Source organism: Vanellus vanellus, assembly GCF_965231255.1.
Source record: "Vanellus vanellus genome assembly, chromosome: 1".
In the NCBI taxonomy this organism is placed as follows: domain Eukaryota; kingdom Metazoa; phylum Chordata; class Aves; order Charadriiformes; family Charadriidae; genus Vanellus; species Vanellus vanellus.
This window is the reverse complement of record NC_138905.1, coordinates 64,253,688-64,375,889: the sequence shown is the minus strand read 5'-3', so window position 1 is coordinate 64,375,889 and position 122,202 is coordinate 64,253,688. Positions and strand designations below refer to the sequence as shown.

Sequence of the window (122,202 nt, the reverse complement as noted above, 5' to 3'; positions counted from 1 at the left end):
TTTGTGGCTCTCTCGTTAGGTTTAAGATTACTGCCAGGAGAAGGAAGATTTCTACTGAGATTACAGAAGCTCCGGTCAACTGTTTGGGGACAACCTATCTTGTTTTGGAGTAGTTTTAAAGCAGCAGATGGCAGTTGATGAACCTCTAGGTGAATTGGTGAAGTCTGTGTCCACTAGTGTTCTCACTTGGTTGCAAAGGATAGGAAATCCATACCCTGCCACCTCTTGTCTTGTGGGCCGCATAAGTAATGATATAATCCAGAGTGTACCAGTGGAATGACAGCAGATGAGGATAAGATTGCTCAGATGCGCTATTAAATCTTCTTTCCTTATAATGCGGCAAGCAAACTGTTGGGGATTTGGGATGGATTGATTCCTCTGGGCTCCTGAATTCCAACACTACCTCAGAGAGCTCCTACACCCAAAGACCTACATCCTCGCTCTTTTTCCCATTTGTCAGGTGGGACCAGTTTCCAGAGACTCACTCATCTGCTCTGGGGTGCCTGGCAGAGAAAAGCAACATTGGGCTGACAAAAGCTGGCGCTTGCCTGCAGCGAGTGCCAAAGATGACAAAGCAATTGGGTAACAGCTGACTGCGCTATTCAGCCAGAAGGATGGGAGTATCCGAGAGGCAGTTTTGTCGGGACTGGCGTTCACCACTGTCTGTTCACCTCTCCTTCAGCCTCCTTGCCCCCTGCTGTAACTCTTGCATCCTTCTGGGAATATTAATGTTTCATTTCTTCCAGTCAGAAGCAGGTTCATCCCAGGACTGCTTGTCATGGCACGGCAACAAGGAGGACAGACAGCAACAGGTGGCTGCAGTTCCTGCTGTTGAATGCAAAGGAGCTGTTACGCGAGGAGAGACGCAAAGGTGGGAGCCCTGCCTGCAACAGCAGGCATGCGTCAGCGTTGCGCCAGCACGAGTGGTTTCCGAATTAGCGCACATGTCCGAAACATCAGGTGAGCGCGTGTGCAGGGCTGGAGGTGGCTTTTCACTGCTTAGCTTTGTGTCTCTGCGCATCTGCGATGCCATTCTGGGCTGCTGAAGCTCCCAGGCCCTTTTTGAAACACCATCTTGGCCCTGCCCGCTCAGGCAGCGTCAGGGCTGGTCTCCCTGAAGGAAGGAGGAAGGCATCGGGGGAACATGGAGCCATGACCCCAGCAGCTGGGTGTCACCCTGGTTCTGAGGGACTCTGGCCTTTGCTCCCAGGTGGAGAAATCCAGATTGCTTTATGCGCCTGTCCTGCTGTACTTTGCCACTTGCTTTGGCTGCTGTTTTGCCATCAGTTGGATGAGGATCTCTGCCCGTCTTCTGTGACTTCGCTTACTGCAGTTTTCTCAGATGCCTTCTCTTCTCAGGAAGGGAGAGGGAGTCACTTTGGGGGGTTTATCATAAGTTAAGGTCTTGGTTTGCCAGACTTGCTCTTTTCTTCCTACTTCCACTGTTTCACCTCACGTTACCTGTTCGGTCTCAAATGTGCGGGGCCGGATTCCTCCCTCTTCTGTCCTTGGTCTGTTTTCTTTGCCCCAGCCTTTGTAGTAGCTTGTCTCCAGGATGAGAAAAGGAGCCGGTATTTTTCTGTGCTAACAAAGTGAGCATTGTAATGCAGTTGCAGAGTGGGTGGATGTGATTGCAGACAGACATATTCCTTCTGCTAGGGTGTGGATTAAAGCTCAAGGTGACTTTGTTCCTGCATAAATTCACTAACTTTCCCCGGGGAACTGAAGGGGCAGGGGTGGGAGGGGAGAAGTATGATAAATGAAAGTGTCGTAAGGAAACACACACACTACCAAAGCATAAATGTGTGCTCTGTAAGGAGCTTTTGACATAGTTTAAGGTAGCACTCCATGGGTTAAAAAAAAACCCCAGGACGATGTTTAGCTGAGTTGGACGTGGCTCTCTGCAGGCTGCTGTCCCAGTGTAATCGCCTGGGTAAGTGGATTAACGAGCAGCAGCGTAGCTTGTTTGGGGTTAGGCAGGCTTCGAGGGGAGCGAGGAGGGCACCGCTCCTCAGGAGAGGATGAGAGGGAGGCAGGCTGCCTTTGCTGCTCTCTACCAGTCAGACCTGTTCGACACTGAAAAAGCTGTGGCAGACGGTTGGGCTGTCATCGCGTGCGCTCGCTGGGAAGGGTCCCATGGAAACAGTTCCTTTCAGAGCTATCGCTTGTCCTTATCTGCCACGAGGTGGGTATGGTGACAGCAAATCACATCTTGGGACACCTCTTCTCTGCCTTTGTTGCCATGGGAATCAGTGTCTTCCACAGCTTTGTCTTCTGTGAAAAAACAGAAGTACTGTTCTGTTACCTCCCCTGGCTCACCCACCAAAATGTGTTGAGGATGGAGGGGGGTTGTGGTAAGCCACGTCGCGCCTGGAGCAAAATGTTCGTGCCAGGGACGGGGCTGCGAGGTCGCTTGTCTTAAAATCTCATCCAGCCATGCATGTCTCTCTGCGGTAGTTACCACGTTTATGTGATGGGGTGGAGATGCAGAGCGCAAAGTGGTGAGGCACACTGGCCCAGGTAGCCCTGCTCTGCTCACCCTGGGTGTCAGACGCAGCGCTGCCTGACCTTGCCGCAGTAACAGGGCTGGGACCTGCCCTTGTGCCCTCTTCACGGTTAGGAAGAAGAAGAATCTGGGTCACGCAGATGTCTGACATTCCAAAACATGATGTTGTTTTGAAGGTCTGTCACAGCCCAGGGGTTCGAACGCCCGTCCGGCGGGGACTCAGGTGGGGTCTCCTGCCTTTGCGGGAGAGGGTGGCTGTGGGTGGACAGAAGGTGCACCAGGCTTGTGGGGAGAGGTGCCGTGTTTCAGCTCCCTCCCTGGGTGAGTGAGCAGCCTCTGGTGGGGATGTGGGAGCTGCGTGGCCGGTCCTGCGTAACCAGGAGGCGAAGGCACTGTGGAGCCTCCGAAGGGACCCAAGGAGCTCCCGGGGAGTGGGAGCCCAGTCGGGAGCCTCACCCAGGATCTGCATCTCTGCTGTGCTTCATTCAGGTCATGGCCAAGCCCTGTTGAGTGTGGTAGGGAGAGAGGGGAAACTGCATTTACAAAATGTGCCTTAACTCTTAGGGGAAACCAGTCCCTGGAATTTTCCATGCTGTACAGGGAGCCAAGGGTCTCGCTCTGAACTGTCCTGAGGTGATATGAGAGATCAGCTCGGTTCAGAGAGCTCTCTGCCTCCTTGGTACCGTACGTCTCGTTCCTTCCTCCCAGCCCTCACTTATGTCATTTCTTTTGATTGTAACTGATCTCTGTTTTAGTTACACTTCTCGAGAGGATTCCGATACCAAATTAAAAGATATTTATCTGCCCAAAACTCCTACGAAATAAAGAAGTGGTGTTATTTCCACAGTACGAATGAGGAACTGAGTCAGCAGGAGGCTAAATGACACATCCGAGGTTACCCAAGAGGGTTGAAGGCTGCTGGGAACTGAATCTGGCAGTTCCTCTCCCGGCTGCCAGAGCCCTCGCCCTGCGCGACGCTGGATGTGGGGCATCGCCTCGCTCTGCCCTCAGCCTTTCATCTCAGCCTGGGCCCTTGGACTCTGAAACCAGCCATAAATGCAATCAGCCCCTTTCAAGGAGAAAGAGTGATTTATCTCCAGCCCTAAACTTTTGGCACTGGAATTAAAAGTAGAATTTGAACCAGTTTATGTAAACGCTTTCAAATGGTGCTGCTTCATGCTGTGCAAAGAGTCTTCTTGATGTTCAGCCATTCAAACTAGAAGTGGTTAAACGTAGAAAGATAGATGACAAACGTGGAACTCTGGAGCAGCAGGAAAAAACATGCTGTAGCAGTTTAACCTGGGGTGGAAATAAAACAAACAATTCTCTCTCAAAAATATGTGCAAGTGCTGTATTTTTAAATATAAAAAATACCTATGTAATAAGCTGTTTTAAATGAGTCATTCAAAAACACAGGAAGTTTCACTTTCTCCTCTAATAGCTGCATGTTTCTGTGTTTACCCTTTTGCATATGTATGAGTATATCCACATGTATAAATACATGAAATGCTCACACTGTTGTAGTTCAGTTTTTCCTGTTTCTCCCTCTTCAAGTGGCGTTGTTTACTCTTCAAGGATATTCATCACAAAATCCACTTTTAACTTGTGCACCGCTAATTTAACAGAAAGGGGTTTCAATTATGGCTTGAAGCTGTTTTCCTCGCTCTTGACCTCTGTCCGCGAAAGGGCCTTCTTGGAAATTGTCGAAAATATTGAAATAAAATGACGGGATAAAAACAATGAATAATAGAGGGAGGGCAACTAATGAGTCACTGCGAAATACCATCAATGGAATATGCTGAGCTGCAACTCAGCTCGGTCTGGCTACCTATGCATCATCGCTGAGTTCTTCGAAACGTGCCACTAGGAACGGCTGATGCTGTCAGCTAACCACAGCGAAATGGTACAGCTTCAAAGCTCTGGGATAACAAAAGTCGTGTCTGCCACTGTCTGCTTACTCACCCTTGAAACAAGCTGGTATGCAAGCGGTGAAGAGCGATTTAGGCTCACAAACAAAATGACTCACGGGCTGTGATGTGTTAGAAATTAGTCATGTTTTGGTCTGTGCTTCTGATTTTGCTCAGCAGCCGTCTGCGGTGCCTCGGCCTCCGCCTGCTGTCCTGGAAGTCGGGCAAGATGGGAGAAGTGGGGAGCGATGGGGGAAGAGGGGCTCCTCCAGAAAGGAAAAATGGAGCCCTCCGAGCCACCCCACCATGTGTGAGGAGTGCTAGGTCCGGTGCTGGCAGGCAGCCTTCAGCGCTGGGACGGCCGTGCTGCTGCCTCTGGTCAGGGATTTGCACGGTGACCTGCTGCCGAGGGCTGAGATCCGCCGGCACAGCCAGCAGGCAGGGGTGATGGATGTTGGGAAGTGCCTGTTTGAAGGCACAAAGGGATGCTTTATTGGCCCTGGGGGCTTCTCATTCAGTGGCTTCCCCAGCGTGGACACCTCCGCAGGGAGGTCTTTTACCTTTGCCAGAAGAAAGGAGAGGAAGGTCGCTCCATTGTTCTCGGGCTTCAAAACCGCGTCCCCTCCCCAGAACTGTGGGGCTGGTGGGGGGCTGCTTTGGTGGCGTTTTTCTTTCATGGGTCTGGGGGTGGGTTAGGCCGATTTTCAAACACCTTCCTCCAGCCTTCCCCTTATTGTACAGCCATATACTTCTGCCGACAGGCAGTAAACCAGCAGTTAAATCCCAACCCTGTTCTGGCTGGGTCCCTGAGCCCCCCATCCCTCCTCCTTCTCACTGCTGTGGGGCTCAGCCCTGCTGCGCTGCTTTTGGGGATGAAGGTACAAAGGCGCATCCACCGCGGCGTTTGCTGGAGATGGGAGCTCGGTGCCCGCCGTGCCCACAGCCCTGCCCAGTTGCAACTCGCTTCCCCTGGCAAACTGCAGGTGCCACGGGCCAAAGCTGGGCAAGTTCCTCTGCTTATTCTGTCCTGGGAGCCCGCGGGGGCTGCCGGCGTTTCCACCTGCTCCCCATGAGAGCGGAACACGGGATACCTGTGCTGGGGCGAGCTGTGGTGGGAAACAGCCGAGGGAGGAGAGCCTGGGGGTGCAACGCCACGCAGAGGTGTCACCTTGCTGTCCTCACCCTCCAAAACAAGGTGCCCAGCGCACAGGGAGGGAACAACAAGGCTGGAGTGGCGCTGGTGCCATGTTAGGAACGTGTAAAGGGTCTGAGCAGTGGGTGGGTTGATTTGTGGGATGCGTAGCCATGTGTTTTCCCTACACTGTGGGTGTCCCGGGTTGTAAAGCAGGCTGAGACTGTCAGGCGCTCTGCCGGAGCCCAGTTCTTAGAAATCGCTTTTTCTTTTCTCCCAGTACCCAGTTGCAGGGTCACAACCCGAGCAGTGGCATGGCCGAGCATGGGGGACGCCCACCCGTCTGGCGCATCCCCTTGGCACATCCACCGACAGACATGACGCTGCACGGAACCCACCTAAAGCTCACAGCCCTCGGGGCATGAAAACCTGCATTGGCTCCGGTCTTGTCAAATAAGAGCTAAGGCAACATCGATAAATCTGAGCAGAAGCTGCAGTGGCTGCTTTTAATCAACGAGAGGACACGTGGCCAGTTCATTGCCGCGGGGGACCCCTTCCGAAGGGGTTACCCGGAGCTGCAGGTAAAGCCCCAGAGACCCGTGTTGAGTTTGGGCTGCTTTAATGTTTAACAGGCGCAGGTGCACCTCCGCAGCGCAGTCGGTGGGGCAGGAGGTTGGCGGGAGTCAAAAGAGAAGGGGTTTTTGCAGCGCGTGCTGCAGGCGCTTTTGGAAATGTTAACATCCCCTCACCGTGCTTCTACTTTTCTGAAGCGGCAAAGCCCAACTCGAGCAAAAAACCTTCTGTTGGAGCCAATGGGAGTTGTATATATGGGTCTTTTCAGCAGCTAGGAATTAATACAGAATATTTTATCCTTTAAAATGCTGGTCAAACATGAACTAATCCTCTCAACACCCTTCTGGGGTAGGTAAATATTACTCTCTCCCCAGGTGCAGAAACTAAAGAGGAAAAGTTATGTGATTTGCTTGAAGCCACAGAGGGAATCAGGTGGGGGGGAGGCTTTTTATAGCTTGTACCTGTGCTGGGGCTCATTGCAGGTGCTGCCCCTCAGCCGCTGATGTTTTATAAAGTCATTGTGGTGGTGGTGGTGGGGGGGGGGAAGTGCTGGTGTCTCCTTAGCACCATGTGGAAGTGGAGCAGCTCATGCAGGAGTGCGGCTGCCGCTGTACAAACCAGCGATGCTCCGGGGGCTGCCCAGAGCACAGACAAAAGGAAGGGCTTTTGGGGAGGGGGTTTTCAGGGACCACACGGCTCTGCAATAATAAGCCCTCTCGCTTTGAAGTGAGTAAAGTTTCGGTCGGCCAGCTTCAAGGCAGGACTTAACGCTGCGAAAAAGGCTTGTCGCGTCCGGACTGAGCTTGCCACGGGTGGGGGGTGCCGCATGGGGGCTTAGCCCTGAGCCGCCTGCCTTTAAAGTGGGTGATAAATGTTGTCTGCAGAGCTGGATTTGTTTATCTTTGGGATTTACATAGCAGATACAGTGGCGGGACGGCCCGGTGTTTGCAGACCCGGAGAGGAGGCTGCGCACCGGCTCCTGCCAGCCCGGCCTGAGGAGGGGGATGCTGCCGTGGGTGTCGGGGTGCTGCTGCTGCCCCCTGGGGCTCAGCTTCTCCCAGTGCCCACTGCTGCCCTTGGGGCGAGGGTGGCTGTGGTGCTCCTTGGGATACTTGCCTCCTCTTCTCCGCGGCTGGGATTTTAAATGCCCTTGCAGCGAGGCGTCTCTCTTGTCGTGCTTAATTGCACCACGCTAACCTCTCCCGCTGCTGCCATTCCCGTGGCGCGTTGGCTTGTCTCCTTGTGGGTTTTCTCATCTCGGGGCTGGCCAGGGCTTCAGTTCACAGGCGATCAGATAAAATTCAATGGAAAGGTTTGTGTGCGAAGCTGCTCTCGCCTGCAGAGATAAAGGTCACCTATGTGCCTCCAAGGTAGTGCCGGGGTTTACCCAGTGCGTACCCAGCGGGCTCCGACCGTGGTCACTTCAGGACGGTCGCCGTCCTTTGGAAAGCCCTTGTTTCTCATCCCCTGACCCCGTTTCAGATCAGGTCTGAGGCAGGGCCATGTAGTTGGGGTCTGTTCCCGTGTGACAGCCTGCCAGGGAAGGCTCAGATCTCTGCCATGTAGTGCCTGGGCCCTTTTAATTAGAGACACATGGTTTATTATTTAAAATAATATGCTCTCCTGGTTGTTTGTTAGGATCTTGTATCTGAGAGTGCTGCAGCTTGCGAGCCTTAAATTAAGCCATAGGAAGGACATTGAGCGTCCCGGGAAAGGGGTGCTGCAGAACCGGAGCCTATTGTTCTCCCCCTGAATTGTGGGGAAGCTCTGTCCCCGCGACGGCTCTTTTACTTGGTAGCCAACTAATACACACGGCGGTTTGTTTCTGTCTCCATCTGTTCCAACTTCAGTTTATTCACGGCTCTGTAGGTATTGTACACTCTGCTGCTTGCTGCTTTTTTTTTCTTTTTTTTTTTTTTTTTTGATGGGAGAGCCTCCCCTTTTCATGGTTCACTTATTCATTTTGTAGGTCTCTGGCTTCCTTGTCAAGTTTTCTCTTTTGTTGTATTAATTGGTCTTAAATCTATAGTCAGGTGCTGCGCGCGTGCTTCCTGTGTACACCTTAACCATCTGCTGTGTTTCATCTCCATGGCACCCAGGCCAAATTCCAGCTCTGGTAATGACATCTTGCCTCCCCGCATTTTCCCTCTGCTTTTAATTGGCTTTAGTTCACTTTTTTTTTTTTTTCTTCTTTTTCTTTGTCCTAACGTGCCCCTCTGTTCAGTGGCAGGGAGAGGTGGACTTGGGTGGTGAGGGGCTCCAGGCTGCCGGCACCCACCTGGGGTGCAAGAGGTCCGGCAGCAGGCAGCTCTCCTGCCCGCCAGGAGCAGCCACCGCACAACTTGCTGCCTGGAGAGCAAAATGGGGAGAACGTTAGATTGGAAACGAGCCACAGGTTTTCAGCACTGCAAGCAGTTGTATGATTTTTTTATTTTTATTTTTTGGAAGACGTGTAATGAATTTTGCATTTCCCTGAAGTCTTTTTGCAGGAGAGTAGGTGGCTTTTTGAAATGGGTGTCGTTGCCTCCTGCCTGTCCTTCTGTCAAAACAGATCTGCTGTAGTTCCTGGAGGAGGGCAGAGCAGCTCCTGATAACGTTTACCTCTGGCCTTAGCCCTCGCAGATCTCGATAATTTCCAATTAAAACCCAATGCGTCCAAGTGATCCCAGAGCATATTGAGGCTCCAGGAGTCTCGCTGGCGCTTCCGCCTGCCTTATCTGACACTTTAATAGCGCAACAGTTGTTAGCTTTACAACCGGGTTTCGGGTGGACGAGACTGGTGTCTGTGTTTGGAAATTGCTCTGTGCAGCGCATGTTTTCCTGGGGGAGAGCTGAGTGGGTTCTTGCCACTCTTTTTTCCTTCTTTATTTATTTATTTTAAATACTGGATTCTCATTTTTCTTGAAAAGATCTTCTAATGCTCAAAACTTGCTTAAAAGCATGGCCTGAACTTCTTATGTGCTTTGTTTATTCCTTGCTGGCCTGGAAGCTTTCTCTTCTCTCTGCTAATCCTGTTATTTCCAGTGATGGCCCCAGCCGTGGGGTTGAGCCACTGGCAGGGCTCTGTCTCGCTCTCCGGCTGGGGGTCCTTAATGTCACAGCCCGGCTCCAGTTGTTGTGCCGAGTCCTGTACCAATGACTGTGGGCACCCAGACCATGGACGTATGGATGTCCCCCTGCTGTTGCTGCTCATCACGTAATCTCAGTTTTATTGAAACAACTTTGTGCAGTTTCACGTCAATGCTCAGACCTCTGCTACCTCAGCGCAGTTAGCTGCTCGTTTGTATTGCTTTATGCGGAGCAACCTCTTGGGGGATTTCTCCCTGCCTGTCACCTTGGTGGGAGTTCAGAGCATGGACCCATTTCTGCCTCCTTTCCAGTGCTGGTCAGGGGCCCCAGCAATGTAGAATGCTCATGGAGGGACCTCTGCACTGGGCTTCCCAAGGGTGTCTCCATGCCCTGCTTGCAGACATTGCCAAACAAGAGAAACAGCGACCCCCTCCTTGGTGAGGGCGATGGCTAAGAGCCCCAGGAAGGGGCCATGCTCTTTGGGATCCACTGATGAGCCTGGCTCCTGCCTTTCCCTTTCCTGTCCGGAAACCCGGAGTGCTCTGCAGATCACACTGTAAACTCTTGGAGGGGACTGAATCCGCTGTTGTCTCCATCATCCCCAAATTCAGCACGGTCTTCATATGGGTTAGAGGTTCCCACCCAGGTGCTTTCTGAAGCCGCCTGCAAGGACTGCACTTTGGACCATGTGCCCCTCCATTTCCTCGGTGTCAGGTGGAAGCTGGACTGTTTCCCCCATCGCAGAGTGGCTTCTAGGGGCAAACGGTGCCGGTGGCCAAGGCAAGGGACCAAATAGCGCATGTGCTGCAGTCTCTGGCCAGGGCCACCACCAGACTCTTGCCAGCTCCATTCTTAGGTGAATTTATCCATGCTCAATTAACTTCCTCCCTGTACCTTTCATACAATCTTGTGTGCACGTTATGGGATGGGTTGGAACTCTCAGGTGCATTTAAACATTGGTAAAATGTGTATAAAATGAAATACCCCCGTGCCTTTGTGCTTGTTGGCACTTGGCCACCCAGTCAGTAGCACTCTTACCAGCGGTCACAGCAGTCTGGATGCACAGCCTGGAGTTGCTGGTGCCCACCAAGAAGGTGGGTGCCTGTTGAGGATGGCAGCAACACCTGCCTCTGATACAGCATTTTGTAGCAGGTAAAATCCTCCCGGTCGGGTGGAGGACCAGTGGTGGAGGCTGGGCTGCAGGCAGCTGCTCAAAAGCAGGGCAACAATTGGCATCACTTCAGGACTTTAGTGGACTTCACTGCAGGGCTTCAAATGGTGGTGGTGGTGGTTTTACCTGCTTTAGAAATGCCAAAGGAAGGACTGGGACTGTGGGAGTATTCAAGGGAGGGTTGTCACATGAAGTTATGTCGCCTCCTGTGCTTCTGTGAACCAGTGGAAGGAATGTCAGGTCTTGTCCTGGCAGAAGTCCTCTTCCCCTGTTCTGCACAGGCTTATCCCTTGAAACAGCAGTAAACTGCCTGCGCTCCTGTGCTTCTAGCAGTGGCAGATAAAGTACTTGTACCAATGTCTCCCCTAGCAAGCCATCATTGAATGTGTAGGGAGAAAGACCAGTTCTCACCAATGAACAAAGCAGTATAGCTAGCAATAAAACCATCATCAGTGAATAACCCTGCAAAACCCCCAATCCAACAAAGTCCTTGGAATATTATATATTATTTGTCTTTTCAGCCTTAAGGGAAGTGGTTGAATCGCCATCCTTGGCTGTATTTAAAAGCTGTCTAGATATGGTGCTCAGGGATATGGTTTAGAAGTGGGCCCGGTAGAGTTAGAAAACAGTTGGGCTTAGTGACCTTGAAGGTCTTTTCCAGCCATAACGATTCTATGATTCTATTCTATGATGAAGGTCTTTGTGAGGATGGTGGCCGGCTCGGCAGGGTGTTAAGTGTGCACATGTGTCTGCAGGAGAGTGTCTGCCCTGAAGTATTTAGAGACCAAGTGCACAAGGTAGGCAGGCGAGGGGCAGGGGAAAGGAAGGGCTATGGGTCCTGTTTCCCCAACAGGGAGTAGTCTGATGACAAGACAGATTATTTTTAAATAATATTTGGAGGCATGGAGAGGTAGGGAGGAGGTTTCCCTGATGACTCACTTGCTGGGATGCTTTGTGATGTGGCCTTTGGTGCACCTCCACATGATTAATAGTCCTTGAGAACTCTTCAACTTGCCAGACTTGGGAGTTTGGCACAAAGTTTTTGACACGGAAGTAGTCTTTTAACAACGGCAGTAGTTGTTTAATCGTTTGTTACAAGATAAGACTTCCAGATCAGCAACGCATTGGGTCAGATCTGATTGTTTCAAATGCACGGGTTGGTTTACCGGTGTAGCAGGTCGGTGCTTTGCTTGTGTCTGTCCCCCCATAGCTCTAATTTCTGTACTGATGCAACAGCTTGTGAATGTTAATGGATTTGTCACTGCTTTCACTCATGTAAGAGAGAGAAAGAAGTGGTTTTCACCTTTTACAAGTAGATGGTGTAGCATAGAAGAAATAAAGGGTTTTTTTTGTTCAACATCAGGGAAGAAAGCATTGGCGTGGCGTTAGCATTGCCTCAGGTGGGCAGCATCCCGCCTCCACCACGGGGCTCCTTACAGCAGGGAGCAGAGGTGCCCCAGTTAAGGACTCGGTCGGTGCTCCCTTCTCCTGCCCCTTTCCTCGTTCCCACAGATCAGATCAGCCCTCTGTGCCACAGCCTGTTACCTGATTTATGGGAGCCATAAACTGCAAAGCAGAAAGAAATAAAAATACTAAACACTTAGTTTTTTAAAAGGCCAACAGCGCATTGAAGTCTCGGTGATAATTTGCTCATAAAGAAATATTATGCTTCAGATCATAATCCCGGGCTGCTGATGGAGGTTGAGATCTGGCCTGAGCTCTCCCACTTAGGCTGTAAAACAGAGGGAATGGGATGAAAAAAACCCACACAGTATGTGGGGATTAGGCTTGGCTACCTTGCTGTCCATCCCCACCTCTGTCTGGGAGGTTGTGTGGAGGAGTGCTTATGTTCTCCAGGAAAAACCCTTGTCCTCTGCCGGAGGGACAGCAGGCTCACGGAGGGATGGGAGGCGAGAAGAGAGAGGAGGATAAAAATCTATGAGCAGCAGTCAAACAACTGAGATATACGGTCTCAGTGCAGAAGTGTCCAAATTGTTTGGTCAAGAGCTGTTCTCCTCGGACTAAGCAAGGCATGGTGCTACTTTAACTGCAGTGTTGTCAGCCTGGCCAGGCCAAACGCTTGTTGGTGCTGCTTGAACAGCAGTTGCCTTTAATAATAGTTGCTGAACACCGATTTTTATTCAGTGCAGACGGGTCTGCAGATGTTTCCAGCAGTGAAAACCAGTCCCCAGCCAGCACAGCACCTGGAGAAGCAGTAGGTAGGCGAGCAGGTTAGACCTTAAGAGGTGTCAGTGTTTGATTGCTAGAGAGGTCTCCCTGCTGCCCCAAGCAGAGGCCAGTTCTGGGTGGATAAAATTCCTTTCTGGTTAAGCTTCCTGCTGCAATCGCCGCCTGTGCCCATTTACCAGCTGGGCTTGCATCTGTGACTGGCACCTGCTGGCTAAAAGCAATGCATTTCTCCAAAGGAGATGGAGGATTTCACCACCAGTTCAGTGCAGCTGCCTTTTCTCTTATCTGATCTTCTCCACCTTACCCTGTCAAAACCACTTATTTGTCCACTGCCATCTCAAATGAATCTTGCTGTGATGCTCTAGAGTTGCAGGAGGGCGTGAAGCAATTTGCTTCCGTTTCTTTATTTTATTTTTTTTCCTTCTGTCCTTCCCGTGCATACCGCTGGCAGGGAGGCTGCTGGTGGTGCTGCCTTGCGCTCCGCACAGCACAGAGCTTGGTTTCCTTTTTCCAAGTCTTCTTCCTACAAGAAACTTCTTTAGAAGAGAAACTTGTTTTCTCAGATACATGTCCTAAATGTGGTGATGTAGGGCCATTTATAGAAACATAAGTACAGGGAGGAAATTCTCACTTCTGGTTTTCAGGGTTTTTTCCTTTTTTTTTTTTTTTTTTTTTTTTTTTCTCCTTTCTCCCAGTGATCAAAATGAGCAGATTTTCCAGGAAGCCCTAACTCTGCTCTGGGACTCATAATAGTCATGAAGTCTACTGTTCCAGCTCTGTTCCAGCTGCAGCCTTAGCAGTGTTGAATTGTCACCTCGCCTTGGCCTGCCGGCCACGCTGCCCCTGACGTTGCCTGCTATGCTGTTTGCGGTGTTTTCCATGAGAGCACAAACTCGTCCACAGCTTGGCACCCCTGTGACTCCCAGGTCCTCTTCAGCTGGGCGACTACTCGGCTGCTCTGTTCCCACCCTGCGCTGGTGCCTGGTGTTATTCCTTCCCAGGGCAGAGCTTTGCGCTCCCCTTCCTGTGCTTCGTGAGGTTCCTGTTGGCCCAAAACTTGAGTTTCTCTGGGTTGCTTTGGACCCTCAGTTTACTGAGAGTATGATATTTCTCCCATACTACATTTAAAGGGTTTTTATCACTCCTTGAGAACTACTGAATTCAGCCTTGCTGCATCTCAAAGGCTTGCTGGTGATCTCAGCAGACACATGTTAATGGTAACTGAAGTAGTGGGGTACTGCATTTCAACAAGGACTTTCTTAATTAAAATAAGAAGGCTTTAACAAAAACAGACCCAAAGCTTAAATAGCCTGGTTGAAAAGGGAATCTGAAGTATTTAACTTCTCCTGGAAAGCCGCCTCTTGGGCAATTCCCCAGTTGCTGGGGTGGTCCTGGGCTCGGCAGTGCCTGTGCTCCTGGGGCAGGAGATGCTCCTGCCCTCCTTGTGCAAGCAGGAGAGTTTCAAACCCTTTTTATCAACCCCAGAGAAGCAAGGGCATGAGTCTAGTTTAATTCCCTCTGGGAAAAAAAAATAAATCACTTTTACCTTGTAAATTAATCCAGCCAAGAGTGTTCCCTCCTCTACAGCCCTTTACAGTATTGAACACTGTAGGAGAAACCTCTGGGAGAGAGGGCTCACGGGCTATTTCTCCTCTAGTTAGAATAGGCAGTTCATTATCTTGGAGAAATCAAAACTTTCAAAGCTTCTGGCTGCCCCCATCTTTCCCTTAGTGTTTCCTGAAACGTTTAACAGCATCCTCTTTGACTTTTTCCCAGAGACTTGGTTCCTCTTTGTGGTCCAGGTTTCTCTTTCCCTCTTCAGTCACGGAGAAGCAAGAGCCTTGTTAGTACATCTTTGCAGGGAAAACAAATTATCGTGATGGCCAAAATGCACCATTTCTTCTGGTAAGTGGCTACAGAAGTGGAACTTTATTCCTTTCTCTGATTGTATTTGCTTCTGCAAATGTGAGGGAGAAGGGGTGCGTTGTCCCGCCAGACAAGAAGCATGCTTGGAAGTGTGGTGAATTTTTAGTGATCCCTTTTAATAATACACAGAAAGAAATCAGCTCCAAACTTCACTCCCCCCAGACTCTGCCTCTGATTAAAAGGCTGCAGATGATGCGTCCTTGCAGGTCTGGCAATAGGCGCTGGTACCCCTCGAATAGCAGTGAATATCTCCCTTCTAGTAGGGCTAAAATAGTTGCCCTCTGCGGGTGAGAATAAGTAATAGTTGAGTGTTGGCAACTGGTGCCAGAAGTTCTTGATAAATCACTGATCCCTCTAATAAAATGCTCAAAAATGAGGAATGCTTCCAGCAACTTTACTTGGACGTTCTTAACTCTGACCTTCAGGGAGTGCACATACTTAGAAAGAGTAATTCACAGATAGCATTCATTATAAAGTATGCAAGTAAAACCACTTTAAACAACATTACTGTATGCTCTCTGGACATCTGCAGGTTTGGATAAGCAAGGAGGAGTGCTTGTCCGCGGTCCTTTAAGTCAGTGTAGGCTTGTCTTTGAGTATCAGGTCCAATGCTGTTACCTCTGCTGGTTTGGGCAGTAGCTGCAAAGTGAATGAAACCTGTTTGGCTCTTTTACTCGTGAGCCTGCAGGAAAGCTGTGGGTAGCAGAGGATGTTTGGCTGCTCCGCTGGCGGGGAGGTAGTTATAATTGCTGTGTAATCCCTCCTTGCTGGGTAACTTGGTCGCTGCAACAGGTGTATGCTGGGGTAAGTAGTGCCCGGCCAGCCAGGGTTCAAAGCATGCCACCTGCTCGGCCACCCTTTTGCTTTGATTTTCTTTCTGGTCTTGCAGCGATACCTTTGAAAGGCTACAGTCGCAGCTCCATCCATCAGTGCATCTCCCCCAGGTTTGATCAGTGATGGGCTCCCATCTTCCTCTCTGCTTTGGTTAGAATCGCGGAATTGTTATGGTTGGAAGAGACCTTTAAGTTCATCAAGTCCAACTGTTAGCCTAGCACTGCCAAGCCCACCACTAAACCATGTCCCTCAGCACCCCATCTACCCGTCTTTTAAATATCTCCAGGGATGGTGATGCAACCACTTCCCTGGGCAGCCTGTTCCAACGCTTGACAACTCTTTTGGTGAAGAAATTTTTCCTAATATCCGATCTAAACCTCCCCTGGTGCAACTTGAGGCCATTTCCTCTTGTCCTGTCACCTATATTAAGAACCTTCTTTCCTCTGTGCCTTTCTGGCAGCTCCTCTGCATGTACCCTCACCGCCTCCAGTGAGGTAGCTTTTCTGCCCATCAGTGGGATGACCATGCTCCATGTCTGCCAGAGCTGCTCTCCCTTCCCCTGAGTCCGAAGGAACAGCTCTCAAGGAGCGGTGGTCAGCACAGCAGGCAGCGGGTAGAAAATCATCCCTGGGATCTCCGAGTTTTTTTTTGAAGGTGACCTGGCTTGTGTGGGTTTAATGGCCTGACAAGAGACCGGCTGCAGGAACCCCAGCAGTCCACTTGCACATGACTGTCCCCCACTCCCAGGAGAAGCAGCCCTATTGCTCTCATCTGATGCTGACACTGAATCCGTTACCCATCCCCATTTGTCCAGCGGCAAATCAATTGATTTTCCAAGTGACATAGTCTATTGAACACTTCTTCAAATTAGGGCACCGGAGGCGTAATTTAGATTAGAGTTAAGTTCCAGCTGCAGGGGAGACACTTGAAACATGCAGCATGTGTGCTGACAAACCCGCTCATCTCACCAGGAAGCGAATAAATCCGCCTTCTCGGTAGAGAATTTCCTCCTAACCCTGGGGACCGTTTCAGGCTTTGCTGGGGCACAGGGCTGTCCTGTCACGAGAGGAGGAGGAGCTGTGGCCTGATGGCCACGGGTGCAGAGCTGACTCCTCAGGCACCGGCTGGTGAACAAACACGGTCTCGCATGGCCCAAACGCACAGCGGTGCAGTGGAGGTCTCTGGGCAGATGGGGTAGGGGATGCTTTCTCTGGGAAATCTCTTTTATTCCCAGAAAACCTGTGCAATGTACTTTTCAAGTCCTCCGCTCCAGAAGAGCAGCTAAACACGTGCTGAACTTTGATCGTGCGAGTGTTGGTGTTAATAAGTGACAACCTGACCCGAGTGCTCCGCAGGAGCACCGGAGGCTGCCTGGGGAAGAAGTGCTTTTCAGTACGGGGCACCTCGCTACACCCCACCCCGTTCCCATCAGCTTCATTAACTTGGGCGGCCTCTCCAGCTCGGATGCCAAAACAGCTCTTGTAGTCACTTCAGTTCAGCTCTAGTCTGACACAACCATCCCTCCAGCTGCTGAAATGCTGCTGTGTGGGAACACCAACTCAGCGCAGGCACAGGGGCTGGGGGTGCAGAGCTGCCATATCCCCATTTGCCCATGGAAGCAGGGAGGTGTCATGGAAGGGGCACAGAGAAGAGAGGCCAGGAGCTCGGCTGCCAACACACTGCCAACTCTTTCCCCTTTTGCTGACTTTTTACAGTCCGAGATGAAGGCCTTTTGCTTTATCTGGCTTTTTGCTTTATCTACCCTCACAAAGTCTCCTCTTAGTTGGCAGCTTTGGGAATGGTGACCTTGCTTCTGCAACTTAGACGTTACTGGGAATCTCCTGTCCACTGAACTCAGCATGAGTCCTGCTTATAAAGCACGAGCATGCTTGACACGAGCTGCTGACGCTTCACTGTGAAGTGCAAAACTCAATGAAGGCAGTGATGCTGTTCAAATATCATGGTTTTTACTCTTTTTTTTAAATTATTTTTTCATTTTAAAATAGGAATTTTACAGTTTTCTTTAGCAAGAACTTATTTCCGAACAAAGCTTCTTTGGAGACCTCCTTGTTGATGGCTCTAGGAGGTTTTTTTGCAACAGCTACTTAGAAATTATTTAAAATACACCAAATATGATGAAAAATAGGAAGAGAAACTGAACTTGTGATAGAGCCTTCCTCTTTAATGTGCACTCCTTAGTACCAGAAAATGTCAGAAACTTTTTCCCAGCACAAAACCGAGAAATGGGCTCTTTAGTTCTATGTATACAGCTACTTCCTTACCATCCCTGCCCCTGGAGACACCCTGCAGGCTCCTTCAGCAGCCTCCGTACGGTAAGTCTCCTGGTGTTCATTCCCGGACCCTGTTGCTCTCTGTGCCAGAGCGCCCCAGCGCTGCAGTCGCAGCAGTGGAGCACTTGCGTGCCGGAGCTCCTTCATGGTCCCAGGCGCCATCTCTTAGGACTAAGCTTTTCCCTCGGGTTTGGACCCTATCTTTATTTCTTTGCTTATGTCTCGTTGGCTGTATTGTCCGAATGAGACCCACCTTGTGGCTGTCTCCAGGCATGGCTAGGAGGATCTCCTGTGTGAGACAGCCGAGGGCAAGCAGGGCAGGCACAACACAAGCCGACGTACCATGTCCGGATGAGCAGTGGCTCTCGGAGGGTCGCTCACTGGAGCTGGCCCTACATGCTGTGGCCGCCGTGGGTCTGGGCAGCACTGTGACCCCTTGGGCGGTGACACGGGCATGGCAGGGTCACCCCGCTGCCCGCACTGGAGGGACTTGGCTTTCCCTTTCTTCTCTCCATCCTGGTCCCTCCAATGCCAGCTTGCGGTGGCGGTGGGAGGAGAGCCGAGGGGTGTGCTGCAGCTGGGGACTGACCCCTCGGGAGGGCTTGGCAATTACAGCTCTGCCCTGAGACAAGGGAATCTGGGTCCCGCCGTCAGCTCCGCAGGATCTGGGGAGGGGGTGTGTAATGCTGCAGCCGCAGATGTGGCTCGCACGGGGTGGGCCACAGCCATCGCTTGACAAAGCGGTGGAGGTTTGGCAGAGGCATCTGTGCTGCTCCTCAGGCTGGGACAGATGCGGGTGGGGGGAATTGGGGGTGGTGGGTGCTCAGTGCACATTGAAGCCCGTGTTGCCAGATCTGCTCCCTAAGGCAGCCTAGCAGGGCTTGCCGGCCTCCTTGCAGGAGAAACAAACCACCCCAGAACTGTCCGTCTGTCTGTCCGCGTCGCTCTGCTGCCCCCGGCTCCCAGCCCTGAGCCAGGCTGGGCTCTTCGGGGTGGCATGGCAGGGACCCTACCTGCCCTCTGGGGCAGAAGGAGCGTGGGCCCGTGTGGCAGACGGGCACGTACGGCGGGGAGAGGAGGGCAGGAGGCTTTCTGCACGAGAGGGCTTCCTTCAACAAAGCTGTGTCTGTCCAGCTTCCAATATTTCTGCCCATGCAGTGGGGGACCGGGGAGGGCAGAGGAGCACAAAGGACCCCAGACAATAGGGCGAGCGAGAGCATTCCTCACACCCACGGCGGCCGGCGAACGAGCTTTGTCTCCAGCCGCTGCCTCCCTCCGTTTCGGGGGGCAGTGGCCGCCGTCCTCCCCTGCGCCTTTGTTCCCGCGCTGCCTGCCAGGGGTGAGACAGGCAGGTGAGCGGCGCAGGAGGCAGCGGGCTGGCGACGTGCTGCGGCGGATGCATATTAATAGAGTTCTCCCGCCTGTCGCTGGGCGTTCGGCTTGATTCATGAGACTCCTCCGTCTTGGGGAGGACGATGGATGCGGCCGGGAGGGAGAGTGAGCGGGGAGAGAGAGCTATTGTCTGCCAGGCTTAAGGCCCTGCTGGTGCCGCTCCGGTGGCTGCCATCGCCGCCCTGAGCCCCAAAAGCGCTTTACACCTTTGCCCCGACGTCCCTCCCGCCCGGGGTGTCCATCTGTCCGGGGCGATGTAAGGTGGGACTGGCTGATAGCCGCACAGCGTGCATGTCCCTGAGGCATGATGCTGTGCAGGGGAGCAGGCAGGGGGTGCAGGCAGCTTCGCTGCCCAAACATGCTGCCTCGAAGCGCAAAAGCAATTGCGCTCCGGTCGCAACGGGCTGCGTCTGAGCTGGGCTGCTCGTGCGAGTGGAAACGCTTCCACCACCGCGGTGCCTTAGTGGCATCAGAAATCAAACATGGAAAAGCCTTTGGGTGTTTTGTGGGTTTTTTTTGTTGTTGTTTCTATTTAAAAAAAAAATGCAGCTGTGGATTTTACACTGTATTTTATGACTGGCTATGATTTTTGAACAAAATAAATAAGCAGCTGGTGGACAGATATTAGCCAGGCAGCAATCGGCCTCTGCCTTGAAAAGGCTGATTCAGGTACAGCGTTTGATAACGCTCATATGGAAAAAGGGTGTGTATGGTAATACCAGGGGAGGAAAACAAACAGGATGGAACATACTCCATCATGCTGACAAAGTCCTGGGTTGTACGCGCTGGGGTGCAAATAGGATTGTTTGCATATTCAGCCGACTCTGTCTTCCTTTTTCCCCATACCCAAAGCATCGGTGGTGCCTGAGCTCCTTGGCGAGCTGTTGGAGTCGGGGGGGGGGAGAGGGGAGGGATAGACACAAATGTGCAGGGGGAGGGGGCGAAGGAGCACGTGGAGGAGGGATGAGAGCAGAGAGGGTGCTACTTTCGGGGGCTACAGTGGAAAGGGGGAAGCTGGTGGGATGAAGCTCCGGGGGTAGGGTTTAGCGGACTGAATGTAGGAAGCTACAGATGAGCTTGTCTGACAGCTTTCCTTTTATATCCTGCACATGCAGCTCATCCCGTCCTGAACTAGACATCGAACAACACATCTAAATTGCGCTACAGAGTAAAGTAAATGTCTCGGGCTTGATTTTTATTTTTTTTTTCTTCTCAGCTTTCAAGGAATTAAGCTGAACTGAGGGGGAAAGGAGCATTTATTCCCAGTGGACAAAGAGAGGAAGGCTGAAATGAAGGATTTTCCTCCAGCGATAGCACTCCCCGGGTGGCAAACCCCACATCTGTTTCCAGTAAACCTACCGGGACTACAAAGCAAACAAATCAAGAAATGTCAAGGTATATTTACTCTCCTGTTAACCTGCTGCCTCACTCCCTCTCTGGCGTGCATTGGCAGCACGCAAGGGAGCGTATCGCAACGCTGCATCCCGGGAAGGGGACACGGCTGCGAGCCCAGACGTGGAGAGGTGACCGAACGAGGACCTGACTCCCGACTTCTGCTCTGTGGCCGTCACAGCGTGGAAAAGGGGGTGCTGGAGGGGAGTCTGCGTTGGGAATGGCGGTGCTCTGGGGCTGGACCAGCCCTTTGCGCTCTCTGCTCTCAGCGAGGCAGAAAATTGGTTGTAAAGGGGAAGTCGCACACACCTGTTTGCAGCTGAAGCCGGAGGACCTTATGTTAGAGGTCACTCGGACTCGACTGCTGTGACATATTGGCCACAAGCAAGACGGGTTTCCCGAACACCTTGTTTTATTTGGTGACGCATCCAAAACCTCTGGGAAGAGCTTTTTCAAATAAGCTTGTCCCAAGCTTTTTGCAGGTCTCTTTTTTGCCCTTTTTTTTTTCTTCCTTTTCTTCTTCCTTCTTATAAAGAGAATTAGGCAATCACAGCATTTTGATCAAGTTGCCTCTTAGACTCTTGCTTCGTAGCACGTGGCCTTCCTGAAGAATCAAGGAAACGCTGATAAATTGGGTGTAGAAGACTTCCCTGCCGTACCTTCCCTCGTCTAACGTTCCTCCCTGTGCTGCCCCTAGTTGCCCTGTTAACTTGTCTCTACTTATAACACTCTGTACATAAAACGCAACCGGGCGCTTTTCGCTCTGATTAAAATCACACTGTGTGAAAGAAAATACGAATTAGCTCTGGCCTTTGGGCTCCTGACAAGTTTCCAGCGCCGCTTTCAGCACCACAGAGATTGTGTAACTCGGGCGTCCTCCGTGCAGTGACGTCTCCCCCTCCGTCATGAGCGGGGCCGGCTGCCGCACATCCAGGTCCAGCTGTTAATACTTCAAGCAGCTTTTAACACTGAAGGAGGAAGAGAGATTGCCAGCAGCCGGGTGAAATGCGGGCAACTTGATTTTTTTTCTTGCTAGGGGACAATGAGAAGGGGTAAAAGGAGAAGGATTTCCTGGGTAATTCTCCAAATCGTGGTGTTTGTGCAAATACCTCCCGGTCTAATGTGTGCCGAGCGATTGGGGAGCCCAGTGCAGGCAGAGCTAATGCTTCAGTACAGGTTAACCCTTGAAGGAAGAGCACAGTAGCATCTTATACAAACTATGGCTTAAGTTTGCCAGATCTTTTATGCAATGAAGCACAGGGCGCTTTCCTGCCTCCTCCGGGGATTCAAGCGGGGTACACGATGATATACCATTTTGGCGTTGCTAGCAGAAGGGCTGAGGCTGCAGCTATCATGTTGCATTTTCGGCAGAAACCTTTTAAGTCTCGGTGACTTCCTCCAAGAACACCAAACCAAACACCGTCCAGACCCGCAAGTGAACGAGGCGCAAATGACATCGCTGATTCGAAACGGCGCGTGGGCAGGACGTGGGTGAATGTTCCCTGCGCTGGGTGTTTTCTAAAGGTCTCTTAAGCATGAGGCATGACTGAATGACTTGTGTTTTCTTTAAATGACGAGTGGGTGAATCGTGAATCTTTGGGCTGCTTTTATTTTTGTTAGAAGTGTGTGGGCTGACAACATGACTCAGTATTTTCTCCGCAGACGCAAAGATCATATTGCCAATTCTGGGTATACTTCGGCCAGTTTCATGCAGGGAACTGGAATGCTTTTTTAGTCCAGAGCTTTGCTTTTTGGCAGCCTTAAGCCTCTTGATGTGAGAATAAATAAATAATTTTAAAAATGAGTACTTTTCCAAAATGTAAAAAATACACTGAAGAAATGACCAAACATGGGGAAACTATCTCTACCCCCATGTTTCCCCCCAAATTTATCTGATTATTTTCACGTTATTCTGGAAATATCCACTAATGTCTGATTATTTTTTTCTCTGATTCTTCCTAGTCTCGATTGCTCCTGGGCCACCTCTTTGTCTCCTGACTGTCATCTCCGGTATTTGTTTAAGCAGCCGTGCCCTGCTGGGGGAGAGCCACCGTCCTCTGACTGATGGGTGTGAGTTCTCCCCCTGCTCCCGAGAGACAAGCAGGCATATTTGTGTGTACATATAAGTGGTTTGGCCAGTACCCAGAAGTGACAAAAGTCTCTTTCTCCCTTCTGGCAACCTCCCTGCCCTGCTCCCCCTTCTTTATCCACCCTGTATGCCACCTACAGCATCTGGTATGTGCTTCGGGAGATGCATGAGGCCAGGCATAGGCTGTGGACGCTTTTAGTGTGCAACAATGAATGCTCTTTTCTCCCATTCCCTCTTCTTTGCTGTTGAGCAGAGCGCTGGTAGCCATGTCCATGATAAGGATAGGTTGCTCGCTAAGACCCTGACCTGTAATCATAGCCTAGTGTCCTAGAGCCACCAATAAATCATTTTTCCCTGCTGATACCAAGCCTCAGCTCACCATGAACCTTGCTGAAGATCTGGGAATGGCTAGACAATAGTAGACTTGTAGGTGAAGGATGGTTGTACGGCAAAGGTGGTCTTTTGGGAGATCAGAAGATGCCTATAGGTGTATTCTACAGAGAGTGCAGGGTGAGATGAATTCCATACACCCTGCTTTTTGATCTGTAACAGTAATTTTAACCACAGAAAAACTCCCACACTCCACTCTCAGTGATGGCCTTGGCTAATGTGACATGTACTTAGCACTATGGCCCAAACCCCACTACTGGCCCATATGACAGTGAGCCACATCTGACCCATAGCTAATTATAAGCCATATGCACGAACATGTGTTGTAGGGCTTGGGGACTGTATCATCTTTCTGCCATTCTAGTTCCTCAGTCCTAAGGTCTACTCCCTGTTCCTGACGTTTTCTCTAGCTTCCACTGCCCACCCATGGCAATAATTCACCCCAAACTTTAGGCTGAGCACATCCATCATTCCTCCAGACCTCATGGGAAGCCGCTCGATTTGGTTAGCTCAAGTGCCTTTGCAGCCCTGTCCCAGAATGACAAGAACTGGGTACCAGATCTTTCCATATCTCTGCAATCCTCACATTATTCAGGAATATTCCTAGACTTTCAACCCCTTTTTACCCCTAAGCCCGATTCCAGCTTTAACCATAAATTATCAGCCAACGCTCCTCCAAACATAACATGAAGCCTTCTGCCTCGCTGAGGACCAGCAATCGGGCTTGTCCCAGAGGAGCAAAGAAAAGAGGTGGTGCTCCTCAGTCCTTGGTGTCCCGATCTCTAACCCTGACTTTAGCGTTCACAAACCTGATGGTCTTTACATCCTGGCTGGTACCTCTGACTGCCAGAGCTGTTCGCCACAGCCCTCATGACCGTGTTTTGAAGGTCTTTGCTGGAGTCTGGGCACAGGGCTGGGGGCGGCCAGTGGGGCTTGCTGTGTGTGGAGGCTGGAAGTTGTGTTTGTCAGGGCTTGTGTTTGATAGGACAGGGCAGGGCATGTTTTGGTGGAGTTTAGGGTGGAAAGATTTTTTGGGGGGGGCATGGCTTGAAGGATCAACTGGCTCGCTCCAGCTGCTGAGGGGATGGTAGGCTGGGCACAACCTATAGCATAGGGCAAGGGGAGCATGACAGTGTCTGAAGATCAGTGAGTGAGCGGGGAGGCATGCGGTCACAGAGAAGCAGCAGTGGGTCAAGAATGATTAGGAAAGCCTGAGAATGGCTGATGTGTTCCACTGACGCCGCTCTTTTCTTAAAACAGGCCTCATTGCTCCCGTCTACTTACTTCTCACTGTTCTTCCACCAGTTCTTTGTCACCGTCCCCACCCCTTGTCCTCCTGCCTCTGGATTTCCAGAGCTACTTGCTCCTCTAGAGCTGGTCCTTCAGCCCTCCCCAGCCACATGGTGCTGCTGCCTCACCTGCTTTTGGCAGTCAGGTCTCATCCAGGGGCCAAGCATATGAAGCCTAGGTTGCTTATTACAAGGCGCTCTGCACCCCACATTGCACAGTGGCATGTCTTGCTGGGTGAGAGCCGAGGATGGAGAGCACGATGGCCCCAGGTCTCTTCAGGTGTCAATGTGTTGCTGTGAATAGTCATCTTGCTTCTGAAGTTTTTTTGGGGTTGGGCTTTAAACTTGCTTCATTTATTTATTTACATTCAAGGTTGGTATTGCATTTTTTGTTTCTAAACCGCATTTAATAAGACTGTCACATAAAAGTTCTCCAAGTTTCTGGGAAGAATACTTATTAAAAGTGGTTTTGTAATTCTCTTACAGTGTGTGGTCTTCAGCTTTTCTGTATTTCTGCTGTGCTGCATTCAAGTATAGTTTACTGCAGTTGGAAAGAAAGCTTGGAAAGAGAAAAGCTGACAAAGAGCAGATTAGACTGAGAGGGTGATGGAGATGTTTTATGCTGCTTTTTTTGCAACAGACCAAGTAGGTATTCCCCACCTGCTTAAGGAGTGCCCACAGCAGACTGACTCACTAACACACCTTGTTCTGAGAGAAATCACAACAGCAAAAGGATGTTGTTTGTGGCAGCAGAGAAAGTGCTTATTAAATGGCCAGCTTTGCTTTGCACCCTTAAGGTCGCAACCTCTTTCTTTTCAAAAAAAAACCCAAAGTTTGTTGCAGTAATCAAGGCTGGAGAAGGGAATGTCCCAGCGGAGTCCTGGGACCAACCTGCTTCCTCATTCTTTGCACTCGCATTGTTGGGCAACTTTCTTCTATGTCAGGTGAAAACTTCCTCATCTGATCCAGTAACACTGGACTCACCCTGAACAAAACGAGGTCTCCTCCCCATGTAACGCAGGAGGTTAGGCTGCCTCACCCCCACCTCTTGCGGGAATACCCAACGGTGTGCTTTACCACGGTGATTAAGGATTTTGTCGTTTGCAGACACCTCCTGCAATACAACATGTGTGTATTTTTATGGCCACTTTGGATAAAGTTACCACTGCAGCTGGTAACTGCGACTTTGAGATAAAACTCACCACATGAGAACTGAAGAAACAGCAAACTGAGGAGCAAGTAATTGTTCCTTCTTAGACTCCAGCGTGGCTACGTGTGCTGACGCTTCGTTGCACAAACACAGACTAACGACTTTAACTTGAACAATTGTCCCTCGGTAGTTGTTATATTACCTGCGATTGTTTCTGCAAGAGCTTGCAAGCCCTCCCATTAATACACATCTTCCTGGCAGTGCTTTTGAATCCAATTAAAAAAAGAAAACAATATTTTTATGAGAAAGCCTCTTAGTATGTATTATTTCCAGAAACCCTGAAATCATCATTTGCTACCTTGCTGGTGTTTTTTACCCCTATTAAGCTTAACATCAGCTTTTTAGAGGACTGATGTGTCTCTGGCCACATTTTGAGTGCTTAAACACTGGGATGTGTTGGAAAACAGAGTAGCAAAACAGGTCAGAACTGCATGCACTTTCTAAGTAGGTCAGGGCTTGGTCTGAGAATCTGATATTTCTTAAAGATGCCTTTTACATTTCCTATATTTCTCTACTTCATCCTCCCTTCACACAGCCTGTGTGCTAGATTTATTTGTTTTACATTTCTTTGCTGTCCAATTTGCTGCCAAACCATCAGCTCATGTTGCTGTCTTATATAAATGTTAACATTAGCTAGCTTCACAATAACAGCCCCGAGAAGAAACATTTACTTCTGAGCTTCCCCCTGCCAAACAGACGCACAGCAAAGTTTTTTTGTGGCTACTTGTGGTTAAGGGCATGGGACGTAAAATTATAATGCTGTGTGCACAGTCGGTCTATTGCAGTTATGATCACAGGAACAGGCACTTCAACACATTTATTGTTTCACTTTTAAATTGGCACGTTCAGCATGGAGATGACTCCCCATTCCCTTATACAATGTAATCTCCACAGGTCCTTGAGACTCTGCCTGCCAGCAGGAAAAAAAGAGAATCTCCAAAACTCTACTTTTTTTTGTCCTTGATGACGCGTAATGAGTGCATCAGTGTTACCTTCGTGTCCTGAAAGACACGGCACGGAACGGAACAGCAATGCAAACACATGCAGAGAGCTTGACAAGAAGCAAACCCCTTGCGAGCCGCAGCTCGACAGCATGAAGAACACCAGAGTTCACAAAACCAGCCATCCCTCTGCCTCCAGATCCCCCAGGGACAGGCGTCGCTGCACGTCCCCTGTTGTGCCCAACGTAGGGCCTTCGTTTTGTGCATCGAGGGGCTGCGACGAACCGTCTTCCAACAAACCGCAGCAAACGGGCGCTCTCACAGGGACTTCCTACGACCCTCCGTTGGGTCTTCAGCCACTTCCACTGAACCCACACGAGAGGAATTAAGTTAAAACCAAAGTGGACGACCTCCTTAAGCAGGCCCCACGCTCAGAAGCCAGCAGGACCTCGGCCGGCGGCCCAGGCCCGGGCCCGGGGGTGCAGGAGGCGGCAGCGCTGGCGCCCACCACACCTGTCCCCGACCGAACTCTGCCGGTTCCCTCAGCGGTGCCAGCCGCGGAGCTGGGCGGGGTGTTCCGCCACACACCGGTGCCGGCCTCCCCCTCCCTGTCAGCGGCGCCTCGCCAAGGCCGGTGCTGCCTGCGGGAGCCAACCCGCGGTCCCCCGGCGGAGAGGCCGGGCCGTCGGACGGACCCGTCCCTCAGCGACCCGGGGAGGGGGGTGGGGAAGAACGAGGGCCACCATCGCGCCTGCGCGGGCGGCCGCGGACCCGACACAAAGTCCGTCTCTTCGGGCGCCTTCGGCAACGCTCGGCCGCTTCCGCCGCCGCCGCCGCCGTTACATAAGGGGGAGCCGGCGCGCGCCGCGGCCCGCCTTCTCCCTGCCCGTGTCCTCGCGGCACCCTGCCCCTCCCCCCCCTTACACCGCGTGACGCTGCCCGGGGAAGGGGGGCGAGGAAGGAAGGAAGGGGGTGGGGGGGCACGGCCAGCGCGTGCCTCCCCGCGCCCCGCCTCCCGCGGGGAGAGGGGAGGGGCGGGCGGCGGCACGCGCGCGCCCCTCCCCTCGCCCAATGGGAGCCCTCTGCCCCCCCCCGCCCCCCTCCCGCGCACGCTCAGTTCCGGGCGGGGAGTGGGTGGGGCGCCGAGAGCGGGGGGGGGGTGTCTCGGCGGGCGCAGGCGCGGCGGGGACAGTGGTCGCGCGGGGAGGGGCGGGGCCGGAGGGGCGGTCCCCGTCCTCCCCCTCCTCCTCCCCCGCCTCCGCGGGGGCCGGGTGACGCACGTGCGCGCGCCCCCGCGCGCTGTTGTTCGCTCGCTCCCGCCGCCTGCCCCTGTCTGCTTGCCTGCCTGCCTGCCGGCGGCGGGGCGCGCGCGGCGTGTGGGGCTGGCACGCGCGCTGTTGTTATTGGTGCCGGCGGCCGCGGCGGAGGCGGGGGGGGGGGGAGGGGGGGAGAGGGCGGGCGGGCGCCTCAGTCAGTGAGTTCTTTAAAGATGGCCGGAGCGGCGGCGGCGGCCGCCGCGACCCCTGTGTACTGCGTGTGCCGGGAGCCCTACGACGTGAGCCGCTTCATGATCGAGTGCGACATCTGCAAGGACTGGTTCCACGGCAGGTAGGCGCCGGCAGCCGCGCCGGGCCGGCTGGAGCGGTGGGGGGGGCGAAAGCACCGCCGGGTCGGCCGGCCAGCCACCGGGCTCAGGCGGTGGCAGTCACGCACCCCCCTCCTCCGCACCGGTAACGGCCGGGGGACAATGGCTGCGTGGCGGCGACATGGGGCGGGTGGGGGGGAACGGGCTCTTGTCCGCTCCGGCTCCCCCCTGCGGCGGTGGCAGCGGCCGGTGCCGGCGAGGGCTGCCGTCCCCGGGCACATGGGTCCTGGCTTGCGAGGGGACGGCCGGGCCGGGCGGGGGGAGGCCGGTTATGAAAGAGCAACAGATGCGGGGCTGCCCAGGCCGGCGGGGTCGGCGCCACCCTAAAGTTGAGCCGCCTTTAGGGGGGTGCCGTGTCCGTGTGTCCCCCGCCCCGCTGCCCCGCGGGGTCTCTCCCGGGACAGAGCGGTCTCTTCGCGAAGGGAGCACAGGCGGGGACCGGGCTCCTGGCTCGCCCTGCGTTCTGTTGGAGGGGGGGGACGGGACACGGGGACAGCGGGGGGGCGGAGGAGGGTCGCCCCGCTCCTCTCGCCTCTTTGACGTTTCCAGCCCGGTCCCGAGCGGCCGCCGCCGACTCGCGTGTGAATAATAAAGGCCCGGCGGCAGCCGCCCGGCTGCGGGCGGGAGGAGGAGGAGGAGGAGGAGGTGGCGGTGGGGATTCACGGGCAGTTAAACAAAGGAGTAAGTTGGGGGGCCCCCGGTTCAAGCGGCTCGGCCGGGCTGAGGGCTAGGGGGGGCTCCGAGCTGCCTCCCCTATTATGTGGGGAGCCCCGGCGCCGGCGTGCGGGCCGGGGAGCTGGCGGCGGTGTCGGAAGTGCCTTGTGATTGACAGCAGGACATTTAAATACCCCCCGTGTAACAAAAACAGGCTGCTGGCCAGGCGGCCGCCTCGCCCTCTGCCGGCAAAGGGGTGGCGGAGCCCGGCCGGGCCGGGCCGAGCCGAACGGAGCGGGGACGGTCGCCGGTAGGGCCGCGGGTCCGGCGGCCCCCCGGGCCCCCAAGTTGGCCGGAAAGCCGTGACCGCACCGGGGCTCTGCACCTCGCCGGGGCTGCCGGCCGCCAAACAAAGCGGTGTGGCGGGGAGGGAGGGAGGGCGGGCGGGCGGGGAGGGTTGGCTTCCCGTCGGGGAGAGGTGTCGTGCGGCTGCGGACCGGCCGCCTTCGCCTTTCATCTCCTGCCCTCGGCGCTTGCGGCGGAGAAACGATGGTTGTGTAGGTTTTTCGTTGTTTGTTTGTTGAGATTTGTTTTTTCTCCCCCCCCCCCCCCCCCCCCGCCTTTTTTTTTTGTTTGTTTTTTTTTTTTTTTTTTTCTTTCCTCCCCTCACTGGCAAAAGAAAAATGCTGGCTGAAAGTAGGTTACATATCTAGGTGTTACTTAACAGTAATTATTACACATGGGTGTTTTCTTGCCACGCTTTGGGATGAAAGGAAGGCTTTCAGTATTTCAGATGTTGACGTGTTCATATGTTGAGTTGATACGCTCTTTGTGTATGGGTTTCCCTAGGCTCAAACCACAGTATAATAGAAACTATGAAAAGGGCTTTGTAAACTCTAAACTGGCAAAGCAGAATTATCGTATCTTTAACAACAACCCCTCATTAATATTTTTAACTAGACTACTACTACTCTTGCCAGTACTGTTGTTTGAAGCTTAGACGCACAACAGCTTTTTTGGATTACAGCAGTTTAATACAAGTTCGTCAAAACTTGTTCGCTGCTTGTAGTAAAGGTGCAGATGTCGCCTGAAGGTATTTGTACAGTTACAGGTTCTTTCTTTTGCAAGTATTTTTCTGCATTTGTGTGTTTCTCTTTCAGTGTCTTGGCAATTGCTCAGCTTACATGCAGGCTTAACTTAAATGCCAGTCTTGTGCGCTGATACTACTAGGGTAGAAGTGACGTAATTTCTGAAATTGTTAAGAGGAGGAAAGTGCTGACTGTTTGATACAAAGGTGGGACAGACCACTCTGTAGCTTTCTTAAACCTTGATCTGCATAAAGATCCACAGTGGTTCCTGTGCTTGAGCTCTGTCATGCAATTGGTAGAAAAACTGTGCTAGCACTGAGCTGCTTTCATAGTCTGAAACCCTAAGTATGGGAAGTAAGTAAGCCAGCAAGAGCTGGCAACAGCCATGTTGCTCTGGGATTTAGTTGCATGCTCACTCAGTCTTGTGACTGAGGGACAGGATCGTGGGAGACCATTGTCTTCTCCCAGCTGTGATCTGTTCTGGGGGTGCCTGTTTCCTTGGTCCAGGAGTGCGTGAACACTGTTACATAGCTTGTGAAAGAAAATACGCACTCTCAAATCTTGAAATTTATGGTGAACTTCTTGGGTTTGTGCTTTCTTGACACCCCCACCCCAGCCTTTGGGATGGGACTGATGTGACTTTATGTTAAGAAACATATAAACCACATGCTTACTTAAGGCTGTGGTGCCCTAGCATGATATGGAGCATGTGTTACTGGATTACGGACTCTGCTGCCTTCCTATGTATAGCCAAGAGAGTGCCTTAGCAATACGCTGGAGGCAATACAAAGCCTGTTCTGACAGATTGGCACTAGTCCCTTTAAATTTTATGTGATTTTTTTTTTTTTTTTCTGGGTGTTCTTGCGCTGTCTTCAGATGATTGTACTTTGGCTTACTATCAATATATTAATATTATCAAATATGCATTTTATTGCTTCTGGCAAATATTTATGTAAAAACAAATATTTTGATATGCCTTACAAAGTTGTGAACCTACATTCTGGGTTTTAGTTACTCTAAGAGTGGGCCTAACATCCGGCCGCAGTCTTGTGCAATTGCCTCTTGCTGAACAAAAGAGCGTAACGTGTGTGTCTGTGTGGTGTTCTAGGCTTCATCACTTTCTTGAATGGCTTGCAAGAGTGGAGAGACTACAGAGACTGTCATGTGTCAAATCTTTCAGATGGGAGAATCCATTTATATTTTAGAAGATTTCTGTATTTTTCCCAGTCTTTTTATCTTCTGTAAATGAATATGTCACATTAAGTTGCTTCCCCCTGTCTGGCTTGTCTAGAATATACTCCAGCTAGAATGCAGCAGAAACACTCCTTTATGCTGCTCTAAGTGTTCAACTTTTTCTTGAATCTGTTCAGTAGCTCTTGACGCCTGTTTAAGTTCTTGGCTTCATCTTCAGATGATATGTATTGTAGCATGATACTTCTTGTTCTGTCTCTGTCTCCCTTTGTTTTTTGATGCTCTCCCTCATTTACTAGGTTAAGTACATACTGTCATGCTTTCTCGCTTGTGATTTTTACTGTGATATATGTAATCTTATACACAGAATATAATTATTTTTTTTTTTTTTAGCTTGCAGTCAGTTCTGTTCTTGGGATATGTGTGTGGAGTTTGCAGAAATCCTGTTGTCAGCTTTGAAATTTTTGTCCTTTTTTCTGCCCATGATGACTGTACTCGACTAGATTTATGTGCATTGCATAGATGTCACTTATTCTTGTAGACTAGATTTCAGAGAGGTCAGAACAAACAAGTTTAAGCATATAATGCAGTTTTTGTCTGCACAATGTAATGTTGTCTGTAATGCTTCAGGATTAAATGATTGTAGAGTTAGCTTTTTAAGGCTCTTTGCTTTGCAAAGCTGCACGGGTACTGTACTGGTTTAAAGGAGCATGGAGAAGTCAGTCAGTTAAACTGTGAATTAAAAATGCAGGTGCCCCTATGAAATTTTGTGTGTAGCACTTTTCCAAGGATTGTTTTGTTTGTCAACAAACATACAGTGAGCTTCTAGCATGTCTCAGTGACAAACAGGGTAAGAAGTTATCAGATGTGTGAATGTCAATTACAGTAACAGTCTCTGCCTTTTAAAATGCCTGTAATGTTTCTAATGTATTTTTTATGTTAAAAACACATTTTTTGGAACAAAGAAAATATTTTATTCTTCAAAGCCAGAGCAGTGGGTAATAGGAAATGAGAGCATCCTTTTTTGTTCAAAGTTAGTAATTTTTCCTAAAATTTCATAATGGTGTCAACTTTGGTGTTTCCCCCTCCAGGAGAAGACAAAAAGAATACAGCTCATCCAGCTTTGCTCAGCTCACATCTTTGGTGGTTTGTGTAAATGCAACTTAGATTTAGAAGCCATAAATCCTTTTTCTATTATATATTTTTTTGTGTTTACAGAAATGAGCATTTTGTTTGAGCTGATTAGAAGGCAATAAAGGCGATACAGAACTGATCTGTATGTAGTGTACATATGTATGTATTCCTGTTGCAAAGAATGGAATTATTTTTAAATTGATACTTCTTGCTCTCAGGATTAATTCTGTAATCTGTGTAGCCTTCTTGAAAGAATTAACTTCCCCCCCTCCCCTTTCCTAGAGAGCAATTCATTGATGGTATATAGAACTTTGCCATTAAGCGTTTGATGTTTTTTTACAGCTTCTTCATTATTAAAAAACATTTAATAACTTAATTTGAAAAGAAAGGTGATTCATATACCTTTTGAGGATGATTGTTTAAAATTGCAGATGCCTTGAGGCTTTTTTCTCAAATGGAAAAAAAAAAATATCAGTGCCAAAATCACATCTGAGCTAAGTTCATGTAGAACATAGGTTTTCTGCTATTGTATAGATTTGAACATGTCTTCATTTGGTCTCTGAAGAAACAAAGTTTCTCAACCACTCCTTAATCTGATCTCAATTTCAAAATCAAGGTTTCCTGTTGGAGCTGTTAGGTTACATGGTACAGGTCCCTCTGAACGCACTGGTTTGTACTCTGAAGGCAGGCTTTCTCCTTAAGAAAAGAAGGAAATGTACATGCTATAGTGACTACTTTTCCTGAATTGGTTCTTTGTTTTGGAGCTTTATACATGAGGTTCTGCACGATGGGCTTTGCCAGCTCTTGGCTGCTGAAAAAGGCTGTCCCACTCCCAGCTGCATGCTACTATAATTTCTCTTTTGCTGGTCCAGTGCTTGTCTGATTGTTTGGTAAGTTAACTCTGCTCAGAAAACTGACAAAACCCATTCTTTTGCTGGGTTAGCTTTTTTGTTGGGTTACTGAGCTGAACAGGCTCATCAAGGGCTAGGATGAGTCCCAGATTGCTGCAAAACACTGGAGAGGGCTGTGTTGCTGGAGGAGATGATAGTGGCTGGGAAAGTCAGAGGACTTGCCCATTTTTCTTCCTTACTGCCCACTTTGGGATCAATGGCTCACCCAGTTTTGTGGAACCTTGTTTTTGTGTCTCAGTCACCTTATGTGATTCTGCTCTGAATCTGATGGCCTCAACCCAGACCCATCTGCTTGTCTAGTGGGGTCTGTAGCAAGTAAGGCATTTCCAGTGCAGCTGCAGTATTGCAACCCCAGAGCATCATCTGTTTTCAGAGACAGGAGAAGCTCCTTTGTGTGTCTTAAAGGGACTGAGAGGACAAGGTATGGTGATACTCATGTCAAGAAATGTGGAGACAGCAGAGAGAGACTGTTACAAATGCCTTCTGGTGTAGACCTTCTGTTTTACAGAAAATTAATGCCTTATAATTTTACATACTTGGGGGCCTGAACTGGATCAACAAATCATTGCCTGATCACTAGAGCTTTGGTCTGTCACTGGAGGCTCTTGAGCTGACTTTCTGGCTTTTACAATGTGTAAGCCTTAAATTCTTCCTGTGGCAACTGGGTGCATATTGGAGAAGTGTTTTAGACCTCAAGGGAAAGGTAATGTGTTTGTTAACCTTACTTTTCTTTGGTTTAGCCTTGTTTCCTCAGATGCAAGATGGAAGCCTCAGCTTAAGTCCAATGGGCTGTGTCCTCTGCCAAAGGATTAAGTGACTTCAAGTGACTGCAGCTCTTTTAACAATACAAAAGCTGAAACAATTTTGGTTAAACTGAGAAGAAACTACTAATAATAAGGATGCCAGGCTAGCACTTGTGTAATTGGATGTCTGTTTCCGGTCCTTTTATATTCTTCATTTGAGCAACCCATTTTTTCCCTCTCAGTTCCCATCTGTGAAGTGGGAAGACTTATTAATATATATTAAAGTAGATGTATTCTACCATAATAAGTGCTGTAGAATAGTAAGTATTCAAATTTCTTCAGTTTTTGAAACTGTAATAACATGTAGAATTATACCTACACGTGTAGGTATAATTTTTTTTTTCTTCACGGTTTTCTTGAAAAACTGGCTTTATTTGAAGTTTGTATACTTTGAAAGTTAACACTTTAGATCTGTAATTTGGTAAATTTTTTCATTTGATGTTCTGGAATAAACCATAGTAGGTGTTTTAGAATATGCATTATGACATAATAGCTAGGACAAGGAAAAAGAAAAAGTATTGTCCAATAAAGATCTGTAAGAGAACTGAAGGGTACATAATTTAGCTTTTTTAATTAGAATTGCAACAAGATTCTAGTGAGTTTCTAAACAATTGTTAAATGCTAATAGTTCTAATTTCTAAAGTACTAATTGATTGTTGCCTATTCAGTGTTACTTAAAAGATACAGAGGTTCAGAATTGGTGATTTAAACACTACTGCTAATTTTTTGTAGTGTTGTAGTTGATCTATATAAATATTTTTGGTATTTTTTTTTTCTTCAGCCATTCTTGACTGTACAAATGAAGGTGCTGTAAGTCTTTATATGTAATTTAACTGGCTAATAGTGAATTTTTTATTAGCTAGTTAATTTATGATGATTTTATATTCCAAAATGTTTTTTGTTGATGCTTATGTAGCACTTCAATATTTTCCTTTTCTTCTGTTATTTTTAATATGTGCTTCATGTGACTGAAGAATTGGAAGTCTCTGTTTTGTGACTTCTATATCTATAAACTTCGGAGGTAAGAGAAGTCTGGGTAGGGGGATGGTGCTTGATACACTCAATTTCTGTACATACGTGCTAGGTGCTACAGTGCAGAGCGTGAAATAATATTCCTGTTGTGTTTTTTTTTTTTTTTTAAACTTATCTTGATTTGTTTATAATGCTGAGTCCTCTTATAGCAACACAATGGTAATAAAATGAAATAAGCCTTACAGTGGAGTATCATTCTGTTAACTGCCAGTGGGCAATATCGCATTACTTTTGTTTTCATTCTTCATTTGTGGTTTCTAGCACTTTTTTTGCGGACAATTTTCATATTCATTAGCAGATTTCTTATGCTTAGTGCAGTTTTCTGTGCACTTTCTTTATCATTGGGTGGAGAACAGATTGAGAACAGCCCTGAGCAGAAGGACTTGAGGGTGTTTGGTTGATGAGAAGCTCAACATGAGCTGGCAATGGGTGCTCACAGCGCAGAAAGCCAAGCGCATCCTAGGCTGTATCAAAAGAAGCATGGCCAGCAGGTTGAAGGAGGTGATCCTGCCTCTCTACTCCACTCTTGTGAGACCCCACATGGAGTACTCCATCCAGCTCTGGAGTCCTCAGCACAAAAAGGACATGGACCTGTTGAAGTGGGTCCAGAGGAGGGCCAATGAAGATAAAAGGGCTGGAGCACCTCTCCTATGAAGACAGGCTGAGAAAGTTGGGGCTGTTCAGCCTGGAGAACAGAAAGCTCCAGGGAGATCTTACAGTGGTCTACAGTATCTGAAGGGGGCCTACAGGAAAGCTGTAGATGGACTTTTTACAAGGGTGCGTAGTGATAGGACGAGGGCTAATGGCCTCAAACTGGAACAGGGTAGATTTAGGTTAGATATCAGGAAGAAATTTTTCACTATGAAAGTGATGAGGCTCTGGAACAGGTTGCCCAGAGAAGTTGTGGATGCCCCATCCCTGGAGGTGTTCAAGGCCAGGCTGGATGGGGCTTTAAGCAACCTGGTCTAGTGGGAGATGTCCCTGCCCATGGCAGGAGGGTTGGAACTAGATGGTCTTTAAGGTCTCTTCCAACCTAAACCATTCTATGATTGTTTGAAAGATGATGCAATACAGTGTCCATTCTGTTTACATGATGGTTTGCACAAGTTGAAGATGAACTCATACTCTTCATCTTAATATTTGTACTTTCCCTACGTAATTTTAAAATAAAATACCATTGTCTCAAAACAACTCTGAGTAATCAGTAAAGACTTTCAAGTACAATGTGCATGCTTAAACAGGAACATGCTCAAGTTTTACATTTGTCTCATTGCTGAAGTATGAGAATTCAATTAACAGCATTGCTATAGCTTTATTAGCAATGTAGGAGAGATATTTTAGTGAAATATTCAGCTTTTAAAATAGCTAAGCTATTTTTAGTTTGTCAGTCCTTTCTAATGTATTGTAACATTAGCTCATGAATACATAGAACAATCAATCTATGGAGTATGAATAGTCTTGAGATGTCTTCTATATGGTGGTAATATGGATTTATATGGCTAGTTACATCTCCTCAGGTCAATTCTGCTTTTGAATGGTATTAATATTTAATACTGTTTTCTCCATTACTTCACCATTAACTAAAGTAGACTTTAAAACTGGTCTTTCTTTTTGAAAATATTGAGTTCATTGTTGCTCAGTCAGGCATAAATGCTGATGTTTGCCACAAAAGCAAGAAAGCTTTTTTTAAAAAACCTCCCACATCATTCTGTCTTAAAAGCCAACTGGAGTGACGATGGCTGTTCTAAATTTTTAATATATTGTGGTATGAAGTCTATTTATTTTCATTTGAAACTGTCAGCTGACATTGCAGCTAGCCTGGGAAATTCATTTCATAAATTTAATTGTGTTTGTTCCATTTACATTAATGCTTTATTCACTTAAAGGCTCTTAAAGCACTATTCATGAAAATGAGTGCAAGGAAAGGTGACTTTCTGAGAAATGAAGTCTTTGCTATTGAGGATATAGGATTGATCTGTTCTGTCATTCTTACCAGTTATCAGGCAGTATTTTCTGAACAGGCTGACATATCCCTCTCGGGATATTGATGTTTGAGGGCCAATAAACAAAGCCCAAATGGTGTAAATGAAGAGTAACTAAAGAAATTGCTATGTCTTATTACCCAATAGTACTTGTAAAACTTCTGGTTGGCTTGCCCAAGGTAGGGATTTTTAGTTTTGTTTCAATAACAAAAATATTTGGATCTTTTCACTAAAGGATTACATCATGCTGTTGACTTGCAAAACTCTGTGTCAAGAACAAGCAGAAGTGAAATGAGACACTGCAGAACTTAATGTATGGTTTTCAGGGTACTGATGGGCAGGTCTGTGAGCTGCATGGTACTGAACGGTCTAGGAACAGTACCAAAAGCAAGACAGCCATGCTAATGTGACATTGTGCCCAGGCAAATGTTGCCAGTCTACGTCCCAGGATAGTGTTTTCCCTTTGTATTTCATAATGGTGTGTTGTGTTGACGTGCCACAGCCTCAAGCCCAGACATGCTGTCCTATGCATTTCTCTGTGCTCTATGTAAGATAGGACCAAAAGCATGTTAAAAAAAAAAAATATGGTGTGCACATGTAGTCTGTTAAATCTCACATTAAGTTCTGACTACAGTGTTCATCTGCCTGGAGGATACAGCAATGTGATGCAAAGGTGAACAGCAACTTGCTGCCCCTGATGCTGTGCCCTCCTGTGTGAATTGGTAGGACCTCTGGAGGCATAATTTTGAATCTCTTAATGCTGCAGTAAAATGTGCTGCTCTGATGTAATGAATATAGGAGAAGTAGTTTAGAATGCTGCTCTTATTCTTGCTGAGAAAGAATGGGGTAGCTGTAGTATCGAGTGATTGGATCAACATCCTTGCTGAGACATGAGTGTTTTATTTAACTGAGTGAAAGCAATTGCCTTAGCTGTAGCTTATATTTCCAGCATGGTCAGCTGGCTTGTGCTTGAAGAAGCAAAAATCCTTCTTACTGGAATAAGAAGGATTTAGGTATGAACTAGAGTTAGGAGTATCACTTGAGTAGTAGATCAGAATTTTCTGAAGATGTAAGTAAAGTGAAGATGTAACTCTTAAGTGCTTCTGCAAATTTTACTGCTTGGCTTTTATAGCTTACTAGTAAGGGCAAATTCTAATTTCATTTTGTTGTTTGGAGTTGATGTCTTGGCTAGCATCACCAAATGAGAACGTACTGTGCATTCTATTTCCTGGCCCTTATTTGAGTGTGGAAATAACTTTATTGGCTAATCATAAAACCACAAACCCTCCACTTTATAGAAGAATAACACTTTTTACTCCTAGTTAGTTCTGGTACTGGGTACTGAATAGACTTATTACTATGAGAGAGATCAAAATCTTATATATTGGTGAAAGGAACGTATCACTGTTGGTGCCAGTGCTTGACTTGTTAACGCGAGGTGCTGTTACCTATTTCTTGCAAAGGTGAATACACGCCTCATATACAAGCGGTCTTTTCCCAAAAGTTGTTCCCTTACATTAAGTAATAGATTTGTGAGAACTCTATAATCCTGTTTGTTTATTGCACATTAGTGCTTTTGTATCTTTTTTTTTTTCCTTTTTTTCCCCTAGCATGAGAATGTCAATGCGAGTCTTCCCCTTAATTGGCTGAATCTTTGTCTTTCATAGGGTAGCACTGCATGTGATTCCCTTTTTTCTTTGATGATACACACAGTCTTAAACAATGATGTTCTGTGGGGAGGAGGACAAGGAAATGAGGCAATATCATGGACAAAGTACTAAAACACGGGAAAATAAAGCTTTAGCCTTTAAGTAAGGTCAGCTGGTCAGTGAAAACCTCTTGTTCATCTGGACTAAACTTACATGAAGCACTGGTACATTTACATCATGTAATTAAGAGTGATTTGCAGTGCATTCCTTACTGCTCTTGGCACGGGTGTGCTGAGAATAGAAGTGAATGCATCCCTGCAGTAGGTGATGTCAGTTCCCCATGCAAACGACAGGGAAAATTCCCAGGGAGTTGCTTGTGGACCATATAGAAGCTTGAAGCAGGAAAATTTGTATGTGCAGTTTTCCACACTGTCCCAGGGCAACACTAGTAAAATATAATAGTTTTTTTATAAGACATCAGATTAGTAAATGTTTTGAATAGTCTGTTTTTCTGTTGTATTTTTTTGTACAGCCAATGGGGAATTTGGAGACGGAAGTAGAACGTAAATGTGTTGTATATACTGTGTTGGTTAACACAGTTTAGTAAATTCTGTTTCTTAAAATGCTAACCTGAAGAAGCTGGACAAGTCTCTTTCCAGTGTGAATCTATGCCTTACTCTGAGCCTCTGAGAAATTCATCAGCTTTCTATAAAGTTTGTGCACCATAATACTTTGGAACAAGGTTTTTGTTAGGAAATGTTCTCTATCCCTTAGTATGCTTGCCAGCGTATACCCTCATCATATGTATTTGGAAGAAAAACTGTAAATCTCTAAGAAGATCACTATTGGAAATTTACTGACTATATGCTAAGAGGCTGGGAGGAAGGCAAATACTTCCTTTTCAAAACTCTACCACACACAAAGAAACCTGTAACTGAATGTGGCTTCTGTTTTTCAGGTGTCTGAAAAGTCAGAACTGAGATTAGGAGATTTTTCTATTCTCATGGGATATCTATAAAGGGATTAAGCAGCATAGTGAAGGAGAGACAGTCTTCCAGGTAAAAAGCTGGATGTAGAGAAGACAGGAGAGTGAAGACAATGTGGAAGGAAATGGATAACAGAGCAAAGAATACTTGGAGAATATTAACTTGTACTGCAAGAGTCTGGAGTTTTAAATTTGAACATTAATTTTTGAGTGAAAAAAGCCTCTTCTAAAATATCTACTGCAATGATCGATTGCTCTGAAGTGAAGTGTGGAAGATCCGTGTTCTAATGCAGTCAATAGGCTTGCTGATGCTGATTCAGGCACATTAATTTAAATTTAAAATGTAGCTTTTTGTACTTTCTCTGACTAGAATCTAACCTGAATCAGCTGCATCAAGTCCAGTCTTAATTTTTGCATTTTCTGAAGATAAATACACAGTTTGAGGTTGTCTTATGTAACTCAATGGTTTGAATTGTTAAAAGTAAAACTCATCTTTTTAAAGAACACTGACTCTGGGTGTATTTAAATTAATGTACTACAAATTATATTGTAAGGTTGGGGAAATCTCACTTTTCAAATAACTTGATTATTTTTTCATAGTTTTTAGTTTTACTTAGTTTCACAGCCAGTGCTATGTAATACAAACAAACTGATAAATAAACTTTTCTTCTGTAATTGAATTGTAAGAAAATAGCTTAATACTTTGCATTCAGTGAATTATTGAACTCATTAAAGGCTCTTTAGAGATCATTTACCTCTAAATCTTTATGTAGAAAACATTCATGGTAAAGGATTGTTCTCATGTGAAGTATTTACTACTTTTTGCTAATTATTAAAGGAAAACCTTTTTGGGGATTTCAGATTATGTTAGTAGAGGTTGCAAAGAAAAGCAAAACATTAATATCGCCTTCAAACCAGAAAAGCAACAGCTGTTATGTGTTATTTGTACTCCAAAAGGTCTGGCAGGTATGAGTCAGGTTTTAGGCAAATTCAAAGTCCTTACCGGTTTCTGAAGTATTTGGAGGAATGAACAGTTCTGCCTTTTGTTACAGAAAAACAGGTGCATTCTTAGTCAGCAGATAGGCTGTTATGTTCCTGTAGGAAGCACTATTAAATCAGAAGACTAAGAAAAAGTATTTGCATGTCTTAAGAGCTGCAAAAGGTGGTGCTGTAATGCATGCTCACTGTGTGTATTTATTCACTAATGTCAGGAGCAGAGACCAGAACTCAAGATAATCTCGTCAATGTCTGAGTGCCCTAGCCAGAAGATTATGTTTGGGACATGTTACATTCTGTTCTGGGCTCATAATTCTTGGATTCTTTTCTGCAGAGTAAGAGGTCACGAGTGGGGGAGATAAAGAGTATCTGTACATAAAAAGTAACCTGAAGATGAACATTCCCTTGAGATGTGTGGGCTTGAACTCCCACAACCTGAATAAGCACTGCTGCCATATCATTTGGAAAAACCAAGTAGCTTCTTCCTTCCTCAATCCCAAAATATAACTTTTTTAGTGCCTGGTACGTTGAAAGCATGGCAGCTGTGCTTGCCTTCTTGCTTAGATGCCAGCGAACATGGAACATGCTGGCTGGGTGTGCAGGGCGAGCAGAATAGATGGTGCTTTTGGAATTTTTCAGGTCAAGTGATGAGCTGCCAAGTGAATGTAGGTACCTCTGTGGTTAGCTGTCTGTCTTCTGAATTTTAGGTAGGCTTTAGGGTCCAGCATCTATATTTGGATATTGTCCTAATACCCTTATGTAGATGTATCCTTTTTTTTTTTGTGTGTGTGTGTGTTCTTGCAATTTCTCCCTTGGTTTTCTCTACTCTGGATTTGAAAGCAGATGCTCGTTCCAAGGCTGCATCCTGTTGTACTTCCTATTTTAACTGATCCACTTAACATCAATTGTTGTGGAACAAAAGTCGTCTGGTAATCTTACTTTTGGTTTAAACCAGATTTATAAAAGTGTAGTGATAGATCCAAATTAATCTAGAAAAATTTAATTTAATAAATAACTTTCACAGTATCACAGAACTATTGAGATTGGAAGGGATCCTGCTCAAGCAGGGTCAGCTAGAGCAGCCTGCTCAGAACTGTCCCCGGTTGGGTTCTGAATATCTCCACAAATGGAGACCTGGCAACCTCTTCCAATGTTTGACCACTCTAGCAGCTAAAAAATAAATAAATACATTTTTTTCCTTGTGTTCAGATGGAATTTCATATGCTTTAATCTGTGGCCGTTGCCTTTTGTCCTGTCACTGGGTACTACTGAGCAAAGTCTATCACCTTTCCCCTCCCATCAGGAGAACTTATATGTATTGATATTTACACATTGATAAGATCCCCCTGCACTTTCTTTCCTCCAGGCTGAAGGGTTGCAGGTCTTTCAGCCTCTCCTCATCTGAAGGATGCTTTGGTTCTTTAATCAATTTAGTGGCACTTAGCTGGACTTGCTGCAGTATGTCCATGTGTCTTCTACTGGGAATCTCAGAACTGGACCCAGGACTCCAGGTGTGGCCTCACCAGTGCTGAGTAGAGGGGAATGATCACCTCCCCTTGATCTTATAGCAGCACTTTTCCTAATGCAGCCCAGGAGGCCATTGGCCACCTTTGCCACAAGGTTGCATTGCATTGCTGGATCATGATCAGCTTGTTGTCCATCAGGGCTACAAGGTCCTTCTCTTGCAGAGCCGCTTGGCTTCCAGCGTGTAATGGTGCAGATTACCCTTGCAGGCAAAGCCGAAGATCTGTGATAATATATACTCTTGAATTGCAAAGACATAGTTTACTTAGCTTATATCAAAACATTTTCATATAATCACTTCTTGTAGTGTTGACACCCAAAATAAAACACTTGGATGTGTTGCTCTTTGGCAAGCTTCCTGTCTTCTCTCATAAAAACAATTAAGCAAAATTTGAGTCAGAAATTTTCTCCTGAAGAATTAATTTTGTGTTTTTCACAATAAGTTAACTGTAATGCCTCCTGTAATTTTTTACAGGAATGGTAAATGTTTGTACTCCTTTCTGGGGACCTTTTGCAGTAGGTCCTCTGCTTCCTGCTTCATACTTTTTTTTGTGTGTTTCTTTGAGCATTCTTGTTCGAATATTCTTGGTGTTTTGCCCACTATGGAGAAGAAGGTATTGTAAGAGCTATGTATACATACACCAGAGTGATACACAGATGAAATATCTTTTCCCCTATCTAAAAGCTGTGGACCTGAGTAGCATAGACTGTGAAGTAAAGATTGACTCTAAAAATGTTTGTGTGTAAAATCTAGAACAAAACATATGGATTTATGCTTTTGCAAATAACTTACATGACTCTAGATAGCTTATGGTAGATCAAAACTGGTTTCAGTAACCTGAATCTGAATGTTTTAGATTAAAATCAATATGTCAGATTATATCCAGAATAAAAATAATTGATGCAGGTAAAATTTAATCTTAGTGCTGATGTAACTCAATCCGTAAACTCTATTTAGGTTTATTCTGCACTATTTGAGGTTCCCACGTGGTCTGAAAATTGCTGAGCTTCATTAATTCCATCTGAAGAGGATTGAACAGTTATATTTCTGTAGATGGAATAATGTGTAAAAGTAACTTCTTGATATGTTACGGACTGCACGGATACAGTTTTTGGCCAGTAAGCCCCTCTGGACCTCTATAAGCAGCTGAGAATCCAATAAAGATCTCTAAATTATGAGCATTATCTAGTTGATTGAAGGAGCTTATTCTGCTTACTGCTCTGCCAGCCAGCCAACATAACATCTGATATTTAAACTCATTATCTGTGTATCTGAAACAGTTTGCTTGTATCATAGCTTAAATAGAAGTTAATGTAATCAGCTACTCCATCTGTGTTTGATAGGAGGATGGTGAGCTAGAGATGAGCCAGTTTGCTCTCAGATTTCTTCAAAAATGAAGTGTCTCTCTCTACTTACTATTGACTGCAAGTCTATTTGTCTTATAAAAGTAAGGTATTTCAAAGCTACAGGAGCCATCATGTATTATTTTATGTTGTTGTTAGATGATGCAGAAATTATTCTGCATACTGAAAAGTTCTTATCAATGTCTGAAAAATACTGTAGGCTGGAGGGGGAATTACACAGTTGAGGAGCAGAGGAGTTAAATATCTTGGATTTTTTTTTTTTTTTTTTTTCTTAAAGGAGGAGAACTAGTTAATAAGTTGAATTTTGAAGGCAATAAAAGTTTCGTTTCAGGTACAGCTGCAGAGACTCTGAATGCTACTGTGAGTGTTAAGGCTACTTAGTAGGAGACTCCAGGAGGTCTTTAAAACCAATCTAGTTCAGAAATTATTAAACCAGTTAGGTGGTAATACTGTATTTGCTGTAAGGAGCCAGTTAAAAGGTACGTAAAGCAGGCTGAAGCCAAGTTTGCTCTTGCTGCAGTCTGTAAAAGCAGCAAATCGGTCACAGAGTAACCCAGGAATAAGGGATTTTCAGCAATGGAGTCTTAAGGTTGTGCTAATACTAGCTACTAGTGCTAGAACGTGGGTGACAGAAAAGGGTATTTATTGCCTGATGTTGTTAACAGAAAGTAATCTTTTCAAATCATGCCTGACATAATTTTCCAGCGAAGGGGCACAGTTTAAAAAAACCATTAGCTTCCTAATCAATTGCCTCAGGCTAGGAAGCCATAGTGTGTTTGTTACTGTTCACCTCCAAACCTTTTTTTATCACTGTGCTTGAGAACAAGACAGATCTGATGGTGTCTACTGACAGCATTACTCAGGATGTCGAAAGCTTTACAGGCTGCATTGCATAAAACAATGCAGTAGTGATAGTATTTGTCATGCTTCCTGATCTTTCTAAACAGCTCATCTTTATTAGGCAACTGGAATAACCAGCTAGTACTCTCTCTGTAGGAGGCTGCAGTCCATGCCCTGCGTTGATGAAGAGCAGTCAAACGTTCTAGCTGTTGAGAAGGAAGTGGAACTGCTGAAAACACATCAACAAATTCCCAAATGAATTAAAACCTGCTTTTAATATACAGTGCATATCGCATAAAAGAGGTGGTTGGCCTAATATCTAATATTGAAGAGATACTTGTTACATAAGAATATTATAGTAAGTCTTTTTTTGTGAGACTTGGGTGTAAGTAATTCTGGAATTTAAGAACTGCTGTGAGTGAGTATGCAAGAACCATTAGTGATTTTTTTCCTAATCAGTCTCTGAAAAATAAACCCCTAACACTAAATGTTGTTTCCCAAGAAGCTGGCATTTCTTTAATTAAGAGCAGGTAGGTATCTTCACACTTCAGAATGGTCATCATGTTTCTCTCAAACTAGAAGGTGAGAATCTAGCTGAAAATTTATCCTTTTGATCTTGTCCTGCTTTATAGAAAGCGATGTTTGATGTGGTTTGGAAGTGTGCATTCAAACTGTTTGAGTTACTTGTTTGTTTTTCTGATCTGTTATAGTTACTGATGTACTTCATTGAGTTACTGGGAAGAGTGTTTTTTTTGGCAAATAATACATTGGCATAAAGTCATATATCTGCCTGGTACATGCCTCAGCTACTCTTGTAGCTGGAACTACAGATAACCGGTCTTACGGAACTGATAAAACTAAACATGTCATCAAAGAACGACTGGGATACCTAAAGGCAGTCAGACGAAGACTGTCTTAATGGTGTGCTATCTAAAAAACCTTGGTTCACTTCTGGCATCTAGTGCCAGTGTATGCATCTCTTGGACGTAGTAATGTCTTTTTCAATGTCGTGCAGGGTATATGATTAAATTCTAGGAAGTTTTTAAAATGCAGGAAGGGGTGTTCCCTGCAATCTAATTGGTGAGCTTTTGGCAATTTATCTATTACGTTGGAATAGTTCTGAGTGTAAATAAATAATAAAGGTGAAGTTACACAGTAAGCCTGACTGGGTCTAGTGAATTCCATTTCCAAAAGGGGCAGTCCTACTTCTCATATCCCTCGCTCCAGGTTGTGTAGTCCCACTCCCTCTCATGGATTGGCTCCGATAGTTGTCCTACCGTGCTGGAAGCTAACTTGATAAACAGGCAAAAAACTGGCTAGGTTAGTTTCTTGTCAGATAAGTGAGTGAAAACAGGTTGCCTTGTAACCAGGCAAGTACTGAGGTTGTTGCAGGGAAGGGGAATGGCAGTGCTTGCTTGGAAAAGAGTGAGTAACCTGCCTTTTCCGGTGGCTGCAAGCTGTTAGATCAGTGCAAGCTATACCATGTCATTGCTTCCTAAGATTTGTTTGTCATTTTGGGTTGAACCTCAGTTTCTCTTCATATGCTGTTTGTGATTCAGTTAATTTCTCTCTTCCTTCCTCTCCTTCCAGTGCCCTCTGTCTTAGAGACAAGTAACTAGTATGTCTATTCTTTGTAGAAAAGGCCCTTGCTAGCTAATAGGAAACTCTTCACTGGAACAGAAATTCATGTTGATTGTGGTCAAAGGACTTGGGATGCCAGCAATTCTTAAAAACTCATCATACTCTTTCGTTAAGATGGCTAGAGACTGAGTGATAATTAACAGGAGCCTGTGTGCAAGGTAGTGCTGGTCAAGATTAAGGCAAAAACTAAAGAATGTAAAAGTTGAGGCAAGCAAACGTGTGACAATATATAACAACAAAAAAAGCTTATTTAAATTTCATTTTTTATATCTTCCTTAAGGAAAAGGGGTGGCCTTCATTTGCTGTATTACAGTTGTCAGTTGCTTTATTCCTGAATGAGTGAAGGTTTAATTAACTAGTATACTGACTTCCCTTTTCCACCCTCTCGTTATCTCTGTAGTAGAGCATAGCCTATTCCTCTTTTTCTGCTGGGGAAATAATGGTAGCAGTTTTGAATAGTAGATTGTTCTCAGGTAGAATACAACCACACACAGGCACTCAGTTAAGATCTTGTCTCTTTCAAGATAGCTATGGCAGTTATTTTAAATAGGTTAAAGATTTTGTGGTTTGGTGGGCTTTGTTTTGTTTTTGTTTTCAGAGAATTGAGACAGAGTATTGGTTCTGCCTTTAAAACCACTGTGGTTTGAAGGTATTTTAAAGTACTTTTTTTTGCTTGGTTGTAAGTTTTGGATTTTTATTTTCCTCATTTGTACGTGTGGTGGGTTGACCTTGGCTCGATGCCAGGTGCCCACCAAGCTGCTCTAATACCCCCCTCCTCAGCAGGACAGGGTGGGGGAGAAAATAAGATGGAAAAAAATCTTGTGGGTCAAGATAAAGGCAGTTTAATAAAGCAAAAGTGAAGGCCATGCACAGAAGCAAAGGGAAACAAAAGATTTATTCTCCGCTTCCCAACTGCAGGTGATATCCAGCCATTTCCCGTCAAGCAGGGCTTCAGTACGTGTAGCGGTTGCTGCAGAGTTAGAATTGCACAATTAGAATTCCTGGGTGGGAATTGGAATAAGGCAAATTATTTAAATAAGATGCAGTTACGTGTCAGGGGCTTTTACTAGGTTCTGGAACATCTCAGAGAGGAAGAGAGAAACTTTCGTTGGCTTGGAGTCTTGAGGAGGAGATAAAAATACATAATGGAAAAACTTTCTTAAAGACCTAGAAAACCTTTGTCATCAGTGCATAGGGAAACAGTTAATTTCTGTCTCCTTTCTTCTCCTTCCAATGTCCTCTCTCTTTGAACCAAATAACTAATATGGATATTCTGTGTGTGTAAGGCCCATGCTACCTAGCAGGAAAACAAAGCTGTTACAGGCTTTGCATTATAACCAGAACTAAAATTCATGTTGGCTGTGGCCAGATAAATTGGGACTGCAGTATTCCTAGAATTACTTGAAATCCAATGTGACGCCTTTTTCCTGCATCAGTCGTGGGGAGGACGGGATAGCTCTTATTTATTTCAACATGCTTCTAGCAGTTGCAACTCCACTAAGACACAGTGCCTGAAGTAAGATTGGACTATTGTTTCTCCTTTTCTTTGGTATGTCAGTCTGGCCACACTGGGAAAATGAATGGGTAAAGATGGGAGGCTGAACTGCTGCAGAGAATCTTTCTGAATTCTTGAGCAGAGTGCTTTGCTTCATATGTGAAAGGTTACACTGATTACTAGTTTTAAAGTGCTAAAACAAATTTTACTGAGGTCAGATTGATGTACGTTTTTTTTCTTTCTTTCCTAAAAATCTAATGACTTGATTCACGTGCTGGTATCATCCTGATTTGTCTCATCGGTTTCATATGGAAATAAGGCCTTCAACTATCACTGTTGCTTTTAAAATGCTTTTTCTCTCTGATCTCACTGACGTGCTGTTTAGTTTTAAGGTCTGCTGTAGTCTTCTTAAATGTTATTTTTCTGATCTTCTTGAGGCAGCTTGTTTTGCCAAGATCTACACTAAAAGATCCAGGCTCATTCAAACTGTTATTTCTGTAAAACAATGATTTTAAGAGGACAGGGACAAAAATTAATTGTCAATACTCTTTTTAAGCAGTTTGATGCAATCAGTCTGGTTGGAAAGAATAAGTAGGAATCCCAGTTGGCATAGGAAGGAGGAAGAAATTGGGTATGTGCTTTATAGATGATACTAAACAGAAGGAATACGTCAAAAGTAGTACTTTGGTAATGTTAACTTGGCCTTGTCAGGAAATCGTCGTTAGGAAAAGTACTTCTCATAACACTGCTACACGTAATCCATGATGGTTGATGCTATTATGAATTAAGCTCGGCTACGTGTCTCTTCCTAACAGTCCTACATTCTGGTGAAAAGATTATTTGACTTCATTGTGTATTTTTGCATGTAAAACTCTTTGGATTTCCTGAGCATGTACTTCTTTTGGTTGCAGTTTGAACAATCATTTTACTTTTTTGGTTAAATTCCCAGTAGTTGCATGAAATTGTTATATAGAAAATCAGCTGTCCACACAATCTTTTCATAAACGTAGACGATTAGAAGTAAGATTGTGCTGATAAAACCAAATATTCAGTTGTCAAAGTATTTTTTAAAAGTTATGGCCCTTTCTGTCTTAACTTCATTCAGAAATTTCAATAAATTGAACTAATTGTACTTAAAATACAGATCCTGGGAAGAAATATGTGTTCAATTTCAAAAACATATCAAGTTATTTTCAGACTGGACTGAAGTTATAGAATGGGATAGTAAATGTTCAAATAACGCATGTCAATGTTGTTTCCTTGAGTTTTTAGGTACCATGGTGATTACATTGAATACATGGCTACATCCCTAAATGTCTGTAGAAGGTTTTGTTGTATCTGTAACTGAGTATATATCATTATGTAACTTGATAGCTTTGTTCCATTGGTCATAATTTTCGTATTAGGTTTCAACTTTTCAAAATTCATTCTGTGGAGCTGAGCTTTCTTTGACAAGATGTCATGTACTCATTTTATTTATTTTAGCCTCTGTGCTTTGAGGGAGTAAAAAGCACCGTTACTTGAGAGAGTAATTATGTATAATGTTTTTCTTTCTTGATGGGAGAATGCATGAATATTGCCATTAAAAGGGTCTTCTACAAGGACAGCAGTAGTATAGTTATCATGCTTGAAATTTTATTTCTGGAGGTCCAAGAAGTCTTAGCCTTTGGAAAGGCCCTTTGGGAATCAAAATAGATTATATATCTGTCTGCATGTTTTTGTGACTGCAGTACTTTGTTTCAGAGAAAAATTACATAATTTAGAAGCAATAGGGTTCAAACACATTAGGGAAGTCTAAACCTATGTAATGAACATTTACATTTTTAGTGTGCAATGTGATGGTTAATCTAAAGTAGACTAGGATCTCAGGACTTTGGAAGTGTCAGAACAGATGCCTCCAAGCAATCAAAGGTCAGAGTTTTATGTGTATTATGGCATGCAGCATTGTTATTCTTGGGATTCTTATGTGTGTTGTAGGATCATGCAATATTGAATAAGTTAGTGTATTTTGGGGTATTTTGGGAGTTGGTCTCACATGTCATTTGTTGGTTCTTAAGAACTTGGTTGGTGGAATGTGTGTAAGTGAATATGTACCAAAACTATGTATGCTGTTCGGTCACGATGCATCTATTTGAGACAAATCTAAAAAGTGGTGGGTTTTGTGTTTTGTTTTGTTTTGTTTTTTTCTTGATAAAATTGCTAGCTCTGAGAGAGGGGAGTATTTGTTACAGATAACCATTATTCTGTTTTTCTAATTTTTAAATTTTTTTAAAAAGTGTATTTATGCTTGCTATTTGAGTTGTGTTTATTTATACCAGTCATTCCTTTTTAAAAGGTATTTTGTTTTGGAAAGTGAATATGGCAAAAATAAAAGCTCAAATATTTTTATGTTGGGTATTTTTTTCTGTAATTTATTTTACAACAGTATGGTTCTATATCTAGTGTGTAGAAGTTTGTCACTTTAAAATTATTTAATTGCCAAAGTAAATTCTTATAAGCCTAAAATTACTAGCATTGTGATTCCAGAATTGTTACCATGCTTATCATGGTAAGACTAAGAGATAGCTTGTAGTTCCTTGAACTTTCCCATGTTGCTTTGTGGTTGTTGGTCAATTGTATTGCTTTGGTGTAACTGCATGCATTTTGAAGGGGGGGTGGGTGGGTAATCTAGCTGGCACTTAAGGTTCAGTTTTTTAAAGCTCAGTACGTTTATTTTAAGTTTTAGACTCTCCTTCAAATCAACTTCATTTTTTAGCTGGTTTTGTGCTGTAGGATGGTATGTAGTCTGTCAACAGTATTGTCACACTATGACTTTGTCCTTCTATTCCTGATTAAGTATTTTAATATTGTCACTGAATGAGTGGCAGATGTGGCTATTTGGTTGTGGCAGTGACATCTTCAGTACTTCCATTGTTTGAACCTGTAAATATTGCCTACTTGGCATCCTTTTCCCACTTGGAAAGAATAGGCTTGAATTAAATGACTAACCAGAATTCCTTAAAGTTTACCAAATTGACTTCTTACCCCACACTTTTCTTTGCATTTTTGGGATGGAGGAAGAGAAGCTGATCTTTGCTTAACTTGCAAGCTTGCTAATAAATTTTGACAACAAATGCAATAGGATTTGGGGTTTTATTACGCTCAAACAGATTAGGACTGAAAGTAGCAATTGCAGACCTTGTTACAGGTAAACTGAAAAGTTTGCTGTAATATTTGCCTACTATTTACAGAGTTTTTTGCTCAGTATATTAATAGAAATATCTCTCATCTGTAATGATTTGAATTTCAGTAAAAAGGCCTAATATTAAAAAGGCAAGTGTCATTCTCTTATATGTGTATATTGTCAGCAGATTGCTAGACATCTCTTTCCTATTGTTTAGCAATCATTTTTAGAAAGACAAAATACTGTAGATATGAAATGACAGAATATTTTCAAATACCATGTGTTGAATATAACATAAAGTTATATATTTGGTAAATAACTGGATATAACTGGAACATGTACCATTTTATTTATAGGAATCTTATTATTAGGGTTTCAAAAGCCTATCTGAAAAAGTGAGTTGAGTGGTGGTTAATTTTTTTTCCTTTGGATCAGCCTGTTGAACTGACTTGTCATGTGGCTGCCTGGTGGTTTAGATCTGGTGCAAGAAACAATGGAAATCCATGGTCAGACCGTTGGAGGAAGGAGGGTGGGACCTCTTTTCAGCAGCTACACTCAGTTTAATATTATGTGAAATTGTACCCTGCAGTGGCGACTTCAGTTTTTGGACAGTCAAGGCTAACGTGTTACTATTGAATCTTTGCTACCTCTAGAATTGACTTATTCCTTTTCTTATCCCTGTTAAGACACAGTAGGGACTCAATGTCTACACATCTTCTCAGCTGTTCTATGGATAACTGGAAATTGAAAAAGGATTTTGGGGATCTGCTCTGTCGGATAATAGGAAACATGCCTATAACCCTAGTAATTGTCTATAGCCTTGTATTCCTACTAAGAGGGAACATGCTTTAATACCCCTGGTATTTTTCCAATAATTTTGTTGATTTTTTTCCTACTGGATATGAAGACATGCTTTTTTTCTCCTTTTACTGCATAAAGCCTGCAGTGCTCTCTGAGTTATAGCAAGGAAAGCTTGTGGGTGCTGGTGCAAGGGTGGACTTGAAGAAGAGGATGTGCAAAGTTCTTGTTCAGAAATAGGATAGTAGAGGAAAAAAAAAGAACATTACCCATAGTGTTTATTCAGGGAGAATATAGGGGAATCTTGGAAAATGTAATTTTCAATAATTTTATAGATTGGAATAGATGCAAGGTATTGTGCCTAATTAAACATGCTAGTAAGAATCCTGAACCTGCATGTTTTCTGCACAATGATAGCAAAAAGGTGAGACAGTTCGGATCAGACTGTGGAAAAGTAAGAGGTCTTTAGGCCTGAACTTTGTGTGTCCCAAGAAGAAAGTTAGAGACTTACAAAAACGTCTGGCTCAATTTTGAGCTGTAAGTCAATATCTAATGGTAAAACAATATCTATCTAACAGTATCTGTTGAAGAAATAGTAGATGCTTCCATTATGGCCTGTCATGTTTCCTCATCTGCTAGGTGAAGATTATGGGTACAAAGTGTGTTGCTGGTGTTGAGGGAGGTGGAGGCTACTGAGGGAAGCTTCATCAGAAGTACAATTGCATCTAGAAAGAAGGGTCCACTAGATTGTGTTCCATGTGCTACTGAAAGAAGGGGAAAAAGGTACTGATGGAATCGAAGTGATGGTGGAAAGGAACAGAAGCTGGAAGCCTTATTTTCCCTTTACAGAAAAGCAGAGAGCCACTGTTATCTATCAGATATGTTAGATAGTCCTCTTCTGATTGTTTTTTATTTATACTCATTCCTTTTACATATCTACAAATATATTAATCAAATGGAAAGTTGAGACTAAATCAAAAACATTCACCTTCTAGTGAGATTTAGGTCTGGAGAATTAGTTCCTTGAATTTGAGTAGCAAGGAATTTCTTCAGTTGCCAGGGATGGGCATGTTCTTCTATGTGAGGAAACTTAGCGTTTCCCTGATTCTTCTGCTACCTCTTGCTGACCTGGCCTTGATACTAGACACCTCGTGGAAGTTATGAAAATCTGACCACTCAGAGACTGATATAATGGAATCTATTTTTAACTAAATTTTTCTACTTTGCTACTGCTTCTAGAACCATTTCAAGTAAAATTGGGCCCGTTCAGGCCTTCCACCTTCATGAACAGAATTAGAGATATATTTTGGCATAGTCTCCTACAGTTGTTTTTTCTGTAATTATTATATTTAATTTTTTATTTTTTACTGTAAACTTTTTACCATTTCTGAGGATTAGTCTACAATCTCCCTTCAGGAGATGAGCAGTTCAGAAACTAGATAATATATACTAAAAACATTCCAGCTCAAATGGATGGTGAGGTGAAGGATAATAATGATATTTCATTCAGGAAGACATCAGTGAATTGGGACTGTTACTGTGTTTGAGTATGTTAATGCTTTCCAGGCTCTCTGCTACCTCTTGGTGACCTTATTTTGATGCTTGAGGTCTGAAGTTGCACTTACCACAATAATTGATTGCTCGCTAGTAGTCAGAGTGATTAATGTCAGATTCATCTGTGTACGTTGGAGAAAGGGACTCAGGAAAGTGACTTGTAAAGATGCTGTATGTGATTGATATGCTCTGTGGCATCCTTGGCAATGCTTGTTCTTGCAGGTGCTGGCACCTCATTTGCACTTTGCATCAGTCGGGTATCTGCTACTAGCTTCACTTCCAGTGTCTCCCAGTTAGTGTTTTGCCTTTCCAGTTAGTTCTGACTTTAAAGCATAAATAGTAGATGGAAAATGGTTGTTTTCTTTATTGAATGGCTGTTCCAGCTACTCTGATACCATCCCAGTGTCACCTGTCATCTGTCACAAAGCCTCCAAGAAAGGTTATGGAATTAATCAAGTCAAAGAAACTGTTTAATGCTTAGCCTGAAAATAAAGCAGAAATTCTATTATCTGTAACATTCTACAAGAGACAATAAAACGAACGTTCTTAAACAGAATATGACAAACAAATGTCAAAGTGTGGAGGTATTTTTAATATGCTTTGATGCAAAGTTCTTACTGTTAGTCAGCAAGATAATCTGATTGGGTTGATGATGGATGTATCAGATAAACACCAAGAAAAAGGAAGGGGAGTAAGTGAAGTTTTCCCATGGAGCACTGTGCTTCGTTGAATAATTCTGCAAACTTGATCAAGATACATTCAAACATAAATATCCTTAGCTGTTCAAAAATCAGAAATTTAGCTAACCACATCCTGGGCTGCGTGGCCAGCAGGTTGAGGGAGGTGATTCTGCCCCTCTACTCCACTCTAGTACTAGATACCCCACCTGGAGTACTGCACCCAGCTCTGGAGCCCCCAACATAAGAAGGACATGGACCTGTTGGGGTGGGTCCAGAGGAGGGCCACAAAGATGACTGGAGGGTTGGAGCACCTGTCCTATGAAGAAAGGCTGAGAGAGTTGGGGTTGTTCAACCTGGAGAAGAGAAGGCTCCAGAAAGACCTTATAGCGGCTTTCCAGTGTTTAGAGGGGGCCTACAGGGAAGATGAGGAGGGACTCTATCAGGGAGTGTAGTGATAGGATGAGGGGTAACAGTTTTAAACTGAAAGACGGTAGATTTAGATTAGATATTAGGACGAAATTCTTTACTGTGAGGGTGGTGAGACAGTGGAACAGGTTGCCCAGAGAGGTTGTGGAGGCCCCATCCCTGGAGGTGTTCAAGGCCAGGCTGGATGGGGCTTTGAGCAACCTAGTCCCATGGAAGGTGTCCCTCCATATGGCATGGGGGTTAGAACTAGATGATCTTTAAGGTTCCTTCAAACTATAACCATTCTATGATTCTATAATGGGATTCCTAAGATGCATAAAACAGGCCTTCTCATTTGGGGCTTTGTACATTTTTAAAAAGTTTTCTTCTAATACATAGGATTATGAGTCACTCATCTATTCTATAAAAAGAGATAGAACACAAGCAGAAGGAAATGGGACATGGGTTTGAAAAGACTGCTTCTGCCGCCTTTTTTGTTTATGTCAGCTGACTTTTTATGTAGTAACAATTTCTGTAGCTGTGGTCTTAAAACAGATGCTAAATATTGCAAGAATTGTGATGAATTGTGGCAGCTGAGTTTTGTATTTAGATTTTAAAATAGTATGTATATAAAAAAGCTATATAATTTTTAAATTTCATGTGTTATGTAGTGAATGGCAAAGTAGAAGAACCAGCTGAATGTGTTTACAGAGAATTCAGAATGATCATAGAATGGTTTAGGTTGGAAAGGACCTTGAAGATCATCGAGTTCCAACCCCCCTGCCATAGGCAGGGACAACTCCCACTAGACCAGGCTGCCCAAGGCCATGCCCAGCCTGGCCTTGAACACCTCCAGGGATGGGGCCTCAACATCTCTGGGCAACCTGTGCCAGTGCCTTACCACCCTCAAAGTGAAAAATGTCTTCCTAATGTTTAATCTAAACCTGCCCTCTTCCAGTTTAAAGCCATTCCCCCTTGTCCTATCGCTACATGCCCTAGTAAAAAGTCCTTCCCCAGCTCTCCTGTAGGCCCCCTTTAGGTACTGGAAGGCCGCAAGAAGATCTCCCCGGAGCCTTCTCCAAGCTGAACAGCCCCAACTCTTTCAGCCTCTCCTCACAGGAGAGGTGCTCTAGCCCTCAGATTATACTCGTGGCTCTCTGGACACGCTCCAGGAGGTCCATGTCCTTCTTATGTTGGGGACTCCAGAGCTGGATGCAGTACTCCAGGTGGGGTCTCACGAGAGTGGAGTAGAGGGGCAGAATCACCTCCCTCAACCTGCTGGCCACACTTCTTCTGAGGCAGCCCAGGATACGGTTGGCCTTCTGGGTTGTGATTGCACATTGCTGGCTCATGTTGAGCTTCTCGTCAATCAGCACCCCCATGTCCTTCTCCTCAGGGCTGCTTTCCAGCCATTCCCTGCCGAGCCTGTATTTGTGCTTGGGATTGCCCCGACCCAGATGTAAGACCTTGCACTTGGCCTTGCTGAACTGCATGAGGGGCCCACCTCTGCAGCCTGTCTAGGTCCCTCTGGATGGCATCCATCCCCTCCAGCGTGTCTACCTTGCCAAACAGCTTGGTATCATTGGCAAACTTGCTGAGGGTGCGTTCGACCCCACTGTCCATGTCACTGACAAAGATGTTGAACAGTACAGGCCCCAGTACTGACCCCTGAGGTACGCCAGTCATCACTGCCCTCCACTTGGACATCGAGGTGTTGACCGCAACTCTTTGAGTGCGACTGTCCAGCCAGTTCTTTATCCACTGAGTGGTCCATTTGTCGAAGCCATGTCTCTTAAATTTAGAGATGTACTTCTTGCTCATAGTTACATGGGAGATGCTCTTCAGTTTCAGATTTTATTTGCTCATTGGTGTGCTTTGAATGCTAGACTGTTTAGTATATTGTTCTGGCAGCATGTACTGATACTTACTGGGGCGTAACAGTGATTTTGGCATTAGGCTGCTAGGGAAAAGACTTTTTGTGGCTGGGTCATTTCAAAGCTTCAGTGTTTAAGCTGTCATTACACTTCAGATATGAAATGGGTTACCTGAATGAGGTAGTGTTCAAATTCTCCTGTTACTAGAATGCATTGAATATAAATACTTAATTTTGGTGTAAATGTTCAGTGTTGTAATCTTGCTGCTGTATTATAAAGTCAGCAATTTTGTAAGTGTCAATGAACTTTTGAGAGAAAGAACTCTGCCAGGATTCAGATTCTATCAGCAAGTATGGATTACTTTTATTTTCTTGAGAACTTTGTGCAAAAGCATATCTTCTTCAATTAACTTCTAGTGTTTCAACTTCTAAGAAAATGTACTTCATTTTGACTTTAGAATTGTCTTATTTAGATATACAGTGTAGATGTTTTGTTGTGACTGTTACAAAGGTCTTCAACTTTAATCCCACTTTGACTGTTTTATCTGGGAAAAAATGTGCTCTGGGAAAACATTACATCTCTCAAGTGCTCATTGAAATACGTGTTGCTGTTTTAAAACAAAAACATTTCTACAAAGGGATTTGTGGCTACTTGTATAACTTGCATAGCTAGTACTAGTAGCATAAAGATTTCAGGAAGAATATGAACTTATTCTTCATTGATTTGTCTTGGGAGGTAGGTGTCAGTTATGTGCTTTTTGCAGGGGAAAAAAAGAAAAGAAGAAACAAGAAAAAAACCCTCATGATATCTCCTCTAAATTGGTAGCACATAGGCTTCAGAATTTTTTTGAAATCATAACTTTTATAAGGAAAATTGCTTGAATGATTTTGCATAAACTGTTTCCTGTAATTAGGATCAAAGCTTTTTTAGGGGATAAAGGGTAATGGTATATTGTAGACTTATTTTTAAAGAAAATTGATTCTTATTTTCTTTTTGTGATTTTTTTTTTTTTTTTAAGAAATGGCATTCTTTGTTCAGTGATAAATTATTACTCAAAATTTGTGTGCCAACACAGTAGTTGAGATAATTTGGTATCTCATTATGATTTTGTAGACTAAGCATGTTTTGCTAAAGACTTAAGATTTAATTATTTTTTAGCTTGAAAAATAAATCTTGCATGTATTCTCATCAACATTTTAAAAATATTATTCCAGCTGCGTTGGGGTAGAGGAGCATCATGCTGTTGACATTGATCTATACCATTGTCCCAACTGTGCAATTCTCCATGGACCTTCTCTAAGTAAGTATGGGTTATTCAAATTTTATTTTACACTTTCAGTCTATTTTCTCTCCATATACCATTAAAAAAGACTGTTCAGAAGAACATTCAAGATGAGTTTGATTATTTAGAAGGTACTGGTTCTACATGACTAATTTTGAGCTGATAAAAACCACACAAAACAAAACAAACAATCCTGAAAGGTTCCTTCGTCTGGAGATGCAGATAGAATAAAATTAAACACATTGCTATAGATTAGGGAAATCAAAGTGCACAGAGCTAAAAGAAAATAATCTGGACTTGACAGGGAGTGAGAGAAGGAAAATTAGGGAATCATGATTTAAAAAAAAAAAAAAATCCAAAAGATGGCTTAAGGTTTCTATGTTTGCCTAGGAAGGCAACTTTAAGAAAATCTAACTTAGCTGTCTTACCTTTCTTGAAGGTTGTAGCTACATGCCACAGCAGTCAAGTGAAATCTGGAATATGAACTTCCTGTGCGTTTTGTTTTGTTTTGTTTTTTTTCTATTTATGTCCTTGGGTCCTTGAGGGTTACACAGCTCCAAATTTCAGGTTTCTGATTTATAAACAAGTTTCCACCATGAGTTGCCAGAAGAGACTGTGAAACAGAACAGCAAGGGAGACCTTTTCTTTGGTCCTCCTTTCAGTAGGTAAATGTGCTGTAGAGATCTGCAGTGGAAAGATGATAATATAGCAGTTCTGAAGAAAACAGTTTTTGTCTTTCTGTATCTACTGAAAGGATACTGCTTTATTCAACTCCCCAGATTTTTCTCCATGATTTCTGTTCTCAGAAGGAAATGATGTAAAAATGAATTTCACCTTTCCAACAATGAATTAAGTTTCTGTGTTTAGACCTGAGAAATGTTTATATGCACTGTGTGTCTTTAACCTCCAAGCACTAAGTCATGGTCATTCATGTTTTCTAATGTGTTTGTTTTGGGGTTTGTTTTTGGTTTTGGGTTGTTGGTTTTTTTTTTTGCTTGAACACCGTGTAATGATTTATAGTCAGTTGTGACTTAAGATCTAGAGTCTTTTCAAAGCTGAATTTATTTTACCATTCAGAAATAAGTTTAAAACCACTGCATGCTCACTGGTAGTTTTTCGGAGTATGAACAAAGTGATAAAGCATCACTTACTGATGTAATTAATATATGTTGCATGATATGTACCTTGTATAGTATGTGAATTCTGGGTTAGCTACTTTTAGGTTAGGGGCTAAAAGGTAAGATAAATGCTATTTTACATGCTTGTAGTTTTTAGTATTCCAGTTGTAATTTTCAGTTAAAAATCTGCATGTCTTTCCTGTAAATCAGAATACAAATAACAGCCATTTCTTTCCCCAACTTTCTGCCTGGTTTTTATGTGGAATAGAGGGACCAAGAGGAGGACTAGAAGAGGGATCATATCAGGCTTTCAAAATAGTGAGCTAGTAAATTTGAAACTTCTTTTCTCTTTTTGCTCTCGGAGGACTAGTATGCTTCGCCATGATGCCTGTGAATAACTTTTCTTGTAATGCAGAGGCTTCTAGCTCTAATGTGGGCTCTGTCTCACCTGCAGCAATTTGACAGTGAGATAAGAGTGATTTGTGTTGGAAATATTTTAAAAAATACAAGAATATGTGGTAAAAATTACCCTTATTACTTCATATTGCCTCAGGTAAGTAGAAACTCTAGATTTAGTAGAAGCTTCAGACATGTCACTTATCAACCCAAGCTGAGGTGAAATGTTGAAATATGTCTTCACCTGGAATTTTATTAATTGTCCTCAGCTAAGCTGTCAGAATCAAATCTATGATGGTTTGGGCTCAACTTGCTTTAGTGTTTAGAGACTCATGACTTCAAGTATTGCCACAGTGCTCCAGAGTGCTTCAATCATATGAAATTATGTGTGCAAGTAAAAAAAAGTGTTTTTATTTACAGCTTTGTATTCTAAAATCCCTTTGTCCAAAAAAGTTTTGAAAGAGACAAAAATTCAGCTGTTTGATTTAAGAGGGCAAGTGTATCTGTGATTTCAGCAGGCACTTGTGTATATAATCCCATCTAATCAAATCACATAGTGCAAAAAATTTACTAAAAGTATACAAGAAACGCATACTCCATACTACCAAATGGATGGTTACTTTGAGTATCTGTTGTGGTTTAGCCCCATCCAGCAGCAAAGAACTATGAACTGTTCGCTCACTCACTCCCTCTCCCACAGTGGGATCGGGGGAGAATTGGAAGAAATAGGCAAAACTTATGGGTTGAGATAAATGCAATTTAACAGAGCAGCAAAGGAAAGGGGAAAACAACAATAGTAGTGAAAAGAAATATACAAAACACAGTTAATGTCTAACTGCTCACCAGCTGGAACCCAGAAAGCCCAGCCAGCTCCTGGGCAGCAATTCCTGCCCTCCCCACCCCCTGGCCAGCTCCCCCAGCTGTATCCTGAGCATGGTTTCACATGGTGTCCCATACCCCTTTGGCTAGTTTGGGTCAGCCATCCTGGCTGTGTCCCATCCCAGCTCCTTGTGAAAATTAACCCTATCCCTGCTGGAACCACGACAGTATCCTACAAAATAATTTCTGTAAATGTTCCAATAATGAAAAGAAAGCTACTTCATAGTAGATGTAAAGATCAAATAACCAATAAATTGCTTCTTGTATTTCAAACAAAACCAAAACTTCTTCTTAATGTGGAGGAGCAACGATTTTAGAAGAACTTTAGCAAGCAGACATGCATGTAAAATGCCAAATAATTAATCCTAAAATCCTAAATAATGAAAAAAAGGGCGATTTTAAAAAATAGTAATAGACCATGGAGTTTTCTTAGCTTATTTGGTTTAGAATCTTTATATTATATTTTGTTATTTTCAAAGTTTTCTCAGTGATCCTTAAGTCTGAAAATGCCCATTTGCATGAATACTGGGAGACAGATCTGTCACCAGGCTCTAGAGTCCAGAGCTTTAAAAGAGCACTAGGTACAGTAAATGTTAACAGGACTGTGGTTGTCTGGACATTACTTTCTTAATCTAGTTTTACCTTCTCAATTCTGTAAATACCCTCCCACCTCTTGGTTGTTTTTTTTTTTTTTTTTTTTTCTGACTGTGGTAGTAATGCCAGTGTTTTGATTTGAGCTGACAATATGACATGATATACCAAGCCTTAGAAGTGGTATGCCATGATTTATTGTATGCTCCTCAAAATCTTTTCAGTCTTCCTATGTTAACATTTCGCTTGCCTTTTTGGTCACTGGGAATCACCTAAAGGACCACTTCCAAGACTTGAGGCCTCATTGTACAGATATATACCTCTTGATGGTCCCTGTTTTAAGTCAGGCAGGTGACCTTTGAGGCAAACAGACTAGTAGTGTGAGAAGGCAGGGAACAGTGTTTGCCTAAAGTAGGTACAGTTATTGGCCTATTGTTTTGAGTGTATAAGGAATGTAATTTAAAAATAGCTTTCTGCTTATTTTTCATGAAAACTTCCAGCACACTCCTTTCCTTTTCTCAGTCCCCTCTCCTTTTCTCAGTCTAAGTAAAGCGAAATAATGACTTTAATTTCTAGATTTCAAGTGTTCGAAAGACAGGTTTTTAAAAGTTTGTTTTGTGCTATAAAATCTCTTAAGCAGCTGTATCATCTTACTATTTTAATAAGTTGTTATAACAGCGGTGAATTTATGAGAAACTACTCTATTGCAAATTAGTAGCAGCCACTAATTTCTTATATTATTATTTATGACTGAGAAAAATAGCTTTGAAAACTTAATAAACCTAGCTTCATTATTTATGATGTTTTACTGTATTTGGATAGTTGGCTCATTAAGCAGGCTCTTCAGCACTGGTTTTCAGGTTAGCAAATAGCTATAAATGTCCAGTTATTCTCTTAAATGTCTTCTAAAAGGTACATTTTGTCACTTCTGTAGGAAACAGCTTCTCAATAGGAATAATTTTCCTCTTATGTATAATGACTTTAAGATGTCAGTTATTCCTATAAAACCAACTGCTTTTTTTTCTGGAGAAGCAGCATTTTTTTTTTCTTTTTAGAAGCTACTCTTTTTTCCCTCTTAAATCCTTAGCTTCCTGTTACCCTTAGCTGTGTTTTCAGTAACGTTGGCACTTTTTTTAGATTTGGGGTGCATCATGACTTTATTGAACTTGGATGAGCTCTGTCATAAAGTTTAAATTTGTATTAATACAGTTGCTTAGCTGGGTGTTGTATTTACGTTGCAGGCTGTTTTGTATATGCCTGTAAAACACCATTTGTGTTGACAAGTAACAATAGCTTTTTCCTCTTCTGTGTTTCCTCAGCAGATGTCACTAAATTTCTGCTTAATATTGGTTAAATTATAGATCTCGTCTCACTAAATCTTTTTGGGGCAGTCTTCCAGTAGCAACTATCTAATGCTGTGGATTTGGCTTTTTTTAGGAAAAACTGAAACACAACCTAAAAATTACTGTACCCTTAGTATATTTCTTAGTGTGGTAAATGATATGCTGTTAAGTCAGTAGAACTGTTGGACCTGCTTTCCCAGACGTTGAGATGGCAGTCATTTTTGTTGAGGCACCTGTTGGGAATTTAATAGGGTTTCTCAGCCTGTTGAATGTTTGAGGACAAGAGGTACAGGTATATTTGTATAGACAGAAAGTGCTCCAAACTACATCTTGCTAACAAACAGATAGATGATACAACTGAGGGCTTCCTTTCAAAGCAGTACACTTGTCTTCTTTATAAATGAAGATACAAAATGAGTGGTTGATGAAGATGAATTAATGAAATATCCATTATGAAATAATTTGTCACAAAATAATGAAAATTTGAAGACAGGCAGTAAGTTCACCATGATATCATAAGTTACTGTCCTCTGCATCACTTAAGGCCAAAAAATTCAAATGAGGAGGCTGCACACAGCTTGCAATTGTTCTAAAATGCAGCCTTTCAATATACAAAGGGGGCTTATAAGAAAGAAGATGACTTTTTATTGAGACCTGTAGTGGCAGGACAAGGGGTAACAGTTTTAAACTGAAAGAAGGTAGGTTTAGATTTGAGGTAAGGAAGAAATTTTTTACAGTGAGGGTGGTGAGACACTGGAACAGATTGCCCAGAGAAGTTGTGGATGCCGCATCACCGGAAGTGTTCAAGGTCAGGTTGGATAGGGCTTTGAGTGACCTGTTCTAGTGAAAGATATCCCTGCCCATGGCAGAAAGGTTGATCTTTAAAGGTCCCTTCCAACCCAAACCATTCTATGGTTCTGTGAAAACAGGTGTTTTTTTTCTTATTTGTGTATCTGTCATTTGTCATGGGGAAACCAACACAACAGTTTTTATGAGAATGTCTAGTTTTTAATTTTCCTCGGCCCTTTAAGTACAGGGAACTGTTAAAAATGCAGTTGAGTTTCAGATTCTCAAAATTGTAATAGGAAATTAATTTATCCTTTGTTCTTTATTAATATGTTGTAGCAGTGCATTAAAGTTTCAGACAACTCAGAATTTGATTGTTTTGGGGTGCAATGCTTGCGTTATATGCATTGTGCTTGCATAGTAAAGATCACACCAGCCCAAAACTGTTATGGAGACATAAGCAGTGGATAAAAGAAAGGTGGTTTGGTCTCAAACAGCATATGGTAGTGAATAGTAGTAATATTATCAGACTGGACATGTGTATGCTCGTATGGTGAGATGGGATTAGGTCCTATTAATTCTGTGTTAATACATAAAATGAAGTTTGTGGATCTTGAAGAGACATGATTCTTCTGTTTATTAAAAAAGTAAGTCTGAGCTTTAGGAACTTAAAATTCTGTTTCTAGTTTTGTTGCTGACTTTTTAGATTTGGACAATTTTCAGGCTGCTGCTGTTACTTGTGCTGCACTGGATATGGACTGTTAAATCGTTGTGTATAATCTGCACTGCGGTTCTCACAGGAGCTGTAAAAGTATAGAGGATTACTGTCAGGTGTCCTGAAGTTGTTGCAGATAGGTAGAGTGTCACCTGTTAATCATAGTAATGTGACTGAGGCATGTCTGGCTCACTGATGAGATGACTGCTAATCTGAGCCATCTGATTTAACTAATTCAAAGTTTAATCGTTCTGAAACTTGTAGTGAAGAAGAGGAGGAACTGGCATAGACATGACTACACAGAGTTGGATGATGGCTCCAAACCAGTGCAGGCTGGAACACGGACCTTCGTTAAACAGCTGCGGGCTCGCTCTTTCCCAAGGTACAGAAGCTTACTTACGCATTTCAGTGGAAAAAAAATAGAGAAACGTTGGCTGAGTGTGTCTTGGAGGAAGTGACTGACGTTTCTCTGCTTCAGAAAATGAAGGTTGAGGATTACTTCCTCCTCCTTTAGAATCCCCATCTCTGTTTCAGATGGATGCATTTGTCTTTTCATGCAGTAGCTTTCCCTGTTCAGTTTTGCACTGGGACACGTTGTCTGTTGGGACCGCTACAGGGTGGTGTGGGGGTTTTGAGTTTTTGGGGTTTTGCTTATTTGTTTTTGTGGGGGAGTGAGGGCTGTAGCATGAGTGATTGGGTTTTGGTGTGGGTTTTTTTTTTGTTTGTTTTGGTTTGGTTTTTTTTGTGCCTGAACAGTCAGAATATTGTCTTCCTATTCCTCTAGTCCGGGAATAGTCCTCAATTTCATTCTAAATAACTTAAAACATTTATATGAGCTGGTTGTATGGTTGTACTTTCATCGTGAGCTGTGTGTGATTGACTGTCTCACTGAAACATAATGACTTAAGAGTTCTTTGAAGGAGTTTGTTGTTCCTATTACCAAAATGTACTTTAATGCCTTCTCTGAGAATTCCTTTTCCCCATCCTCTTAAATTACTGTGTTCAGTCATATAGAAAGAGTATGAGTTCCCAGGTTATGCAGGAAAGTAAACATTTCCTTGCTGGTTTAGGTTGCTTTCTTTGTCTTTTAGTTAAAAGCTTAGTAAAAGTAGTACTGGGTGCACTTCTTTTGGATTCAAATGTAGCCATTCCCATCTGTCCTCTCCCAAACTGACTCTTTTTTTTTTTTTTTTTTTTTTTTTTTCAGTAGTCCTCAGAGGTTGCTTTTCTGCTAATATTCCATTATTTCTTTCTACCAGTGCTGATGAAGTCATTTTGAAAATGCATGGAAGCCAGCTGACACACAGATACTTGGAGAAACATGGATTTGATGTTCCCATTATGGTTCCTAAGTTAGATGGTCTGGGGCTCAGACTTCCTCCGCCAACTTTCTCTGTTTTAGATGTGGAACGCTATGTAGGTAAGAGTCACTCTGGAGTACTTGCAAATGATCCTGTCTGTAAATTAAAATAAATATTTGCATGAGAGCTTCCAGGGTGCTAAATATATATTCTAAATTTAATTACTTCTAACCAGAAGACTAGCAGAGAGTAAAATTAAAGGTACAGTTTTGGGGGTTTTGTGCTTTTGTTGGTTTTTTTTGTTGTTGTTGGTGCGTGGTTTTTTTTTTTTTTTTTTTTTTAATGTGTGGTAGATATGTGATAGGAGTACAGCCTTACTTTTCAACTTTCAAACATGTTAATTTTGGTGCAAGGTAAACATGGAGTGCTGTTTTTTTTTTTTTTCTACTACACATTGTAAACCAATAAAGTATAATGACTTTTAAGATTGTTCTCTTTGTGGGAATTAAATGAATCTTATGATCAATAAAGTTTAATCATTGGTTAGGATCTGCAAAACTTAATGTTTTGGGGTCAGTAAATTGGCATTTCTGAATTAAATGTTTCTTCCTGGAAAATTTCCCACCTTGGCTTCCTTTGGCAGGAAAACTAGAGCTTCCCAAGGACCATTTATTTCTTTATTATCAGATCTTTTAACAGTCTGCAATTGTTTCAGACTTAGGTAAATGTGCAGTACAGAGAAAGAGAGACTGAGCTGATCACAGCATTACATTTTCTGTAACATATAGTACAGTCGAGAAGTCTGTGTATGGCCTTGTCTGTGTTCCTGTGATAACCTAATATAATGATATGTGCTGAAAGTAGGTTTTCTATCCATCAGCATTTTACAATAGCACCAGGACAGAGGAATTATGTAGTATAATGGGAACAACATTCCATATGATGATTATAAACAGAAATGTGTTCTGCTCTAAAGTGTAATTATAATTTTGATACTTCTGAATGTTTTCTTTTGGAATGCTGCCTCTTCAGATTTGGAGAGAAACTTGGTTTTCTCATTCTCATACATATATTTTGACCTGCCAGGTTCTACAATTTAGGGAAAGAATTTGAATGCCACAGATTTACCTTTCTGTTATTGAAATTAAAAATAAGAAAACTGAATAAATGCTATGCCAACTAGAATTTGTCAAGATTATACTAACTTGCAGTTTTATAATGTACATCTAGATATATTCCAGCCTTCCAAAATTAATTGTCAAATTTGACCCTTGTATAACTAAATGGACATAAAACAATTACAATATTGTTGTTAGTCCTTTCTCTTGGCTAAAGGTTGTTTCTTCCCTGTCTAGTTCTACACATAAAACGCACAGTATGTAAACCAGTCTTTGTTGTCATGAGTGTGCTTCATTTTCTGAAGACAATTATTCAATGAAATTACTGTGTGCTTAAAAGTTATGCATGTATGTAAGGAGGGTGCGGGTGGCCTTGTAGAATGTTTGCAAAGGAATACCTGCATAGTTTTTAATGTTAAAAACTTACCAGTTATGGCACAAGTTTAGTGCAGTTTGCTGCAAGAATTGCAAGCTGTGAGCAGGAGGATTTATTATTTGGAAAGAATTCTCAGTGGTCCTTGTGTTAAATATTCAAGTGTTTTGGTGATGATTAATAGGAAGAGGGAGGAATAGTTCTGCCTTGATAACTTTCTCTAGACTAGTCTTTCCAGTTGCAGCCACAAACTCAATTTTGTTTTTAAACCAGTTGCAGTCATTCTATACTGCTTTTTCTTTTTGGTTAACCACAGGAAAGATTTCTTTTTAGAGTGTTTTCAGTTCTGTCCTTAGCTGATTATAGCAATTAAAGTTAGACCTAATAAAAACTTGGTTTATACTGATCTGTCCTTGTTACAAGAGAATACTGATAGTAGTGGAGTTTTTGTGCAGAAATGTTTTGATAAAGGCTGGAATAAAGTTAAAACTCTTTTAAACACCTTAATTGGCTGTTTTTTTCTGTGAAAGGTTTAAGAAAATCATCCTATTTTTCACAGGTGGTGACAAAGTCATAGATGTAATAGATGTAGCAAGACAAGCAGACAGTAAAATGAAGCTCCATAATTATATTAAATATTTCACAAATCCTGAGCGACCAAAAGTATTGAATGTGATCAGCCTGGAATTCTCAGACACAAAGTGAGTATTGACTTCAATTCCTTGAATGTAGGAAGTAATTTTCACCAAGTTGAACAGTATGTGCAGGAACATAATGTCTATAGTGGGAAAGAAAGTAGGCTGCATATTTTATGTAGGCAGCTACTGTGATGTTACGCATGTATAAAACATTTTTACTAATTTGTAAGTAATAACTTTGTAAAGCTATCATTTAAAAAGAGGTATTCTTACTCTTGATTATATTTATGGTTCTTGTTTGTTTCTTTGTTTGTTTTAAAAGGATGTCTGAATTAGTGGAAGTACCAGATATTGCCAGAAAGCTTTCATGGGTGGAAAATTACTGGCCAGATGATTCTGTCTTCCCTAAGCCTTTTGTTCAGAAGTATTGCTTGATGGGTGTCCAGGACAGCTATACTGATTTTCATATCGATTTTGGAGGAACATCCGTTTGGTACCATGTTCTCTGGGTATGAAGGCTTCTTGATTTATGACTGTGCGAAACAAAATTTATTCAGTGTGCAGCTTTCTGCCATGGCGTTATCACCTCTTTAGAATTATCACCTGTATGAAATTTTGTACTTAAAAAGCCAGGGGAGGAGTTTGAAAGTGAATTACTGATTGTTGGTGTTGCATTTTTATGCTTTTATTTTAGAATGCTGTTGGTGACTTCTAGACTATAATTGGTTAAGTGATCATTTTAGTAGACTGGTAGGTGATATAGTGAAGTTTTAGTATGAAAAAATAAATTGAATAGATATCATTGACATATTCAACTTTTTATTCTTGCAAACTTTGACCATGTATATACATCATAGAAAAGGCAAAGCAGTTTCATCTTATGTTTTCTCATTTGACATGTGTGCACATATCCATAAATTGTTTATAAAAGCTGAAATGTTTTATACTCCAATTAAAAGTTTGGTTTGGTTTGGTTTGTTTGCTTTACATCATAAGACACCAACTGGTTAGCATACTACTGACTAAACTTTTGGTGGATTACAGTTGTGAAACACTGGGGCCAGGAAGCCCCAATGTTCCATGGTGGAGACATGGAATACTTAGCATTTAGATCAATCTGGTACTTTATTAGGAATGATTCAGAGGTTGTAGTATGCCTCTAGGAGGACATTGATTTATTTATTTGGTATTTTTATTTAATAGGGTGAGAAGATATTCTATTTGATTAAGCCCACTGATGAAAATTTGGCTCTGTATGAGTCTTGGAGTTCATCTGTCACCCAGAGTGAAGTATATTTTGGGGACAAGGTTGACAAATGCTACAAATGTGTTGTGAAGCAAGGACACACTTTATTTGTTCCAACAGGTAAGATTTTCCCCCTATTACTAGGACTTCACATGTTTAATCACCTGGGATTGTGTTATCAACATTTGATTTATCCTAAAATTTTGGATAAGAGTAATAAAAAAATTAAGAAAATTAGAATTTCAAAGCAAGTATTTAGGTTTTTAGATTCCCTGACAGTAATAACAGTTGTCAGGGAAAGAAAGTGTGTTTGTTACCCCATTATACGACAACAAATTAAAGCTTAATTTGGATATCAGGGAAATAGTTCCAATTCATAGAACACACATTTTTCACCATTTGGGAGATATCCAGGCTGAATTCTTACCTTAATTTTGTAATGCAATTTTGTTCTTACAGTTTTTAAATAATGTAAGACCTGCTAGGCAAACTGTTACAAAAACATGACATAAACTTCTTATGCTGTAGGCTAGAGGATTAAAACTAAGTGGTGGGTTGGTGGTTTTTTTGTTCTATTTGTTTTTTGTTTTCTGTCAGCAGGAAATCTAAACTGTGGTGGAGCCTGTGAAGATTCTCTGAATCAAAATGAGTGTCCCTACATAAAATTGAAGAATATATAATTGAGTTATTAAAAGTATATTTGTAGATATAGTTCATGAAACTGTGGAGTTCATAAATTCATTTCAGCAGCTTCCTTTAAAAATGATGCAGTGGCATAGTCTTTTCTGATTTTCTTTAACTGTGTTTCTTGTAGGTGTCACCTAATAGCACCTGGTAAATTACAGGACGTTTTTAAGACACAAGAAACACCAAGACAATTAAATATATCTATTTATAAATTTCGCCTATTTAGAAAAAACAAACAAACAAACAAACAAACAAACAAAAAAACACAACAGAAAAATCCTCCAAACAAAACACAACACCCCCACCCCCCAACTCCCAAATATCATAAACTTAGAAGTCATTAATAAATCAAACCATATTTTGCCAATAAAGCAAATACCAGTTAATTTATTGTATTTTCACTTATCCAGCCTATCTATAAAAATACTTTTTATTATTTTATTATTAAAGAGTTGTGTTGGGTTCTATCTTCCCCTTTTTTTGGGAGGAAGCTTTAAATACATGGAGAAGGAAAATGGTGCACAATTCTACTTCTGGAATAAGTCTTGAAGATTATGTTCAGTACCTTATTCTGCTGTGGACTTCCTAGACAGACTATTACATTTTTCTCATAGCTCATTTCTTTACCAGCGAGGCTTAGTGTTTACTTTTCTAGTTCATGGCTTGTGCAGAATAAATACTACATGGTAAGGAGCTGTATGTACCCATAACATTCATGAACACCCAGAGCTTTTTAAAACCATTTATTTTTGGCAAGAGATGATATATATTCTTCATTTATCTAAGTGTAAGGTCATACATCTATGAATAAAGAATGCAGAATTACAGAATGAAGAACGTAATTGTGACTGACAGATCTTTGAAAATAGTTACTGCTTCCTGAGTAACCAGCTGAATCTAAGCTCTCACTGTAACGTGGTCAACAAGAAAGTACCATAAAATGATAATTTCTAATATACACACAAATACATGTATACATACACATAAAACGGTACTCATTAATGTATATGTGTGCGTATATGTATACACATACATATTCATATACATATGATGGAGTATAGTGTAATAACCAATAAATTAAGCTAGGCTTCAAGACAGGTGTTTAAAAAATGGGAAATCCTGTAACACTGTTTAAAGGCTTTAGTAAAAACCTGATCTATGGAAGATGACTTTTACTATTCCTGCTTGCACTGATGATAGCAGGTGTCATAATTATTTTATAATCTCTGAAATATGTTCGGAGTAGACTTCTGATTTAAAGTTAATCTTGCATGTAGATGAATAGCACCTGCTGGGAGGCTCCTGAGAGTTATTTAAATATTATTCAAGATATTCTGTGTGGTCTTTGCCAAATTTTCTTGCCTTGTTACGTAGACCTTGATCAGAACTACAGCATAAAAAGAGCAAGCAGGAATGTTAAAAAAATTAAATCCCTGAGCTGATACAGGTATGCTGTAAAACTCCTTGATGTTGATGCAACAGTGAGAAGGCTTTGTAGTCAGTTTTTTCAGTGTCTGGGGAGATGTGTGTTTGAAGGATTGAAATACACATATTCCTTGGGGAGTTAGAGGTAGTCATCAACGATGATGATGATAAGAGTGAAAAATTGAAACCATATTAACAAATGCAAAATGTAGCTGGTAATACAAGGCAATCTTCATTGCACTGCACTTCTCAAAGAACAGAAGTAAAACTGAACACTGTATAATATTAATTAAAATAAACCCCTTAGGTTGCTTGTACCATTGTATTCTACATTCTCTCATATACCATTCTGTAACTTACTTCTTTCCTGGACTACATAGTAGGCATGTTGCTTAGTTGGCACCATTGCTAGGTTTCAGGTCTTTCTATGTGTGGTACCACAAGAACTAGAACTGGTTGTTCTTAATTTAATTAGGGCATTGATTTACTGGTAGTTTGCAATATATAGTTGCTTGTGATTTGGTCTGATCTTGCTTCATGTTGGAGAGCTCCTTATGTTTGTACATCTTGCCTACACTCTGTCAAACCAGGAAGTAATTGGCAAACTTGTGGCCTACTCATCTTTCGTCACCCGTACGCATGTAAAATAAGAAAAAAAAAAACCTTGAAAGAAGAAATTCTATTTGTAGTTTATTTACATTAAAGCTGTACTGTATAAATATTAAAGGTAACTGTTTTTAATTGGGAAGCTAATATCATATGTTTTTTTGTGTACTTACTTGAAATTATCCAGTAGTAATCAGCTAGATTGATAGCATAATTTTGGCCATGCTTTGTCATGTTTAATAGTGGAGTTCACAAGGACAATATTTCAATTATGTGACAAAAGTATACAGGGTGCCTAGACTAGGTTTTAAACTGGTCATAATTTCCCTGGAATTAGGATGATTGTATTTAGGGTAATTAATGGAACTACTTCTGAATTCCTATTTGAGAAACTTCAGTGTTGCTAGATTACTTTTTTATGTTGTGCAAACAGCTCAGTTACTGTAAGCAACACGTAAAAATTGAAATTAGTATAATTTCTGTATTATTGTTATGACTTTATCTTTTGTTCAGTATGTTTTTCCTTTCCTGACTTGCTTATTCTTGTTGATTGGACAGAAAACTTTTGGGAATCTTCACATGAAAAAACACTGGCGGTCTTGTTTTATCCCCCTTGTAAAAGATGTCTTAATTTTAACTCCTTTGGAAAACTACAGTTCCACTAGATTTCTGAAACATTGTCATTTGCATGTTAAAATTTAGATTACTTGTTCCCAGCACAGAATACAATTTTTTAGGGGTTTTTGTTTCCAGGTAGAGCATTTTTACTTATATATGTATTTAAAAGCAGTCTTAGAATAATTTATATGTATGTATTAAGTTTCGGAATCTGTCATTTCAGGCTGGATTCACGCTGTGCTCACATCTCAGGATTGTATGGCTTTTGGAGGAAACTTTTTGCACAACCTCAATATTGGCATGCAGCTCAGGTTAGTCTCTGCTCTTCCTATACCTTTTCCTCAGTAAGTAGGATATTCTTTTAATAGGTATTTTTCTTCATGCTCTTAACCAGGATCAAATTGGTACAGGCTCTCAAACAGACAATAGTGGCATTTTCAGTTAGACTGTATCAAGCACATACGCTTATTTCATTTCTGCAAAGTTAGTTTCAAAAGCAAAATGAAGGGTATGCAAGAATTTAAGTGAGTAAAGGGGGAAAAAAAAAAAAAAGAAAGCAAAACTCTACTTTGGAGATTAGCATAAGTGAGTAAAACAAAACTGAGCAAGCCCAGGTGTGCAACACTGAGTTGAAATGAGCGTCCTCAAGTCAGCATTGCTCTAAGGGCAGCTGTATTTAGTTTTTGTCCAAGATGTGGAGCTGTCTTCTAAACATATTGTTTTTATTTATTACAGTGGAATCCTGATAAAATTCCATCTGTTAAAAGATCACACATTGGGTTTGTATCCTAGTTTTATGAAGTCCAACTTTATTCTTAGAAGTGCCGCAGTCAAACTTGATAAGGTCAGAGCCTGGATGAGACCAGAGTTCAGTCTTGTCTGTGGTCTTGTTGGGATTTAACTATGTGGTACTTGACTTCTTTTATTTATCATGGCCATGGTTATTTTATTTTATTTTGGACATTGTGTCGATTTGAATGATTAGATCATTGAATAATGAATTTGATAATTAAAATATTCACATTTCGCGATGTTTCTATTCAGGTGTTACGAAATGGAGAAGAGGCTAAAAACCCCAGATCTTTTCAAATTTCCTTTCTTTGAAGCCATCTGTTGGTTTGTGGCCAAAAATTTACTGGAAACATTGAAAGGTAATCCTTGTTTTGTTTTAAGAGATATATATGTATCTGCTTTTTGTTTTTTCCCATTGATAATGGAGAAAATTACGCTGCTGTTGTATGAACAGAGGAAACTTTTTAAGCTGGAAAACCAGACTTGAATTCCTTTATTTGGAAAAGTCACTTTTTTTTTTTTTAGTGAGTACTGCACTGTGATAGTTCTAGATCCAGCAGTTTTTGGTTTTAGTAAATGATATTTCTGAAAACTACTTCGGTCATTAAAGGTTTCTAGGGTAAATTGCACTGTGCAGAAATCTTAGTACACTTGGTGATGCTTGTAGCATGCTGCTGGAACATTTGAATGACTTTATTAGTGTTTTTCATCCAATGCTGTTGATGTATCTGATCAATGAAAATATTCCAGATTATCAAGACAGAGTATCTGAGATCCTGGCACAGCACAATTATACTACCAGCCAAATAGGATTAATTTGCTGTTATCTGAAAAGACCTTGTGAAGGAAAATAGGAAGCTTATTTCAATGGCATCATTTTTTCACTCAGTCTTCTATATCAGTTGTGACCTTCGAGTACCCTTTGGTAGCCTTTCTTTCATCAAATGACTCTCTTAAATGATCACGCTAACTTATATCTGTGGGTTTCTTCTTGGTAGCTTCACAGCTGAATACAGAGATTTTCTTGCGCTTCTGCAGTTTTATTTGACCTTTTCAGTCAAACTACCTGTTGTCTTCTGCTCTTTCTTGTGAAGGGAAAAGTGTCTGCAAGGGCTTTTATAGGAAAGATGCATCAGTTCCTATGAGCTGTGTTAAATTATTTATATCAGTGCTTATCAATAGACATCTCAACAGCCTCCTCTCCTGACAGTTGCTGGTCCTTTCCAAACTTCCTCATCTATTCCTGTAATTCCTATATCCATAGCCATGTATAATTGATCTTGAGAGAGTGCCTGTCTGACTTCACCTTCTTTTCCTCAAATATTTTGCCCTCTACCTGCTCTATTTCATCTTGATAATAAATACCGTATTCCAAACGATGTATTTCAAAGGAGAGAAATCAACCTTCAGAGGAAGCTGCTGAATTCACCTTCTGCTTTGGAATAGATTAGAAGCTCACGTAACCTTTTTCTAATATGAAAACAGTTGCAGTTACTGGAAATGATCTATTCTTCTTTCAGCAAATGAAAGCATTGAACAACCCTTGTTTCCTAAATGAGCGTTTAAAGTTCCTGGATGAACCTAAAGCAACTCGGAAATCTCGCCAAATAAAACAAACTTGCAGATATTTTTTTATTCCAAAAAAGAGTATTTTCTTCTTCAAAGCTTGCTTTGGTTGGTCTCATACCTGCATGTTTAATATTTATAAACTTGTCAGAAGACGTAGGAGCTGTATTCCTGCTGGAAAATCAGTGGGATATATGTTTCTAAATCATCTAGCTAACTATGAGTCGTGTCCTGTGTCCATTACTCCCCATCATCTCCCTCCACTTTTTATCCCATGGCTCCCTGAGTACATAGATGAGGAGCCTCTTGTGTCTTGTATCTTAGGGGAGAGGTATGAAGCTTATTCTCACGTTTTTTTGATTTCTGGATTAGCAGATATGTTGTTGCAGAACAATGCTATGATCTATAAATATAGCGTAAAGAATAGCGTTTTATTATTGTATTCTTTTAAGGGAATAAAATGAGCCAAATAGTTCTAGTCTTGGTCCATTTGCTATTGACAAGTGGAAATATTTGTCAGGAACATGGGGGAGAGGTTGCAATCTATTTTTGACTCTTTATGGAGGATTTGCCTTTTCCCTTCTTTTTTTCCCCCTTAAAGGAAAAGAGAACATTGAAAAGGAATTGCAATCACTTGGGAGCACCAGCTTTCTTAAGAAGTGCAGCTTCTGTAGCAGAGTGATTTCCACCCCCCATCCCCTTTGATTTTGGGAAGAAAAGATGTAAACTGTGTGAGGGAGAACTGTGATATTTGGAAGGGTGACAGAAAATGTTTGGGGAGTGGAAGTGTGCTAGTGTGAACCATTTGCTCTATGTATGGGAATAAGCAATAGGGATTCTAATTTAGAGATACATCCCACATCCTTCTGGTTCACTTTGACTAAAATATTTCTGAATGAAATAGAAGTGATTTCTTTCTTCAAATATGTTTTCTCTTGTTCTGTATTTTGGATCTGTTTGACTAATTGACTTTTAATATGTTGTAAACTATCTCTAATTCTCCCAAGAATAAGTCCAAAAAAAGATTTTGTGTAGAATCGCTTTATGGTTGGGTTGGTGGTTTTTGTTTTTGTTTTTGTTTTTTTTTTTGTAACAGTATGCGTACAAATACAGGATGTCATGTTTCATTTGCTTGCACAATTTTTCCTTTTATGTGCTGTTGCATAATGGCAACTTCATTGGCTGAAGGGTAGGTATCATTCTAATGTTTTCACTGTTAGTGTGTTTCTAAATTGGTACCTGTATCCTTTTTAGAACTGAGGGAAGATGGTTTCCAGCCTCCAAGCTATTTAGTGCAAGGAGTGAAGGCTTTACTTACTGCTTTAAAATTATGGATGAAAAAAGAAGTAAGTATAAGTGATTTTGTTTGCTATTTTGATGAGCTCTGTTTTGATTTACAAGTAAGTTGAAGGTCTCGGCCCTTTTTAAGGTTATTTTTGTCTGGTAGTTGAATACTGAAAGACTACAGAGAGTATTTACTGCTGATCTGGGAAGAATCGTCATGGCGATTTTATATTCCATGATGTTAATAAAGTTGTTTTAGACCAATTAATAAGCTCTTGCATTGTGGCTGATAGAAGTAGAATCTTGCTTCACCTCAGGATGGCATAAATATGCTGGAGGATAAGCTGAGAAGGCGGTGCTTTTTTCTAACAAATCTGTTTATATAGTTGATGCATTCTAGTCTGAGGCAATGGAGGGATGGAATACCCTGGTATTCAGCATTTTCCACGAATGGCAGTGCTTTGGAGAGCACACTTCAGTTACACCTGTATTGCTGAAGAGTTGGTTTAGCCTCAGATGAGGATATTCACTTCAGTTGAATGCTGTCCCTGCTGAACACTGACTCTTGTAAAATCATTAATGTGTTGTCCATGCTGGCTTTGCTGGTGCTCTGCTCTCCAGGAAAGCTTATTTGTTTTGGCACAGTACTGGATCTGGCCTAACTCCATGTGTTCTTTTGTGTGCCTGAGCTAATAAGCCCTCTTGGAACCTATGCTTCTGGGAAGTGCTGTTCACTGACAGGCAGTTTGGTTTTGACTGAGCTTATTAATTCGAGTTTGTTGCTGACCATGCTGACTTGAACTAGCTCTCGGAGATCTGCTTGGTCTTTCTGCTGACAAGTTCTCCTTCTAAGAGAACTTATTACACAACAGATAAGAAATTTGCACAATCCTGCCTCTAACATAATGAGCTTTGTGGTGCAAATGCAGAAGTGGTTACTCTGTGGAATCAGCTGGCGCCCAGCCTGTGTAGCATTACTAATTCCAGGTGAACCTTTGCTGGCGCTTTGTTACACCTCTGAGTTGGTTCTCCAGTACCTCTTTGTCTATGCCATTCTGGCTCAAAGCTAGCTTGTAAGCAGTGTAGCAGTATTTACAGGATGTCGTGCCTAAGCTGTTAAACCGTGTGTGAATCCAAGCTATCTCTGCATCCGTGGCATGGATAATAAGCAAGCCAAGTAATCAGACTGCTGATACCCGAGATCAAATGTAGCTTGTATAAATCCTTATTTTAATTTGAAATTGGATTGGAATTCCTTTTTTCTAGATTGCTGTAACATAATATTGTAGCATTTGTGTACTGTCTAGTAGCTCATTAAGTAGTTTGATTAGTACTTCATCTAGAATATGATATGTTTCCTACTTTCCTGGGGAAAAAAATCAGTTGCACATGCTGCATTCTGAATGATTATTAATGAGACCTGCGAGTATTCCCAAGCCACTGGCTGAACAGATACTTGATTTGTGAGGAAACTGCACAGCATCAGTGATCTAGCCACAATGTTGTCTGCTGTCCACCAGCTATCATGTTTTGTACCTTGCATTCATCTTTTCTAGCTGCTGCTTCATAAGTGACCTGTGATCTTTTCTTTGCAGCAGGCCATGTGCATGATAGGATTGTAGTTATATGCAACTGAAGACAGAAGGAGCTTTGTACATTGCTGTACGATCTGCTCATGCTGGGGATTTCAGACAGATTCTGAAAAAGAAATGACAAACGAATACTCCACAAATGAGAAGCCTACTCATGAGGTTTCATATTCATATCATGGAGTATGTCTTTTCAAGACATGTGAATTATCTTAGTGCATTGTTTTAAACTACTTGCTGGAGAATTTAACACTCATCTGCAGCAGAGCAGTGATATCTTATCTTCATTTCTGTGATATTTGAAAACTGCCAAAAATTACAAGATGCTGAGACTATAGATGGAGTGCTACTAAAATTATTTTGGTTTTCATGTCTTGATTTGAATTCATTTTGTGCAAGGCTTTTATCAGTATGTGTATCCTCTGATTACTTTGATGCAGATCATCAGTCTGCAGGTTAGTTGGTATAAACAATAATGATGATGACCTATCCAGTCGTCTGAGCTCTTGGATTTTAGCTCTGGCTTCCTTCCAGTTTGCATAAGCAACAGGTCTCAGATTCAATTTTTCGGATGTTTGATTCACATACCAGTAAGATTATTTTGGGCAACCGTTCTGTTTTAAAAAAAAAGATATTAATAGCTGTTGTAAAAGAAAAAAAAAATCAGTAGTTTTTTGTAAGGAGGGAGGGATGCGGCATTTATTATTTTTATTTTATTTTTTGTGTGTGTTTTTAAGTATTGATATACTTTATCGTGAGGCTAGTTTCTGAAGATGGGTGAATTCATTTACCTACCAGGACTTTTTTTTTATCTGTATCTCTTGATTTAAGACAAGTTACTTTTTCCTGTGTATATTTCCAATGTTTACAAAACCATTTCTTGAAGCTCTTGAATGAATCAGCTTTTTTCATTATTTTCTTTACCTGCAATTTACGTCTGACATACTTCGGCCATTTTGTTGCTACTGTTCTCCCTAGTACAAGAGAATTCCTCAGTCCTGTTCCTTTTCCAAGAGGCAATATGAGGAGACAACTTAAAAACAAGTTATTTAATAATGATAATAACTTTTCAGACACGACATCTGTAGGTATTCGTATTTTCTGCCCATCCTTTTCTTCTTTCAGGCTATATATGCATTTGAATTTGTTTGCGTGTTTAAGTTGTATGGTTGGGTTTTTTTGGTTGGTGGTTTGTTTTTTTTTTGTAATGATAGTTCTCTACCACAGCTTAAATAGGTATCTTTTATAGTGGCAAACAAGTGAGCTTGCCAGTTGAACTTACTTTGCTCAAAGACGTACTGTAAATCATACTAGCAAAATAATGTGCTTCTAATATAAATTAGGTTTGCATTAGGAGGGCTTTTCAGTATTTTTAATCCAGAGAAACGTTGAAGTCAGTGTTTTGGAGGTTTCCCTCAGTTACTTCCTCTTGAAGTCTTCATGGACACGAAGGCTTTTGGGAGAGGGAAGTCCTTGAGTAGAAAGGACTGAATGGTCCTAAAATGACCAGTAACTTGCTGGAAAAATTACACAGTTTAGTGACAGAGGGGCTGTGTTCCCAAGTGTGAATATGTACAGGTGGTGCATTCAAAGAATGAACAAATATAAATAATACCAGCTGATTTAATCTTTCCTGTAGAATTAACGACACTGAAATGAATGATCATACCATGGTTATATATCACGTTGAGGTGTTTTCTGGGGGGAGAACATTCGTTTTAGTGACTGAGAGGAAGCCGGGTTCAATGAAATGCACATACAGTATCAAATTGCTTTTAGCAATAATGTTGCTGCTGAATCTCATTTTTGAAATGTGGGTAGCTGAAAGTGTGGGATATTTTTCCATTTAAGTAGTCAATTAAGGGGATACCAGAATTTATGTCAATCATTCTGGTCTATGTGTGAGTGCTGTTTTGTCTGTTTAATTCTAACTAAAAGTGTTTTGAGGCACATTTAAACTGTATATACAAAATATTAAGCATTTTTACTAGATCTAAGTAGAGTGTTTGGACTTACTCAGATTGGTGTTATATATACAGGAAAACTGTCTCGGATACTGTTTCAGAGGATTAAAGTGAACATAAATTGTTACAGCTTCCTAAATTTTTTTTTTAGGGAATGATTTTTTTGAATCGCTTTCTCCAACCTACTAGATTTCAAATAAGCTAAGGAGGTAATTTTAAAAAGTGAAATGTGAGGCAGTTGTGTAAAAAAATCTGCATGTTGGTTGCTGATTATTATTCTTGCTTTGCTCTTTAGATTAAATTTTTACCATAGTGAAATTCCCTTAGTCTTTAGCTGTTTTGAAGGTCACGACTCTAATGAGTTCCTGAAGTGTGGCTCTATACTGACTATGCTAAAGGGAAAAAAAGAAGCTGATTACTGTACTGAGGATAAAAAAAAACATTAAGTGGTTGTCAGTATGGCTTTGTACTACCCCTTCTTTGGGTTCTTAGAGACATTGAGGCATATCTGCTGCCTTCTAAAGCTTGGACTGGAAGCTGCAGTGTGTGTGTATGTGTCCTGGCAGTTTGCAGTCATTAGTACAGAAATTAATCTGTTTTTTTCCTTTTCAGTTTTTTTTTCCCTGTAGATCTGTTTATTTTGTATTACTTCTGCTTTTGTCTGAAAAAATGAATTAAATATGTTTTCTTCACCCTTTGCATACAGCTGGTAACAGAACATGCCTTTGAAATTCCAGACAACATTAGGCCTGGACATCTCATAAAAGAGCTCTCAAAAGTCATTCGTTCTGTAGAGGTAAGAACGGAGGCAACCCTACATAAGCCTGCAGGAAAAAAATCTTTGAATCAGGGAATTCCATAGTAGTTATGCTTCTGATTGACTATATTCACCTTTTAATTTATTTAACATTCATTTAATAATAGAAGATCAAGGAAGACTGTTGGGAATATCGAATATGGAAGCTGTGGGTATGTCAGATAAAGAAAATGTATAGCAAGGGTGTTTTATGTATTTTAAAAAACATTTTTTTTTAATGGTGAAATTATTTGTAGGTCAGTATTTCTAAAATGTTCTCACTTATAACTAAAAATAATTATTGTGAATATATTGTTAAGGAGTTTAATTTGAAATTCTGTGCATATTCCGTTCTCCTACCCTCTTGTTTGTTAGTTCTGGTCCAGTTGTCGTCTCTCTTGCTCTTCTTCTTACATTTTGTCCTTATTTGTTATATAGTCAGTGTTTTTTTTTCTCTCTTTTTTCCTCTCCTATACCAGTGTTTTGCTCCTTTAATCCTTAATGAATATTAATTCTTGAAAAAATTTCACATTTGCATGTGGAGAGCACAGTTCTCAGAACTGAAGAGAAATGAGATTTGTTGGGTACAGTACATGTCTACCCTATGCTGCCTTCAAGAATAAAACCTTATGTTTTGGTGGTAACTTGGGGTGTTAAGCACTACAATTATGGGAGGGTTCGAAGGCCCCAAATGGGAAAGAGGTGCAGTAGTACTAAGCTTTATTCATTAAATCCATAGGAAATAAGTAGTGTTTCTCTAAAAGTTCTAAGATTTTTTTTATATATATAATTTACATTTAATTAGATGAATGGGAAGCAGCACTTAAGTATGTAGATTAATTCCTCTGAGACTTTTCTGAAACATGTGTTTTTAATTAAAGGAGGAAAACAGCAAACTAGTTAAAACTCAGGGAATTCTTGGTGTGTGTCCAAGTTCACGATCTTCGCATGAAACAACTTCCCCTCACCACTCCAGACGAAGAGTGAGGAAACTGCGAGACCATGCTAACAAAACTCCTTCTAATCTGGACATCCTGGAACTCCACACCAGGGAGGTGCTGAAAAGGCTGGAGATGTCACCATGGGAGGAGGCAAGTATTAAGTTATGTATGTGCAAGAAAACCAAAACTAGAATAGATTTCTCATCTCTATGGGAAGGCAGAAGCTTTTAACATACATAAGAATAAAGGCTACTTCTCTTTATCATATGAGACGTGGATATATTTGGTTTTGGTTTCTTTCTTTTGAACTTTACTGATAGGAATTTCTTTCTTCCTTGATAATTTTTTTTTTGTGGAGGTTCCTTCAACCTTTTGGTTCAGAAGGCGCCCTGAATCTGCTAGTAGTTTTTGAATTAGGGCTGCTGTAGCTATCAAGTATTACTTTCAATCAGTTCTGTGAAGACAAGAGAGCTTGCAAAGCCTTGATTTGGTGAGGCTTTGAGCCAGACTGCTTCTCAATGTGTTTTTAGATAGCTGTTTCTTACAGTTTGGTTACTGTAATTTGATTAGCGTTGTTTTTCAGTCATGTTCCTATTTCCCGTATGACTGCGCCTCCCTACTAGTAAGCCTAAGGCTGTCTTTGGTCTCCATTGTAGGGCTGTGGACTTCGTGATCCTATTACAAAGGTATCATGGAGTCAATGAGTGAAATGTAGTCCCCTGAAGAATTCTTTTTTTTCAGGTTTGATGACCTTATGTCAAAAAATAGCAATAGAAGTGGGAGAAAGAGTGAGCGAATGGAAATAAGTAGCTTTATGAAAGAAAATAAGTAGCTTTCTGAGAATGCTGACAAATTTATTTGGGGCAGGATGGACTGTCATAGTGGAGAAATACTGATTTGGGACCTTATGTTGATCTTCATAAGGCATGAACAAGAGCCTTCCCTTTAGCCCTCAAAGACAAGAAACTGAACTTAAAATTTACCACAAATAGTTAACCTGTGCAGTTCATTGCTATAGACAGTTTTTAAAATAAAATGTTCAGGAGTATTAGTCATTGTCATTTAATGTAGAAATAATATTGTTGATTACCAGTATTGACTTGTAAAAGAAATGCTGTTTTACATGTTCCTGGTTTGGTACAGAAGTATATTGCCGATTGGCTCCGACTACATGTCAAATGTAAATTGCTTTAAGCTAAGAAAGTTCTGCTTATGGCAGGTTACTTTCCATTATTGATATTTTACTGTCCTATAAATCAGTTCTGTGATACTAATGCCAGGGACCAGATACCAAATTCAGGAGTTGCCTTATCAGTTCCAAGCTTTTGGCTTGCCTGTTTCTGTTGGTATTTCTTTGTTTTGATAATTCTCCAAAGGAAATGTAAAAGGAGTATTATAGTGAAGTTGTAGTTGTTTCAGATGATTCAGGAGAGAATAGATGATTCGAGGAAGAAGGAGATGCAGTCTGCTGGTTTTTATATCAAATTATTTTTTGTCTGAGCTTTCTTCAGTTTATTATCAGGAAGGTAACGATCCTGGTGCTGAGTTTAAGCTTTTGTGGAGTGCAGAAAAAACAATTGAATTTATAGAAATAAATAACAAGCAACGCTGCTTTTACTTCTTTAGGATACCACAAACTTGAAACTGAATGGGAGATTTAACAAGCCCTTTCAGCCATCTTCTACAGTACCTGAATGGCGAACAAAAGACAACGATCTTCGCCTTCTGCTGTCAAATGGAAGAATAATTAGGTACAAAGGGTTGATTGTGGATCACTTTTTCCTTGTCATTATGGTCTGGAGCATGCTAATAGTTAATAACATTTCTTTTCTGTTTGTGGAGCTCTAAGTTCCCATTTACCAGTAAGATTCATGTTAGGAATATGGAAGGTATGTGTTGTCTGTTGTGTCTGCTGTCCCCTAGTGGAGACACGGTTATGGAGTGAAGATGAGGAGATGCTTTGCATGTTCTTTTGTTACAGCATTTCATTCAGTTGCTCAATTGGGTTTGGCTGAAGGGAATGCTTCAAAGTAGAAATGGTTGTTTTGTATCCATCTATTAGAGCAATTCTTATTAAAAATATTCTTGTGTAAATCTTCGCATCTTTATGGAAATGACAGATTTACAGGGAGTAAAATGGGAATACATACAAATTGAAATGAAGAGATGAGCATAAGAGAACGTGGCTTGTATCTTTACAGCATGTTGTAAATAATGAAAAGAAAGCAAGAATAACTTTTTTTTTTCTTGTGAGACAGAGATGAGAGATGCCCATTTACAGATCGAAGTCTTTACACAGCCGATAGTGAAGATGAAGATGACAGGACAAGGTCGAAAAAGACAACTGTTAAGGTAGAAGACCAGCCCTCAGGATTTGAAGGAGAAGAGAATGCAGATGCCCAGAAACCACTGAACAGTAAGCTTGTCTCTAAGTCCTATCAGTTGAACATTTTGATGATCTTGAAGAGGGTCTAACTATTGTGAAGTCTGACTGAATTTTTAAAGTATAAAGATCAGGGAAATAACATCAGAATTTACAACAAAACATTTGTCAAATATTGTTGATCCAGTGAAGAAGCCAACAGGATAGAATTGAAAAGTAAAACTCACCTTTTTATGTTAGTGCTATCTTGAATGCTACGTTCAGTACTTTTCAGAGCCGAGGTTTAATTGATGTTCTAGATGAGGATTTGTTTCTTTTGGTCTGTTTCATAATGTAAGAATGCTGATTTTTCTTGACCAAAATATACTTCTGTGCGAAAAGTCCATCGCATCATTCACCATAGAGAATTAAAGATCATAACATGCAGCTAATTTTAAACCTATCTTATATTTCACTTTTCTGTTCCATTTGGTGATTACACGCTTGATCATACAATTTTGTATGTTTTGCTAATGAGTAGGTTTATTCCATACAAGTGATCAAACATAATTTAGCATTAATAAATTCTTATACTTTGAACCTTTGTAGTAATCTGTAAGGCTAGGGAAGAATTTAGGTTATATGTAAAACACTTTTTAACCTTACTTTTCCATACTTTAAACCATCCTTCACTAGGAGTTAATCTCTTTTAATCTTTCTGTAGCCTCAAGCCTTCCTACCAAGTGTTCAGTAGTGCCGATCACACAGTCTAACAGTAAAGTATCAATATTGAATGTCTGTTTTCAGTGCCTATTTTTAATAGCACTATTTGTGTGCAGTGACAGACTGGTCCTTCACGTTGCTTTTCAGCTCTCTGTTTAGTTATAAAAGTCACATCCTTTCACAGTAGAGCTTACAAGGGCTCAGAGAGTATGTATTAGGAAACTGAGGTCAATGGTTAAAGATAACAAGACTCCTCTAGAGACTTACAGTTCCCTTAGTTTCCTGCACAACAATCTGTAACAACATTTGAGTCCATTGTCAGCCTGGGTTAAATACTTAGTTATTTTCATTAACAAAGCAATTTGTAATCCCTGTTGACTGTACTTCCAAAGGTCACAGAGGACTGTATTAAAAAATTTGCACAGGAAAGAGGTCTCTTTTGGGTACTCACGAACCAACAAGGCATATGACTTTTTGAGTGAAGGCTTGGGCCTACGTGGTGGTTTTCCACTTTCAAAATTAAACTAAGTAAATTAAACTAAGTTTTACACTTGAATCAAAAATCAAATCATACAGAGAAATGGTAGATTTTCTTCAAAATTAATGCTGTTAGTTGATACAGAATGAATATGGCAGCATATATCTAAATGTAAGAAATGTACTTAAAACTAGAAGTGAACGTTGAGATTGTTCTTCTAGAAATTGAGTACTCAGGACTATCACTAGTATTTTTAAGTGAATAGTGAGAGTCTTCAAACTTCCCTATTAAAGGTCACCTACATTTGATTATTTTGCCTTAACTGAAGGTCTACAGAGGGAGAGAGAAGGTACTCTTCAGCAGAGCATTCCATAAATGGAACTACCCATTTCTATAACAGCTGCCACCCTCCATTGTTCTTACTGGGATTTAGGCCAAGAGGCACTGTCCACAGAGAGATGCCTTTAAACAGATCAAGCTCTGTATGGCTTTGTGTGTCATGCCAAGGTCCTGGTTCTAAATGATCGCCCAGTGTTATCAGAGATAGAAAGATCAAGTGCTGTGCTTAATAGAGCAAGATACCTTGTGTGGATGAAGGGAAGGTGATTAAAGGTATTTTTTTGAATTCACAGTATCTTAGCCTGATCTTACACGATGACTACTTTTATTCACCCGATTTCTGGAGTAGTCCTCCTAGTGTCTGGAAGCATGCAAAGCCATAGCTTTATCTGAGGGTAGACTGGTTAATTTTAAAGTAACAATAGTAATTACCAAGGTAATTCACAAAAACAACAAACAAAAAAACCCCCAAACCCAACTTGTATATTTAGAGTGAATTTTTTTAAAGCTCAGTTACAAATCACATTCATGGATGAAGAGATGAGGGGTCCTAATAATATATGATGTGTTGTTGTGAAGATCGGTAAATGTATCTGAAACCTGTATGTGAAAGAAAAGGGATTTTTTATTATTTTTTTTTAAGAGGAGTATAAAGGAATGCAGCTTGCCTGGCTTTTTGAATAGTATAGGGCAGAAGGAAAACTGGGTAATATTCTCTGACTGCTTTGCACAGAGCTTGCAAAATAAAGAAGTGGTTTAAATGGACAAAGGTTTTGCCACATATATGAATATTGGCATAGCCAAACTGGATCAGACCTGAGGCTCATACATGTGTTATGTCATATGCTCTAGTACCCAGCCCCAAATGAACCAGGAATGTCTCAATAATGTTATGTGGCTTTAGCTCTTCAGTCTAGATCATATTAGCGGATAGTAGGCAGATAAATAATTTTTCCCTCTTAGTAGGGTATCATCAGTTAATCTCTATGAGAAGGCAAGAGGGCTTCTGGAGTATAAGATGCTGCATTTAGCATTACTTTTATAAATCTTAGTATTATCTGTATATAGCTAGTTATGTATGTGTCCAGCTTCTTTTCTCTCTTGCTGAATCATTTGCCTTCTTACAGGAAGACTCACATTTCCTCTTAATAGTTTTGTCATTTTAACAATTAGGATTTTCCAGTTCCTTAAGACAGAAAGAAGAAAAGTTCCTGAGGAGCCTTCATGAAGTTTGTTTATTTTTAAATTGTGGTTCATTATTTAAACGTTAATTTTTCCCTAAGATCTGAAGCTCCATATGTGAGCATATTTAGATATCCTTAATTGTTTTTGCCCCTTCATCTAAATTGTCTCTAAGTTTGGAGCAATTTTTTTCTTTGAAAATGGTAGTAGTCCAAGGGAAAATTTATTTGAGCTCTATAATGATATGTATTATTTTCTGTATTGTGCATGTGGTTGCTTATCCTAGAATCTTGTTTGCCTTTTTGAAGTGAGCTGAAGGCCTAAGTTATCATCAGAAATCCCTTGGGTTTTTTTCAGCTACAGTAATTTAGAATATTAATTTTATTGTCATATGTTTAATTAGTCTTCTCTAGATATTGGTCCCTGCTGTTCACTTTCTGATAACCTGTCTCATTCTTAGCTTTCTTCTGACTCTAAAAATAATTTTCACTTATGCAGTGTTTAGAAATTAATAATATCTCTTGAAGTGTATTTTACACCTATTTATGAACTTTTTCACAGTCTACAATAGGAACAAAATCCTACTAGAATTGCAGTGTATATAAGGTTACAAGTACATCTTTTATGCTTGCATAATTAGTGAGTTATGAAGAATTGTGTTCTGTTTATGTCATTTCATACAAAACTATGCTGAAAGCAAACCAGCACAGATCAGAAATTAGCTCTGCAGTGAAGAGAAGTACAGTTAAAATGTTGGTTTGCTTTCAGTATAGTTTTATATGAAACTGTAAGTACTTGAAAGCTTGAAAAAGTTATGTTGCTTTCTTTATCCACTACCTTCTTGACACACGTTCATAACTTTTTTTATTGTATTTAGCTTTTCTGCAAAAACCTTTTGCTAGTTAAACTGCGTATTGTAGTCTTTCACAAATTCATACTTAATCAAGATTTCTGCCAGCAGCTTTGACACAGGTGTACAGCCCACTGACCTTGAGCCTTGCATTCCAAACACAGATGTGTTTCCTGCTCGTGATTGTTTGGGACATATGTTGTCTTTTAAGAGGACATGCTTCTGAGAGCTGCTTAGCTACTTCATGTTTGAGTTCTATCAGCACTTAAAAAAGTAAACCATGTGGACTAGGTGGTTGATTTGATTGATTGCTTTGTCATATGCCAGTGTTTTTGATGTCTATTTTGACACTTCATTCTCTAATTAGTACTTTATCTTACTACTAGCAAAAAGCATGTCTAAGGTTGGTATTTCCTCTCCTCCTCTTTCTTTTCAGGTCTTTCAGTGATGAAAACCAATGCAAGTATATTGTGTACCATCACAGTAATATTTTAATCTTCTTTAACAGGTCTGCATTTTAACCCTGATTGGCAGCTTTGTAGTAGCACAAAACAGGCAGAATATGCCAGTAAATTGTGATGTAAAATTGCAAGTAATGCAATGATTTTTTTTACCTTTGAATCATATAGTATCCTCTGACTTCCATGTTTAGTGTTTCCGTATAACATTTTTTTAAACAAGGAAATTCCAGGTTCAAAGAGTCTAAGTCAAAGTAATATTCTTCTAATTAACTTTTTCTGAGAGCCACTTCTCTGACTCTGGCCTATATATAAAAGCAGAAGTTGCCCAAGGTGCCATCTGTGGAGTTTGTGCTCTACAGGGGAAAAAAATTACATGCTCCTGCTGCACCTGATTTGTCTTCTGGCTTCATCCAGTGAGCTGCTTGAGGAGTCTATTGGTCAACAGTAGGCAACTCACTACAGTTTTAAGGAAACTTGACATGTGAACCAGATCAGTGTGTGGATGCCTTTTTGTTTACAGGCTATTAAAAGCTGAATGTGTGTTTCTTGTTCTTTACCTCCAAAATAATTGTTAAATATTATATGTAATAAATATTGAATCTTATATTTTAATTTTTCTCTCCTCAGTGTTCTTTGAAAGTGTGAAATCAGAACTCAGGAATGGATCCTCAGAGTACTCTGATATTTCTGATTCAGAAGAATCTGAGCCTGATTGCACTACACAGGTATAGCTAGAAAAAAAGTCACAAAAGTTAACGAAGCAATTAAATATAATTTTGCTCACTCGCTTCAGATTTACCTGGTCAAAGTTTGTGTTAAAAGAGCAATAACACACAGTATTTAATTCTTGTTCAAGTGAATATCTCAAACTTACGGTTCTGCCTCATTCTTCAATTTATTCCAGTGTTGAAAAAAATGAGAAGATATGCTATCCTGAGCCAAATTTTATCGCCACCTTTATTATTAAAATGGGGCTGACTAAGGATGAGCCCTGCTCTGGAACATGCAAAGTTGAAAAAAATTAGATCCTAGTTGCTTTGTTCATTTCTTCCATAACAAGTCTAAATTTCATCATTAGAATTATGAGTATCTACCACACAGTTTCATTTTAGAGCATGGTTAAATGGAAACAATCCTATAGACCTTCAGTTTCTAAAATAAGCTGAAGTGGCTAAATCCTATTAAGATGTTTTAGACTGTTTGAAATAAATGGGAATCCTCCATTTGAGTGTCTCTAGATTGTATTGATTACTTTACAACTAAACAAAGTATAAATGCACACACACACACGTGTACATGTATATATATTTAAATGCATGTATTCTAATACAACTTTTAGTATGTAGAAATGTGCATATGTATAAAGAAATACTTTTATGATTTTTTTCCCTTGCAAAATTATGCTCTGACTTAGTAATGTTAATTTTAATTGGATAGCAGTAAAATGCTAGTAGGGTAGAATGATTACCTCAAATTCTTGGTTTGTGCTTCTGGAAAGCTAATGCTTTGGTCTTTCTTTCAGTCATCAGCCTATTATAAGACTTTACAAGAAGTCTTCAAATTCCTACTTTTTCTGTGGTGGTCAAAATTTATTTTTAATATTTGTTGCCTTCCATCATTACCTTATCTAGATGTTGGAATACGTGATAGGAACCTTCATGATGTAGCTGCTTCTGGTTCCCTAAACTGCATTGTCAGCAACTTTGGCTCAGGAGGTTTCCTTTTTTAAGGCACAGAATCAATAGTTATTTAGAAGTGATGCATTTCTTCTTGATAGGAGAATGTAGCTAGTTTTGGATGACTGTGTCATTGAGTAAAATGTTTTATATTATTGTTATTCACTCTTAGTTCCTTCTGTATTATTCTGCTTCATAGTTTCTAATAGTATCTAATAGAATAATTTTTCTGCATGTTTAAATTTGTCTTTTCTAATGATATATCCAAAATGAACTATCTCAGTAGCTCCTGTAAATCATTTTTATATTTTTATATTGCCTGAGGAACAAAACAAGATAATAGTTTTATTACTAACACTGAGTCATAGTTATAATTTAATTTCCCATTTGTGTCACTTTCCAAGTGTTAAAGATTAACAAGCTGTTCTTGTGTATGAAACTATTGTATAAAAACATCCCTTGGTGATATGTTGCTCTTCATTCATTTCAGTTCTGGTTTTGATGATAGGGATAGTGGTGTTAGTCTTGAGGGATTATGATTCTTCCATGTTCTGATCTTCCACTTTCAATACTTTTATTGAATGCCGTGTGTATTCCTTGGCTTGAAAAAAAAAAAAAAAAAAAAATTGTGGCTGTACTTGTTGAAATAGATTAGTCTGAATGGAACATATCTGTTGTAGCTCTTGCTTCACGTAAAGGCATATTGAGTCACATATTGTTGCTCCACCTTGAGAAGCTCTGGCCCATACAAGCTGTAATCTCAGTGGGAGCTGAAAAGCCTTTTCATTCATGAAATGAGGCTGTGCCACTGTAAGAGAGGAAACAGCTGCTGTGTCTGTGTTCCTGCTGTGTTCTGGATTTACCTGGGAGCTTCTGTCACTCGTAGGAGAGATGCTGCTGCTGAAAGTTACCTTTTAAGAGAGAGGAACCAGAAACAGTTACTTGGGGCAGGTTGTGTCCCATTATATGTAATAGGCATCAGTTCTGGCTGCTGCTTGGAACCGTACTGCCATAATTTTTCCTCTACTTTGAATATAGAAGGTATGAATAACCAGTGCTCTCTTTAAGGAGAATTCGGTGATTTGTGCATGGTTTAACGTGTGTAGTGTTTTCTGTAAGAAAATAGATTTCAGAGATGCTTTCTATATTGCTGGAGCATGTACTCACTAGTGTTACAAAATTTGGATGTATAGCATCTCAGTTGCTATATTCAAATTACTTGCATTCTCAGTACTGTATATATTAAAGAGCTGAACCTGGAAGCTTTTGAATTTTTTACTTAGCATAAATTAAGGTAGCATCTCTGTTTAGGAGGCATGGTGACCATTCTGCATACTGTTTCCTCTTGTTTCAGCAGAAGGATTCCTCCACAGAGGAGTCGGAAAGCTCAGGTGATGAAGAGAAACAGGAAGTAACATCAAATTTCAAAGAGGAATCTAAGGTCATGAGAGACATATGTCAAAATAGCCAGAAGCCATCCAGAAATGAAACTCCCAGTAAAAAGTAAGCACGTTCTGGGCATTTGTTTATAAACTGTTGTACCTTTTTGCACGTATTTATGGTTTTGCTTTATACCAATGTAAAAGTCATTCCTTCAGAAATATTTAGGGTTCTGTTTTGAACTGCTTAATAATCCTTTATTTTTCTAGGGAATGTCCTACCTCGACAAGTACAGAAGAAGAAGCTATTCAGGGCATGCTTTCTATGGCAGGATTGCACTATACTACATGTTTACCAGGTCATACTCAAAGCACAGACTGCACAGATAAAAGAACTCTTCAGGAACACAGAAGCTACCCCAGGAGTCGGCATAAAGACAGACAGCCATCTCAGAGCCACAAAACAATAGAATGTGGTAAGTCTCGGAACTAATGACACTGCTGCTCTCTGCTCTTGTAGAACGGCTCAGAATAAGCACTTAAATTTTTAGATTTGTCATCAAATTTTTAAGTAAATCAGATAGATGTTCAAAAATGTGTTCTTTGGTTTTGGTTGGTTTTTTTTCCTTTAAAAAGAAATTGATACTTCTGAAAACTGGGACAAACTTAGCTTGAGAGGTCATCAGAATACATCTTCTAAATATTGCCATCTAAAAGTTTTGTGGCATCCTTACAAGAGTTGCAAAGTTATGGCTAGATTGAAAGTGTAGTCTCCTTATTGAAAGTGTAATCTCCTTCAGAAAAGATTGTCAGAACCTTCATGCTTGTAGGTTTCATGGCATGTGTGTTACTTAGATATCATAGGAATCCGCTTGGTGATTTTTCATGTGTCTTTGGAAGGCATATTTGGCTTTATTCCTGAAATTCTGCTATGAATGCAGTGCATTAAAGGAGTTTTTCTCATCTTGAAGAGAATTCAGAGGTAATTTTTCTGTCAGTGGCATTTTGATGTCTGTGGAAAACAGACATCTGTTAAATGCATTTTGGGAATGACAGACAGCAGAACATTAACACTAATCCCCTCAAAGGAATCAAAATCAGTACTTGGAGCAGAGAGAGAGAGAGAGTCATTATGTTTGAAAATTCTTTGCTTGAGAAGGAAATGGAAGGCAATTGTAGCTTTGCCAATGTAAAACAAGTAGAACCCCACTAACAAATAGGGTGCTAATTTGAAGAACTAGTAGTATGTTTATTTTTTGTTTACATGGATAACAGGAAAGCCTAATGTGATGTCATGGACTGTGTTCCGGTAATTGAAGCTGTGTGTCCTTAAAACCTGCCAACCAAATAAATAAATAAAAACACCACCACCAAATCACACAGACACGTACAGTGCCTTTCCATCTTTGTAACTTTATGAAAAACATAATTTCCAGGTTTCTAAATTGTGGGGGGTTGACTCAGGCCAGCAGCTAAGTACCCACACAGACAAAAGTTAGAAGATTCATGGGTCAGCCTGGACGTGTTCCTGTGCAACCTGCTCTAAGGTGGCCCTGCTCTGGCAGGGGGGTTGGACTAGATGATCTCCAGAGGTCCCTTCCAACCCTATGATTCTATCATTCTGTGAAGTGAAGGAAAGAGGAAAAGAAACAAGTGGTACAAAGGCACTCACTCGCCACTTCCTGCAAGCAGACTGACGCCCAGCCAGTCTCAGAGCAATGGCCATCTTGGAAGACCACTTTTACCCTCAGCCTCTTCCTTTACCCCAGTTTTTATTGCCACGCATGATGATGTAGGGTATGGAATACCCCTTTGGCCAATTCAGGTCAGCTGCCCTGGCTATGTCCCTTCCCAATCTCTTGTTGGCCCCTGGCCTACTTACTACAGAGGGCAGAGTGGGAAAAGAGAAAGCTGTGACACTGTACAAGCATTGTTCAGCCAGAGCCAAAACTTCGGTGTGTTGTCAACACTGATTTAGCCACAAATCTAAAATATAGCACCATATGGACTGTAAGGAAAAAATTCCATTCTGGCCAGACCCAGTATATGTGTCAAACTTCACGGGTGTGGGTGAGGAAGATTAAACTGTCCTGCTTAGCTAGCAGGTTTTGCAAAACCTTTCAGTCTCTACAAATTCAAATTGAATTGGTGTCTTGGGATACCCTTAATTTTACAAGTTAAGTGTATTGTAAATGTGTTTTCAATGCGGACGCTTCTTCTATAGGCCTGTCAGAGTAGATCTTCCATATGTTGTAGCTGAATAGCACATCAGTGCTTAGAAACAATACAATCAACAGTACCTGAAAATTAAATATCCATCTTTGTATGAACTCCTTGTGACACAACGCCATGGTGGAAAACTGTAGCGTAACAAACAAAGTAAGCTGCCTTCAACATCAGCACTTTCAAATTTGAATGGCTATATTTGTCTGACCTTCTTACTGTGGTATATGGATCTTTACTAGATGTATTTATCTGTCAGATTGTTATCCCAATTTAGTGTGTAGAACCAAGCAGCTCTGACAACCTTTGTTTTATATCTAGGAAATATTTTCTATTGTATTTTCCTTTCTTTCTTGTTTTAATTTTAAAGTCATTCAAAGGTATAATTAATTTTGTATTCCTAGTTATTGATTTTAAAATTTAATCTTGTTGAAATTCTCTTTAGGTAGGTCTGTGAAGGAAGAGGAAAGAGACTTAGGGACTTCAGCATGGGCTAGACACCTGAATGAAGCTTCAAGGATTACCCCTCAGGTAAAGCAACACTTCAAACATTTTGAACACACTTTTATAGGAAAAAGAGATCATGAAGTTGTTAATACAGAAAGCCTGGTGGATAGGTCTTTCAGCACTGCATATCTGATATTTCTGGTGCTGGTAACCGCATATTATATTTTTATCATGCTTTTTCTCATCATTGTTGTCTTCTCTCATAGTGGCTAGTGTTAAGGTGCTCAGGGCAGTATCTTGAGAAGTAAAAAATACTTTATAAAAAGAAGTGTGAAATTACATTCAGTTTAACTGGGGAAGCACCGTATTGTTTATTCGTTGTTATTCCCAACCAGAGCATCAGAACAAGTGGAACCTACTGATAGTATTTAGAGTAAAGATACTTGCTTAGGAAACTGGTACTGGCAAACTGATAGAACCTTTCAACAGCCAGCAGGTAGGAATATTTTTGCTTTCTGATGTCCAGGTGGAAGCCAGCAAAGAATATATAAATGAAAGGTTGTGTGTCTCACACTCTGAACTTTTTTAGTATTTCTAAACTTGTCTATATTTGGAGTATTAGAACAATTAAATTAAATAGAACAATTACAGTTGCAAAATAGCAATGCTATTTAATAGCTGTATTTTAACTGCATGCTTTGCAGGTCTTTTTGGTAAGAATATCTAATTACGTTATACTCCTTACAGTTTGTAAGGATTGACCATTTGTTGTCTCATCAGCTGAATATTGAAAACAAGCTTGCCTATTTAAGTAGTTAGTGGTAATGGTATGGTATGGCTTGCTATAGTGGCCAGTTTAATCAAGAGCAACTACGTTTGTTTTGATCACTGCAAACTAAACCCAAAAAGTGGAGAAATTGAGTACACTAGTATGTGTAATTAATCTGTAGTATTGCCCTTAAATGCATATGAAAAAGCTTGCACAGAGATACTATATTGTATCTTACTTTTAAGAGGTATCTATACAAAAAGAAATGATGGAATCATATAGTGGTCAGACACTGGTGGAACTGAAATATCTTTTTCAAAGATACAGTAGTATAATTAGAAAAACTGGAGTAAGTTTGTAGCCAGAAGTTATTAACTTCCACTTTTTTTCTTTTCATTTCTATACTAGGATACAAGTAAAACTCAAAAATATATCAAGAAAGAGGGTGCGTCAGAAGCCAATCATAAGGTTCAGGAAAACAGAAGTATAGTTCACAACAATGGCTTGAATTTTCAGCCTGGCAAGTATACACGAGACTCCAATCTAATTCAAGGAGAATGTCAGCTGAGTGATGGCAGCCTTAGCCCTGACAGGCCGTATGGTGAAACATCCTTGTCTGTACCACTTCATCCAACAAAGAGGCCAGCATCAAATCCACCCCCTATCAGCAACCAGGCGACAAAAGGTAATGTTTATCTCTGTGGTCTTCCTGCCGGGGGAAGGGGGGGGGGGGGGGGGGGAATGACTGGGAAAAGGAGCTTGTAAACACCAAAAAGACCTATTAGATGCAGAGACTGAAAAAAGGACAGACTTAGACTTTGAGGAAAAATACAAAATGGGCATCCTGTGGACACTCATATTTTGGCACAGAATGTGTGGAGGCAGAATTAAGAGAGATCTAATTCGGTGCATGGCCAGATGAAACTTTCATAGTTAATGTTGCACCTCTGCTGGTGTATCTGTTATGCATTTATTACAGGGAACAGTACCACAACTATACTCTGAAACACTGGCCTGAATCAGATTTGTTTGTGGAAGTGAAGGTTTAAAAGCTGTGACACTTCAAAAAATAGTCTGGTGATCATACTATTTAGTTTCTAGTTTATTTTCTGTAATTTACTCAAGGGAGTAACTAACGAACAAAATTCAGGAAGCTCATTTCAGGTTCTTCACTACCCCACCCACTGCCCTTCCCTAGACTGGAAATGTTTGTAAATAATATAATCACTTTATTTATGATAAAGCTAGCTGGAGTTTATGTATTTTTTAGAATTCTGATTCCCTGTTTGTTTGCTCCCAAACAGACAAATGAAGAGATTTTTTGTTTTGCTTTGTTTGTTTGTTTTAAAAAAACTGATTCAGATGAAATTTTTGCCTGCTTCAGCGTGAAAGCTGGGTTTCATCTTTTTTCTACGATGATAAAAATTTATTCTGAAATTCCTGATAGAGGTACTTGATTTCATTTTTTAGGCAAACGTCCAAAGAAAGGAATGGCAACTGCTAAACAGCGCCTTGGGAAGATCTTGAAGTTGAACCGGAATGGCCATGCACGCTTCTTTGTTTAATGTAGCTGCTACTTCTACTACTGCTGTCTTTCCTACACAGACCAGTATTGAGGTCAACAGAGCCTGGAGCTGCTGTTATTCCTCTGCTTGAAGCAGACTTGCATGTACCATATAAAACACTGCCTGATGAACAAAAATGAGAAAGAAAGAAAAAAAAAAAAAACAAACAAAACAAAAAAAAACCCAACCCAATGCTGCATTTTCACTGTGCCACACCTGCTCAGCAATAACCATACGGGAACGGGGAAATCTTCAGAGAGACATGGACTGTGAGAAATAGTCTCTCATCAGGGCTTGAATATCATTTGTTGCTGGTAGTTTCTGACCTAATAATTGAGGGGAAGATGATGAAGGTGATTTATCAATAATTTATTTCTGATAGATTTTGACGACTTTTAAATTCATTTAAAAAACCTATTTATTTGGAAGACTTCTTTGGGGGGGTTATTAATTTAGATTTAAGAATGTGAAAGTTTTTAATTGTTTTGATAATGTATGTTTGGTGCAGTGGAGAGCCACATTAATTGTGATTAGTCTGGACTCCTAAATTTGATATTCAGGTTATAGTCTTAAATAGGAGTGAGATGCATTATTAATTATTTTTTAAATTAAGGCATATGGAATCTTTTTTTTTTTTCCTGCTTTTTGTAAGCTGTTGGCTGGGCTTCTGTTGACTTGCAAGTTGCATATTCTCTGCCAGCTTGATTATTTTTTGACCTGTCCTCTTTTATACAGATTTATTTATTTGATGGAATAGAAGAGACTCCTAAAGACATAAGAATCTTCTTATGTCAGTCCAGTAGCTAACTTGTTTTAAACTGCACCCCTTTCCTCCAAATTAGAATGCATACTTTTCCTCCTCATGAACTATCTGTGATGATTTTCTTCTGTAAAAAGGCTCCCTGAAATTGTATTTGTACAGGCTATTTAAGAGTTGGTACAAAGGAGGGAAACCTAACATATCTTTTTGGAGGAACGGGGACATCAGTTAGAATAAATGTTTCTTCAGAACAATTACTCTGAAATAACTCATAAGGTATATGTTGCAGTCTTAAGTTTGGCATATTACTTAATGTAGCATGGAAGAAGCATTAAAATATTACTATTGTACTTTAAACACATTTTTGTGAAGAGTCAGGAAGGCAGGAGAATGTGTGTTGCTTTCAAAGCTGGGCGAGACAGCCAATTAAAAGTCTTAACTGGTGCATATATAAGCATTGAGTAGCTTACTGGTATCAGAGTGATCATTTGTGTCAGGCTTCATACAGAGCTGATAGCAAATGCCGATTCTGAATTATTGTAAATAATTTTGATTTAAAATTTGTATTTTTCTGTAATATAAAATTAAATATTTAACTTTTGGGCGATGGGGATGAAGGGGGAAAGGCAAATAGTTTTACTTGATTCTGGAAAAAGGGCATTTTGCAGGGTCCAGCCAAAAGGAAAACATTAATATGCTAGTGACAACAGTATTGTTGGTTATTTGGTTTTGGTTTTTTTTTTTGGTTGCTAAGAGTAAAAATACTCAGGCATAGCTATCCAAGTCATTGAACTGATTGAACTTTCCACACCAGCTTTTCCTTCCTCCATATTCTATACTGGAATCATCTTCTCTTGTTGTGGTTTAAAAACAAATTCAGTTGGACTTTCCAGAACATTTGTACAGAGTAATTTTTATCTAGGCTAGCTTATGAATGCCTTTACAAATTTATGGAAATAGTTCTGATGTCAGGTGTCTTTGATTGTTGCAGGGTCAACACTATTTAGCATTATATTACCCTGTTTCTAAATTGAGAAATGTCAAAACATAATGGAACTGCAAATAAGCCAGGTAGCTTTCACAGCTTTACCTCCTCTGCAGCTTGAAAAGTGTAACTTAAGAGTGTTTTTTGCAGCCCTGCTTTTACATTATATTGACTTGACTTCATAGTTTTGTGTGTGTGTGATTGGGTGAATTTTTTTTATCCTTTTTTTTGTTTGCTGATTATATTTTCACAAAAGCATGTTTTCAGTCTTTTAATTTTATTTTTTTTTTAATTTAATGCAAGCTATCCACCTTTTTTAGACTATTGGGAATGGAGGTAACAAAGGATTTCTAAAAAGCAGAAGATAAGCTAAGAGGTACTCTAAAGGTGCTGAAAGTGACTATAAGTACTTGCTGTTCTCAGGTGCTTTTCCAGATGGAAATAGTTAAAAGAGAATATTATAATTATCCTCTAATATGTTCTCACCAAAGTAAGTCAAAGAAATAAACTATGTTGTCAATATTAATTAAAATTATATACCTGTATAAATATTCTCTGTGCTTAAGCTTGAGCAAATAGATTAATGCCTGGCAGGCTTTGGAAACTGTTTTAGCTTTAGCATATTGAACCAAACTGTTTCCTTCTTGCTGGCTGTATAATTTTTAAGAATAGAAAATTCCAGTTTAGGGTGGCAATCAGATTCAGAGCAAAATGAAGAATGAGCTCTCCTTTCTTAAAGGCAGATTTTTGAGAATGCTTATCTGAAATAGAAGTATGCCAGAATAGAATCTGGAGTAAGGAATTTTAAAATACAGAGTATGCTTTCTTTTACATGTGACTGGCTTATACAAAATCTCTTCTGACCATCTGCATTATTTATCTGTATCTTGCTATTGGAACACAGATGTGGCTGGACCCATATATATTATTACTTCTTGGTTTTATTCTTTCTTTACTTTCTACCTTTTTTTTCAAAGTGGCTCTCCGCTGTCTTGAATTTATGTAATAGTCTCTTCGCTGACTGTCAACAGGCAGAGGTTCATTCCCATTTTCTTCAGATATCCATGCTTCCAGCAGAAGTTAATTCTGATGTTCCACCTCAGAACAAGTAATTTAAAAGAAATTGCCATGATAAGCAGTATTTAAAAAAAAAAAAAGGGAAAAAAAGAAAAAAAAAAAAAACCAAAAGGGAAAAAAAAGTCTCCTGGTAGCTCATGAAGAGGATGTGGTGACCTCACTTGTTTTGTGTACTTGTATGTAGGGATATTTTTATTGTGTTCTAGACGAAAACACTACTGCACCAATCTTTCTGTAGAAGGACTGAACTTTGTGTTGTTGTAGTGGAGAGAAAAAGCCCTATTTTTTTCCTTGGTGTCTCACTTAGGGTGGAAGAGGGAGGGAGTAGGGAACACTGACTAGACAACAAAGAGAATGAAGCCTGCCATGGTAACTCGTTTTCAAGGATAATATTTTTTGAAAAGCCAGAGAACTTTGATTTGGCATAAAACAATTTTTTTTTGTAGACAGAACAATAGGAAGTGAAATATTGTAGGGGTTTCCCCATTCTCTAAGTTCTCACGTTCCTGCAACTGAAAAAAAAGAAACAAACATGAAAATGGAAAGTCCACCTAGAAACTATATCAAAGACTCTTCCAGCAACTTTCCCTTTTTTTCTTCTGCTATACTTGCTAATAAACCCTGGCTACAAGGTAGCCTTTGTTGACCTCTGAGGTAGATTACCTATGCAACCTATAATACTCACATGAATCCATTCTTAAAGACAATTTTGAAAGGGTTAGATGTTGAGAGTTAAAATTGTTGATTTCTGATCACATGGGGGATTTGGGGGTTTTTGTTTTTTTTTGGTGGTTGAAGTACTTGTGTTACCTTTAGTAGAGATGTAAGAGAGCACAGTATCGTGATCGCATTTTAGAGGCTTCAGCTTTCCCTAGGCTTTGTTATATGGCATAAGCTACCTTCATTCACAAGGCCATGAATTTGTAAATGTTGAAAATTTTTGCAGGATTTTGGAGTCAGAGCTGATTTGAATTTTGCTACCCCCTGTTTGGTAATTGTGGGGACTAAGCAGAACTGAAGCTAGAACGACCTGGCCTATGGCTAGTGTCCTATTTAGGCTCCACATGCCCACTTAGCCCTTCACACCCCCACCTATGACCCCCAAATCTAGTGTCTTTCCAGAGTTTCATTCATGCGATACTTCCAGACCATTAAAAGCTGTTTGTAGCTCTGGGGTTGAGTGAGCCCAGAGACAGTCTTTCACTGAAGAAACATAAATGGAACCAAGGGCCTTACTATTTGTGGTTAAACAAGTTTAAAAGCTGCAACATCCATTTTTCCAAAAAAAACCCCAACAAGAAACATCGTAGTAACTCTCTTTGGGGAAGCGTATGAATGATAAATCATGCAGTGGATGGGAAATACAAGTAGCACTGATAAGGAAATGCATGTTCTTCATAGGCTGCATTTCTGTTTGGAAAAAAAAAAAAGGACTTTTTCTACTTTTAATATAAATTAAGCCATAAGAGTTTCATGCTGTGGGAAGGGAATGAAAGGGATCACTTTAAGAGATTATATTGATATGTATTGTCACTTCTGCTGGGAAATGTCTATTGCTGCCAATGCTTTGGTGAATCTTTTTTTAAAAAAAAACATGGAATTTGAAAAAAAAAAAAAAGAAGAAAAAAAAAAAGGGGGGACTAGTTCTTGGCTATATTTCCTAGTTTTGTAGTAATGTTTTGCTGGCCCGTTTGTCTTTTCCTCTCCTTTTTCTACTCTCATAGTCTAATTTCTATCTTTCCTTCTAATGTCTCCTGAAAATATTAGCTTGTCTGCTCAGTAGGGGGTCGGTGTATGTGTGTCTTCCTTTTTACAGAAACGCACTACTGTGTTAAGTATTTGGCTGGGAAATGGGATGCTGCAGCTTTAAGAGCATTTTTTTCAATTCATAACAGTATTTCCCATCCTCTTTTGCCTGCAGGCAGGGAAAGTTTATGTACAGTATTTATTTTGTTTCGATTTTACTTTAAATTTGTAAGTTTCTATAAGTAGTTCACATTGATTATTCTAGGGGAGGACAAGTGGCTTTGTTTAAATTTGTATTTGATATTCATAGTTTCCACTTTCTGTACTTTAAAATACTGAAATTAAAAAAATGTATTGCTTATGATTTGATTTTAGCACTCTAAAGTGTTTAATTTCTTCAGATTTCTGCTCGTTTGTTTCAATGTAAATACAGAAAACTGTACAGTCTCATGAGAAGAAAAATGCTTTTCTAGGTCCAATCTGTGCCCTTTACTTGTTGCATTTTAAAGAAAAAAAAATTCTGGAGAAATGTGAGAGGGAATATTCTCATACTGTTTTTTTAGTTTTTCAAAGTGCAAATCTCATTTCAATCCAACTATGTTATATGGCAACTAAATGCATTTTGTGAAGATGTGTATATTCTTTTTGAATCCTGATACAAAAAGGAAGGTGGAAGTATTTGTGTTCCATCATATTAGCAGATCTAGAACTGTAAAAAGGGTGTCAAATGGCATTGTCGTAACCTTGCTCTTGGTTTTTGTTCAGTTTTGTCTCATGCTACTAATTGCTGACTGATTTCTTGATTTTGTTGTGGTTCCCCCCCCCCGCCCCCCCCTCCATTTTCCTTTAAGTGTGTGCAGTTTCTGGAAGAAGAGGTTTCTCTTTCACACTTCCGTGTACTTTGTCATACTTGCTTTTAATTCTGGATAACTTCTTTGCTGATTTCTCCCATCATCGTCTTCTGGTTTATAGTTGTCAGTGTTCCCTATTTTGACACCATATGGCAGTACAGTGTTTGCATGTGGGTACTCTACTTCGGGGTAATGGAAGCATTACTGTGTGGCGCTCCAACTTCCGTTAATGCATTTTCTTTTGCAAATAGTGGTCCATGCTACTGAACTGCTTCAGTGCTGTGATAGGCAGATGCTTGGATTCCAGTGATGGTCATTTTCTGAGAGCCTTAGATAAATGACGCAGCAATGGCAGTGGAAGAACCAGGTCGCAAAACGTGTTCGATTTGAGCGTCCTCTGCAGCTGCTCAAGTTTACTTCTTAGCCTGGCTTTTGGTTTACAGAGAATTTATGGTTGAATATAATGACTAGGAGATCTGTTCATTGACCAGGACTTCGTTGTGCCAGGTGCTTTACAAACAAAGAGCAAGAATGCTGACCTCATAAAGCCATGTACTGCTTAAGTATAAGATTGAAATAGTTTTAAAAAACCCAACCAACTAGTAAGTTCTGTGGCCTAACGTTGTAGATTTGGGGGGCAGAAACTTCTGTGCTGTTTCAAAAGCAAATTTCACTTGAGTGGAGTAAGAAATCAGGAGGAAAAATAATGATTTAAGTACGTGGGATGAAGATTAAATATTTGTATGTCCAGAAATCAGTTTCTGCTGTATTTTGACATGCCTATACATATTTTTAATTAATGTGTTAAAACTGATTTTAAATTTGGTTAGCCAAAGATTTGCCAAAGATCTGAAAGAGATGTTTGTCTATCTGAGCAACCATGTGTTTTGAAAAAGTCTTGATCACTGTGACTGAAGAACACATTTCCATCAGGCAGACTCATCAGGATTTATCACACTGAGCTCGCTGCTCAAACTAGTGTTTTGGCCTTAAAATAAAGTGATAGACTTAAGAGACCACCTCAGTGGGCCACAAATACAAGTTTCATACTCATATAAAAACCTATATAAGCACCTTTACTACTTGTCCTTTTCTTTTTGCCAGCTATGCTCCAGAGCTTTTCTCTGTGATTGCTGTTTGGTGGATAATAGGTCAGATAATACACTGGACAATATGTGAAATATCTCAAAGTGCTGCTTTAAATGCTACTGGATAGCCTTCAGCACCTGGAGCTGTATTTCCATTCTGATTTTCTGCTTTTCTATTTGGGGAGGATGGGGAAATGCTTCCCTGGATTGTTCTTTCCTAATGGGCAGATGGATTTTAAAGATTTCAAGGCTACCAAATAAGGAAAAAAAAAAAAAAAAGAATTTCTAAAGTCAGGGAATGGGCAAGATACGTGTCTTGTTGTCTGAAGACTGAAGTTGTTGGTTTTGGTTTTCTTTGTTTTTTTTTTTCTTTGTGTTTTTTTTTTCTTTGTTGTTGTTGGTTTGTTTTTGTTTTTTAATCAACACTATTCTACTGCTTTTGAGGTAGGATATCCCCTTGTAAAGTGCCTACAAGCTTGGTTTTGTGTACATTTAGTGACGTTCAACTCTTTCACTAGAGGGTTTGTGATAACCTGCTTAAGTTGTGAAGTTATTGTGGTGGTGGCTCATCAGTTAACACATTCAACCAAACCTTTTCTTGTTTGTTTTGTTTAGATATAACTTTGGATTAGTGATGGAAACCTGAGTAGTAGAATGAATATAGTGAAGTCAATCATGCTGAGTGTTGGGTTCTATAGAAACTTTTTTTCTTTGTATAGAAGTATTTCTCCTGGGAGCCCTTGAAATTACACTTTTACTGCTGGTAAGTAATGTCAACTCTTTCAAGCCAAAAGTTAATGAGGACTGAAACTGTAAAACCAAAATGTTATTGTTACTCATTCTGATACAACCAGGAATTTTAAATGCCTTTGTTTCTACAGCGGTCAATGAGTAAAGTTTTTACCTGTGGAAGAAATAATTGGTGATGAAGACAATGAATAAAGTCTGCCATTGCCGGAGCTCATAGTATTCCACCTAACAGCCAGCTAATAGGACAGTTTGCTTTGTCTAGACTAAGGTCTGCTTTCTCTGAAGCCAATTATATTCAGTCTTTAGAATAAGTGCTGCAAATTTTTAAAGAATTGTGTTTGGCTTAATAGATCTATTTATCTGTACTGTTCCTGCTGTATTTGCTTTGGTCTTGGAAAAAAACACTCTACTTTGGAACATACAAGTTAACTAAAAGAACAATATACAAAGAGTCTGCTTGTTTGTGATGCTTTGCCCCAAAGTTTATCTCTCATAAGAAATGTTTTATTTGCTGCAATGAGTGTGAGTAAATTTCCCACCCATAGAATGTGGTACTTTTCTGGAAGAAACATTTGCCCTTGAATCCTGCACCTTGGTGGTAGTCATAAGGATGCAAGTCAGCTTTTTGTTCTGGTAAACTAAAAGCCAGCAAAGCTCTAGAAACTGCTACTCTGGTCTCCTAAAATAGGATCTGGGCTGAGGAAATGTGGTTAACGAGGCAGCTTTTTCAGGCTAGTATTAATTTGAAAAAGATACTAAGTCATGTGCTTCATTTTTAAGTTGTTGATTTTTAGTTATAGTGGGTTTGCTTTTTTAAAAAAGATCTTAGAATAAATCCATTACACGTCTGGCCCAGTAAGGTTTTTCCTGTGCTCGACCAGCACTCGTAGAAATTGTTTTGAATTCCATCGTGTGACAGTTACTGAACAGAGCTCTTCCCATGTGGTTAATTCTTCTCCTCAAGAGGTGGCTAACCTCTGTGTTCCCAGCGAGCTATATTCCTATTGAGGAAGGAGAGCATCCAAAGAGTATTTACCCTGCCAACTATCCTAAAAGTGATGTTGGAACTGGGTGGCTCAGAGGAGGTTGACATTGAGAGGAACCCTTTTGCTTCTGAGTCTGTCCATATTCAGCCCAGGTACACCGTGAGGGGGGAGAAGAAAAATCTGCAAGCTCTGCAGTGCACTACTACAAAATCAGTTGGTCATATTCCAAAAGCTTCTGGACAGCTGTGCCTGTCCTAAAACTAAGCACCACAAGTGATGCTGAATTGCCATAGTCTTAGGAGGGAGACCAAGCATTAAATGGGACATGGCATCTGAATGATCTCTTTCTCTTCAGGCTCTTGCAGAAGCTCAGAGAAGAGCTATTAGTGAGATGCTTTGGGAAAGTGCAGAAACACTGTATAACATACCTACTTTCTTGTAGCCACAGAAGAGGTATGTTATACAGTGTATGTTACGCAGCTATTTTAGGGACTGGTTCTGTTGATCCATTTTCTTCAATAATATTTCACTTAAAGGAGTTCAGTTTATACACGAAGCAGAAAGATATTTCATGTTTTACATCCCCACAGTTACCCTGAGTGAGGTTTTTAGGGGAAGTGATATGTATTAGACCAACGGACATATTTGGAGAGTGGGAAATAAATGTGATGTTTAGCGCTCTGCACAAACCTTGCCTTGCTTATGTGCTCACAATACAGGGCCACTGCTATGAACGGGTAGCTTATAGACTGTTTTCAGTAATGTTGCCATTAGTAGCTTTCTTATTTTAAAGTATATTTTAAATAGCACTTATTATAGTAATTAAGAAGAAAAATTATGTCATCTAGATGAATTGAATGCAATAATATATGTAGTGTCTAGGAAGAGATGTAGGAATAAGGCAGAATTCCCTGAGGTTAATGCGTTCAGGACGTTTAAAAAATACACAACTTCAAAAAGAGGACCATCCACGAAATTACAACACATGAGGAAGTCAGAAATGCTTTAGCAGGCCATAGGATTTTTTTTTTTTTTTTTATTGCTATACTCAAACTGTCTTCAACAATGGCAGGTACTGTATGAAATGTATATATGTTTTTATTTATTCTGTCCTATGTTTCCTGATGCCTCTACTTTCAAAGAATTGTAAACAATATAGAATGTCAGCTACTGAACTCCAGTAATATCAGTATTTTTACCATAGCTATGATGAAAGGAATGTCTTCACCAATCCTTCTTATTACACATTGTAATTGACAACAAAGTAGTGCTGTCAATACTCAAAATACTGTATTTAAATTATTGTTGACTTGGTTGGGACATTCGGAGATTTCTAAATTTTTTCAGCATTGATGCTAACTTTCACTGTGTTTTACAGTTCATGGCTTGAAGAAAAAAATGAGCATCGTTCTGTGCCAGACTGTTGTGGTTCACTGAAAAGACTCTAAAAGACTGGGAACAACACAAAAAGAAATCTCTGATCTGTTAAATGTGTGGAGCCTGTACCTCGAGTCATTAGCTGAAGCGCTAAAGCACAGGTTATAGTATAACTTGAGATCTTAAAGATACTAAGTTGAGTATTCTGATGAAAATGTACATAGTGGTAGAGAACAGAAGGGAAACCATATGTATAACATGAGGTAATTTTTTCTTAATTAGCTGCAGGAATGCTAGATTTTTTCACCGTTGCACCAGCATGGAGGATTTATACTGAATGGGCTTAATACCTGAAATAATTAGTCAGGTGATAGAAATGGCTGTAAGTAATAGGGCCAAAATAAGGTTGATTTCTGGCTAGAAGCACCATTGTTTCTTTTTCTAGGGAAGAATCTGCTTAGATTTGCACACCTTGGGTACAACCCTACCCTTAATTTCTAACAAGTTCATCTGCTGAACGTGTATATGTTGATTTTAATGAAGTCTAAATTAATGCCTCAGCTGATGTAGTGACATTTCTTTAAATATGTAGCTGTGCTTCTAAGGGTTTTCAGGTGATGCTGCAGTTTGCTCTTTTGGGATCCTTGGTCAAGACCTACGATTCAGAACTCCCAGTGCTCCCCTGGAAAAAAATTTGTCTTGGTGCGTGCCAGTCCAGCCTACTGTGGGAAGGAGGTAGGGCGGTCCTCTCTGCTTTCTCCTGTGCAGGAATTCATTTATAGGGAAGGCTTTGGATCGTGCTGCTATATCTTAACCTTTGTTTTGCTAATGTGATGAGGGCCTCTGGAGTGTGTACTGCTGACTGAAGGGAGCAGCAAGGGTCAGGGTAGTTGGCCAGTCAGGAGAGGAACCTGTGCCCTTTAGGAGACTGAAGCAGCAGTTTGCAGATATCACCGAGGCACCTGCAAAAGGCAGAAGGGATTTGTCTTGTTCTGACTGGTTGACATGCCAGCTCCTATGGGGCTGTTCTTTTCACCTCTTTCCTCATGTATTCAAGCTATGCCAGTCTGTGTGGTGAAGAGCATGGAAGTGGTGCAATCCCAAAAGATGGACATCACTGCTTTCGCTTGTGTTGGGGGGGAGAAGCGGTAGCCAGGCTAAGATCTGACCAGTCTCACTGGGGTCTTCTTAGAGGAAGGCTCCCATCCCCAGCCACTGCCCACTGGGGACTGCTTCCAGGTGTGGAAGGATTCTTCTGTGCTTCCCTGGAGCGGTGGCCTTCCTGTCCTTTGCACGGATGTCAGGTTTGGAGAGGTTTAGGTATGTTTCTGTGATAAACAGGACAGAAAATAATAGGGAGGTGTCCAAGCTGATACCTGGAATGGTGTGAACTTATAAATGCAACCAGCTCGGTCAGCTTGGGTTTGAGTATTTTGAAGTATTATTTAAATCTTACTTTTCCAAATCAGTGTTTCAGTTACACTGCTGGCATACTATGAAGTGAACCTCTCCATTTTGCAATTTTGGAAAAGCTTTTTCTAAACCATTGTCATTTTGCTATGTTTCAATCCTCAGTTGTTACTTTGAATGAAATTGAGTGGAATGTGGCTTTGTCCAATGTTTCAGTCACCCAATAACATAGCAGCTTAGCCTGGAAAGCCACGATATCACTGCAGCACTGAATCATCAGTGTTTCAGTCACTGTAGTAACAGGACAAAAGGAGGTTGAACAGACACATTTCCTTTTCTATAAAAACATCTAAACCAAGTGACCTCTTCGAGAATTATTTCAGATCTCTGGATCTTTCTGCTTGAATTTCTTTATTAGCTGCCAGGATGATTGGACTATAATAGATCCAGATTCTGGCTGGTTTTGCAAAGGACCTGAGCTGGAGGATTTTTAGTGACCTCTTTATTTTTTATGATTTTTTTTTTTATTATTATTATTCCATTTCACTACTCTCTTATGTTTAGGCTTGTATTCTGTTTCAGCCAAGTTAAAAATCACAAGTCTAAAAAAATTCTAACAGATTATTTCTATAGATTTTTAGGTTTTGTAGCTGAAGGTTACAAAATCTTGCTGAGCATTTAAGGAAGCTATATTGATTTTTATTTTTTTCTCCACTTAATTTCTTTGGTTATGCTTTGCAGCGTTTCTGCATTGAATTGCTTAGTCCTTTTCACTGATGTAATTCTCATGTAAGCTAAGACAACTCTGGCCTTCCATTTCTACATTTTTCAAATTCTCCAAATCTTTAAGGGCATTTGAGTGCAACTGTTGCTCGCTGATTTTCCTGTCTACTCAAACAGTATCAATATCTTAAGGGGCTAATTAATGATGCAGTGTGAGCCCAAAGGTTGCCATACCTGTGAAACACCAATAAAATTCAACAGCCCAAAGGGCCTTCAAATCAACACCATCAAGATCATCATCAATAACATCAAGAGCTGGGAAATTAAAAAGGTCTAACAGTAAAGTTTAGAAAAAGAAGGGATTTACAGATCACTTTCAAACATAGGACCTGCATCACTATTAGTTTGTAAGTTATCTTAGAGGTATGCAGAAGAAAAGATATACATTTGTGTGTATGTGTATGCAGGTCATTTAATCTGTGCTTTTCCCAGAAGTGGGGATTGACTGACAGCTGAGGCAAACACTGTCTACACAAGAACACAGTCTGACATGGGCCCAGGCTGTGCCTCTGATCTCCAGTGTCATTCACTTCTCTCTCTGTGCAACAGTACCTGAGCAAACTAGGTTTTGGAAGCCCATTGTCTGCGCTTAAGCTGAATAAGAGACAGTGGTCATGTAGAAGCGGCAAAGGAAAAAAAAAAAAAAAAGGGGTGCTGATGATGGTGGAAAAAATGGATCCTCTGATGTTATATAGATCAGCTATTGCACAATTCCATACCAAGTCATCAGAAGGGTATCCTGAACAAAACATTTCTGAAATGAGCCTTTCTAATGCAAGATGCTGGGTTTAATAGTTCTGATATGAGGCATTTTGGCTATGTACTGAAAATGGGCAGGATTAACATAGATTTCTACTAGCCCACCCTGAAGAAAGTGTCTGATGCCCAGTTCTGAAAATCTCGGAGTACATCAAGTCAGTTTTTGACAGCAAGGCTCTAAGCAGAGGCAAATATGGTTATTTAATCTGTTTTGTTTCTGCTACCTGGCTAACAGAGTGTGTATGAAGACTTCATATAAATTCATTTATTTATATATTCATATATTTATATAACTTCATGTTATAAAGAGATCAGAAAATACTCTGCAATGTCATCAAATCATATACTAATGTATAGCTAGAAGGGGAATGGAGAAGATTGCTAGTGACAGTCTTTGCAAAAACTCTTGTGTTGTTTTCTTTCCCACCTTTTGTTTCATTTTGGTGTTACCGCTTGTTCTTTGTAATGTCACCTTTCTGGGACAGCAGCTGTTGGATGCTAGATGCTCATGCAATGCCTAACAAACTGGTTTGGTTAATGACTTAGGCCAGAATTATTTATAATTTAGCTTTCTGCAATATTTTTACCCATGCCATTTGAGTAGAATAGAATTTTCCATTCTATCCATTCCATCCCAGTCTCAGAAAATTATATGGGTAACACTCCTTCCTCTTTCCTTCTTCCCACCCTGCAGACTCACCGTGAAGACTGTCTTGAACAGACTTAAATAGTTGGGAAGGAGGTATTTCTTTGGCTGTGTGTCATCCAAAAGAGTGGAAATTACAGCAAACAAAATTATTTCTTCTACTATCAGGAAACGCTTGGGTTTTTTTTGGTTTTTTTTTTGGTTTTTTTTTTTTTTTAAAAAAAAAAACAACAATGCAAGGGGTAAGGATGTGTTCATTCCCTTTAGCTACATCTGCAAGAAGTAAGGAATGAAAGCCTTTACATCACTCTTGGAATACATGATTTATTTTCTGTTTCCATTTTAAAATGTGTTTGTTGAGTACAGAAGAGGGAGGACAATGTCCAAAATCTGATTTTCTTTTTTTTTTGAGCTCAGACACAAGGGAAGTTAATACAATATTAATGACCGCCAGGAGGAGCTCACGATACAGCCTGCAGCGTTAACTTCTTGCCTCTCAGCTGGTCGGAATTTCACCAAAAAAAAGGAGCTTCAAGTCAAAGCCCGGTGCAGGCAGCCATCCCCTTAAAGCTGTCACTTCTGGCATTTGACATAGGAATGCACAAAATAAAACTACGTCTGGAAAAGGCAGAGCGATCCAAAACGGAGGGCAGGTGAGACAACTTGCCATGGGCAGATGCTGGGAGGTTAGGGAACGTGATGTTCCATCATGCTGCCAGTGGCCTCGATCATACAGGGAATCCCAGCCTCAAGCTTTACTTCCGAAATCTCTATTTTTCTCTCGGTAAACAAGTAAGCCGAGGTGGCATAAAGACCAGCTGGCAACCAGAAGGGGGGAGTGTTCACATGATAGAGTGCTTTTAAAATTTTAGTGAAGCTCTTTATAGGTGGATGGGTAACTCCACTCCTCTGGCTACTGTGAATGTTTCCAGCTCTCCAAGGGCGGCAGAACAAATCTGTAAGTAAAAGGCTGGTAGTTTTTATTGTGGAAGAGATGCTTGATTTCAGAAAGCGCAGCTCTTCACCTTGCAGCTACTAAGTTTCGTCTGTCCAGCACAAAGCAGGACAGAGCCACCAGCACTGAAATTGCTGAGGAAATGATTTTAACAACTTTCTGCAAAACTCCAGGATGAACGAGAAGCACCCACTGCCTGTCACATCTCTTGTGCTCTCTGTCTATTTTTGTACTCATTTTAAAATCCAGTATTTAACATTGCCTCAGTACTAACCATTTCTCATTCCACTGAGGCAAGAGGCTAACGCCTGTAACCCAGTGACTGTGGGCACCTTTCTTCTTGCTAAAGTAAATGAATACTGAACAGAGCCTTTTTATCATGGCCACGTTCTTATCAGACCATCTTCCTTTATATTCCTTCCTTCCCCAGCCATTGTGGAAACAGACATCCTGCCCAAGGCATCAAAATCCACAATCTGCTGCTTCTTCTATGGAGCCTCTGGATTTTTGCCAATGGCCCCTTGAGATGGTCCCAGATGCGATTGCTTTTTCTGTGCTACCCTGAAAATATCCGGTAAAAACAAAGGGCTGCACTCACCACAGTTACCGCTTCGGAGGCCAGCACTTCCTCCGCTGTCAGGGATGTACAGTGGGAGATGTTAGTCATGACGTACCCCGGAGTAACCATGACTAAAATGGCAGGGTCACAGTCAAAGGGATATTGCTACAATAGAATAAAGCCAATCTTTTTATTGCATCTCTCAGCTGTTCCTTGGTTTTACCTCCAGTTCCCATGAAATGAGGAGATGCGTATGGGATGTCTTTCCCACAGTGTTCTTCTGCGGGGAAGATGCAGATTCCTTGCACCTAGGTTCTGTGTGAAAGGAGGTTAGGTTTTGGCACTGCTTTTCTTCAGGGGGAAAAATGCAAACAGTACTATTTTTATTTCAAAGTAACTTGGACTTAAATAGCAAAACAGCTAATGCCTTAAAATAAAACTTAAATGTTTATTGACTGACTCAATAACTTTTTTGAGGGAATGTTGGAGGAGAGAGGAGGGAAGTGGAAATACCAACTCGTGACGGTTTTTGTGGCTTGAGTTTGTGGAGGTTTTGTGCTGCTTTGGTGGGCTTGGAAAATTTTAGTAGTCCTGTCTATCAGAAACACGACGTTGTAGTCCTGGTTGTTACTGTCAGTGGTCAAAGATACCCATGAGAAATCATGAGGATGAAGGTACAGCAAATGCACCTTGCTGCTGGGTTTCCTGGTGTCGTGTTTTGTAACCTTTTTCTTTTTCTTGCTGCTTAGATCTTCCCTGCAGCTTCCCTGCTTTAGTGTAAGTTGCCTAACTCCCAAAGTTCCCGTAGCCTAAGAGTGCCCTTGTCTCCGTAAGAGTTTGTGCATGCAATAAAGCATTCAGGAGGGTTCTATTAGCCTGTTCATCAATTCTTAGGCATTGGCTCATTGAGGGAGGACGGGTGAGAATCCAGGGTGATCTCTCATGTGAGTCCATGCTTATTGGTTAAAGGCTCTACTTTGCTGTCACAGTAAAGAAAAACTTCAAATGTCTCTTTATTGGGATCCATCTTGCAATTTGTCTGCCACTAAAATGAAGAGATTGGAGGAAAGTGAAAAGAAGGGAAGAAAAAAGAGAGATCCCAACGAAATCCACACAAATCATTCCTCAGCTGCTCTAGAAAGCCACGTGTTGTTCAGTTGGGCTGAGGAATCGTTACCATCGAAGGCACTTTAAATCAGGAAAAACCTCTGCTCTGCAACTTATTTTCCTAACAGGAAGTAATTCGAGAAAGTTGATGTTGCACTTGTTCTTTGGAGTTTGCGGTGTCTTTTGGAAGAACATTTATGTAGAACCCGAAATGAATACAGTTTTTCAGGACTGCAACTAATTAGGTTATTCTCCCCAATCGCTCCTCACCAGTCTGCAGATAAATCCAGCTGGCTTTCAGAGATCCAGCTCCTGGCTGTCCTCGGGGCCATGCCGTAAGTTTGTGTCATGTTGGGGATGTGTGGGCATGTTCAATGTGGCCTTCACGTTTATTTCCAGAAACAGAAGTGTATCTCTGTGGCATCTGTTCTGTTAAATATTGACTTTCTATCAACAGTGTTAGAGGTAAGAAACCTCCCTGGAAAAATCAGCTCATGGGGATTTGCATGGCTTTTCTATGGCTGGAGCACAATTTTTTTAGTTTGTTTTTTCATTTTAAGTAAATTGGGACAGAGATGCCTTTTGAAGCGTCTCTTTATACCAGGCAGGAACATTGCTTCGACAAAGCACGAGGGCTGATAGTCCTTTGTATGCAAGACTGATAAAGCAGAGTACCTTAGTGACTGATGACCTGAGACGCATTTTAAATGGTGTCTGCCTTTTTGTTGTTACTCTTCAGAAATATCCTGACCTTGCAGACTTACAGACAGGCTGTTCTTAACAATATATGCAATGTCAGCCCCAGCCAGAAACATATCACCCTCTCTAAGCAGATGTCCTGAAATAAAAGGCCAGAGGTGGCTTGTAAACAGTCAGTGAGCGTGAGTCCAAAGCATGATGAAAACTTTCACAGGAGAGGAAAATGCAAGAACTAAATATGATGGTCGTTGAAAAACTGGTGATAACACCTAAATAGATATGCAATCGAGAAGGATGTAAATACATTCATGCCTTTTGCAAGCACAGTGATAACACAAAACCAGTCTACAATGGTTTCATGTGGCAGGGGCTTGACTTTTTGTGTCAGAAGGAAGACTGCCTAGTTTGGTGTTTCGAGTAACACACTCAAATGCCATTAGGTAAGCCCCGTAACCTTCCCCCTGCCTATCACGAAAGCCTACAGCGTATCCTCTAAGGAGGCATCTTCGCTTGAAGTCATTCACTGGATGTCCCATATCAATTGGGCATCTTTCTGACAGCAAACTGTTGGTGCTGATTTGGCACAGGTGTGAAGTGTTGGGTTTTGATCTGCAGGCCTGGGTCTGTGTAGCTGTAAGTGAGCGTAGGTGCTCGGTGGTGCAAATACTTAAGAAAGGGAAAGGCAACTGGAGCTGGTTACAGAGATTTTTCCATGACAAGTAGGAAAAGTCACGCTGATAATTTTGACAAGTTTGAGTAATTAGACTGTAAGAGGGACAAAAATAGGGATATTTGTTAGATAACTGTTTTGGAGGAACTTTGTCTTTCCAATAGGAGGGAGAACTTTTAGAGGAATGGATGTGTATATAAAAATCAGTGTATTGTGGTCCCGTGTCAGAGAATATATATTTTATAAAGCAGAGGCTGGAGTATCTTGTCTTTAGACTTCTGCTGCCCTGCTGTGGGTGATCTGGCTCATATGCTGGCACTATGCTGTTTGCTGTGTTTCCAGAGTAAAAGTAAGCGCTGGTGACGTTTTTGGCTGTGAGCTAAGTTTGTGGACAGGTAGAGGAGAGCCCAGGTCAGTTGATGGGAGGGGTGAGTCTCAAAGGGCTGACCCATCGCTTGATGAATTCATCCTTAGTCAGGCTCCTCTCATCAGCTTCTCTTCATGGAGGTCCCGGGTCTGGGATTGCTGCCGACTGCACGAGGGGTAGCAGTACACGTGTTAGCACGAAGCAGAGAGATGGCTCAGGGGCCTGGCAGTCCCCAGCTTCTGGGGTGCAAGTGTGTATGTGACTTGGCCCAAGCAAACCAAGTCTTTGCATCTTGTTGTAACAAAATCCTGCGAGGGGCACTTTGCATCTCTGTGTTCCTCCTCCCTGCAAATGGTCAGAGAAAGGACATCTCCCTACGAACATTAGTGATGATTTGTATCTTCATAGAGCTGAACTCTGTGTGAGCCGTCAGGTGCACTGAGCTATCGATTGTGCGGAATTTCTCTTTGTTCTTTTGTTTTGGAGACTTTAATACTGAAGGCAAGTATCAGTCTGATAACTCTGAGAACTGTAATCTCTTTATCCCATAGGAAAGAAAACAACTGGGCCCCCTCTGCCCATTTATTTCTGAGTACTTCTGCCAAGGCTTCAATGAGGAAAGCAAGCGTGTGGGTGGCAGCTCTTGCCCCATCTTTCATACACTTATGTTCCCCGAACCACAGCAAAGGAGAGACGTGCTATTGCCTAGTGTCATGGAAGTAGTGCTGTGCGAAAGACACCAAAAGCAGCTGACTGCAGAGTAGGGACCTCTGCCTGCATCCCCGGGTCCTTGGCAACCTGAGAGTTGGCTGTGGTTATTTCATTTCTAGGAAAGAGGCTGATGCTATTGACCCCGAGCTATTATTTGTCTAATGAAATACAGGGAACTAAGGGGTGGGAGCTAGATGTGAGGATCTGCGGCTTGCTGTCTTTCCTCCCTCTCCTTCCCTGGAAGAGTTTTGCAAGAATGCCTCGGCGCTGCCAGAACACTAGTGCCGATGGCGGGTAACAACGTCCCTGCTCCGAGGGTGACATATCCTGAACTGCTCTGCGTTGCTGTCTGCAGCCCTTACAGATTGAAATAACACAGCCGGAACTTTCTTGCCTATCAGAGGAGCTACAGTCCTAATACTCCAAGGACCTTTGCAGCAAGACAGTGTTTTGCCAGATGCCCTCAGCCCTTCATTAATGGTCCTCGGCAGCCCCTCGCATCTGGGGCCCTGCCTGCGACGCTGAGCCTGGCTGTCACCCCGGCTTTGTGGTCCAAGCAGAGCATCCTCCCCGTTTTGACAGGCCTGCGTAGCTCAGAGTGCTGCAGTTTAGCAGGCAGCAGGGAGGTATGGCCCTGCCCATGTCCTGCCTGCCTTCTCCCCGGGGTGCTGCAAGGGCTCGGCCGTGAGAGCCCGGTGGGCTCTGCCAGACCTGCCTGCTCCAGCAGCTGCAGAGGGAGGCAGGTCATGTATCAAACAGATTTCTGGATAGCATGGGGTCTTTTGCTGTCAGAAAACCCAACTGAATTTGCAGATCACAAAGAAAATGCCGTCTGCCTCATTAGCGAGCTGCAATCTGTTCCTTCTCTATCTCCCCAGTTGTATTCCTCACCAGGAATTCATTGTTCCTTTCCAATCTGATGTTTTAATCTCCCATTCCCCTGTCTTTGCCCCTCTTGTTTCCCTTTCCAGAGCTGCTGCTCTTACTTTTGTCTCTCCTGCCCTTGCCAGCTGGAGTGAGACCCTTGCGTGGTGTTGCGTTCAGAAGCGCCTTTAGCTGCCGACCACTGCTGGCTGCCAAAAGAGAGGAGATGCCCTGTAAACACAGCAAATGAAAACGCTGCACAGGTCCTGCCCTTTCGGCAGCGCTCCTGTGGCCAGGCATTAAAAACACAAGCTGGCAGGCATGGGCCCTGGGGTTTTCAGGAGACATCATAAACCTGGGGGGCTGTTTTATCTGTGTAAGACAACTCACATCAAAGCGGGACGAGGAAGGAGAATGTACGTATTTGCATTGCTGCTGCACGTGCAGAGGTAAAGATAGCCAAGGTCTGTGCTACCTATGTGCTCAACAAGTTCTTGCTCTGAAGAACCGACAGCAAAGCAGAAACAAAAATGGCCCTGGCTCCTTCCTTTGCCGAGATAAATAGTTGCTGGCATCTGAAAACGAAGCCTTTAGTGACAAGGCCATCTTTCCCTGCAGGTAGAAGCATTCTGGGAGAAAGGACTGAGACTTACTGCATTTGAAGAGCTCCCAGAAAAGCCTGACAATTACATATTTTGGGACATGTACCCTTCTACCAATAACCTAAATAGTTATGCTGAAGGCGGCCAGCGACGTGGTACGGCAGGGACATACTGTTTGCGCTCAAGTGCCAAATCTACGTCTCTCCTCTGTGCTCCAATGCCTTCTGCTTGTGCTGTACAACAAGTCCTTTCTCTCCCAGATAGGGACGCGTTTCCTGTGGTTTGTCCTCCGGTGCCTATTTTTCAGCTTTTCCTGCCGAGGGGACACAAGCCTCCAGTGATGCCATCAGCTGGAAGAGAGCGAGCGGCCGCGGTGAGCCCGTGTCGCCCCAAGCTTGTCCGTGTTGGCTCCGCAGCCCCGGCGGCGCGTGCCAGGCGTTGTGCAGCTGCAGGGCTCGGCGCCAGCGGCGAGGTCTCTGCCTGTGCCGCAGAATGCCTGATTCAGCAGCAAAATCCCCAAGCTGCCTCCAAGCCCTCCTGGAAAAACCATCTGCAGGCATGCATCCTGCTTGGGTGGGAACATCCAGTGCCGGACGTGCTTGCCAGCTCTCGCCCCATCTGCCGCGCGGCGTGCGGCTCCCCAGGGACGGGGCAGCCCCCAAAGGCTTCACCTTGAGTGTCCCAGGCTCCTCGCCTCTTGAGGGCGTGATTGAAGTGCAAAGGTTTGTGTTGCTCTTTCCTTCCTTTTTTTTTGCCCTGAAGGTCTAACCCAAAGCCCACTGAAACCGCGTTGGCTTTCCTGTGTCTTGGGAATGAAATTACTGCTTCCTTCTCCATCTGTAGTGTTCTGCTAATGTCTTTCTTTTAAAATTGGATTTCCCAGGATTAAAAAAAAAAAAAGAATATAGGGGAGGAGGGGGGAAAAAAGAACACAATAAACCTAAACATCCAAACCTGTAGTAGTTGGCTGGGGAAGGATGAGATAGTTACAGGGATTGCCTGAACGCAATGGCCTGGTGTCCTCTCTACCTGGTGCTGAGTGGCCATAAAAGCACCTGAAGTAGAACCAGTTAAATGCATCTGGGATAGTCTCTTAGTACTGTTTGTACTGCCTTCTCTCTGTTGATATGCAGGGTATTTTGCGTCTTCTTTCTGGAAGTGCTTTATGGAAGTACAGCAAGAGGCTTGATGTGTTTTGTGTGTCCGCACGGTAGCACAGTGTTGGCACATTGGTCTGGGGCTGAATGACACTCACCGTTTGATCTGGAATGGAAACCTTTTCCCAGTGCAGAGCACCAAACTTGTGGTAGAGTGCCTGGCAGGTGGCAGCCAAAGTGATGCCAGGAAAGGAGAGGGTGGCTGTTTGACAGCTGTGGCTCTGATGGGCGAGTCCAGCGAGCAATAACGACCATCATCTCCCCCTCCGTTTGTCCCCGTGCCTCTCCCTGGTTCATCGGCACTGATGGGTCAGGTCAGCTGCTAGCAGGGGCCGTGCCTGGATGGAAAGCGGCTGGCAGGGACTGGCAGCTCAATGCTGGTTGTGGTGAGGTCTAGGGATGCTCAGCATCACCACTGGTTGAAAGCAAGCACCCTTGGTGGCCCGGCGGTCCAACTCTGAACAGGGCTGAGGAGTATTTCTGACACCTACTTAAATCATCCTGGCTGATCACGCTTCAGTCCCAAGCTTTGACAAGCGCAGAAGCGCAATCTGCCCAGAAATCTTGTGTCCCTGAAAACCCAGCTTTGCATGGCAGGGGAGGCCCACGGGCTTCACCGGTGCTGTGACAGGGAGTGAGGGTTTGGCCCTGGCTCTGCAGTTGCTCCCCTTGGAAGTGTTTTTGCATCTCTGGAAGCAGTGTCTCAGCTGGTGCAGATCATGCTGGTCCCAGGGACATGTGGAGAATATTACATGCTTACATCAATCACAGCATGCCAGTTTATTTTCTTTCTCCTTAGCTGTTTTGTAATGCCTTCCCCATTCAATTGCTAATATTTTTCATAATTATATTTGAGCAGCTGCATTGGTCTGGAACTTGTACAGCTGTCCTGAATTTTGCAATGTTCTCACTCACACGGGGCACCTCTCACAAACCACTCGTTCCACGGAGAGGATCCTGCAAGCCAGCCAGCACTGCTGCCAGTGCCGCAGCCTCTGCCTGAGCAGTGATCTTCCTCAGGTAAACAGCCTCCTCATCCCACCTCTGCTGAGTGAGTGGTAGTAGCCCTGCACGGCCTCCCTGTTCTCCTTGTCTTATGTGGCAAGTCTGCTGGGGACAGAAACGAGCAGAGGTTTGATTTGTTGGTGCCTGTACAGCAAGCGCCCCCAAGACGGAGCTGTGTGGAGAGGACCGGGGCCAGGGATATTCTGGCCAGTATTGTTTTAAGGCACCCAGGAGAGGAGCTGAATTCAGGTCTTCCATGTTCAGGATGGCAGCTCCTTGGTCCTGGCTGCAGTGACACCAAATCCCAGTGCCTCACGTGGCTACGGCCCCATCCTGCAATGCATGGTCCTCCCTTCCTCTCTCCACATGTATGCTGTGTCCGTGCTGAGCCACAACAACAAGGGGAAGGAAACACGTGGTATTTCTTCCTTTGAGCAGCCGGCAGTAGAACCTTGCTGGGCTGCCCTGGCCTGGTGCTCAGCGCTGTGCACAAAGGAAACCTCCTTCTGAGACACCCCGCGGCACTCGGATTTGCCTCTGAAGCAGGAGATGCAGTGACCTCTATTTCAACATGAATAATCACAATTGTAGTTCATGCCCATCCAGTGATGCAGGTCTTTATTAGACTTGACTGGGGTCCGTAACCTCTGCTGGCTGCAGGTTCTCCCAGCTGCCGGCATGCTGTGTGAAGTGCTGTTTGTATTTCCTTCTATTCATGCTAACCTTACCTGCCATGAATGATGTAATCATGCGGACAAGAAGAGATCATAGGGAGGTTCAAAGTCCAGGATGGAAAAAGGAGAAAGAGAATGGGGGGTGGGGGAGGGGAAGAGCCAAAAATAGTTTCCAAGGCTGGAGGTCATTTGGGTGTGGGGCCCAGGGGACATCAGAGACATACTGGAGCCCATGCTGGAGCCTCCATGTTGGAAGGGAATATCCACTTGGTGCCTTTCAGTTGCCTGTAGCTATCTGTGCTTAAGCTATCGCAGCCCGCAGCTGTGTTGAGTCCAGTGACTTCAGGGAAACCTGAAGTGAAGTGAGCCTCTGGGGGCTGGTGGAGCCCTAGTTTGCCGGAGAGGGAGGGGTGGCAAGGACCATCACCAAAGACAAGTACAGGCTTGTCTGTGCAGGGAGACATGAGGTTGAGCTCCTGCAGGTCTCAGGAGTGGTAGACTGCTGTGGATGACAGCCATAAGCAGTGGCTTGAGACGTTCAGGGCGGACAATGGGAGAAGCTTCTCCCCAGGAGTGTGGTGCAGCGCTGGAACGGGTTAACCAGAGAGGTCAGGGACTCTGAACTTAAGGGTTTTTAAGACTGGCTAGACAAAGCCATGGCTGGTCTGAGCTGTTGTTGACAACAGGACCAGTGGCACCCGGAAGTCCTTCCTAGCAGATACTTCTATGACTGTACTTACATTAAAATTGAATAAACATGCCCTGGTGTTGACTTAACCTTCCCAGTGAGTGTGTTGATCTGGTTTTGTTGACACGCTCGTTCCTAGAATCTGATTCTCACTAAGTATGAGTGAAAATGGGAGGTGGCCTGTATGCTACCTGAAAAAAACATGCGAGTGGTGTTTTTGGTTAGTTTGTGGTGCCATCCTTCATGCTCTGGGAAAGATGGCGGGGGGTGCACATTCATGTCTGTCATGACGCAATGCCAGATGTCACCCTGTAGCAAGCTCTATAGATGCAGTTATTATTGGGATAAGACTCCTCCTTGTGATCAGGAGCCTAATGGCCCTTCAGCGCATATTTCTGCTATGTCTTTGCACTTCAGCGTCTGTTGCAGGTAAAACGGGCTGCAGCTAGTGAGGGCTTGGGGAGTCCAGTGCCAGATGTTCATTCCCTCATCTCTTCTAAACCATGAGATGTAATACTGTGTTTCCGCTTCACTGCGGGCAAAAACCAGGACCTTTGAGGGATTTGTGTGCACAACTGGAGATACTCCTTTCAGACCCGGGGTTAAAACTCTGCCTGAGCTGCTCCCAGCACGGATCACACTTCCTTCCCCTCTGATAACTGCCACCCTTAACCAAACCTTCTCCCACTCCCGTGCCCCATCAAGACCCTTGCTTGGCAGCACAGCCCATACCTGCATCTGGGCTAGAGAAGCCCGTAAGTGCTGGCAGGGATGAGCATAAGTCCCATTTTCCTTCTGACAGGAGGGTTTGCTGTCTTTTTACAAGGTACTGCTCCTTGTTACCTGGGACGGGCCACCAGAAACTCCGGATGTGCATTCCTGTATTGTCTCACGGGGGATGAGGTAGTGGTTCTGGTCAGAGAAAACCCTCCTTGTTCCCCTTCCCTCCATCAGAGGCGTGGGGAACGGTGAGCAAATAATCTGAAACTGCATAGTAAAATATAAATCCCCATAGCCTGAGAAATTCTGGGCAAGAGCCAGAAAGAGTTAACAAGGAAACATGTTCCCTCCAGCATAATTGTATATTTGGCTTATATTTTAATAAATGACTAACAGCTGAGCAGAGAGGAGAGAGTCCCTCCACCCTGAGGTACGTTCAGGGCAGAGTTTGGGCTGTGCGCGAGTCAGGTACTGGAGTGGGCACTTAGCACAAAACACAGGATTAACAGTGAATTAGACAATTACATAGACAGAGAGTAGTAATCACACTGAGTGGCTAATGCAGGTGTGAAGGGTTGGGTATTTTTTAATGTTTACATTTTCTTTTGGATTCCCTGAAGGCAGGAAGAGAAGGAACAAAGCCAGGCACTGTGGTTGAGCCTTAGGGGAGCTGGGGGCCTGGGGTGATAAATCAACAGCATTGCAGCGAGATTAAGAGGGAAACTAGTGTAATATATGAAGCCATATGGAAAGAGGAGTTTTATTACTACAGTCAGCTCTGAAAGGATTCAGTTCCAGATGGTTAAAGCGATCAGGAACCCCCATCAGATAAAGCCCACCGTCTGACAACATCTGACAATATCAGAAGCAGAGAAGGGTTTCCTCTGCACCCAGAAAGGGTTTCAGCTGGAAAGAGCTGTCTCCATAGCAGGACAAAACAGCCTGCGTTAGTGGAGAACTTCCTCTTTGTGAGGAAAGCTGGTGACAAGCATTGCCATTTTGGAACGGCCCTCCCTCCATGTCTTGTTCTTGCAGAACGTTTCTGGGAAGGCTTTGGGATCAGTTTGCTGCTCAAAAGCAAATGCACCAGGTGGTTCTGGGTGATGGTGCCATTGGCCTAACACTGATGGGTATGTTGGCCTTGATAAAGCCCCCCACCGCGGCAGCTCCACAGACTGACAGCCCCAGGGATGGGTGGCGGTTCAGCACCCACTACACCGTGGTGGGGACCCATGTTCCCCAGGGAGCAGCTTAAAGCTGTTAAACTTGTTTCTGATGATAAACCTCCAAGCAGTGGCTAAGAAGCAATATCTTTTACAGCTCTAGGGCAGGGCAAGGGGTAAAAAGTCCCGGTTCATAGAGGAATTTCTCCTGCAAGAGGGAGGGCTGTCAGGCATTGGCACTGCCCAACTCCACGTTGAAGGCAGAATAACCCTCAAACCACAGCACTGATGCAGCGCGACAAATCGTTGGGAGGAGGGGAGATGTTGCTCTATTACGGGACCATTTTTTATTGTTTTGAAATGGTTAAGAAGAATTCTCATTTGGGGACATTTTGGCCGTACTTTGCTACAGCATCAGACTTCTCTGTTGGGTCTCTTCTGCTAGAAATGTTTAGATTTATTTTTGTTTGTGTTCTGTCTTATGCAGCTAAGAAAACAGCTTCAAATAGGACAAATTGTCTTGTTCCAGGGAGGAGGTCTGATCTAGAGAGTGAAAACAGCTTGCTACTTGGAGAGCTGTCTGCAAAAGAACAAAGCTCTAAGGACAGTTCCCTACACAGTGCCCCACAAGAGATAGTATAAAGCCAAGATGTTGGCCTCAGGAAGCACTAGTCTGTTGGACAATCTCCTTGTTAGGTGGCTTTTTTTCCTAGGATTTATGTGCCCCAGTGACTGGTCCTCTGGGTGTTGCTCCTGTGGGGACGATGGGCAGGGAGGCAAGTGCCTGCGGTATTCCCTTCTCCTGCTTATAAGAAAGGGGAATCACATTAGTTCGTTTCACAGGGATGCTGGTGCACCTTTCTGATAGTCTTTAATAGCTGGCGCTGCAGAAGAAGAGTTGAGTCTGTTTTGAGCAGATGAGCATCTCTCCCATATTGTGTTTTGCTTGTCATTGGCAACGTAAAAAGAAGAAATGCTCATGCAAGAACCAACATTCCTGCAAAACATTCGTGGAGTATCAGTTCCCGATGCACACAAGTGTGAGTTTCTTGTGGCAGTTGGATGGAGAGTTACACTTGGATGCTTAGAAAAGTCAGATGACATCATATGATCTGTACATCTTGTGAAAATGAATCAGTGCTACTATTATTAAAACATCTCCACTTGTAATGGCTGCTTTGGCAGACTGGTCGTAATTAAGAATTTTAAACTTGGTGTAGGATATAAATCCTGGTAGGAAGGAACTTTTAGAGCTACAGGAATTTTGCTGCTTGAAACCCAGGCTCAGTTTAGTCCAATTTCTAGTCAAAGAGCCAAAGTGTGGATTCAACACTTTTAGGTTTTCAATTAAAAGTTCATCATCACATCATCAAGAGGTTCAGACTCACCACATCATCAGTCTGTTTTCCAGAAAAAGACACTCTTATCCAAAGGACAACTGAAAATGCCTAAATGAGATGATAAAAGTGGTGTGACCTGAGCCAAGAACCATTTTGCTGTCAAGGCTTAAAAAAAAATATGTTCATTAAGAAAGAAGCGTTAGGAAATGGCAGTCTTTTGACAGACAGCTCACGAGACTAAATTTGTAAAACTCTGTAGAAAGAGGAGCTGGTGGAAATTATTCTTACATTTACACCTAAGGCAATCACCCTGGATTACTTTATTACTACATCTTGGGCTGCAAGCCTGAGGCTGATTTATTAACTACTGTCCCTTTCGGTTTCTTATCCAGGGTGGTAAACCAGCTGTAGAAAGCTGAAAAGAAGTTGAGCTGCACGTCTTGTCTTTTCAGCCTGTTTCTTGTGTTCATTTTGGTCTATAAACAAACATCTCTCAGGTCTCCTAAATGGATTTTCTGATCGAGTTCCCAGAACAGACCACCACCAGTCTCATTAAAGCTTATTAATGCTACTTTCATGCATGAATAAAAAAGCTCCCATTCACTGCTGATTTTATTTAGTTAGATCCTGTGCCTTGTGGTGGACATTGAATTGGAGTGACATTTTTGGCACCAAAAAAAAAAAAAAATAGTGGGACTGTGGAGAACAGTTTGGTGGCTGCATCTTTTGCAGTATGAAAAGGAAGGGGTTAACCTGTTCTTGGCTGTATGGTATTGAATGAGGCCCATGCAAAGAAAATACAGCTGTAAATAGTTAGGAGTATTCCCTAGTAGCTTTTTTTTTCTTTTTTGGGGGGTAAGTCATTGAACTGGGACTCTGGAAGCATGACCTGTTTCCCAGGGATGCCACCCGCTTCCTGCGTGATAGGAGGAGGAAGAGGAGGAGGAAGGTCACTAGTTGCTCTAGGTCTCAGCTCCCCAGCTGAGAATGATGCTTTCTCCTTCCTCTGCTTTTTCCAACTTGCTTGTTTATATCGCCAGCTTTTCAGCAGAGCAACATCCACTCTGCCTGTGTGCTGATCATGATGGGTCTTGCTCTCAGCTCGGCCTCTAGACACCACTGCGAATAACAAAATATGACTTTCCCTTTACGCTTATCTCCTCCATCTCCATCCATGCTGCAGTGCCTATGAGGTAAGACTAACAGCTAAAACTAAATAAATAATAAAAAAGAAATCAGTCAGGATGAAGAACAAGGGAGTAATGATCCAGCAGGTGTGTGTGTGAAAAGTTGGGAAATGGGTTTGTTTTTCTCCCGTCCCGCTGGCTGATGATCTCTTGCAAAGGTAGCGGAGTTTTGGAAAGAGAAGGATTTGAGCCTGTCCTTTAAGTCAAAAGGGTGAACAAAAAGCAGCTTTGTGTGTTTCCTTTGTGCTAAGCACATTGTGAATATTCTTAAGCATTGCCACAAGGATTAACATCTCT

At 42.0% G+C, this 122,202-nt stretch overlaps 1 protein-coding gene across 1 annotated transcript; it reads left to right on the top strand.

Moving 5' to 3' along the window:
• Positions 1-27,791: 27,791 nt before the first annotated feature.
• Positions 27,792-101,909, top strand: KDM7A (lysine demethylase 7A; the record flags this gene model as incomplete). The annotated part of the gene is made up of 21 exons (XM_082479250.1): positions 27,792-27,910; positions 56,926-57,011; positions 63,086-63,203; positions 64,081-64,241; positions 66,173-66,314; positions 66,574-66,760; positions 67,455-67,617; positions 71,057-71,144; positions 71,878-71,984; positions 74,446-74,537; positions 78,735-78,824; positions 79,706-79,915; positions 81,392-81,516; positions 82,024-82,181; positions 86,788-86,885; positions 89,191-89,339; positions 89,486-89,691; positions 91,884-91,969; positions 93,063-93,339; positions 94,125-94,572; positions 101,342-101,909. The coding sequence occupies 20 exons, from the start codon at positions 27,792-27,794 to the stop codon at positions 94,217-94,219; spliced, it is 2,757 nt and encodes a 918-aa protein (XP_082335376.1). The 3' UTR covers positions 94,220-94,572; positions 101,342-101,909.
• Positions 101,910-122,202: the final 20,293 nt, after the last annotated feature.